Below are 143841 nucleotides of genomic sequence, written 5' to 3' on the forward strand. Positions count from 1 at the left end.
AGTTAAACACACTATCATATCATTTCGTCACTCTTGTCAATGCTGTAAACTTTCTGAAGGTCTCGGCTCTACTGAATGACATTCTCGTTATGAAAACACTGCTCTTTTATTGCATCGGATTGACCAATCCAAACATAAATCTTTGAAGCTGATATAAAAGGCCATGCTGTGTCCTGTGAATGCAAAGTCAAGTAGACAGTTACAATGACGCCATCAGATGCAGTCAAGTCGTTCCAACGCAAGCAGAAGTCGTTCCAAGCAGAAGCGAGGAAAGGGTGACGTTTAGGGTTTAACTTTAAGTCCTCTTCGAGACAGCAATCCATATTGCTTTTGTGCTGTCACCTCTGTCATTGCCATGCCAACAGCTGCCCTCCCACACCCTCAGTCTACCTTCTTGAGCTGCCATCATTGTCGTAGTCGCTCTCTCTTTCTGTACTTTTCATCACTCTCGCGGCTCCCACGTCCGTCCCATCCTCCTTGACCCTTGCCGACACCTCATCAGCGCCATGTGGAGAAACGAGTCCCAGCTTGCATTAACCCCTCACCTCCATTAACGCCACACGTGCTTCACGGCGGAGTGAAAATGGCACGACTGGGAAAACAGCTTGGAAGAGCCCTACGCAGCGATCCTGCAAAGTTGGGATTTCGCATCAGGAATGGAGCCATCTGCATAATACTTAATATGCTAAAATCCTGGGTTTCATTTCTCACTTTTTACATTGTACTTTTTTTTAAAATTTCGAAACAATGCAAACAATTTCTCGCGGCGGATTGAAAGTAAAGAATTCATTGGGACTTTCTGCCTCCCATACGGAAAGACAAAATGGCGGAATATAACTGACATTAGCTTGTGTTTTTGAATGTGGAACAAAATCCGGTCTGATAAAACAAGCAAGATGAAACCACCTGAACAAGAAACAAAGCCAGGACATACCTATAAATTCCGAATGTGTAAACAAGGGTCGTGACACAAAAACCTATTTTTTCCTCATGGAAAACCATTAAGTATTGATGTTGTTTTATGTCCACATGCATTTTATTTATTGATAATGAGCTAAATTGTATGAAAATACCATTTTGATAAGATTTGATGCAATTTCACAGAAGTAAAATATGTGAAAGGTTATTTTAATACCTTCAAAAACTGAACATTTATTAGTTATATTCAGCCCTCGATCCAGAAAAATCGACTCAAGCCTCCTGCCTTTCTGTCTACAGGTGAGCGAGGACTGGAAATATGTCGCCATGGTGATCGACCGCCTCTTCCTGTGGATCTTTGTGTTTGTGTGTGTGTTTGGCACCTTGGGTATGTTCGTGCAGCCCCTCTTTCAAAATTACACAGCCAAAACCATCCACATGCCTGGCTGACCCTCCACTAGCCGCTACCACGCTGATGGGAGACAGCGCCCCGCCGCCCCACAGGTGGGAAGGGGTCTTTTTTTCCGGATCTGTGGGACAGCAAGTAAACAGCCATTTTGGCTCCTTTCTAGAAACACTTTGTCGCAACTTGATTATTCTTTTTCTTGTATGAGGAAGGCAAATGACTCTTCCCTTTACGGGCTGACCCTCCCCGCTCGCAGTCAGTCCTCGCCACCTCACTGCGACCGCTCCATCGACTCGTAATCCCCACCCGCTCGGATAGGCTGCTGTCAGGTCACAAGTGGAAGGAAGGTTCCAAGTATATATTTCGGGGTTTTCGACATTTTTTTGATTTGTACGCCATGAAACGATACGGATGTTCTCTATCAAGAATAAACTGCTGACTGATTTAGTCAAAGTAAAGTGAAGACCAAACATCAGATCACTATAAGAGAGGAGAATGAGGAAAAAAATGTACATGAATGATAAGAGAGGAAGTCTGAGCAAGAGCTTTTATTAATATTTCATGTTCAATGTTGAGTTCCCTTCATTGTCATGATGTCAGTTCTTTCCTTGACTCTTCATTTATTCCTTTCTTTGCTGTGTTCATATCCTAGCCTTCTATTCATTTCCTCACCTTTTATAACCATAAAGCATTTCTTCTTTCCTTAACCACACCTTAGAACCCTGTTTTTATTTGGACCAGATTTTCTTCCAAGTTCTATTTTCCTTGCCCCCTTTGCCTTTAGGGATTTCCTCGCCTGGTCTTTTTCCTTGGTTGTTTGATTTACGTCAGTCGGGTTTCCCCTTTTCTACTTCCTTCTCTTGCCTCATTTTCCTTCCTATACTCTGCATTTCCTTTTCTTTCCTTCCATCCCGTTACCTCACTTGTTTCCATTCTTGTCCCTTGCTTCATTTTTCTTTCCTTACCTTTTCTTGACATATCTCTTCTCCTCACCATTTTCACCCCTTTCTTAGCCTCTTTTCCTCACCTCCCCTTCTTTTTCTTAGCACATCTGTCAAACAATACGATGCCATATTTTTTTTTTAGCCCCGATCAACATTGATATCCCATTTCTAAACCGACCCCTTTATATTCAAAGTTAATCTCGTCTGTTATCGTCGGAGACGAATGCTTCTTTCTTTCTTTTTTTTTTCCTTTCTCCGGGCACTTGCTGTAGGGAGGAAGTGCAATTGAATGAATTTTTCAAATAAACAAGGGCGAAATGACAAGAGGATCAACTCTGCGGAATGAGTCACAGCAGCTTAAAAGATTCACAAACAAGAAGCAGGAATGACACTGAATTATATACATTACATACTAGCTCCAGTATATCGCTGTGATGTAGGCCCAATGCAAGAGCACAAGCCAGCTTTTCACACGGGACTTGTCTCGCTGACGTGGAGCGAAAGGTCACTAAATCATATTATAAGCTGTGAGTTTTGACACTCTGGCCTACTTGGAAGGTTTTTGCCAGGCCATCCATGCTAGGAGGCTATGGCAAAGTCTCTTTTTGACCTGTCCACTTTCCTTCTCTTCTCACTGATGCTGCCATTATCAACCTCCTCCCCCTTTTCACCTTCCAAAATCCTGCATAGCCCCCTCCCCAACAATGGCAGTCCAATAAAGGTTGTAGGTTCAGATTATTTAAGCCTGTCTCTCTGCAGTCTGTTTCACTCATTCCAAGTGCACGTCAACACACCATTGTTGAAGAGTAGCTTTTTTTACCCATCATAGTGAGGTTTATACGGAAGGTGAAGAGCAACATCTTGCCTGACTGGGCATTTGGGATGAAATGCATAAGTAATGCCACTAGAATCTAACGTCAAGCGGAGGAGGGGGGTGTCCAGCAAATTTAGAGAGGAGGCCTCCCCCGGTTTTCCCCTGGTGGCGCAATTGCATTCATCATTCATTTGTTTTTCTATAACATTTGTCCTTATTAGGATTTCGAATGAGGCACTAGTAAACCGTTGCCATTGATAGACATCCAATCCATTTGAATTCCCTGCCAGCCCATGTCAATTCAAAAATATTATTACTGGAAATTGCACTAGAACATGATTATTCACAGCCAACTCATCCAGTTAAAATGGATTGGATGTCTATTGTTGACAATTAAAGGTTATAAATATGAGCTGTTTTTACAGGATTTGCTGCTACCCAAGCAACGGCTTTTTCAGGAAAGCCCCTGCTAATTAATGCAAGACGATGCCAATGTTGCAGGAGCCTACGTTCATGGCAAAAATAATTTTAAAAAGAAAAAATCTAACAAAATGCAAGAAACTAACCTCCACATTTGCCCAAAAAGTGACTGAGAGCCATGCAGAGTAGGTTGGTTGAACACTCTAAAGCAGGGGTGGCCAACTCCGGTCCTCGAGAGCCGCTATCCTGTGTGTTTTCCATATCTCCCTCTTCTAGCACACCTGAATCAAATGACCAACTCGTCAGCAAGCCATCCAGAAGATTGATACCGATCCTGATTATTTGATTCAGGTGTGTTGGTGGAGGGAGACATGGAAAACAGACCGGATAGCGGCTCTCGAGGACCGGAGTTGGCCACCCCTGCTCTAAAGTGTCCCTAAGTATGAGTGTGAGCGTGAATGGTTGTCCGTCTCCTCGTGCCCTGCGATTGGCTGGCCAACGATTCAGGCTGTCCCCAGCCTGGTGCCCGTAGTGAAATGGAATAGCCTCCAGCACCCCCTGCAACCTTTGTGAGGATAAATGTAGTTCAGAAAATGTAAGAATGAATGAATGAAACTCATTCTACTAAACCTTGGCTATATTCCGAAATATTATTTCATTTTTATGAAGTTATTATTGATATTTTTTGTTTGTGTCACAGCTGTAGTTGCAGTCAAAGTTTTAGAGCCATAAAATAGTTGTAGTGGGTTGGATTGATTCAGACAGAGCACTACTGAAGCCCTAGGTGGGAAATGCACGGCCTGCCACTGCATTTTTGGGGGCATGCACAACATTGCTTTCCCTTTTTTTAAAACCTCTGTCCTCATTATGATTTTTCAACATCATTTTAAAAAAAGTCTATTTTGAGAGGGGAATTTGTTCAATCACACTTGCTACTGGAGTAGATTGTACTCTTTGGGGTTTTCCAAACATTCCCCATTAATCTTCTGCCGCAGGATAGAATGAAAGAAAGAACCATTTCCTGGCTTTCTAATATTGAGGCTGCTTCTGCTTCCTTTTTCATACTTGGCCTCACACGCACGCAGTATTTTTCCACTGCCGGGATTTGGAACAATAATGGGTGTACGGCACATCCGAGGTCACTTGGTTGTTCGGGGAATTTGACGTCTTTCAAACAGATCTTGATGCACCAAAAGTGGATTCAGTATTGCAAATCAAAAGTTGCCCAATGAATGCAATGAGAGAGACAAGTGTGTCAAAACCTTTTTTGACTGTACAGTCCACAATTCTAGGCCACATACTCCCACCTAGTGGCTGTTCTAAACTAAAAGATGACAACCTGGCTACAATGGGATGAGCTAATGTCACATTTATTCTTTCCATGCCTTTAATGTGTTACAAAATAATTGAATAGAGACAAGAACCGGATATACACACATATTAGAAGAGTCATTAAAGACAAAAAAGGACAAAGGTTGCCACTCAAGACATGCAAGCATGCGTGTGTGTTGTGTGTGTTGCCTTCTTGCAGATGGAAGGCCTTCACTTGTTCTTTGACGGCTTGTCATTAAACTCCAAGAAGAAATCATTGCAGGCCACAGTGAGGGCGCCCACCAGAATGATGAATTCGGTGAAATCCACCTCGCCGTCCCCGTTGGAGTCGAGGTCGCACATGACCTTATCCACCGCCTCCTTATCTTGTGCGTTCTGCATAGAAAAGATTGATTGTTCAGTATTGATTTTGCTTTTAATTCCTATTCAAATTAGACTGGGCTTCTATTGCTGTTATTGGCAGTAAAACATGATCACTCAATTCCAGCCTTCTTAGTTGAAATTGATTTGGTGTGTTTAAGTGTCAATGCGAGTGAATCACGAGCAACAAATTATTTCAAAGGCATATGAATATCAAAGGTTCAAGTCTTGGGCCAACTCTGGCCATGGAATTTGCATGTTCTCTATTTGGATTTTTCTCTGGGTATGTACTCTAGGTTTAATGCATGGTCGGCTGATTGAACACCTGAAATCTTCCGTAGGTATGAGGGTGTGTTGAAAAGTTGTTTTTGTCATGGTGCCTTAAGATTGGATGGCAAATAATTCAGGGTGTACCCCGTCTTTTTGGGGTGTGAGAGGAAAACGGGAGTACCCAGAGAAACCCCACGCAGGCCCAGGGAGTAAATATGAACTCCACACGGTAAGGTTGGACCCCACCAGGCCTTGAACCTTCGATCTCAGAAATTTGAGGCCAATGTGCTAATAACTCTGCCACCCTATGCAACATTTCAACATATTGCTGGGTTTTGACTAATGAGATAACAGAGAGCCATTGTTTGAGCACTAGCTCCATTTAGTGTTAAAGCTGAGAAGTGCAACCAAATCTAAGATCCATTTAAGGTTCTTCTGCAGGCCAAATGCAGGCTTTTAATAGGAACGCCTGTTGGGGCGGATTGGCCCCATTGACATTGTCAGCCGCTTACCCCGAGGTAGTGTCCCAGTTCTGCGGTGAGCATTTCCTTGAGCTCAGCCTTGCTCAGCGTGTATTTATCGCCCTCGTTGCCGGAATACTTGTGGAAGGTCTGGATCATCAGCTGCATGGCGCTCTCCAGGGTTGACGTATTCTCAGTGTTGGGCCCGGACATGTTGCTGGGTCAAGAGACACACGACACGACTGTCATAGCATTGATACGGGACCAACCAATCGTAAAAGTGCACTGGTGTCAACTTTGCTCTATTTCTTTCTATAAATATATATATATATATATATATATATATATATATATATATATATATATATATATATATATATATATATATATATATATATATATATATATATATATATATATATATATATATATATATATATATATAAACACTTATATATTACCTATTTATTTATGTCTACAATTTCTTTTATCTAATCTGTATTGAAATGTTAAAAAATCTATTTGAAATCCAGGAGATTAAAAAAAAAGATTCAAAGGATTTATTTTGTTTGATTTATTTTATTTTGAAGTCGTAGCGTTTTAATTGATTGATAAATCGTAAATTGGATTTTTGTACTTAAGGTCATGATTTCTTAACCGAAAACTGATTCTGGAAAGTTTTCACTAATTTAAGAATTTTCTGCAGCAAAAAATAATTATTTTTATTTCACTGTATTTGAGAATAATACCTCGTTTTTAGAGATTCACTAGAATGATTTCAATTGGTTAGTGTAGTCTTTATACTGTAAAAATAGAAAATGAGAACTGTTAATTTATGCACGTATTATAACAAACTACATCAGTACTCATTTCTCACTCTAGTAATGATTATTAATCATCATCTGGTTGCCAATCTGCCCACTTTAGTGAACTGAAGGGGTTATATTAAAGGGAATTATTGCATGAAATGAATTGTCAATTGGAAATGATTATTCTATATTTCTCTGGTAATTTGTGATTTTTTAAAGGACAACTTTGTGCCAAATATGAGCAGATAATTTCTAATATATGCTAAGATATAAAGCCTCAAATCGGATTTTTAAATTCTTTCTGAAATATTCGGCCATTATACGACGGAAACAGAGATTTTATCCCATTTGAATAAATAATAATAAAAATAGCTTCCAGTTGACAAAGCGAACATTATCCTTACCTAAGTGGTGGACGTGCGCAGGCTCAGCTGCTCACAGATAGAGAGAGAGAGAAAGAGACAGCAGAGGGGGAAAGCAACTGATGAGCAGGTCAAGCAGGACCACATCTTAAATACAAAGCCCCCCCCCCCCCCCCCCCCCCACACACACACACTACTCATCCTTCTTTCACCTGTCCCTCCTCTCTTCTTCGTCCTCCCCCTCTGCCTCCATTGTTCAGACATCTGCTACATATATATTAAACACGTTAAGGGTTTTGTATTCAACCCTGCACCAATTTTAAGCAAGGTGTAAACAGTGCCGTAAGCTACATTTATTTGGCATCAAAACTAAATGCAGAATGGACAAATCAATTGCCCAGTGCCCAGTTTTTCAAGCGAATAGGCAAAATATCATTCAACATTAATAAATATAATACAATTTGCCCTACAATCTGTGACATTTTCTTGTATTTATTTATTCTAAGTCAGGGGAAGGAGCAAAAGCATTTTAAGTGGGAAGGCTGCTATTGCGTGATTATGCCACTGATATAGTATATATATATATATATATATATATATATATATATATATATATATATATACATACATATATATACATATATATATATATTTACATCTATATACATATATACATACACATATATATATATATATATATATATATATATATATATATTTACATATATATACATACATACATATATACATTTATATATATATATATATATATAATTTGTCCAATTTAAAATCATATAGAGAAAATAAATCCCACTTATCATGGACACTATTAGATGAGGTGACTATCACCACTGATTTATAATATTGTTTAAGATTGCAGTTTTAAACTGTTTTAATCTATTTATGCCTGTAAATGTGTGAACAGTAAAAAAGCAATCCTAAGAATTTACAACCATAACAATGCATTCTTCACCGTTCCGACCACATTGCAATAAACCGGTGCAGCGACTATTAAGTATGACTTTGATACATCTACAAACACATTATCATCGTAGATAGGGCTAATATGTCAAAATGAATGTTCCTATCTGCTTTAGCAACTTGGTTTAACACATCCAATGTTAGTGACCACTAGGCGTGCAACAACTATTTAAAGACAATAAATAACAAAAAATAAAATATTGCATTGTAATGCTCATCCCGATCAACCTTAATTAAGCGATGTGTTACTGTATGAAACATTTGAATTGTCGACACGTAAGAAATTCCACACGTCCAGACGCCATCTTTGTAACCCAATTTAGTGCTCAGACAGCAAATAAAATGGGTTGCATTTTTTAAAACATACATATTTCAATAGAACATCGAGAATTAAACAAACTTGCATGACAATTTCATGCTTGAATTCATTAGTGTAGTATCACATGTGCACATAGGCCACCAGGAGACAGTATACCCAGTTAAGAACTGGTTTCTGTAGCACGAAGACGATACCAAAACACAACAATTTCTGCAAGGTTCTGCTGGATTTGTAGTGTTTTGGTACTGGTTTTGCTGATACAGGAACCAGCCTATGCTGGTTTTGTCAGCAATGTACTACACTGTACACCAAGGGTGGGCCGGACCATTTTAGATATAATATTTAGATTTTTTTTATTTATAAATGGATTAAATTAACTGGATTAAAGGCCCTGAATATTCAGTTTTTTATAGATATAAAACAATGTTTATTTTAGCTTTTTTTAACATGTTTTTAGATTTTACAAAATGATTTTTGAACTAAAAACACAGAAAAAAATGATTAACAATGACAATTATTGATTTAAAAGGGGGAAATCAGGAAATTTAATATACATCTATACTCTTCATTTTAATTTGATCCTAAAGGAGAAGTCGGCACTGATGATTTACTTTTTCGGGCCACACAAAATGATGCGGCGGGCCAGATTTGGCCCCCGGGCCGCCACTTTGACACATGTGCTGTACACCAACACTATGAGACAATTACATTTGATCACTAACCTACTGTATACTATTAACTAACTTAAGAGACAGTGTGTATGTTTTGGATAAATGTGGAACATGTAGTTATCTCACAGTGAAGCTTAAATGGGTGTGGTTTTAAACAGCTTAAACTGGATTTTTGTGCTGCTGGTTTATATACTGCTATCGTTTATCATTTGTGGTCCTAATAACGCCTTTAGCACATAATTTAGGACAAAAAGCCAACAGAGGTTTTGTAACATGAAACACGATTGGGTCAGTAAACCGAGATAGTCTTGGAAAAATAAAGTAGTCGGTAGTCTAAAAATGTGCTCAACACTGAACGTTTTAAATGTGCAATCATTACAAGTCACGTCCTTGCAAGACAAGTTGTAAACACAACGTGTGTGTGCAGGTATAGTGTTGCAAAGCGGAGAATAAAGCAGAATGGGACGCATCTCCTGTGTGCTTATATCAAGTTGCAGTAGTCGATGCTCATCAGCAAAGGAAAAGCAGTTAATTTTAGCAGCACACCAGGTATAAAGGCATTCTGACACAAATGACACCACACAACAAAAATGCAATATCAGTATAAAGGTTTAATTGCATCCATGACATTAAGTTCTTCAACGGTATTTTTTAAGGGTGAAATGACTACAAGATGGCATGTTAGCATGTTAGGAGGATCGTTGAGATAAAAGGAAGGTGACTGTGTGGCCTTGAATATAAAGAAGGACAAAAGAAACCAACATGGCTGCCAAATTTTCTAGGTCAAAGCCTACGACGCCTCTGCATTAGATGCGGACTTGCTGTCACTGACTGCTTTGGCAATGTAGCCAATCAGAGTGAGGTATTCCTGAAAGCCGACCTTTCCGTCCCTGTCCTCGTCCAAGCCGTTTTGCATCTCCTTGATGGCTGTCGAGCTATTTGTGTTCTGCGAAAAATCATCAGAAAACAGAAAGACCGGTCAGACATTGAGATGAAATGGTGAGAAATTTTCACATAGGCCCCAGCACCCCCCGCGATCCTTGTGAGAATAAGCGGTATGGAAAATAAATGAGTGAATCCTTTACCTCCATAACACTACCGAGATGCTTCTTCACCATCTTCTGAAAGGACTTCCCATCCATGCTTTCCTTGCCTCTGCTGCTACTAATAAATGTAGTCACCAGCGTTTTAATGGCGGACTCCATGTCTACAAAAAATGGAAAGACAAATATGGTCGCATCATTTTTATTTCATAAGAACTGCTCTTGTTTTCGTGATAACTTTATGCAATTCCAAAAAAAGCACCACTTGTAATGTTCCATTACCACATTCGTAACACAATATGCTCCCATCTCTAATTACATTTACTTTAATCTGTTAACAGAAATTTCACCCCCCCCCCAGTCATGTTTGTGTTTGTTTTAATATGTGGGATTATCTGTGTGACATCAGAGGGAGCGTGGGATGTTGGAATAGGAGAGGTAAACACAATGGAGGATGTGATCTTTGACATAGGACACCTGATCCCCCAGAATGCCTACGGGACGCCTCACACTCAGATTACCTCCTACTATCCTCCTGCTACGATACGCCGAGCATAAACCTTAGTTTTTGTCTTAAGTAAGGGCTGAAAAATGGCCCTGATAAGAAGCATAGTTAAGAACCTAAAGTTCCAAAGGCCAGAAGACAGGTATCAAGTCATTATGTCATTGCAAATACAATTAATGCGTGTATTTAGCAAAGCCAAGTGTCTTTTTAAGTCTACTTTTGGTGTGTGTGTGTGTGTGTGTGTGTGGTGTTCTTTTTTAAATGTCCCTGTGTATGTAAATTGGTAGCAAGGAAGTATGCTGAAGTGGTGCATCTCAATTGTCAGCTGTGAACAAAATGTTTCTCCATATCGAATTATGGCAGCCATCCCTTACCAATTAAATGTGCTATTTCAAAACTGCACAATTTAAATCAAATTTTAGCTGGCTGCTGGAATGCCACTGCACTGCTGTAATTTATTATTTTGGCATTATGTGATATATTTTGCACTTGTTGCTCGGCAGAACATGTTTAACTCTCATCTAATCTCATTTTCTGATGTCCAGTCAGCCTACCATGCATGTTTTTGGAATGCGGGAGGAAACGAGAGTACCCGGAGGAAACCTACGCAGGCCCAGGGAAAACATGCAAATTCCACACAGATGGACATGAGCTGGATTTGAACCCAGGATGCCAGAGCTGTGAGGCCGATGCGCTAACCACTCAAAATATGACATATTCAGTGATGGCAAATAAATGTCAAGAAAATCACAACTAAGATAGCTCCATTTATCAAAGTGGATTTTTATTATATAAATGTATTTATGTAAAATGAAACACTGAAATCTATATAGTTTCCTACAGGGATTGGGGTTGTCAGGTTTTGACACTAGAACTAATAAACAGGCCCTGTTTAATGTGACTAGACACATCTAGTGGTACAGATGAGAAGTGCAAGAACAGGGAGGCCGGCTTGCCAGCTTCTTATGCAGGCTATAGTCAATGATCTTTTCACAATTTGCTGTGGGTCAATAAAACTGGGTTTGCTTGACAAAATGGGTCACTACACGCTGGGGCAAGTGGAGAATAACAGCAAAATTTGTGCACTATGTGGTGAAAGCTTTAAATCTCATTATACTTGTATAATGACAATAAAAGCATTCAATTCAATTCAAAAAATTGCGCCAATGTGATTGATTCTCCCATTGCTGACTATTCAAAGTCATCTCTTTTATGACAACAGCGGCCATGGATTCAACTCAAAGCCACCCATGTGGAGCTCATCATTACCCCAGCTGTGCGGTTGAAACCATGTTGCAAAATTTCCAGAGAAAAAAAAAAGGCTGACTAAACTGACTTGGAAACGACAATCAGAGAACTGACCAATAACAACGGCTGTTTGGATGGAACCATTTTCTTGTTGTTTCTGTTACCTAGCAACTGCCCTTACATCTTCCTTGTGACACAGATGTCAAAGCACAATGCTCAAACTGAGCGCACACACACTGGTCCACACCCAAAAAGAGGGAAGGTCAGACACAGAGAAAAACACACACACACACACACACACATTCACGCATACACATTCTCCAAGGACTAACAATTAGGACGTTGGTTGCATTAACCTAATTACTGAGTGAATGAGGCCTAACACACATCAGTATTGTGTTTCATGGAGTCCCTGCCACACACTCACACACATTTTTCCAATATACTACTGAGCATCTGTCATTAGCTTGCTGCTCATCATGACTTTTTAATTATTCAACAATGTCCTATAATCATCCCGACACCTTAGGAACAACAGCATGACAGTAGGAACACTGGTCCGTGTGTGTGCTTATGTCACGAGGTGTGTGTAAGCCATACATTAAGTCCCGGTGACAGGCCGCCACCCATTAGCAAGCACGCCATGCGTAATGAGAAAAACAAGAAGTGGCTTGTAGCAGGGCAAGAACATTACAAAATGTCTGGAAAATAAGACAAGAATACTGCACTCGCAAAGTTGAATAAGAGCACGAGGCAGGCATCTTGTGTGCGCAATCGCATGTGGTTTGCCCTCAAGCGTGACTCATCCATCGGTCTTGAGCAAGGCCCATTTTATATTGTTCTCTGAATCTCTCTGGAATTTCATGCAATCGTACACACTTGAATACTAGAAATGGAGCTAAAAGGTCAAAATAGTTTTTTATGTTTACACCACTGTTCAAAAGATGGAGTTCACATAGTATTTTACCTTTATCAGCTAAGGTTGTTTAATACAACTTCTTATTTCATGTTAAAATCTTTTTTCATGGTCGAGTTTTATTCTATTGTGTCTATTGTGCGACTATTTTTTACGCAAACTGGAAGGTTCCATTGTCACTTAAGTAGTAAATTCATCCTCACAGTTAAGTTGTTAGGATTGCTTGGTTTTGTTAGACTTTTTTCCCCCTGGTTTCCTGTCTCAGTGATTGCCCATCGTGTTCAGCTGTCGTTTCTCCGCCGCTGGTGTATCCTTCCTCCCTCGTGTGTTTCCCAGGTGTTCTTAATTGTCTCGTCAACCTATGTCAGTCAATTTAAACGCCACTGATTTTAATGTCATTCGTCGGATTGTATGCTTTTGTTTGTCCATATTTCCACGTTACCTCGATCCACGTTCCATGTGCCTCGTTCCTCACTTTCCCGGTTATTCCATTTAATTTCTAAATCTTTATTATTTTCTAAGATCCTGTCTAAGTTATTCAAGTTTTCATTTGAGCACCACTTCCCTCGTCCCCACCTGCTTCCTTGCCAAATATGTAACACAAGTGGTATACATGGAAAAACTCATTTTGCAGTTGTAAACATTCATTCCTTTTCCAAACCACTTAGCCTCACAAGGGCCACGGGGGTGCTGGAGCCTATTCCAGCCTACTATGGGTAGCAGGTGGCGGACTTCCCGAATCGGTGGCGAGAAAATAACGCTCACATTCATACATAGGTGCAATTTAAAGTGTGAAGCCAGAATACCATGCATATTTTGGGGATGCAGGAGGCAACCGGAGTAGTACCTGGGGAAAACCCATGCAAGCGTGGGGAGAACATGCAAACTCCATACTGTGTGGACCGACCTGGAATTGAACCCTTGACGCCAGAAGAGGCCGATGCGCTAAGGACTCGCTCACCGGGCAGCCCAGGTATGAGACAATTAATAAGTGTGGCAGTAACTGTAACTCAATTTGCCTTCTATTATTTCGTGCACAGGTGAAATTCATATGCCAAATCAAGGATCCAATTACTTTTGTACATGTGACCTTTAAACTTGAAATGTTGCCATTTGTTCTGTCACAGGTGGGTTTTTTTGTAATAAACCTAGTGTTTACTTTACACTGGTATGTTAAGGACATAAAAATACTACTTAAAAAATGACTACTACACAGGTAATAAAAGTTAATTTGAAGGTGTCCCTTTGGACTTTGATGAATTATTATATATATATATATATATATATATATATATATATATATATATATATATATATATATATATATATATATATATAAATGTCTTTTGGCCCCATCGCTTTGGATATATGAACCAACTTTGGTCATGTCACATTGTTTAAATATCAAGAACCCGCTTGTCTGGAAGCGTTTAAACAAATAAGTGTGTCAGCTGGGTTCTTAAGTCTGTGTTGCAAGTATAGAACGAAATCAAGTAGTAACCAGTTCAGATGGCAATGCAGGTTAGGAACACCCATAGGCATACTCGTTACCTTGTGTTACGTTGTATAGAAAAGACACATTTACAATGTACTAGAATATTTTACAAGAATTGAGTATACTCAATTCCACCGGTTTAAAATTTATATAATTTGCTCCTACACATGAACAATTCTTATGAAAGATTCATTTGAGAAGTTCAGCATTTTCTTTTCAAATTTGTTCAATATTTCATTTTTTAATTCTTTAATCTTTAATTATGTGGTTTATTTTACATACCTACAACCAAAGCTGTTATGTGTGAATTCAAATCAAATCTGAGATACAACTGGAAGGATCCAGCAATGGTAAATGGTGGAATCAGGTTGGGTGGGTACGTCGGTGTGAATAGGTAGGTAGTTGGGTCAGTAGGTCGGTGTGTAGGTGGATGGGTAGGTAGGTAGTTGGGTCAGTAGGTCGGTGTGTAGGTGGATGGGTACGTAGGTAGGTAGGTAGGTAGGTAGGTAGGGAGGGAGGTAGGGAGGTAGGGGGACAGGGGGGTAGGGAGGTAGGGAGGTAGGGAGGTAGGGAGGTAGGTAGGTAGGGAGGTAGGGAGGTAGGGAGGTAGGTTACGGAAGGTAGGTAGGTAGGTGGGAGGTTAGGTGGGTGGGTAAGTGGGTAGGTAGGTAGGTAGGTAGGTAGGTAGGTAGGTAGGTAGGTAGGTGGGTAGGTGGGAGGTTAGGTGGGTGGGTAAGTGGGTAGGTAGGTAGGTAGGTAGGTAGGTGGGTAGGGAGTGAGGTAGGTATGTTGTATGTTAGTCGCTAGGGAGGCAGGCAAATCAGTAGACAGAATTTGAGGAGAGGGCCAATACTTTTGCACAACACTGTTAAGTAATGGAGAGCACTTGATTCAATCTTCAATGTAGCTTAAAACTGGATTCTTCTTTGTGAGCTTTAAAATGATTTGACTTTTCCACTTCCTGCTACTTGTCATCATATTCACACTAAGAACATAAGAAAAGAATACAACTGATTAGGCAAAAATGCCAAATCTGACCTCGGTTACACAGGTCATATGCGCTCGAGAGGGTTTTGCATATGTTCTTGGTGGGAGGTCTTGTGTTTAGATGTAGCCCAAACTAGTGCTGACAATATACACAATGAGAAGAGGCAGGAGTGACAATCGGTTCATGAATAAGTCAATGTGACACGGTTCCAGTTTCCCTGGACGTGTAAAGGACGGGGGTTCTTTTACCACTGAGGAAAACCTGATCCGCCTAGACGTCCCAGTGAGTGCGCCAGAAAAAAAGCATTGCAACATTCACCAGATAGTGTGGAAATTTAACACAAGGTAAACAGAGAATTAAACACATCAATGTGCTGGAGAAAGTAGAAGAAAAAAGCCACACTCACCGTTGAATTGGACTTAAGAAGGGAAGAAAAGACAAGACAATAAGTGCAGGAGCTCCTTTTTCCTCTGAGCTAGATGGGGCAGCAACACATATCTTTTCCGTGATTTAACTTCTTGCTGCTGCAGCCAACTTTTTTTCACTGTGACAGGGCGTGTGCATGCGCGGGGGAGAAGGAATGTGGACAGGGGCGGCCGGCGCTTGCCTTGCTTCAACAACCCTTGACATTCTGACTCATCCTGGCCTTTGTCATCTAATTACAACACATTTTTGCTATTTGTTGTGAAACATTTGTCCGATTTTCTTCTTTTTTCTTTAATCTCCTAAAACAAATGTGTGTCTCAGTGTGTGTGTGTGTGTGTGTGTATGTATTCTCACAGATGCAACAAGCGCCACACCCTGAAACTATGCTCACTTACACCAAGAATGAAAAAATGCCTGCTTGTGGGGGAGTAACAGTTTGAACAAAAACACCAATTGGAATGCATTAATACACTGGGCATCAACTCTTCATGCATTCTTTCGCTCTTTCACACATAAGTACACAATTTTTATGCTTGGACTCTCAGTAGAAACAAACATTGGTGTTTTGCGCTGGTTTTTGGAGGAACTAAAGTGACTGGAACTGAAACTGGTTTCTCATATTGCAAGAAAAACACAAAAACATTGTCGTCAATTTTTCGCATTTGGAGGCTGCCTTATAGACAGGAGTTCTCATCTCATCTTTCTATGTTCCTCCCCAGGCCTGCGTGGGTTTCCTCCGGGTACTCCGGTTTCCTCCGACATTCCAAAAACTTGCATGTTAGGCTGATTGGACCCTCTAAATTCCCCTTAGGTATGGGTGTGAGTGTGCATGGTTGTCCTGTCTCCTTGTGCCCTGCGATTGGCTGGCCACCGATTTAGGGTGTCCCCCTGCCTCTGGTCCGGAGACAGCTGGGATTGGCTCCAGCACCCCCCCATGACCCTACAGCGGTTCAGAAAATGAGATGAGTTGTCATTCATTTATCTTCTGTACCACACATCCTTGCAAGGGTCGCAGGGGTTACTGGAGCCAATCCCAGCGGACTTGGAAAAAGTCATTTGATTAAAATAGATGGGCTAAAAAAAAAGATTCAGTTTGGCCCTATTATTAAGTTGTCAGGACACACCCCTCAGAATATTACGAGTGTCCGATGACCGAAAACAGAGGGCCTGTTGTTATGAGTCATCAGTTTAACGTTATGTGCTATTTTTTGGTCAACACGTGCAACAAGCACTTGATAGCAGCTGCTGAAACAGACCATGTGTCTTCTTTTGTAGACACTAAAGTCATTTCAGTCATTCCTCCATTTTCCCCACAAAACAACCTTTTACTATCAGATTTATGGAAAATTTCAATCAGTTGTTGTTTCTAAAATGATCTCTGAATAGGAGTGTTTAAAACCATCAGCCAAGATGGAATAGTTTTGAAATGAATCGCATGTATATGATTTTTTTTTTTAGGCCATGGGTGGTGAACAAGTTAGACAAAAAGAGCAGACATTTTAAAATGTGAGAGTCAAAAAGCCACACCTTACATCAAAAGCAAAAATAATTAACATATAATTTCTCATTTGTTTTCAATGGGCCACATGAATTTGAGTGTGTTTTAAGAGAGAATGAAAATAAGGGAAACCAGGCAAAGAGCCACCGTATATACCAAATATGATAAGAAGCAAAGAGCCGCATTCATTTTGGCCGGGAGCCGCATGCGGTTCGAGAGCCAGGTGTTCACCACCCCTGGTTTAGGCAATCAAGAGTATTTGAGAGTAAGTCATGCAATTATTCATTTGCTTGGTGTTTGTTCAATTACCTTGTTGTCAACTCATTTTTGGATTGCTTAAGAAAACCCCACAAACAAGCCATGGTCATGGGAGTTGATTGAATTATTTTATCTCCGCTGGCACACATTTTAAACTGATACGCCACCACTGTGATAGGAGTCTCAAATTAGTCCCAAAGCATGCACGGATGGATGTAAAGACCCTCGCTAGACATAAATCACTCACTAAGGGAACAGTTTAAGTGATGCCTGAAGGTGTACCATTGTGCAAATGGTTTAATGGCTTCATCAACTTTCCAAAATTATTGGAGAACTGCCTCACTTTCAAATTACTGCTTCTGGGAGTGTAAAAAAAATGTCTGAAGTGCTGCAGTGAGCTAAAAGAAAGTCATGAAACAGGTATGCAATTATGACACCGGTGTCGTCAAAACTTTTGCGAACGAGCCACTTGGGCTCAGCAGCTGACAGGCCTTATTAGTTCAGCTAAAACCCGACAGCATGTACATTGGGGAGACAGTAAGAGCGCTAACAAGCTCTGTGGTTTCATCTTCCAAAACCTACTTGGAGAGGTTTTCAGGTCCCCTGCATCCTATTCTGACTCATTTGTGAAGAACAAGAATGCAATTGAATCTCTGTGCGTATAAGACTATCAATCAACATGGCTGCTGCGTTAGCCCAAGAATTCAGAGTACTTTTGTAAGAAGCATTAGGACGGTTTAACACTACAAAATAATCTGGACATTGAAATCTGGTAGTATGACACACAACAAAAAAGGGGTTCCAAATTTTTCAGAAATTAAAAAAAACATTTAATGATGCCTTTTTCTTAGTAGTTTATATCACAATTCAATTTGTCTTTGTGCCAGATATGAAAAGAAAATACTTTAACAACTAAATTTCCAGTTTATGGTTTGGCTTTCAAGTTGGTTTACATTCAAGTCTAATATGTCTACATTTTAAGTTAAATTTGTGGTCCCCTGCTTTTTAAAAAAAACCTAATATGAATTACTTATAAACTAGCCTAGAAACACCTCAATGTGCATTGAGGAGACTAATGGCTGACCCAATTTATGCATTACAAACATTTGGAAATAGCAGTTTAAATAAACCAGCACAATATATAAAATAATGAAAATAATAATAATTTCGATTGGTGTAGGCTTTCATTAAATCACATGATAGATTGTTACTATATTGCCCAGCACTATGGCAGGGGATCAACTACATGACCCATAATGAGGCGAGATTACAGCACATTTCATTTGGCTTTTCTTACTTTTTTTCCTTCCGTTATTGTTCATTGTCAATTTCCATCAGATGAACCTCAGAACTACAATGCAGACATGATGATTGTTCAAAAAGTTGTCTGTAAACAGGAACATGAGTGTTGAGTGTCCACATTTTATTAAACTTCTGTCATGACAACATAGCAGGTGACAAGTATGCCAATTTTAAACAAAAAGCTCCTAATGCTGCCACACGTGATGCTGAAATATTTCCCGTTTGCTAAAGTAAACCAGCCGATAACGTAACAGTTTTACATTCATATGCAGTCACAAATTAAAGACCTTAGTGCACAGCATGGGTTAAGTACCATAAAAGCAAACACGCTTAGAAAATGTTCTATGCCTTAATATTTCACAAAACCTGAAAATAAGTTACTTGCAAGCATTTAAATGCAACTATGTACAAATATTCCAAAAGAGAAAACAGACTTTATAATGATTAATGAGAAAAAAAGGAGCCCAGCATTCATTTTCATATCTCCAGACATGTTGCTATGGAAATAGACAAACCCTGCCTTGTGTCAATAAGACTAAGCAGTGGAGGCGGCAGGAGGAGGGATAATTGACACAAATAATGTAACAAAGTACAACCTTTAAAAGATGTCGGCAAAAAAAGTATCAAATTGCTGTCAAACAATTACAAAAAACAGAGGTCAAGCTTTTAGAATTTTTTCATATAGGCAAAAAAAGTTGTTCCACAGAGGTGGCAAGGAAAATGATCCCATTGTTATAATTGAGAAATCGAACATTGATGATAGATAACGACAGGCTCTTCCACTGAAATGGCAGAAGGTACAAAGCATAATTTCAGCTTGACGGGTCCAAGGAATAGACAGAATCAAGATCATTAACTCTACATAGTTTACGCTTGAATGATTTTCTCAAGTGAAAGTTGTAAAAGGTTGGAAATTGGTGACCTAAAAATGCATGGTATGGCAATGTCAAGAAGAGTCTTCACCTTAAAGCAAATTATAATTAAAAAAAAGCTTTTTGAGTTTTGCTGGGGCTATGAAATGGATGCTGTGTACAGTGCCATGTAAAACAAAAGTGACATTGCCCTAACAAAGTCTTTCTCAATCCAGTGTTCCTTTTCTACTGATGTGTTTTAAACATTCCATCTTCAGCCACTGGCTCGTGCGCTCTCCTTCTTCAACTCCCCTTTTTGTCCTTTGCCGCCACTTCCTGCGGCTAAAAACTTCTGCAGCGCTTCCCTCCCGAACGCCTCCATCTCTTCCTCCAGGTCGCTGTCTTCCTCGTCCCCTTCCCCTTCCACCATGTCTTCCAAAATATCCGACAGGTCCTTGACGAACTTGCGGAAGTTGACTCGGTCGTGCATGAAGACGCCGTCCTGGAAGAACTCGGCCACTAATTTCTGGAGCTCGTCCCTCTTGGAGGAATCCACGCCGGCCTGCTCGGCCTTGGCGAGGTACTCTTGGAGGATGGACTGGAACTGGGGGAAGGAGACAGGGCGAAGCCCCTCGGCCTGGGCGCAGGCCTCCTGGGAGTGGCAGTGTTGCGGCTGCTTGGGCTTCCTGTGAAGGCGCTTCCTCTGCTGACTCCAGTAGTTGCTGGGATCTGCAGAGGACTGCTGTTGCCCACTCTTCTTCTCGGCCCACATGTTCTCCTCGTGATGGTGCTCGGACAGTTTGTGCTTAGGCAATTTTGACCGCTCCCCTTTCAGCTCTCCACTGTCCACTTTCCCCCTTGATATAGCACCACTCTTCTGCCAGTCCTTATCACTTTTCCCTTTTTGACCCCACTGTTTCCTCTCGTCGTTCTCTCCATCTTGTTTTTTGGTGTTCTCCACGTGCTTCCTCTCACCTCCTCTTCCTTTACCATCTTTGTTCTTCCAATTCTTCTCTCCAGACTCCAAAAAGTCATCTTTCCCTTTGTTCTTCTTCCACTTGTCCTTCTCCTTGTGTGTCTCGCCTTCATCTTTTCTCCACTTCATCTCCTCCTTTCTTTCCCATTGCTTTTCATGCTTTTCATGCTTGTCCTTCTTCCACTCTTTCCTCTCGGCATGCGGCTTCTTTCCATCCTGCTCTTTCCACATCTTTCCTTCGTCCCCTCGCCTCTCCTTCTTCGAGTCTTTTCCCCCCTCACGCTTTCCTTCCCCGTCCTTCACCTTGTCAGACGGCCCGTGCTCGTGTTTGTCACTTCCAGACCCCTTCCGCTCTCGCTCTATTCTACTGCCATCTTTGCTTTCCTTCTTCTCGCTTTCCTTCCATTCAGATTTGCTGTTCTCTTTCTTCTCACCCTTATTATCCTTGTCCTGCTCAAATGTGCCATGCTGTTTGCTGCCTGATGGCTGTCCACTTGGGGGCACTGCAGATAAAGAAGAATGTCAGAAAAGAATGCTTGCTATCAACTACATACAGTATTCCTGATAGCATGTGTCTTTCAACACCTGTCAACTTGGTGACCGTGGATCTCAAAGTTTTGAGTTCATCCTCAAGTGTCGGCAAAGTCTCCAGCTCCTTCATCAGCCTCTCATTCTCTTTCTGAAGGACGGGAAGAGAAGCCACCTTGGACTTCAGCCTACTATTTTCCTCAAGCCAACGCAGCCGCTCTGTTTCGCTCTGTGCTACTTGACCCTCAGCTGCTTTTAGCTCTTCTTTCTGTGCCTGGATGAGATGAAAGAAAGGATATTCTCAGTAAAATGGCAGTCAGAAATAAAAAAATGATGCGCTGTGCATGGTATGATCTGATGCTGATACTTTGTTGATATGCTTCTGTAAAAAGTATACACATTTGTTTTTTTGTTTTGTTTTTTCTTTGAAAAAAAATTGCCAGCTTTACTATGAAACCATTGCAATAACAGCTTGGTCACACACTGCTGAAAAAACATTGTGAAAAAAGACTACCTGGTATGGTTGAAAGTAAATTAATAAACTCCTCTTAAACGTGAGACATAAACTGGTTTTAAAGGCCAAAATGATAATCATTTAAGGCAGTATGGTTAATTTTTTTAAAAAAAAAACAGAAGAACTTTACAGACCCTTGGTGTGATTACCCACAAAGTGAAAACTAGTTTGTATTCCGCAACACATTAAATTGCTTAAACCACACTAGTTGTTGATCGATGCTAATCTGGACCTTGACTCCTGTCCAGGTACTCTAAAGCAAAAAGCTACACTAGATACTACACACCTCAAGTTGAGCTTGTAAAACAGAAATTTGTTGGTTTTCTTTGGCTAGCTCCGTCAGAAGGTCTAAGTTCTCAGCATCTGGATGAAGCCACTCCTAGGACAAACCAGAACACACATACTTCCAATATAAAACATGGTAAAGAGGGCATGTATACTGAATAAAAATCAAAGGAAAACAACAGATGACAGAACTAAATTAGCCCCAAACTGACCTGTTTTCCTGCTTCTTTTAAATCTCTCGGTTCCTTTGGACTGAAGTCGCTCTCTAAAAGTCATTGCACATGGTTAACAATGTGTATCTTTAATTATTCATATTAGAAGAACAACAATGAGAACACAAATTAGTGAAGCATTACTTTGGAGTTATACATGCAGTGTTTGCCCAATTCTAGCTTTTCGATGCAATAAGCATTATCTTCATGGAAGATTTTTGTCAGGCTTGTGTTAGATCTCTGCCTCTAGTGAGTGAACATAGTCAGGCAATAGTGAACAAACACAACCTACCCTCATCCAGATCCATGAGGACACCTGCAGGTGCATCACAGGTTATGTAGCAGCTCAACGCCTCCCAACAAGGGCTGAAAATCACGTGGAGGTGCATACCTGAGAAGAAGACGGTCCCAAGGCCGACCAGGAAGACAGCCCCGAGGATGCACTTGTTCAAAGAGAACATACTGTCATCCCCCTTCTGTTGGGGCAACTGGAACTCCTCTTCTTCTCCTTCCTCTTCCTCATCTACCCTCCCAATTTTCTCCAGAGAGTCCAGAAGGCGCTTCCTCTCGGACTCGCTGCCCTCGGCCTTCTCTTTACCTGATCCTGACTGCGCCGCGTAATCTGGGGGGAAGCAAAACATTGTTTACATTTCAAAGTGAGGCTGTGGCTAAAAACCACATAAACAAGAACATAGCAAAGAGGGAAAAACGACTTTGCCACAACACACAACACAATAATTCAACTTTGAAATGGTATGAAATGTGTTAATTGTTCAGGCTTTAAAGTAATAAAATATGTCTGCTCATTTGCTTCAAAGAAATCGTAGTTACCGTATTTTCACGACTATAAGGCGCACCGCATTATAAGGCGCAGCCTCAATGAATGACATTTTAATTTTTTCCCATATATAAAGCACACTGGATTATTAGGCGCACGGTCTATTTTGGAGAAAATTTAAGACTTTTAAGTGCGCCTTATAGTCGTAAAATTACGGTAAGTAAAATTTGGTAGCAGCAAAATGACTTATTTTGGTATACATTTCTTTTCCTAATGTTGGTTGTTCAGACCTGTGTGTTTAGAAAGCAGGTCTGGCTTCTCCCCTTCCTGTCCAGGGTCTTTCTCCAATAATCCCTTGCACTGTCTTTCTTGTTGCGCGAGCTCCACGCCTCCGAGAGTTTCTGTACTCATCAACGAACCTAAGGGCTCACAGCAGGGGGTCGCATGGCTCACAGAGAAGGAGTCCTGGTTGGGGCCGTCAGGTGGAGCCTCTGATTGGTTGTCGCCGGAAGGAACGGGGGCATCTGTGACAAATGAGGGTGGATGATCTGTGCTGGAGTCTCCAATGGGGTCTGTTTTTCTTTTTTCTGCTACCTGATTGAAAAAAAAATGGGGTCATTCAAATTCATGAATTTGAACTTTTACAAACACTCTTGCAAACTGGCCTCAAACTAGAAAATGTCATGTTTGTCTTCAAACTTTCTTTCCTTCTTTTCAGGTTTGTCCCCACCATGAACAAATGTTAGATGATTATATTATTGATCTAGAAGGAAACTGAGTGAGGCACTTCATTTTGCTATGGTTTTAGTATACACACGATTTCCAGCATGAGAAGAATAAGAGAATAACCGTAACATTTCAATAAGTCACTTTGCGTCGAGTTCCAATTTTTGTTCCACTGTTTCAACGATAAAATAGGTCGAGTGAGTGAGTATGTGACCTGAATGAAGTTTGCCATCAATGTGATTCATGAGTTGATTACAATGACTTCCCTTTTGGGAAATATAAGGCACACTAAAAATCCTTAATTTTTCTACAAAATATCCAAAGCGCTTGATATATGAATTGAGGTCAATGACCTCAAACCTATTTTTTAAAATTAGATCATAATATTATACTTCTCCAGAAAAGTGCTAAAATAAGTTTTAAAAGCGACACCAACAAAAAATATAACAATGATAAAAGATAAAGAACTAATGACAAATTCAACACATTGGTACACTAATGATAGAAAAACAAACTATACACTTTAATTTAACGTATTTAACAAGACAGGTTCTATAATGGAAAAACATTGATACATAGGTTAATTTGTATTGTTTGCGACCTAGTGAAAGAAAATTCTGTTTTTCCACTTTTTATTATACATAGTTAGCATAGATCAATGAACTAAACTGATTGCATGGAGTCAATGAATAACAACTTTGAATATTTCTGAGAATATTAGTTGGAGATCAGTGAAATTTTAGAAATTTAACAGAGTTTTTTTTTGTTTAATTCTCCCACTTCAGAGTTATTCAACCTTATAAGTCCCATTGATCAGTAATTGCCTGACCTGTTGGTCCTCCAGATTGGATGAAGATTCTACACCCTCTGCTGGCTGGTTGCTCGGATCACCAGTTGGCGTATCGTCATTATCTGCGATTTAAACCATTTTCAAAGTTGAGTTGCCTCATAAGGAAGTAGCAGCTTTCAAGACATCGTGTCAATACGCAAATGATGTTTAAGAAATCATGAAAAAAACCTTGTTCATGCTTTATCTCTTCCTCCAGAGGCCTAACAGTCTCAGCAACAGTCTCCTGTAAAATACACGTAACATGAAGACACAATGAAGTCAATAAACCTAATGTGACACTATGAATTTTGACTAGAACAAATGATCTGAGATAAGTCAGCACAGAGAAGGAGGCCAACATCTATGGCGTAATCAGGCGACCTAAAATACTGAGTAACTGGGTCGAGCCGTTTTGATTTATCCTTTAAAACTTTCACTTAAATTGAGGTGACAGTACCTCAGGACTGACGATGGTCCAGCTGCTGTTAGCATTGTTGCCGGCAGCCATGGCGCCACCCCCTTTGAGGCTGAGCTCGTCTCCTGCAACAAACAAGAGATAAACTATGAGCAACAGGACATTGCTAAAGGCTACAAACTCAAATATGCAGGCAGAATGGGTGTGGCTAGACTTTGTGAGCTTTGTACAGAAACACATTTTTTATGCTGTGCTGTGGAGGAAACATCCGAAAAGGAAAACAAATGACGCTATTTGGTTATCATAATATACAAGACAGACCGGGACTTAGAATTTGGAATACCATTTTAAAAAAACAACCCTCACAACGTCAACAGATAAAAGAAGTCTGAACTGTTTACACTTCAATGTCCTCCCTCTTGTCCAACATTAGCTTGACAGTGCGAAAGGATGAACACATTTACATCCTCTATTAATATACACAAGATTTGAATACTTTCCCTGAGGTATCGCCCCACACTGTCAACAATAAAGAGCTACTGTAGTGTGCTGTCACTAATTTGCATCATGTGTGTGTGTGTGTCTGTGTATGCACAGGAAGTGTGTTTCCCACGGCCATTTTCTTTTTCCATTAGTAGTTTGTGTGTTGTGGGAGTTAAGTCACCCTGGCTTTTGACGAACAGGAGGAAATGTTTGGGCCGAGGCTCGGGTAACTAAGGCCGGCCCGCGATGTGAAGACAACAGAATGGGCTGAATCGGCAGTTCAGCCCCACTAGGCTCCTCATTGATGTCACCAAAACCACATACAATGAAAAACTAGCTGTCTCATAGAAATGGCAAGCCATTAATTTGGATGTCAAAACATTCCAAAAACAATGTCCAACTTTATCGGAAACTTTTAAGTTACCTTAAAAAAAATAAAGGATCAAATTCTCGACTTGTTCTGACTAAAAGCCGTAAGAAAGGTATTACATTAAGAATAAAAAAAAAAAAGATGTGAGATTAGTTGGAACCAGGATTTTAGCGGGCAATATACTATCTTTTAAATGATTGCTGATATGTGATAATGTCATATAAAAAAGTATCATATCAATTTAACCCCTTAATATTTGTAGAGTATACTGATATACTATCAACACAAGTGCAAGAACCAGTCCAAAACCGTGAATAACACAAATCTGCAGGTGGCATTACCCTGACGATGCAGGGGTCCAACTAATAAACCATAGATCACTATTTTAACATATTACATAGATCTCTTTCTGAACATATCAGAAGGAACATTTCCCCATCTTGAACACATTTCCTTCCTGTACTCTGCAATTTAGGTCTCTCCTCCCACGAGAATCTAGCCTGAGGTCCGAAGAGCATTGCGGAGCTTATAGTGGGACAACTTGCATAGATGACTACTAAATATAGCTGCCTGGAGATTGACTGGAGACAGGAGAGCGGTAGAGCAATGCAGGAGCACAGCAGAAGACAGCTGGATTACCACAAAAATCTATCAGCTGTTGGCTTTTCGTTTCTGTGACATAGAAAGTGTTGACTTCGTGTTGGACCGTCCTTTTATAGCATATTATGGCTCCAGGAAAACTGTAGGCTGTGAGGAAGGAATAACTAATACCAAAAAAGGTCAGGGCAGAGACACAGACTGGGGCACCATTTTTTTTCTTTTAACAAATATGGTATCCTTTTATCTTTTCAAAACAAAACAATTTGATTCATAGTGAAACCATCTCAATTCAATAAATGTGTCTGTATTTTATTAATTTATTGGATCAACGTGTTACATCAAAAACTGTGCCTTATTGTTTTGCTATAGAGAGGAAACATGACAGAGACCCCTTGAGCCACAATTTTTTAAATTTGGGTTCTATATGGTCATTTATCATATTTACCTCTTGTAAAATCGCACGAGCTGTCCCCAAGTCTCGCGAGATGACGTTTTGTAGAAATTTAGTGTATAGTAGGAGATGCGCATCCGCACAAACCAGAAGTAATTATTGAAGGTCATAAAGTCGACGAAAAGACGAACAAAATAAACATAAAAAGGCAAAATTACGTTTGATTAATTAACTGAAAGTACATACATATGAGTAAATGTTTTAAACAAGAAAAGTGCAACCGTATGTCAGGGAAAGTTCTAGCAAACAAGACGGCAAACGAACAACGCAATTGAATTTATAATATCATGAACCACCACGAGTTACCTTATTTGAACTCACTTTATCCACGCGTGGGATCTTTATGCACCGTTGTAGTTCCGAAGGAAGTCGTCAGTCTTCCTTTCCATCCAACTTGGGGACTGTTAGATCAGAACGTGTTTAGAGAACTCCCGGGAGCCACACTTTCCTCGCCCAATCACAGGAGAGATATAGTCATGTCCCGCCTTTCCGCCGCCAGCTCAACCAATCGCGGCGCATTCACACACCTACTTTGTTATGAGGAAGTTTCCAGTTTGATTGACGTCTGGCAGGTGACATTAAGCACAACGTCGTGTTTAAAACGGAAATGTCAATATATTGATGTTGTATTACTTTACAAACTGAGAAATCAACTCCTTAATAAGACTTCATAGTATTTTACTTGACAACTCAGGGAGACTGTCTAACCGTTGAAAAAAAATCATGAAAAAATAAATGTCTTCTGCTTTCTTGAGTCGTTTATTATAACACCACAAATTGTGGCCCTACATGAAAGGTCAAAATCATGGGCTCCACGTTGGTAAGGAAAAAGCAAAAACAGCACCCTGTGGGGAAACATAAATAGTTTGAATTAATTTGTTTATAAAAATAAATAAATGATACGCTATATAATCCTAGACTGCATAGATAAAATATCCCACATCATTTAAACTGGTAGCGATGGCTGTGAAATACATATTTCAATTGAGGCCAATGAGTTATTATTAAATTAATTCATTTCAGAACCGCTTATCCTCACAAGCGTCGCGGGGGTGCTGGAGCCTATCCCAGCTAACTACGGGCACCAGGCAGGCGACACCTTAAATCGGTGCCCAGCAAATTGCAGTAGTATTATTAAATTATGAAAACTATTGGTGAAATTATTATAACCAAAGTAATTATCAACATTTCAAGTTACAAATATTTTTGTAACAATGTAGGGGGTTATCATTATCAGAAAAAATAATACATTTTTAAACATCTTATTTCCTTTATTATGATAATGTTATTCCCCAACAATCAGAAGATAAAATTTAAGCTTTATTTTGATTATTACTATTGATGTCCCGATCCGGTTTCAGTATCGGCGTCCAATTCGACTACTTTTGGAGTATCAGATTTCCTCGCAAGATCGTCTAAAATCGTAAACACAGCATTTCTTTACTTTAATACAAAACAGTGTTTTGCTATTCACTGGTTACATTTTATTTTGCATTATTTTTACTGGTCTAAAAATATGGGAATCGTCTCAGAAAAACCTTACTTCAGAAACATCGGATTGGTCAAAATTCAAAAAGTCGGAATTGGGACATTCCTAATTATTAGGGGCTCATCATTACAATTATTCTGTCATTTTACCGCTTATCCTCACAGTTATTGTAAAATATATTTGCTCCATTTTTTTCACGAAATGGAAGAATAACAAAATATAATTGCTTACAGGCACTGTGATTAATTCATTCAAATGTTTCACATGCCACAGTAATTAAACTTTGTCATACCTGCCTTTGTTATGCCAGCATCCCTTTGTCAAACACACTGTGATTAAAAAGAAAAACTGCAAAAGCACTTCATAAGCATCGTGTCCACCCGCAGCATGATTCTAGTCCAATATCTCCTTAATACACCAGCAACAGAGCAAAAAGTAAAGGCATTCCTTCAGAGACTGGACGAAGCCATAGGCCACATTCCCACCAAGGAAATTTTTGCCGCTTCCCAGACCCATTGCCATGTTTCTCAGCTGCTGACCCATTCTCGAGGAGGCGGATGAAGAAGCCGGCATGGCCTGAGGAAGAGGACGCTGAGGGTGCATTGCTTCAGAGAGGAGAGGGGACAATGCCCGAATAAAACAGGAGCCAAGCTCTGATAGGTGTGGCAGGATTGGACTCATGCAAGTGACCTTCTTCCTCTGTCGTCGTACAGCTTCTCGACTCTTCTGCTTGTTTATCGTACTGTACGTCCTTCTACACTGTATCCTGTTGTCCACTGATAGCCCCCCCTGAATTTGGACCCTTCTGTTAAAAGCTGTCCACAAAGAGGAGAGTTCTACTCCAACACAATCAAATACGGTGCTTTGTGGAGGACAGTGTGATTGTCTATTGATGCTACATTCTGGCAGTTTAGCATTTGTCTCTTCATGCATACTACAGTTACACCCGAACATCCAACAGCGTAAAGGGGGGTTGGGGTCTCCCACAGAGTGCCAGTCAGGAAAGACCACCACTGTGCTATACTGTATATGGGTATGTGTATTTAGTATACACTTTGCTGTCACAGTTTTAATAAATTCATTGTGGGGAATGTTAGAAATTTATGGAATTTCAATAATTATAGAACAAACCACTTGTCTGTTGGATTTAGATGGTGAACAGTAACTTTTAATTTCCATTTTGAAAATTATTCACCATGATTTTGCCCTAAGAAAACAATCACAGATGTCATGTCACACTGTTTTTTTTCCTTCTTTAAAAAAATCCGACATGGGGTCAAAAGAAAACCCCAAACAACTCATTGAAATACTTTCACTTTGACACGTTTTGCCATTTTACCTGTCGAAAATACACAACAATGACAAAAGCATGTTTTAAATCTGGCTTTAGTTAAAAAGAAAAAAACAAGAACCATTGATGTGGATTCAAAGCTACACCAAAATGAATGAATGATAAATGCATTTATATATATATATCTATATATCTATATCTATATATATACATATATAAATATATACATATATATATATATATACATATATACATGTGTATATATATATATGTGTATATATACATATATATATATATATTTATACATATATATATATATACATATATAAACATATATATATACAGATACATATATATATATATATGCAATCTAGACTTTGAATTACATGTGTAAACACATTTCCCCTAAAAACCAGTATTAAAAGAGAAACACAAAACGTAATCACCTGTGCAGATTTTCTATTTTTAAATTGCAACATTCACTTTTTCCAAGACACAAGAACATCAAGTCACAACGTCACCAACATCGACACACAAAAATACCTTTTAAATGCGTCAATTTCTTTTTTAATCATGCAACAAACAAACAAAAACAGTTGTGACGACCACTTGACGAATGGCGCTTTTCTACTATGGCGGTCTAGGCCTAAAGCAGTGTGTGTATCTATGTACAGGAAGGTACATCTTAAGCTACCATGCGACCAGAAGCTCCTTCTCAAATGTCAACAAGTTCATCCCCTCCATCTTAAACGCAAAGCTCTTTGCAAACTCCTCCTCAAGTTCGCACTATAGTCAATATTTACAGATAGTGAAGAAATACCCCCAACCTCCCATAACAACAGGTGACATCAAGAATCTGTGAATAGCTCAACATGTGCATCAGAAGCGATTGCCGTCACGAGATCAGCTTGTTTACTGATGTGTCTTTTTTGTGTGTGCAGCTTTAATAACTGAGTGCGTTCATGAACATAAGGTGACTACACTCAAGTGACTGCATTGAAGAAACAAGGCACAAATAGATTCCAAAACAGGTAGAACATTAACAGTTGACGGTAACAGCACATTGAGGAGTGACTTTTGGCTTTCTGCTTTGTTCCATTTGAAAGAAACACAAGTATAGACGCCCAGTCCGTACGACAGGTGTAGCGAGATTCCTTTCTTAATGCTTTTTCCCAGGTAGATTCACATGAGGGTCTGTCGATTGTCAATGCAGACATAATGGCACCTCCAATGTTCCAAATAAAGCCTTAAAAAAGTATGCCTTTCTTATTCCCACCTACTGCACTAGAGATCATTAGAGCAGAGCTAAAATTCGACAATTCCCCTTAATGTGGAAAATTTCAACATATAATGTCACTTTGCTCACCAATCAATATATGCCAGCCACAGCTTGAAGCCAACACAGGCAAAATAGAATGCCCCAAGGTGGCAGTATTTCCCATTTTCTTTTCTATTACAGGTCATAGTAGTGTACTTGGGTAGTTAACTTTTTCTTACATTAATTTTACATTCATCCTTTAATGCATTTACAATTGTGACAATATGAATCTGGACCACATGATTTCCATGATCTACTTGTTTTTGTTTATATTGTATGTCATGTATGCTGTTGGAGATTCCGCTCTATATACATAATCATTGAAAAGTATCTCCACTCATAATTGTGAGGCCGGGTGACATTATTGCACAATTATCTACCGGTGATGCATTCAGGAATGAATATATATGTGTATGTGTGTATGTGTGTGTGTGTATGTGTGTGTGTGTATATGTGTGTGTGTGTATGTGTGTGTGTGTGTATGTGTGTGTGTACATGTGTATATGTGTGTATATATATACACACACAAATATATAAAACAGGTGTTTTTGTTGTCCTTCTATGCATTGAATTGGTGCTAATTAAACTCCCAGTGAACATCCTGGTGTTCCTTGGCGTGGTGGGTGGGTTTTCTCCTATGAAATCCAGTATCTCATGAGATTATATATATATAAAACCAACAAATGATAATTGGAAAAGCAGCCCCAGTTTTGCATACATGCTTTTTCCTGCAAGTTCGAGTCCTTAAATGGGGGAAGACTGCTCTTGAAGGTGAGTTTATATTTAAAAAAAAAAAAAGAAGTGGAGGGCGGGTGGTGTGGTCAGCTATGTCTGCCCCCCAGCAATAGGTCCAAGTAGTGAAATCACAATGAAAGCATGCAAGGTCAAGTTCTATTCATGCTGCTATTTTCTCTCTCTCTTTTTTGAAGTTATTACAAATTAAGACATTTCTTTTTATAATGGTTTTAAGAAATTGCATTTAGTTTCCTTGACTTTGCGCCCTTCTTCACAGTAGGCCGTGGAGCAGTGCTTGAGGGCCGCTTGTCTGAGAGTAGGGGACTGCAGTTCACAGTTTGGTTTACAACAGCAGCATGTCAGAGGCTTTGCACACATTTTTTCCTCCTTTTCTTTTGGTTTTGTTGTGTGTATTCCTGCGTGTTTTTTTGGATGGAGCCATGTCCATATTTTTGTATTTGACTTTTTTTTTTCTTTTAGGCTCTACGTTCCACTGGCTGTTGCAGACACACTTCACTTCCCGCTGACACGATGGGGAGTCTGTTGCCCATGTGGTAGCTGATCAGATGACTCACGCTCTCGAACCGATGGTCTTTTGTACGAACCTGTAAGCACACAACATACAGTACGTTTAAAAGCATTCAATTCAATTCAATTCAATTCATTAAATGTCTTTGCAATTGCATCACACTGTCTGACAAGAAACCAAATCTGTTGGGTTGCGAAAATGCAACCTTTACATTCCACTATGGAAACGACTCCAAACCAGTCTATAATTCCTATAAATTTTCTTAGATTGCAACTGCTATAAAAGTTTTGTATCATTTTAAGTTTCAAAGTGCCATGTAAAATACGTGAAAATGCATGCATGAATTTTTTTTGAAACACTTCTTACTACACAAAGGAGGAATAAATCTATTGCTTGATAGGACTTAATATAGACGGAGTACATGGCTTTCTTTTCTTGTTGGTTTCTTCAGGCAGCATTTGAAAGTTTGGGATTTTTATTTTTAGGTATATCCTTCCTTGCCAATAGACATTGCGGGCATGCCTGGTAAGAAACTTGCAAGAAGATTTTTTTTATAACCTCCTGTAATGTCAATTGGCCAGTGATGGGGAAGGAAATACAAAAGGCCTGTCTGAATAATATCTAAAACCAAGTAATATAAAAAAAAACATTTATGGCCTCTATGGTTACATCCCACCTAGTCCCCTTTCGTATGAATGTATAAATGAAATGTGCAAAACTGAATGAAACTTTAAGCAAAATCACCACATCTCCCAATCTTATTCCAACAGGACTCACCACTCCCTCTGGGTCGACCAGGAGCAGGTGTTTGGCCTGACCACCCTGTTGTCCCGTGAGAACATACTGTCCTGGCGTTGTTCCCGACTCTCGCACCAGAAAATCTCCGTCACGGGTCAGCAGCCTCTCTGCCTCCCTGCGACTTAAGCTGCCATGGAACCAGGTCTCGCACTGTAGCTGCTCCACCAGAGGCGGCGCTGCTGTCATGGAGCCCCCAAGGGCATCATCAAAAGGCTCTTTACAAAATTTTACAAGAAGAACATGTATTAACACAATTTAGAATATTTAATCGATATTCTGGCCCTATTCAAAACAACCTATTTGAGAAGAGTGCCAAACACCAACATTTAATGGTGCCTTTAATGTAAAAAGCGTAGTGCAGGGAGCCAGCTACAGTGCATAAAATGCATCGTAATGGACAAAGACCCTGTAAAAACACACTTTTGAAAAAGAAGAAAAAAAAACCATCTAAAATCTAAACTAAGGTGCAATTTCTGAATGCATTAAAGAGGGAGCAGCATCCTAAAAGGAATTGGATTTGAATGTTGAGGTTCAACTGTATTGTCATGAGATAAGGCATTATTTATTCCTTGCCAGAGCAATTTCCCATTAACCTTTGACCATCATTCATCCACATTATGCTTTAGCCAAACCCATAATAACTCACTCATGTCAAACGCGTCTCTGTGAGCATTTCCATTGGCGGGAACCGGTGGGCGGGGCTTATCCACATTGACATAAGAGGGGTCATCAAACGACTCCCGCCCTCCTTCCTTGGCACCCACTAAAAGCAAGCACAAGATATGCAGTATGTCAGGCTATGCACATGTAATCTTTCAATCGACATTCTGCGCCCAGATAATGATTTCGGAACGTCGCATCTGTTGCCTCGAGTGCAAATAGAGCTCACCTGGCAGAGGCGGCAAGGGCTGCTTATGAATGTCGTTCTGGCCCGGCTGTCCATAAGGCTGAATAAACACACGTGCACATCACACACAAAAACATATCAGAAATGATTCATACACGAGGAAAATGTACTGTACACACAGCACGTTTGCCTTTGGCCAGTGACAAGGGTTCAACAATCAATCGTTATGTGCTGATATTATAAATGCGGAAGCATGACGATCTGTGTTTCATAGCCTACAGAAGCAACGTGTTAGATTAGATTTGAACTTTATTTCATCCCGTATTCGGGAAATTTCTTGGTTGCAGTAGCAAGACAGACACAAGACACACAAGACATTGTAGACCTAGGTAAAAAAAAAACTGTTGTATGTCTCACCAGTGTTGCTCCCGGACGTGGTCTCATGTCAACCAGACCACCGGGGGGAGGCTGTTTTCCCGGGAAGTTGTTATAATAAGGGACATCGGGCAGGAGAGCCGCCTCGTCGTCCTCTTCCTCCCATGCAGATCCGTCAAATGGAGCCATTCTGATATAAGAAGTGTCGAAAATTTACCCAAGACAACGTGGTCAGTTCAGTACTTTAAAAGCAATGGATTCATGTGTGTTGGGTACCTGTCATGAGGCGTGACGAGTTTGGGTGGGTTCTTTAAATACTGTTTGAAGCGCAGTTCAAAGGCCTGGCCGATAGTGCTGATGACTTCCTGGGCTAAACCCTCAGAGCATTCGAGAATATGACATGCTATAAGAGAGGCATAAGTAACGAAAGGTTTGCGTGAACTTAAAGAGGCACAAAAGTCATTTTCTAATATTATGGCATTAGGTAGGTCAACATGTGAGTGGCGTGTTATCGTTTTGTTTTTGTGGTCCAAATCTGTCTGCCATTGACAGCGATAGTTCCATTTGAAAACGAAACAAAGTAGTGTACAATAAAGCTGAGAAAAGACAGACAGAATGATAAATGTTTCTGCTTTTGCTCACCTCTCTGGTTGACTGGGTCTTTGGCCACATACGCTACGTACTCAGCTGTGTCCTGAGGGAGAAAGGGTGAGACGATTAGGGGAAGGCGAGGGGGAGAAAAAAATCAATACAGGAAGAGGAAGAAGTAGAGTGTAGATTTGTGACAGAAAAGCTGACAAGAAGAAAGACCAAGCTGTAGCTTTTTCTAGTCGTAACAAGACTCAGGAAAACATAACACAGAGCTGAAAGACAGATAAGGAGGAGTAATAATAAGATCACGCTTGGAAGACTAGGAGACCAAGGGGGTGGATTGAGTGGTAATCATTGGAATAGAATTTGACAGAACGAAGCAGGAAGGACGGCGAGGCAGGCTGGTGAGAGGACAATAGGAAAAAAAAAAAAGGCCAGAGAGATATGTGAGCTCAAAAAGGGCTCGGGTGACTCACTGGGTCTCCTCCAGATGCAAAGGAGATGGACTGCATGTGATGATTGGCGATTATCTGTAGAGGGGGGAAAAAGGGAAGAGGAGATGAAAACATGAATGACAAGAGAGAGGGGGGATGAGGAGACAATTGTGGAGTCGTTACTAGTCAAGTGCTTTGTTTTTCCATCCCGTGAGTGCCATGAACTGACGCAAAGATATTAGAGGCGAAGGGCAACGCGTGGGACATCTTTTCAACAGTTTGCAGTAAAAGTAGAGGATGGATCAATAACAGTATTAACACTTGACAATAATCTGCTCTCAGTGTTTGGCCATAGGCTATTTTTATGAAAGGCTGCCTGCTTGTGTTAAAAAGTACATGCTGCACTACTCTGTACTGTATGGGGAATACAGGAATTTATAGTAAGGATTGCAAAAATAGTAAGACACTGTTCATGGGAAATCATGAATGTGGAAATGGGGATGTACACAACGAAAGTGAAGGATAGTCTAATTGGGAAAAAGCATCTGACGGAATAATTGTGCTTATGCATGTAAGCATTGATAATTTAAAACAGACTTAAATGATTTATTATTCTTGTACCGTACTATTGATAGAAATGAACTCATTTTGGCCTGGGAAGAGAAAAAGTGGAGACTGGAGATTGATTTTTTTTGTACACACTACATTAAAAAGATTAAATAAATTACTTCTTTGTACAGATTTTTTTTCCGAATTATACGTTTACTTTCCTTCAAAATTCATGTCGATGGCATCTCTACAAGGGTCTCACTTCATTCATTTTAGTAATTTTAGTTCTTATTGCATATTATGGCAACCAAAAAGTAAAAAAAGTTACCTAAAACAACGCAGGTCAGGTTTGAAACAAATTCAGTTTTACACACAGAGTCTTAGAGCGGGCAAGTTCGCCAGCGTATCATCCCTTACATCATCATTCTCCCCCCTGCAATTTTGATGTTAAACGTTGCCATTGAGCTATAATTTACATTCTATTTCTCAAGTTACGCAAACCCTGATCATTATTTGCACTTGCAACACCCACTGAAATTGGAGGCTGGAGTGAAAGGCTCTGCATGTCAACTCTTGTATGATTTTTAGAACAATAGCCAAATGCCTTTTCCTGTTTTGAGTATGGCTGGTTAAATATTGGTTTACAGCCTTGTGTGAAAGTGTGGCCATTGCCAAAAACAGACTCTTTCCCACCTGCTTGCAGTCAGATGCCAGCAGGTTGAGGCTGCTGGTAGAGATGGTAAGGCTGATTGTCATGCCAGCAAACTGCAGGTTGCTCTTGCCCAGAATAGACGTGAGGCAGCGTGAGGGAGGCTGCAAAGGAGAGGAAACAGAATAAAAACAAATTTGGTTCAGCATAGGGGGAGAGGACTGTTATTAAACAGCTTCTTGTTTTGTAGTTTAGTGTGAAGTGCTACCAGTTTGATACAAATAAAAAAATGCTTAAACGAGATATAATGTAATTATTAACAATGAACTTCGGGATTTCTCACAAGGATGATAAATCATTGACCAAGGTAGAAAATAGCAATTTACATTCACACATTCCACTTCAAAAAAAAATGCTATCACAATGTGCAATATCTTAGAATGTGCAATATTTTAGAATATAATATTTAAATTACTTATCCATGTTTTATTGAAACACGCACTTTGTGGAGTAGCACCACTAATTTCGTTATACGCAGCTGTTGTATAATGACAATAAAGGCTTTTGACTTGACTTTGACAAAATTGCTAAACTATATTTTCAACATGGACATGGGCAACTCGTATGATCCCTTACGGGTATACTGGTGCCCACCGACACCATGTTGGCGATCTCTGGTTTCGATCTATGAATAAAATGACTTTATATAAGGGTTCCAGCATGTATATATGTGTGCTAGGAACGTGCGGGTGCATGAGTGGAAGTGCTTGTGGCTGGGGTAGGGCATGTGGGAGAACAGCTGCAATTGTGAAAGCGATCCTGCCTGCTCTGCAAAGCCAACTGTGGCCCAAAAGGAGCAGACAGGACAATCCACAAAGGCCGGGCCAACAACATCCGACAAGAACATACACGCACATACGGTACGCATGGAGAACAGAAGATCTATTGTACCACGTTGCTGAAATGAATTTTGGGATACGACTCACCTGCCTTGCTAGAATAACCAGAGATAACAGTAATTGGAAAAGATTGGGAAAGATCGTTTACTTGGTGTATGTTATGCTTCACTACAGGCATGGCATTCTTTGGTGAAACAGTGCCATGGCAAGGGGCCAGCGAACATAGCCACCTGTCTTTTTATTCATTTTACAAGAAGACAGAGCTACAGATTGGCTGTTGGCAGTGAGCTCGAGTCCTTCCGACAATGGCTCCATAAAATGGTATACCTCCGGAGAGGGATAGCTCATCATCTTTTAAATTATACTTCATTAAGAGAAAGTATTTTACAAATTTTGCATGTAACTGTTGCTAAAAACTGAAAATAGAAGTGCTACTCCAGTAGCAACTCTCCCGTCAACTCTTCTGTCCACGTATTATAATAATAGTACAGCACAGCTATAATTTTCTTCTTCCTCGGCAATTGCGCCATGTTATTTGCGGTTCAAAAAAAATAAAATCAATACTAATAATGATGTTCAGTAAATCGTGCATCCGAACATAGCGGAAATAAGACGTTGAGACCCACGGTTCTCCTATCGTAGCGCACTGGTAGATGTGTGGTGAGCAGTCGCTTGGGATTGTTTAGTCGTTTCACAAAAAATGTGTGCAAAGACACTGAAATATTACTCAAAAACATTGCACATAATCACAGTTTCATGATGGTGATAAAGGCCTCAAGAGGATGGGTGTGTTTTGGGTATTAATTTGTGCTTAACTAGCGTAACATTAATAAATGTTTTGCGATGTGTCAGAAAAAAAAAACACGGTAAATTTAATCAGTAAGTCTAACCAGGAAGTCACATTGTGATAAACTCCTTCGCGGAAAGGGAGCATAACTGATAATTGTCTGCGAGTATACACAACTATCCACAGGAGTGTACAATCAACCTAAATCCAGAGCCAAGTGTGGAGCACAAGAGTCTGCAAGTAAATATTCAAATGACCACAGAGTGGACAATCAAACTAAATCTAGCTCCTACCCAGAAAATCCCGTAACCACTGCTGTCCACTTAAGCCATATAAATAAATAATGCGCTGAAAGGGAGTGTTCACAAAGACAATGTGCACGTTGTATACCTTTCTTCTTCGCTGGGCTCCTTTGGCTCCAGGCACTGCCTCACACACCACTGAGATGGCCTCCCTGAAAGATTTAAAACATGCATCATGGTATGGCATAACATTATAGCGCTGACACCTTCCTGGCCTCGTTAGTTGGGTATCAAAGGATTGAACGGATTGCGCTGGCAGGGTGTTCTGACTCCGTGACACAGACACAAACATTGCAAAGGAAACCAGAAGGAAACCACTGGAATGCCACAACATTCAAATTTAAGGGCAGTCAAGAAATAGGCAGACATGCAAACACACACCATGTAAATAGAGAAGTCAGAGTCTAAAGCAGAAAAAAAGGCAGACAAACAAGCAAAGACAGATATACTGTACTGTCTAGTGACATTTTAAGCATATAACTAGACAGGGGGGGAATGGAACACATAATAAAAAAGGCAAACAGTGTAAGCACTCACCTGGTGACCTGAGTTCTGGTGTTAAAGTCCAGCGCTCGCATGGATTGCAGCACCTCCACACAACCCATATACTGCACAGGAAATAGGAAGTAAATGACAAGATGAGTAACGGAAGAAGGAAACAATGTTTTCCTGTTGTCTTAACCATTGAGCGGGAAAGTAAATAAATATAGAAACAAAGATGTTTTGTTAGTTACACCCACAATACTCTTCTGATGTCACTTCTAAAGTGATAAACAAACACGGTAAAAATAATTTGTTAAATGACAGTTAACAGTTTGGTCACTGTATTGTTCAATGATGTACTTAAGCAGTTTCCAACCGGTTGGCTGACTTAAGAGAAAGTATGACATCTGTAGGAAGTTAAAAAACTTAAACGCAAAACTCTGCCATAGTATGGCACAACCCCTACAGGATTGAAAAATTATTTTACTGAGAAAAAACAAGATCATAGCCTTCTGCTGTTAAAACACTATTAGATGACTTACAATGATTTTGTATTATTGCCATATCAAATGATGCAGCCAAATAAATCTAAATCTGAAAATTTGTATTCAGAAGAAATAACGGGATCTTTAATCACCTATAACAGCAATATATAATATAATGGAAGGAAAATGTAATATGTATTCTTTCACTAGAGCAGGGACGGCTCTACTCAACTGCAGGTGAACTTGACCGGTATATAGTTAAACGGCTGCTAATGCCTTCAATAAGAATGTGTCCAATCTATTGGCTGCTATGTATCAACACATGAAAAACAAAAAAGGTGTTCACTGTCTATTGGTGACAATGACATTTACATACCCGTACAGAATAGGATACACCGGTGGTGCTGACCACGTTGTCGGAGTGCAGCCATCCACGGGTGGGCTTGTTGACAAAGGAGCCATGCCGCGTCCACTCATCCCCACCGAGTTGGGCACCTTCTACTCGTGCCCTCCTGGACGCCCCACCCAGCCGGTTCATGTCCTGTAGGGGTGGTCGAGGAGGGGGAGAAGGAGCGGTTAAAGGGGGGAGCGGATGATGCAGCGGAGGGGAGGAGCTCGAGCTGCTCCCGTCGTCCATGGGGGACTCGGCAGGAGTACGAGTCTGTGGCGGCCTGCTGGAGGCTTTTAGTCCTGGAAGTAGAGTGGCAGAGACGCCTAGGCGCAAAGATCCCATCCTTGGGAAGAAGGAGCAGAGGGTCGTGGGGCTGTTCTCGGGGGCTCGGGGAGAAGAAGGGGGCAATATGGGGGTGAGAGAAGAGGAGGACAGGGAGGAAGGTAAGCCAGGAGAAGGAGTAAGAGGGGTGGCAGGACTGGAAGGGGGGAAAGAGGATGGATTGGAGTTGGTCTCGTCAGTCGAGCTGAGCGATTCACTTCGAAAGTGTGTGTACTTTGCTTTAGGGACCAGCTCCATAGTGGTTATGCTGTATCAGTTTTTATGTCCACACAAGTCCACACAGGCTGTAGTGATTTGTATCAAGGTCTCTTTGTTTCTGCATTCAGAGTTTGTCTTTTAAGGACATGCAGCCAATCTCTCTCAGAGTAAGAGTGGCATCCACCTGTCCGGTTTTCAGTTCTCCAGTCTTTAGCGGGCAGCCCAAGGTGGACCGCTTTAAAAATGGCTTCATTCACGATGCAATGAGAGTTAAAAACGTCTTTTACGCAAACAGGGGCATTCCAGATAACGGCGGTGTACAGATGTAGACGGTTTCTTTGGAGTGTCTCAACTTGCGTCATGTTGACGTCAGTTGTCGTCTCAAATCAGAGTTCATTGTGTAATCAGCATATGAGGGGGAAAATACATCTTGACTTAATACAATACATGTGAAGATTTTGGCCAAGCAAAAGGCCTCTCAGTCCAGCTGTCAGCAGCACTGAATCAACAACACAAGTGATTGTTTTTCAACAACCCTTGCATACGTCTGCTCCGAGGAAGGAGTTTACTGGTGGACGAGATGGAGTGAGAGCAAGAGACAACTCCCTGGGCAGCTCTGTCCGGCAAGACACAGGCCCATAAAAACCCTATTAGCAAGCCAGCAATGGAATCACAAGGGTGCCGTGCGCTCTAACAAGGCAACGATACATACACTGCTTCACTTGGTCAATATAACACACAGGGGCGACCTTTATCGACTAAGGGAGAGAAATCAAGCTCACAAATATATGGCTAGTGTCCAGTTCCACGTAAAAGCACACTCGTTATTAAAGCCGGGTAAAATCTCTTAGTCCCTCTCCCTCTTCCTCCAAACGATATGGTGTCCACCCTCACTGGCCCTAGCTGACTCGCTCCCCGTGTTGTCTTCCTCCCTCTTCTTCCAGATCACTTCTGGCATTGGCCCCTTCCCTTTCTCGGCACTACTATCTCTCTTTTCCCTCTCTCCCCTCTTCTCCTGGAAGTCCTCTCTCTTCCTCCACACAATGTACTCTGCCAGCCTCTGCCTTTCCAGCGCCTCCGCCCTCTCTCGCGCCACCACTTCCTCTCTCCTCTTCCAGATGATCTCCCCCTCACCCCCTCCCGCGGCTGCTTGCCCGTTCTCCAGTCTGTCCCGTTTAACAGTGCCTCTTGTCTGGAAAGTGTTAACCCCGAGCTCACTTGCCTCCCTCGCCTAGAAAGAAGGGATGACTAGAGTCTAGACATCTTCACCTACTTAGACACCAGAAGAAGAAATAAGAACATATAAAGTGTTAAGACAGGGCTAGTATAGGTAGGCCCTAAGTTCCTGAATATGGCTAAAATAAGTGAGGCCGTCGTGGTTTGAAATTGGTCACCTCAAAAGCACCATTAGAAATGTGAAAAGTTACTCCTGACATACACACTGCAGTAGCACAGTGGTAATGTAACAATAGAAGATGTGAGTCATTGCCTAATGAAGGCCAGCGGCTTTGTTGATATAGTAATGAGACCTGACTTGAAATACACAATTAAACTGTCACTCTGCTGACCCCTTCTATGCATAACTGCCCTGAACTTTGTACATCGAGCAAGATGCCCCTACAGTAGTCAGTTACCTGAGAAAAGACCAGTGATGTTTTTATTTATTTGTATATAAAGCTTTTCAAGCTATAGACTACTGTGCAGATGTAGCGTATCACCTCATATTCTGCATAGTCCTACCTTAAAAGGTAAACAACAGTCTGGTAACATTAACAGTTTCCAACAAGCCAAAGTTCCACAAAGAAAAACAGTCGAAGTCTCCACCTCAGCGTGGGTCAGGAACTAGTCATAGTCACGAGATCTTAACCTTTACTCCCTCCAGGGAGATAAGCACACATCTTATTTAGGTAACACCTGAAACTGCAAACTATTGGTGAACATTCCACGCAACAGCTTGCAGTAGGTGTGAAGCCTAACAGTTACCCACAATCAGTCTAGCACCACAGAGATGTTGTCTAACCAAGACCGCTAGACATCTACACGGCAATAGATTAGAAGCACCAACGCTCACACTTGAGCAGTGTGAGACAGTAATTCTAAAAGAAGTGTTGATGGAAAGACTGCTTAGCTTTAGGATCATCAAGGGCAAATCTGTCAGCCGATTATGATGAGCCACAAATACAAATGCTCTTTAAAAGAGAAGAAATGATTCAATCTGTAGCTAGTCCCAATTCATAGTTAATCCTTATGTTGAAAAAAAAGATGCTCGAGCAGGGAAGGCCTGGTCATTACTTCAGGGGTGATGACTCGGTATACATGATCCGTAATCCTGAGTCATTTGCATTTGGGTAATAGAAGAAAATTTCCATTATCAACTCTTTTAATCAATACAATGTTTCCTTATATAGTGCTAAAGTGCTGAAAAAGTTGATCATTACACTGGAAATGTTCAATAAATGCATGGGGGCAGGTGAGATGAGGTGAGGTGACTTCAGAGGAGGTAACTAACTCACTCTCCACAAAGGGAAATCCTGAGTCATCTGCACGACAGTAGGAGAAACTGCTGCATACATTACAATCATTGATAATTACCCTTGACAAGGCCAGGCAATCATGCCCAGCCAAATGTTCGAGTGGAACAACTTTGCTAATTTATTTCATCCCACTGCTTCCCCAAATAGAATATCAGATTGGCTGATGGCGATTTGCGTTCGCTGCAGTTGATTAAGGTGAGATCAGGACACAGAAAGCGATGGAGCCTCGCCATAGGGTGAACACACAGAATGGGGAGGGTTAGACAGGTGACCTGAAACAACCCTGATTCTCTCAGACTGGTAGCTCAGTATAAAAAAGCACCGCTTAGAGCGTGGAAACAAAAGGCAGTGACATTTTCTAAAAAGTGTACATGACCAAAAATTTAAATATACGGCATTATCTTAACTGTTAGAATAGAAAGACAGAATAAAGAAGCACCAATTTAAAACAAGTACTAATACAAACCAAAACTTTACATTTTGTTCCGTTTGCAGCTGCAGCCTATTGCCATGGCAACAGACGATTAAAAGAGATGCCTGTTGAGGAGGCTTGACGATTAAGTCTTGACAACGGTGAAAAAGTGTTGGCAGACAAACAGCTCAGCCGCATCACATGACGGCAGCTAATAGTACAGTTGAAAACTCCACATTGTGACTTCTTTATCTCACTGACAAGGACGACTAAACTCCCCTGAAAGATCAATAGCTTTCAGGAAATGATCATAGTTAGAGCGTCGTCGCGCCAGACAAAACAGCCAATCAATGTTGACATGCCATGATGGCGGCATGCGACTAGCTCCAACTAGGGCAAGTCTGGCATGTACGAGTAAAACAATTCAAGGGCAAGCACAGAGAACAAGTCTGCTATTTAGAAAACTTTCATAAAAACAACCTGAATATTCAAAGAGAAAGATTGCAATCAACAAGACACTCATAGACTAGAACAATAAAAAGTCAATATGAAAAAGTAGTACTTGTGAGTGGAATGACTTCTTTTCTGTACAGTTATTTGGTTTAGAAAGCGAAATGACTATATTCACATGAAGTCAATGTGAGCCATCCTGTCCTTCTGCTCTCCTCCCGTCCACTCCCTCAAAAAAGGTCTTCGGCGAACTCCTCTTTTGCGGGATTAATTCACAAAGTCACTGTTGGCTGCGCATCTCCATCTTTCCTTCCGCACTCCTCTGTGTAAGACTATCCTCTCCTCATCTGCGCTCTTCTCTCGCCTCCTCTCCCTCATTCACTCACTCACTTTGGGCAGATGGCGGAATGGCAGAGCTGCCAGGGCGGACAATGGCACTACTTCATTGTGCTCCCCTTCTCCCCCTCCAATTCCACTCCGTCTGTGCAACCCCTCCCCTCCGTCTGTGCGGGTGACGCTGCTTCCTATTCTCGCGCTCACATCTCTTAGCATCACTCCCTCTCTCTTTTCTCCTTCTATAACACAAACATACAGAACCCCTCCTCTCCTCTCATCCTGTTTCCTCCCACCACCACCCTGTTCTGCAACCTCAGTGTGCCTGTGTACATGTATATGCACAGCAGGACCCTCGCGCTGAACATGAGCTCTCCGTGGGGAGATGGAGATGTGGAATAAGTGAGGAAACAAGGGCTGGGGGATGACTTCCAAAGCTCCTCCTTCATTCAGGTTTAGTAATGCGAGAAGCTGAGGGTGAAAGAAAAAACTGAGACAGGACGGCAACTGTTCACCCTCCGCAATGTATAAGGTAGCGACCCAGTGGGTTAGCACTTTTTCTTCAGGAGCGCAGCAGCAGATCTGGCCATTCAGGCGTGAGAAGGCAGTGTTGTGAAAAGCAGAGGAAGTCACCCGGAGAGATTCGGAGGAGTCCTCATATGACACTAGGGGCATTGCAGTACCACTACTCCACCGATGTGGTGTCTAGCTACTGGATATACTATACGAGGTGTGTCAGAAAAGTTCCAGAACTGCGGTCACAAAATTGACATTTCAATCCAAATTACCACCTTTGAGTCGTACTTAAGCTTTAAATTGAGCCAGATGATAACATTGCACATCTCTAAAGAAATCCTGCCGCATTTACGTTAAGTACTGATCTTGGTCAGAAATTATTCTTTAATAGTTGACAAATTGCCCATTTTTTTGCAATCAGATTTAGTTGTCCACTCTCAAAGTTGCCTGGGAGGGGCCCTGTCACCTCTAAGGCCCATTTGAGGATAAGCAGATCAGAAAATGAATGAATGAATGAATAAACTTCATACTTTTCACCTTTCCAAGAAATTTCTATACAGGATGCATTCTGAAAAGTTTGATATTGAATCCTATGTTAGTATACGGAACATATGAGTAGCAGTTTGGATTTTAACAATATATTTATTTCCAATAGTTCTGGAAATTTCAGAATACGCCCCATAGTATATTAAGTCTCCAAATGATCACAGAGTGGTATGATTGATGGTGTGTACACTGATTGAGGAAGGAAGACCCCGGTCCAAGTGCAACCACTCCCCACCAGATCTGTTATCTATTAAACACATGACACACAGTGGCAAGGGTTGACAAAAGTCAACACTGTGATATATCATACATACATGTGGAGTAGGAGGACAGTGTTTAATGAATGTAAATGTGTGATATTCACCTGCTAGGAAAGTCATTTCATTTCTATTAGAAATGTCAGTATTAAAAGGTTAGATATGGATAGCGTTTTTGATTTCAGACTAATAAATTAGATTTCGCCACAATAAGATAATAAAATGAATTATAACTACTTATAAATTATCATATTCTTATTTTAATTGTGGTTGGACTGGTGAGATCTACAAGGGTAATCAGTTTCTTTCGCCTCCATCAAGAAGTTCATCTATTAGATTTATTTCTCATCTTAGAATTGATTAATGACAAGAAGGATGAGGTAAAATGCTCACTCATTTAAAAGATTACCACTCAGTGGCGCTGTGATTGTGTGAGAATGGCACATCTGTGACCCTGACAAGGACAAGTGGAATTGAAAATGAATTAATATTATCAAAAGGGGTTAACACGTTATTCCTCAGAATATTCCAAATTGGTGTGATTCTAATTTATCAATCAGTATTTTACACTGTGACACCCAATAGTATACATATAAAGTTGATGTTTTTTGTTGAATTTTCAAATGACAACCATTTATGCCACTGCATGTCTTTGTGCTTATGATTGAGTCGGTCTTACCACATATTCCATTGGCTCCCTGTGTGTCTGTCACCCTAAAAACACCAAAGGTCACATAAGCAGAAGACAGAAACAGACAACTTGCCGAGCCGTTCAAAGCGCGTGCGCCGATACGGCCGTTACTGCCCCACGTGCGGCTTCTCCACTCCCAGCATGCATTGCTCGCCGGAGGAACAGCAGAGAGGGCTGCGATGGAAAGCAGATCGTGCACAGTGGCGCGATGTTAAGTGGCAAAGTGCAACACACAGTGGGAGAGAATAACATAGTGAGAAGAAGCCAAAGAAAGAGGCAGAGGCAATAACCCAGTGAGCGTGTCGGGACAGGAGCTTTGGAATGACGGAAATCAACAGAAATGAGTGCATGTGTAGGATGTTTGGGTTTCAGCATGCCCGACGACACTGTATCTGAGCGCGCAGGGGATGGCCAGCTGCAGAAAGTCAGCATGAGGTCAAACACCTGGACGGAGCATCAACTTTCATGTGTATACAGCTGCTATACAGTCGTATGTGCAAAGATCTGAGTGAAACGTAAACTTAATCAGAAAGACTGATAGTTGTTAGAATGTTGTGTTTTTGTTATTAAAAAGAGGGTAAATAACGGTCTGAAATGAAGCTTTTTTTGAGTGAGTCAAGTTGGGGTGGACACATCCATATGTCTTCACAACTTGGCACTGAACGTCTCCAACGTCTTTTTTTAACCCTACATGTTAGTCTTTAAAGAGTCATTTTACTTGGAACACTTTTGATTTGATTTTAGTAAAATTGTAGTCAGTAAAGATTAGATTAGGCCAGCTTCAGCAAGAGTCTGTCTCAGCACACACTGCAAACATGTGAGCTGGCTATTTTGGGTTTGCCCCCCCACCACACCCCTACTTCTCTATCTCTTTCCATCATTCCCTTCCTGCCTCACTCCTCTTACACCGTCTCCTTTATTGCAACCACTTTATGCTTCCCTAAAAAGCGGAAGTCCCAGACCAATATAAAGTCACATTATTGATTAGAAATGAGATGGTATCTGATTGACTCCATTTAAAAATCGGCAACTTCCTCTAATAGAAGGAGAAGTGGTAAAAAAAAACAAATAAAAAAAACACCAAAACTGCCCTAAAGCTATTCTAAGCGTATAATAAACACTGCTTAAACAGCGTGCAATCACAAAATGGGCAGTTTTTTCTTGCATTGTAAACCCATTGCTGTAAAAATAATGCTGCTTTGAATTGATAACACTGACTTGCTTAAAAATGCTACAGCATAATAGTTTCATGATTGCAACAGATAATATATATATATATATATATATATACACATACATATATACATACACACACACACACACATATATATACACACACACATATACATATATATATACACATATACACACACACACATATATATATATATATATATATATATATATATATATATATATATATATATATATATATATATATATATATATATATATATATATATAACTTCCTATTGGCTGTGTTGAACTTCAGATGCTCCAATGTCCATCCAATTAAAAAAAAAACTACAAAATTGACAGCCAGTTGACGACTGAGCGACACTGGGGGAAATGCAGCTGTGGCCCAATTGTGTTGAGGTAAGAGAAGGACAACCGTCAGCGCCGACCTTGAAAACTTACTTGCATTCTGTCACTACAACACACCCACGCTGACAAACAAATACACACATGCACAAAAACGCACACAGATATCAAATTGTATTATATCCTGCTGATGTGTTCTCAGGTTTATGGCAAATAAGTAAGTCGCCGCTATGTTTGACTGATAGCATCAGGCTCACACTCGCAACTTGCACACACCTGCCAAAAAAAAGAGCAGAAACTATCTCAAATGTCACACTATCCCATCAGTCTGGACCAAAACCTTCACAGTTTGATTGATGCCAAATTGGACAGATCCAATTTTAATCAAGTGGATTTTTGGATTGAGCCTGTTTCTGTGTTAGAGTGCCCTGAGATTGCTGTCTGTCTATTGCTTTGGCCCAATAAATCTTGTTTGTCAAAAATCATGACATGTCTGAGTTTCCCATTTTTTGGATCAGTCGTCATACATTACATTTCATCAGTGTCGATAGCTTGACCAAATATAATATCACGTCAGCCAGGACTGTGGCTGTCAGTGTGACCCTGATAAGAGCCCCCGCCCGGCCTGCTGCCTTCAGTGGTCTCAATCATTCCATCCTTCAGTCTTTTTCAATTATAATCTGTCATTCCCATATTTGTAGTAAATTTAGCTGGGGATACACACAATGAAAACAATGAACCATAACAAGTTGACGGTTTAATTGTGTACGAATTTGGATTGACTTGCAGTGAGTGAGTCTACACTGTAAAAGCACGCAAAGAACATACAAAATTCTTAGGAGAGCCTGAACCAAGATTTAAACCTAGGACTTCTCAACTGTGAGGCCGAAGTACTAAATACTAAAACACTGGGCTGCCAATTCTTCATTCCCATTTGAAAAAGGGGAAAAAAACAACAACAAAAACATTCTCATTCTTTAGTGATGCCTTTAACAACACTGCAAACTACACTGGACAAGTACTAACCTAATAGTGTCAATCAAACCGAAACAAAGTATGATTCTAAATCGCAGTTTGGATTTAGACATGCAATGCAACTACTAAATTCCTATTTTTAGAGGTGCATTATTAACTCAAACCAGGATATGCCATTTCATTTCAATTATAAATAGTATTTCTGTAAATTTAATAAGATTAAAATTCTTTAACCTCCTAATGGTAAAAATAATGTTATCTTTTTCCAAATTGGATTTCCTACTAAGGATAATCTTGTGCTAAAAAGACTATAAACAAGCACAATCAATTTACCATTTGCTTAAGAGTTGGAGTTTCATATTTATTTATGGGCGAAGAAGGAATAACTTTAAATACATTTGAATGTAATCTCCTAACGTCAGAATTAAAGGAAATTATGATTTTGGCTGTGAGTCCGAGGCCTACTAATTACATTACAACCTTTTGACCAGGAGCATTTTCACTGTTTCATGTCTAAGTTACATCTAAATGTGCATGTGACCTTTATTGACTTTTGCCATAAAAGATCCTTTAACTTTAACAATCAGTTCTGCAAACAGATTTGAAATTGGTGGATGCGTGACGCAACACTATTATGAAAGTACTAACTGCCCACTTTGTGATTCTTACATAGCATCTCCTCAATGGCTATGTGAGGTCTTCATATTAAAACTTACCCACCAACTCACTCACGGCCAAGTGGAGCAAGGAGTTTAAATAAAATATAAATCAGATTCTATCCAGTCATCCACATTTTAAGGGGAAGCTTGGTGTTTGCAGAGGAAAGCAAAAAGTAAAATAGGTTGAAAAATGACATTCCTGGCATTTGCAGTACAAATTGTCTTGCAAACCATATTGAATGACATCAATGGTTATAAAAGTTTTAATTATGCAAGTTGATATTAAAGGCCGAGTTGTAATGTGTATGTTTTATTGAAACTGCAATGCACACGACAGAAATGACCTGAATCCATGAGAATATTCAATCAATACCATTATTGAAAAAGTATACCATTACAGTATGTTAGGTCTTCACAAAAGATCCCTTTTCCATATGATCTGTCAGATTTTCCCCATATTAAAAAAAAAGATTTTATAAATGAATAATAGTCATCTGATTCACATCATATAGATAGTCTGGAAAGTTTCTCCAACTCCATTACGTTTTATTTTAATGTAATAGAGGGAAAACAGGCCACTCAGTTGCATGTCATTGTCTTCTAGTTAAACCTGAGTGGCCCATAGTAACTGACAGAATTTTTGTGCTTGCAAAGTGAGACTTCAACCCCAAGTGGAAACTATGTTGACAGCCCATAAGTGAAACATTTCGCTCGTCCGAGTCACTTTGACGACACAACACACGGAGCGACACTAAGTCGCGCGTGCGGACATGTAACAACGATCGCGGTGCATTGCGAGTCCAGAAAGAACGTAAAAAAATGGTTAACTTTTGGACTCACCAGCTTTCTTCCTCCCTTTGCCTCGTCCTGCTTTTGGGAACCTCCGCACACTCAATTCCGATTTCATGAAACGGGACAAGGAGGTGAAAGGTCGTGACGGACAACTTTGCATGAAGTTTATAAGACTTTTTTTTTTTGGCTTGTACGAGTTCTTCTTTCCTCTCCCTTTCCTGCCCCCGCCCCTCCCCCTTTGCCCCCGCCCCCCTCCTCGGTCACGACTTCCGCGAACAAGAGGATGACGTCATCGCGCGACAGGACGACGTGTCCGCGTGCGTAACGCGCACCTGGCCGAGAAGCGCACAAGTTGCGTAAAAGCAGAAATCCCATTGCGCAAAAATTCTACGAAGATTACACGAAAATGCAAACAGAGTTGAACAACGCGGGTATAAAAAAACATCAAACGGAAAGTTCCATTTCCTTGAGGCCGATGGTGCATCACCACATCTGCTTATCACGATTCACCATCTTGATTCTCCAAGTTGACATTTTTATCACTTTCAATACCCTGACCATTAACCACATTCAACTTTTCAACCCGAATCACAGCCCGTAAAGGCGATTACTTCAAAATATAAATTTGTGTAATTTATCTTTTAGATCTTCAATTAATTTTATAGGCCGAGGGACTGTTTTTGATCATTAAAAACAAAAAGCCCTGTTATTGGCTAGCCACCGATTCAGGTTGTCCCCCGAAGTTAGCTGGGATCACCTCGAGCACCCCCCGCGACCCATGTGAGGATAAGTGGTTCAGAAAATGAATGGATGGATGGAAAAAATACAAACAGGTTTAAAAAAAATGACCCCATAGTCTACATACGCGGACATTACATTTTGGGTCATGTATGGTCACAAATGTCCACTAAATGTTTATACTATACTAGTGTGTTTTGTGTCCAAAATGTGATAGACCGTTGCCTCTGAGCAGTATACCTCGATTTTAGACTTACAAAATTGCGCCATCCACAGGCGAGGCAAATAACTCCAGACATGAAAACTCATAAAACAGTTTGGCACGTGCAGTAGCGCCCTTGACCAATAGAGGCGCTCGAGTTTACTCTTAGGGTATAATATGACCGTTTCCTTGGAAGTCACGGCATGTTTGTCCTCTCCGGTGAAATCAGTCCACAATAAAACCTGGGGAAAAATGCGATTATGTCGTGACTTATTTTTGAAAGTACTTTCACATTTACCACATTTACATTATAACAGATGACGGGACACTCGTTCTGTTTACTTCCGTATCTTAACGCAAAGGCCCGCCTTCAGAAATCGGATTGGCTACTCTTCCCTGAGAAAAGGACCATTTCCGTGTTGCTGATTGGACGCGGGTTGTTACGTAATTTGACTGGCAAAGACCGCAGCTGTCTTGAGGAGGAACACATTTTGGCAACTGTAAGTTTTCTTCGCTTTAGCTAGTGTACTTGACAAATACTTAATCGACGCTATAGGTAATTATATTTTTCGCGAAGGAATAGAGCAAAGTGCGCTTCAAACAAAATATATTGGCATTTTGAAGGCTAATGCTAACATTGATATCTTTGGGCTGCGTAACCCGGAGAAGGGGACGGATTTCATCTAGGTCGTACTTAAGACCACGTTCACCTTTCACGTGTTAGATATAACTTGTCTTTCATATACGGAATATGAAACACAAACGCCTTCCACTATCACACTGCGCTTATTTATAAAGCGTGAAGCATGTATTACCAGTGTACTTTTTTATTATGTTGTAATTCGGAATTTTCTTTAAATATCTCGAAATGCAGAAACATAAGGAAAAGACGCCATTGTTGAGCGGCCGTCTATTAACGAGAGTTAATAATTTATTTTAATAAACCCCTTCATGTTTCTCTTCCTAGGCTCTTCTTGGTATGATCTGTCAAGAAACAAGGAAAGCTGAGTTGGGTATGAAATGAAGATGATCTGGATAGATTCTTCATGTTGATGTAAGATTCAAATTCCATGCAGTACATACACTCACTGCATCATGTGCTCCATTACAAATCAAAGGAGATGCTGCATATAAACTTTGTATTGATTCTAACTGCAGTGCATCCTAAGGATAGTTTCCAAAATGTTTTTTTTTGTGTGCCACACATGAAAGTTCACGCAATTAGATGGCTATCAATGGCCTTCAATTGAGATTTACTAGATTTGTTGATGTTTCAATGATGGAAACATCAATATACTGTACAGGGTGGCCATCAATTCAGGGTGTCCCCCGCCTCTCGTCCGAAGTCAGCTGGGGATATGCTCCAGCACCCCCTGCGACCCAAGTGAGGATGAAGCGGTTCAGAAAATGAATGAATTAATGAATCTTGTGCAAAAACCCTTTGCATTGGCATGGATGCTGTGCTGCATATGTCGACTGGACCAGTTCATACTCAATATTTATGCCACAAAATCACAACAACTTCAGAAAAGTTAGACACTCAATATGTCAATATTGACTTCCAGACATTATCTCTCTGCTGCAAAATAAAATTTCAATCAGTTAAAGAAAAAGTCCCATTGATAATATGGTATGAGGTATTTTGCAGAACTATTGAATCTGAAGTTGGCGCTAAAATTTGATTGGCCATAATGAGGGAATATGCACATGTTCTGTACTCAAAACAATGACAACTGTATAAACCTTACTATGAAAGTATGGTATTATACTGCAATAAATGAATGTGATTTTTCTGGAACAAAAACTAGAATTCCATTTTTAAATCAGTTAAGTGTTTCTAATAACATTAAGGCTATAAGAGAAAGCCATGGTAAGCCACCACAGACAAATCAGCTTTTATTGCTGATTTTTTTGTTTTGTTTTTAATTTATAAATAATGGTTACATGCTCTATTTTACTGACATATTGATCTATCGTGTAGCCCGCATTTTTTCAAACTGCATCGAGGGGAGGTGTGCTTAAGGAGATTAGCATCGCAGCTGACCAAAGCAGCGATGTCAACCACCGTGGCCAACGGTGAGGCTCCTACTGCGGCCATTCTTATTATTGGGGATGAGATACTTAAGGTGAGGTCCAATTAATTATCTTTAAGACCTAGTGATGATATATTTTAGAATTGCCATTTCTCATGTGTCTCCTAGGGTCATACGGTGGACACAAACAGCGCCTTCCTAACACGAGCATTACGGAAACTAGGCGTGTCCGTGCAGCGTATAACAGTAATTCCAGACGTCCAGGAGGTCATCGCCAAAGAAGTGGCTCTCCTTTCTTCTCAGCACACCCACCTCATCACCTCGGGCGGAATCGGGCCCACTCACGACGACGTCACGTTCGAGAGCGTCGCCATGGCCTTCCAGGAGGAGGTTTATTCCCACCCCGAGCTCTCGCGGTTGGTGGAGGAATTCTTCGGCGTGGTGGACAAAAACAGCCCAGCCATGAAGTTGGCCATGGTGCCCCGATCAGCCAAACTCAACTTTGGAACAGACTCTCAGACGGGAAAGCCCCTCCGCTATCCACTGGTGGGTTGAGCGCTCAAGGTGTCTTTTTGCAAACTCAAGGTGTCTTTTTGCAAACTCTACTTAGTTTCTGTTGGGTGTTATTTAAACTGAAGTGTGAGAAACTCTTTGTTTCTGCTGACAAGTTAACTTTGGATGATCCCAATAGATTGTTTTTAGCGCGAGCTAAACACATTCAAGCCAATTGCCAACAGCTAAAACATAAAACATTTGTTTTTGAGAAAGACAATCATTGAAAAATACTTACTCGTGAAACGTGTCCCACCACATGCATGCAGGCCTTTTCTATCATTAGTAATACTAATTTCTATAAAATAGTTTGCTTTGATTGGATGTTCCAAACTACCTCATCCAACTTTATTAATCCATTGTTAATTTAGTTTTTTTTTTAACTTTTGGTGAGTAATAACAGTTAGCTAAACAACTACAACCTACTCTTGACCAAAATGCCAATTTTCGTATGAAAACACCAAATTAATCAAAAAGAACTTGGACCTTTGGAGTGTGAGATGAGTTAATTGGACCATTGTTACCTCAAATTAATGAATATGTAGAACGAGATCAGAAACAAGAAGGCTTATTTTTTTTAAAGAATTTTAAAGCCTAAATCTTCCCCCATTTTGTAATGGCCTATAGAATACAGCTAGTTGTTGACATAATTTTTGTCACCTTAAATATTGTTTGCAGTCCCACTGACATTCTTTTATTCAAATCTTTTCTTAGGAATGGGCCGTCTTCTCTCATGTCAAAGTGTCACTGTGCCATATTTTCTTAAATTGACAAGGGCTGTCTTCACTGTTCCATTATATTGGAAATTGTTTTGTATCCCTGGATTGACATTTACACGTATTCCCCCGACATCCACGTTACCCAATTGAGTCATAATGGTCTGATGCATTTGCCCTGCTATGTCAAGATTAGAATTCAAAGTGGTTTGTAGTTTCATTTTTCCCTTTGAGTGGATATCAGGGCTTCGTGACCTGGAGAGCGATAACTCCGCAAATTACTGTCGGCGACATTAATCTTTGCAAAGTCATAAGTCCTGGGTATTGCCCTTTTAAAAAGGCTGGAAAAAGAGGTTAAAAGGGTGGATTTGGTGACATTTGTAAGGCCGTGTTACATGACAGAAGTCCACGTCATATTCCACTGTAATAAAAATGATCATTTAGCCAATGCTTTTTGATAGCATTTCACGTAAATGCCCTTGCATGTATGGTCGCATTTATTTTAAGGGAATTTTATCCTTCAACACATTCTGCAAACATTATTTATTTTATTTTTTCAACTGTGAGCTGATATAAATCTACTGTCCTCTTATTTAGCTCATGATTTTTCATTTTTTTTAATATCAGCAAATGATTTTATGCTTTTCTATCATTTACAGGTGAGTGTGCATAATGTGTATATTTTCCCGGGTATACCATCTCTCATGGAGAGAGCATTTAATGGACTGGAACACCTCTTTGCTAGTTCAGGAACAACGTTTCACACACGTGAGGTAAGAATTCTGATCATATCTGTCACTTCATTTCTAAATAATAACCAGAATTTCATTGTTTTAGGTGTTTGTAGCTGCGGATGAAGCGGAAATTGCCCCTGTGCTTGCGAAACTGCAGGCCTCCTGGGGCCACAAGGTTGCTTTGGGCTCCTACCCTGACTGGCTTAGCAACTACCATCGAGTCAGGCTGGTCTTGGACTCCAACAGCCAGGAGGAGGTGGACAAAGCCCGGGCACATCTTATTGATGATCTGCCCGAGGGAAGCGTGGTGCCTTTGGTGAAGGACCCTGTATCCATTGCCACCGCTGAGGTGTACATGCTAGCCAACAGCGGTAAGAAAAACTTCAACCGGTGTTACAAATGGGTTTTTTTTGCACCACCAAAAAGATTCCTTAAATTCAGTATTTGAAGGGCCAGCCTAGAAACAAAAAGTTAATAAGCCAATAAGTCGATTCCTTTTTCCCTTTCTATACATGACTGCTTTGTATTTTGTTTCTAAATTTTTTAGTTTTGATTAACATTGCCTTAATTTATAAATATATTTACAATGATACAAAATAAAAATAAAAATGAAATGCATTAACTAATAAATGGATAGTATAATATGAATTGCTTTTTTTTTAAATGACCAAAAATAATCACTTACCTTACAAAGAGTTAACAGTGCCAACTTTTGAATAGCTGTCCACTGTAGTACACATTATATTATAATGGCATTTTAAAGCTTGAACTAAACTGTGATTATTATAATTGTTTTCAATTGGTATTTTAAAATTTGATTTGTGTGACATGCAATGTTATGAATTAATTTCAGTGGCAAAACAGTACTATTAGATTTCTTTTGCAAGCATTATGGAAATGACTATTGTTTGGAGCCACCTCCGAGACTTCTAAAAAAGGATTTAAACTGTAAAAGGCGACGAAAACCATTAAGATAGAATAGCGGGAATATCGGTAGTACAAATTGCTTCGGCATTCTTGAACATCCTAATCCTTTCCCACAGGCACACCTCTAGGCGAGAAAGTTGCGTCCGCGTTGAAAACGGTCGAGGCGGCGCTGGATCAGTATTCCACAGAGGAAGTCTGCGTCGGCTTTAACGGCGGCAAGGACTGCACGGCGCTGCTGCATCTCTACTACGCGGTGATGAGGAGGTAAAAACGAGGGATGAACACCGAGCGCTAGACAAGATAAATGATCCAAGACATGAGATGAAACGAGGATCCTATCGAGAAAACATGACACGGGGCACATTTAAGAAGATAGCGGCTAGGAATATGTGTGTTTTATTGCTCTTATTTATTTGTTTTTTTATGTCCTGTTCTTGCTCTCAGGCGCTACCCGGACAGTAAAGACAAGGTGAAAGCTCTTTACATTCGCATTGTCTCGCCATTCTCGGAAATGGAGCGGTTCCTTCAGGATACTATAAAAAGGTGAAGTCATCAATCCACCCTAAAGTGCTTACATATGCTGCCTTCAAACTGAATACAGTGCTGAGGTTGAACACAATCCTTTATGTGATGCTGCTTTACTCAACACTTTTCCTTTTGATCTCAATTATGTTTGGCCAAATTTGTTCCAGGGTATTTTTGCTCTCTTTACAAAAATGCAGAAATGCCATGTTCGTAGTTTACAAGTTGCAGACAGTGGCATTAGGGCTACAAGGAGTACATCATCAGGGTTCTGGATCTCAATTACTGTCAAACTGGCTGGCTGGCATTGCAGCCATCATTTTTGAGTGAAACCCACAGCACGGTTGCTAAGTAGCGCCTTCTGTTCCATCTGTCAGATACGACTTGGATCTGTTCGCCGTCGAGGGCAGTATTCGGCAGGCTTTGATTGAGGTTCAGGAGCGGAGGCCCGAACTGAAAGCCGTCCTGATGGGAACCAGAAGGAGTGACCCTTACTCTCACACTCTCACCCCCATGTGTCCCACCGACTCCGACTGGCCACCCTACATGAGAGTCAACCCATTACTGGTCAGTAATACACCCAAAAAGAATGCAAATTAATAGCATTGCAGTGTCAGATGTATATACAAAAGAAAGTAAATAAAATTTAGATCTTTATTTATTTTTTCCTTAATGTTTTGTAGGGATTTTTAAAATCGCCATCAAAAGGGTCACATTGGATTCTATTGCGATCTAAATCTTTGGGAAACTGGTCAAATATATTGAAAAGTTTGTCATATAGGATTTTACTAGCATATTTAAAAATATAAATGTCGGTGCTTTATTTTAACCATTCAATACATTTCAAATAAATTTGTCTTTTTTATTTTTACTAAGGACTGGACTTATCACGACATTTGGTCCTTTTTGAGGATGTTATATGTGCCCTACTGCATTCTTTATGATAAAGGGTAAGACTGCACTCACTCAATCATGTTTCATTCTGTCCATTTTTTTCCCCTACATTTTTAACGGTATGATCTTTTCTCATGCTGGCAAAGATACACGTCCCTGGGAAGCATGGACAACACGTGTCGAAACGACGCGCTGCAGGTGGTCGATAGCAGAGGGGTGAAGCGCTACCAGCCAGCTTACCTGCTTGAAAATGAGGAAGAGGAACGGAACTCTCGTGTATAATGATGTCTCACCTGTGCCCATGGAAGTTAGTGTTTTTTTGTGTGTGTGTTAATTTAGTAGCAAAAAGCGCTGTAAAGAAGAGGCTTGTTTACATAAGTGTATGTTACTGATCCAGTAGCTGCTGCTGAATAATAATATATTCATTCATTCATTCTCTTTCCGAACCATTTATCCTCACAAGGGTATTAGCTAGGGTACACCTTGAGACGTTGGCTCATTGAAAAGTAAATCTTGGAGCAAAAATGTATGAGCGCCCCCGCTCTACAGAGTAAGGACCCAGTTGGGATTACGCCCTCGCCCTAATAACTTTGAGGCCGACGTGCAAACCACTTGCCCACAGGGTCAATATATAATATAAACATAAAAACACATTGTAAACAAAAACTAAATCAACTTAATATCAATACAAACAAAAACACAGGTTATGGCCCCAAGTAGTAATACTACTCTAAAGCAGATTGCCCCCTACCTCCACATATAAAATATTTAACTCATTGCTTGCCATTGATGGCAGTAAACGTCCAATCCATTTTGACGGTGTGCTCAATCACCTCCTCCCAGTCTAAATAGATTGGACGTCTAGCTCCGTCAATGGCAACAAAGATTTAAAGGAGTGCCTTGTAAAGGTACAAAACACATTTTATGCATGAAAATCTGTGTGAAAAGAAACAAGGGCTAGGGACAGTTCAATCTGTATGACAAGTAGTGTGTTAATTTCACTTTATGAAATAGAACAGTAGAAAAGTAGTGGATACTCATTTCCAGTTGACGCATGGAATCCATCACGATCCCACGCGCGCACGCTGTCCACACAGCCAACTGATTTCCCATTTAATACTTGTAATTCACTTGGCGGCCCTCACGGGCGCGATGTCCTCACGTTTTCTCATTTAGCACCGCTGATGACAGTAAAGAAGCTCACCCCTGTCCAGACATGATTAAATCCAGGTGCATTGATCGTTTCGCTGTCGCGTGGCATGGTGGGATCGATTGACCCTAGCCAGGGGAAGAAAAGATCGGGGGGGCTCTGCATGTCTTCACACATGGTTGGTGCTTCGTTGAAAACTCAAAATATGTTGGACCAAATCGTTCAATCACGTTTGCAAGTGTATTATAGTCTTTTTCAAATGTAAACTATTTGGAATTAGTGGAAATGACCCCCATCCTCTTTATAAAAATCAAATGGTTCATATAATATGGCAATGGATTTAAAAAAAATGCTTTGGGGTGAAAATCACCAATTTCATGACGATGCAATAACATAACAAATATCATAACCAAAATTAAAAATTACATTTCATCTAAATCAATGACAATTACTTAGCATTTTTTTCTGTTTTAATCATTAATTGCTGTAAACTTTAGGGGATTGTGAATGAAAAGCATTCGTTTTAACAAAACGCCACACCCAAAAGATGACAATATTGATCAACATTTTGTGTTTTGATCAATTCCGATCCGACTCTTTTATACTTAACCAATGTATAAATCATTCTTCAACACCTCATTGTCACACCACTCCTCATTATCACCCTCTTGCGTCCCCCTTTCCCCTGTTTCATTTATTTTATTTCATTCATAAGATCACCCAAGAAAACTCCCGTTGTTGTATTTGGTCATTTAATGGCTTATATTGTAATAAGAAGTCACTGCTTCCACATTGCCGAGCAAATCAAGAGCATGTTTGTCCTGTCGTCTCGCCTCCTGGGCTGCTTTTCCTCATTATTCCCAATATGTTGCAGGCCCATCAGCCCCATGCTTGGCTTCCCTTAACTCAGCGTACTTTTCTTATCACTAGTGCTTCTTCTTCACAATTCACTTTAATTTAGCCTGTGGATCTCAAAATTGTAGTCATTAATGGGCTTGTAAGAATCTCACACCTACGTATGTTTTGGTGCGTGCCACTGGTCCCAACACACAGATAAGGGAATGATATTTCAAATCGATGTACACTGCAAGACTCCTGATTCCCAAGTGACCTTATTAGGAACAGCTTTCTCAACCGATCAATATACTAGTTATCTTTTCAAATCCTGTTCTCTAACAACTGATAACTACTGGTAACTAATGACTGATAATGATGATTTCAGTTCACTGAGGACCTGAAGTGGGTTTAGGGCAGGGGTCTCGAACTCAATTTACCTGGGGGCCGCTAGAGGCCGAGTCTGGGTGAGACTGGGCCGCATCAGGATTTCCACAAGAAAAGCACTGATAAAACTTTCCAACGTTATCAAATATCTTTATTTTTTAACAAAAAATAATGAATTAACTTAAAGATGACATAAAGATGAATAAAAAATAAATCAATCAGTAATATAAAACCAAATAATACTAATGAGCATACAGTAGATATACACTGGCTGGATAAGTAGAGAAAATGAATTATTTTTATTCCGTTTCAAATGTCTGTATTAACAGCTCTTTAACCTTTAACTTTCTGAACTTGAATGGAACATTGAACATGAAATATTCTGAACATGGCTTCTTTTGCCTACTCCTTGCTGCTAGAGACCTGGCAGCGCTTTTTCACACATAGTCACATTTGGCTTGAGGGAGGAAGCAGTGGAGACCCTCAGTAGAGCTTGAAGATGCTCATCAGTAAGTCTGGACCTGTACTTGGACTTATTGAAGTTCAAGGTGGAGAAGAGCTTCTCACACAAGTATGTGCTCCCAAAAAGGCACATGGTCCGCTTGAACCTTCGGGAAAGTTCAGGGAAGCTGGGGGTCAACTCTCTCAAAAATTGCCCAAGCTTGTCTGCTTCTCCACTCACCTCCCTGAACTTGGCTTTGCGTGCAGAGTTGCACTGCAGGTCAATGAGCTCCATTTGAAGCTCAGGAGGGGCATCTTGCACATCAAAGGAGAAGGGGTCCGCAAAAATTTGAAATGTGGCTTTGTGTGTCTTGAAGTCTGCAAATCTGTGATCAAATTCCTCCTGTAGCTTCAAAATGGCCTCAACATACTTCTCACCACTGAATGGTGTGCCTGCATCCACGAGAGCCTTGCATGCTGGGAAATGGCAAAGGTTTGTCTGAGAGAGCTGGGCTTTCCATAACACAAGTTTAGTGCAGAATGCTCTCACGTTGTCATAGGCAGCACTGACAAGTTGCCCCTGGCCTTGTAGCTTCTTGTTCAGTACATTAAGCTCATGTGTGATATCAACAAGAAAAGCCAAGTCCATGAGCCATTTGGGATCACTTAGCACAGGATCAATCAACTCACAAACGGCGTAGCTAGCTTTGACTGCTGCATTACTGTCTTTGGTAGCCTTCTTGAAGAGATCCTGTTGCCTCAGAAGACGTGTTTTAAGACTGGCAACCTGGTTGGCTCTCTCATCTCCCTGGTATTTTTCGTACTCCTCAGCATGTCTCATAGTACAATTACGTTTCAAATTGTATTCCTTGTGCACCGCAACTTTTTCAGTGTAAATGAGACACGTCGGGGTGCCCCTGTGTTCAACAAAGAAATATTGCACTCCCCACTTTTCTTGAAACTGTCTGTGCTCATCACCGACCTTTCTCTTCACGGCAGGCTTTGAAAGCGACATCTCTGGGGCTCCGTAATATGTTTTTCCACTTGGAATGAGTCTCGGGTTGATCTTTCACATTCAGTCGCGCGGGTTTGTGGCGCATGTGCACTTTCGCTCTCCGTTTCAATCGCGGAGATGGCTACAGACACTGACACAGGCTGGATCACGGATCACGGATCATAGCACCTCATTCAGTTCTATGCTGAGAGCAGCGGAGGAGTGTGCGCGCCGAGCGGAGTGATCGGCCTCACGGCTTCTCCTCCGCCCAGCTGATTGGAGGAATGAATGAGTGAGTGAGCGAGGCACTGGACAGCCCGGCCGATGTCCCGCCCTCCAGAGCCGTATACCTCACCGTGATTGGTTCATTCAGCTCCGAACCAAAGTTCCCTCTAATTTTTTGTTGGTCTGAGCAGAAAGACAACCTCCCTGAGCGCACTGAGTACCAGTGTGAGCGACATCATCGGTACTCGGATGATTCGCCTAAAGACGTTTCGCCGACGGACGTTTGACAGACGGGCAGGTCGCCGAATGGACGTTCCACCAAACGTTCATTCGGCCGAACGGAGGTTTCACCGAAACGGGATTCGAACGCTCGCCCCGCCGGATCGTGTGTGTACAAGTTTTTCAACCTCGGCCCGCGGGCCATATACGGCCCGTTAGGATTTTTAATCCGGCCCGCCGCCGGTGTTGTCCAAATTATAGTAAAAATCAATGTTCGTCTACCATCAATGGCAGTCCGGGAATAAGCACTCTTGGGCAGGCAGATGTAGCAGAACCGAGCCGTAAAATGACAGCAATCGGGTCAAATCCATCCTAAAACAGCATTTAATGATTAAATACAAATACTGGATGATATCGCGATGGAGGCAAAAAAACGTCTATAGACGTCCATTCGCCAAACGGCTCAAAATGCTCTCAAATTTGGTCAAATCCAGCTGAAAACAGCGTTTAATGATTAAATACAAATACTAGTATTTGTATTTAATCATTAAACTAACAAATACTAGTACGACCTGTCCGTCTGTCAAACGTCCGTCGGCGAAACGTCTTTAGGCGAATCATCCGGTCACGACATCATCATTGCTCGCTATCGGCACACCAGTATCACACCTGCCACAAGCAGGTGCATGTCAATGTTCCCTCTAATTTTTCATGTAAAACATGCTGTAAAACAAGAAAAACATGAGTGGACAGAGCTACTACCACTGGCTGCCACTTAAACGGCGCCATCATGGGGAAAGGGGTAAAAAAAAAAATAAAATAAAAAAAAAAAATTAAAAAAAAAAAATCGATCTTTCATATTAAGACGGGGGCCGCAAATTATCGTCCCGCGGGCCGCAGTTGGCCCGCGGGCCGCAAGTTTGAGACCCCTGGTTTAGGGCAAGGATTTCCATCAGGGAGGAAATTTGTGACTATACCCCAAAAATGCAGAGATCCAGCTTAACGTTTATTATTTTTACTTTTGTATTATATACACACACTATTTTCTTCCTTATGTCCCCGCAAGATTATACGCCACACTGCACTTAATAATTACAGATAAATAAGCAATTTTGCAAACATTTTAAGGCATCATCTGTCGGGCTTACAAAGGGTGTACATTTACTTTCTTTTAATAGGCTGTATTTTATGGTAGTTTTCTGTCATTTAAAACATTGTCAGTGCAGTTAATATAATACTATAGGTTTTATGATGGTGCCAGGCTCAAGCCTGGGACAAAGACTGCATTATTTCCCATGGGATAGATAGTTTTAAATCGATTGTGTACTTCTGGGCTAATCTTGCTAAGAAAGGGCAATCAAAAAATATTGCTCCTCGTCATGGTTAGCAGAGACAATAACTGAATGTCATTGAAATATTACTTGAACAATGTGTGTATTATTGTCATGGAAAACTCCGCTGCATCATATGAAGAGTCGTGTCCGTCCATCCGATGATAATTTCACTGTCCACACGGTTTCATTGTTTTAGGGTGTCTCTCGCCTTGTGACCATTGTTGTCTGGCATAGGCTCCAGCACCCTCTGTGACCCTTGTTAAGATAAGCTGTTCAGAAAATGAATGAATAATAGTAACTCTATTGCCATATGAATAAATGCAATTTAAACTGGGCAACTCTTTAAATCCAGCTTTGTTGATCCACCACTCTGGCACTGAATGTTTCGGTACATGAAGAGATACGATCTCTGTGCACAACCCATAAATTCTTGTTGCTCTCTTCCCCCATATCACTATTGCCTTCAAATCTGATAATAACACAATGTGAAAAACTGCGTGTTGGAGACTTGGGCATGACTCAGCAAGTCCTTGGATCGTCATGAAGGTGTGTGTGTGTACGTGCACGTGTGTGAGAAATGGTCTGGAAATATGTGACGGGGTCTGATAATGGAGCCAAATTAGCATATCAGACGCTCAAATGTGCTTTTCTCTATAAAGGATACACATCCCTGATCCAATAGCTCAGCAGCTCACGCGGTGAAAAACGACACTTGAAGATGCATGACACAGCGATATGGGCGACGGGTCCTTGACGAGGGGGACGAGGATCCTTTGAGATGATGCAAATTGCTAGCCTGGCTACATGGAGAACCAACAGACCAGAACACAGACACAATGGGATGCTTGCTATCAAAGTGGCACTTGCTGAAAATGGAGGAAAGAAAAGGTAAGTAGGAGGAGAATGCAGGAATCAGGGGATGTGTGACTGGTGCAGCTCAAGGCAAAGCATGTTGGTCACACTCTCTCACAAATGTCCTTCTGATCACTTCCATAACCTACAAATGTATAGATTTTTAACATCTTATCACACCCCAGACATCATATGGAAAAGGGCCTCCTACACAATATTCAAACTGCCTGAAAAAACAAAGAAGCTCTAGAAGGAAATGGGCTAACAATGAATTTAATTTACAACAATGCTTTTACTAACTCTTCTTGACTTATTTTTCAGGTAAATGACTTAAATACTACATTATCCGAACACGACATAGGTTTCTCCTTGATTTGTGTATGGCAATATTAATGCGCCACCACCTAAAGCAGCTCCTCTCATTCCCTTGAAACAATGCACTTGATGGGTCATCGACAAAACGAAAGGACAAACACACTTTGGGGTGGGGAAGTTGATGCGCAGGAATTTAAATTTGGCAAAGCAACAATGTTCATTACCACAGGCATATTCCTTTGGGGTTTGTTCTAATGGCTTTTCCTTTTCCTAGTATTGCAGAATGTAAATTGTGCTTAAGCCCACACCACCAACCAACAGGGATAAAAAAATTAGCCCTCTTTGGTGGAGGTAATAAATGCCAGTTTACTACTGGGTCATCATCTACTGACTGTTGCCATGGTAACTGATCCACTGACAAGCTCACAAAGTGTTGTTTCCTGCTTTTTCTCAATGCTCCAAATTCCCCAGTGTGAAAGTGGGAGGTGCACCACTGGTGAGTGAAAACAGGAAGGAATTGGATACCTTCTTGGCCATCTGACATTTTGCATGCCCACTCCGTATGGAATACAAACTGTAGTTAATTGGGGAACTTCTTGGTCCCTGCCTCTTGATTGAGTTGAATAACAAGTACTTTATATTCATTCATTCATTTTCTGAACTGGTTATCCTCACAAGGATTCGATCCAAAGGTCGGACCTCACTGTGTGAAGTTTCCATGTTCTCCCCGGGCTTGCGTGGGTTTTCTCCGGGTACTCTGGTTTCCTCCCACATCCCCAAAACATGAATGTAGGCTGGCTAGTTGAACACGCTAAATTGCCCTTAGGTATGAGTGTGAGCGTGAATAATTGTCTCTCTCCTCATGCCCTCTGATTGGCTGGCCTTCAATTCAGGGTGTCTGAAGTCAGCTGGGATAGGCTCCAGCACCCCCCTCGGGAAGATAAGCAGTACAGTGAATGAATGAATGAACTGCATTTTCATAATATACTATAATCATTGTGCATCATGAAAAAAATGCACTCATTTATCATAGCAATTCTATTCCAAAAGTGCAACTGAAATATTTTCAAGCCAAAGTGCTACTACTACTGTCGAGAAGTTAGTCTTTTAGAATTCAAGTGCAGTGAAACAGCTCTGAGTCCGGAGTTAATCCCTAATTCTGAACAATCCACAAGCATGTGGATGGTTTCTGTATTGTGTTAAAACACTCACACAGATTTTGTCTTTTACTCTTGACTGCCCAAAGGATCACATATCCAGCCTGCATTTCTGAGTGATACAAACATGCAATATCTGCAAGAAATGTCAAGCGAAGGAAAAGTTAGGCCTCGTACTATGAATCACCATAGCTTTTATTAAAAAAATAGCACTTAAAAAATAAGAAAAAAGTCGCTTACATTTGCAATTTTGATGGAAAACAAATTCAAAGTCAATGCTGAAAACTCAAAGATTAAATAAGCAGAATTTATGTTAACTAAACTGAATTTAAAATGTAAGTACTCCTGGGCATAATTCAAGTTTGACACGGTATGACTGACCAAACTGTTTTGCTAATGCACTTTTTTCAGGGCATCATGAGTGAGGCCATAGGGCTGACTTTACACAACTTAAAACTTCATGAGCACACAACTTAAGATTTCAGGTAAAAACACAACTTAGAATTTTAAGTTAATACAACCTCACATTTCAAGTTCTGCTTACTCAGAAATGGAAAATTTGCTCCAAAACTTAATAATTCAGTTAGTTAAGATGATACATGTTATCAGGGGAACAGAGTTAACTGAATTCCATAAAAGCAACCAGTAAAAGTGGACTTCTGCTTTCTTTAAATGTTAAATTAGTACAATCTTTTGGAAGTTTTACTTTTAACGGTGCGGTGTATGTAATGGAACTTTGACTACACAATTTCCCATGAATAGTAATTGGCACTTTGCATTCTGGTAAGAATGAGGCACTAAAACCCATAATATTTTGTGAAAGTAATCAAAGTATTAGCTTGTAAATAAACCAGTGGTGGACCATTATGGCCTGCAAGGCCTAAAAAATATCTGAATCACAGACTGATGTTAATTATATTTTGTCCATGAATACTTATTAAATACTCATATTAAATTGTCTGTCAGCTTCCTCTCATTGCCTTTCCCCTTGTTGCACAGCTTCCAGGTGTGTGTTTTCATATTTAAGCATTTAACTAATCACATTTCAGCCATTATTTGTTGCCAGGGTCAGAAATCTACTTCGAGTCCATCACAAACAGTTCTGCAGACCGTGCAGTATAAAATAAGCGTGGATAATACAAATTGCATTAACCAATCAGATTTCGATTTGGCGACCCTGAGACCTTCTCATAGGTGTAGGGATATGCATGACCGAGGTCAGAGTTCAAAAGACCGACGTCATTCTTCAAAATGGCGGATGAGCCAGGAGTCACTTCAGTAGTGGACTGCAGAGCAGCTCAGAAGTGACGATTTACCGAAGAAAGACATGATAAAGCTCTCACAAGACAATGCAGCGTGTTCGGTACGTTGTCATTTGGGTATTTTGAAGCACCATGTCTCATTTTAAGAATGCTATTTGACGGGAGCATGCTACGATCGCGTGCTGTAGCCCTACGTGGAGGGAGACATCAAAATGTTTGCTAACAAATTGGCTACATTGTGTTACCTCTAGCTCTTTATGTTTAATAAGATATCATTCCATGTGTGTTTCAGTTCCTCAACGAGCACAGATTGCTGGGAAACATCGAGAATGTGGCCTAAACGACCTAAAAGAAGCAGCTTGTCGACGCCATAACAAGCTGTTTGTCAGCAAAGTGAGTTGTTTTGAGTTGAATATTTATTCATCTTATTAGACGTGCTTCATAACTGAGCAAAGAATACCTCGAGATTTGGTACAAACGTAAAGCTGGCATGCAAAATGACTTGAATGGCTGGACATCGTAAGGCTTTTTCTTTAAAAAAAAGTGGTCTATGTCAAGTAAAGCTTTTATTTGTTTAAAAAATAAATACTATGTATATATAGTCAGACTTTTTTCTTTAAAAATGACCATGTATATTAAGGGTTTTTATTAAAAAATGACCATGTATAGTAAGGCTTTTTTATTAGCTTTATTTCATGAAAACATTGAAATTATTCACATTTGAGACGATACGTCAAATACAAATTACACTCGCAGCAATTAGTCAAATAAAACATAAATAAAATAAATAAAATAAATAAAATAAATAAAATAAGTAAAATAAATAAAATAAGTAAAATAAATAAAATAAATAAAATAAATAAAATAAATAAAATAAATAAAATAAATAAAATAAATAAAATAAATAAAATAAATAAAATAAATAAAATAAATAAATAAAATAAATAAAATAAATAAAATAAATAAAATAAATAAAATAAATAAAATAAATAAAATAAATAAAATAAATAAAATAAATAAAATAAATAAAATAAATAAAATAAATAAAATAAAAATTTAAGTGAAACATGACACATGTTTTTTATTTTTTTTATTTAAAAAAAAAAAACGACCATGTACAGTAAAGCGTTTTTCTTAAAAGACGACATAGTATAGTAAGGCTTTTTTTCTTAAAAAATGACATAGTATTGTAAGGCTTTTTTCTTAAAAAAAACAACAGTCTTGTAAGGCTTTTTTTTCGTAAAAAACGACATAGTATAGTAAGGCTTTTTTCTTAAAAAACAACATAGTATAGGCTTTTTTCTTTAAAGACGACATAGTATAGTAAGGCTTTTTTCCTTTAAAAAACGACATAGTATAGTAAGGCTTTTTTTTCCTTTAAAAAAAATGACATAGCAAGTAAGGCTAAGAGAGTCGGAGAATAAATCTGACTTCTGATTCTTCACCTTCTAGTTGTTGCTGTGGTCCACTGGCAAAATTATTGGGTCAGAACATGAGGCGGGAATCAGGAGTGAGTTCAATTCTACTCGTTGCAATTCTCAAATTGATTATTGAGGTAATGAAAAGGATAAATACAACTTCCAACTTTACTGTGGTGCAGTGGCAAAGACAATGGGTCAGAACTTCAGGTGGACTCAAGTTCAAATCAGAAGTCAGTTTGATTCCACTCTTTGCAATTCTCAAATTGTTTATTGAGGTAATGAAAAGGATAAATATAACTTCCAATCACATCATTTCAGAAGTCACTGTGGTCCAGTGGCAAAGACAATGGGTCAGAACTTCAGGTGGACACAAGTTCAAATCTGGAATGAGTTCAAGTCCACTCTTTGCAAATCTCAAATTGTTTATTGAAGTGATGAAAATGATAAATATAACTTCCAATCATCTCATTACAGAAGTCACTGTGGTCCAGTGGCAAAGACAATGGGTCAGACAGACCTCAAGTTAGTGGATTTGACTGCCATGTGGGATATGGGGTTCGAATCCCGCTCTCGTTTGACTAATCACTACACTAGTAGTTCAGTAAATGGGTAATCCTTTTTTCATTCAAATAAAGACTTAGTCATTTTTTTCAGCAAAACAATATTTCCGGTCAGCCTTCGGCTGACCGGAAGACAGTTGGGAGGGGGGATCCCTGGTGGTGTTCGACAGTCGGCCTGCGGCCGACTGCCGACACCATACAGTCGTTGACTGGCGACACCGGGACGTGAACCCTCGACACCCACGTCGCAGGCAGGTGACTTACCCACTACACCACGAGGCGGCCCGCCTATATGTGATTGGAAGTTATATTTATCCTTTTCATTACCTAAACAAACAATTTGAGAATTGCAAAGAGTGGAATTGAACTCATTCCTGATTTGAACTAGAGCCCACCTGAAGTTCTGACCCATTGTCTTTGCCACTGGACCACAGTGACTTCTGAAATGATGTGATTGGAAGTTATATCTATCCTTTTCATTACCTCAATAAACAACTTGAGAATTGCAAAGAGTGGAATTGAACTCACTCCTGATTTGAACTTGAGCCCATCTGAAGTTCTGACCCATTGTCTTTGCCACTGGACCACAGTGACTTCTGAAACAATGTGATTGGAAGTTATATCTATCCTTTTCATTACCTCAATAAACAATTTGAGAATTGCAAAGAGTGGAATTGAACTCACTCCTGATTTGAACTTGAGTCCACCAGAAGTTCTGACCGTTTGTCTTTGCAACTGGACCACAGTGACTTCTGAAATGAAGTGATTGTAAGTTATATTTATCCTTTTCATTACCTCAAACAATTTGTGAATTGCAAAGAGTGGAATTGAACTCACTCCTGATTCCCACCTCAAGTTCTGAATCAATATTTTTGCCACTGGACCACAGCAATAACTAGAAGAATCAGAAGTCAGATTTATTCTTAGCCTTACTATACTATGTCGATTTTTTGTTGCAGGTTATTAATTTTATTTTCATGTCGTGTGCTAAACCTACTCATTTTGTATCTTGCTTCTCTTCAGGGTCCACCCAAGTTTACCAAATCAACGCTAAAGTAAGGGTGACACGGTGAACAGCAAGCAGTCTTTGACACCAACATCCCCTCAGGTACTTGTTGTTATAGAGCAGGTCTCTCCAACTCTGGTCCTTGAGGGTCCCTGTCCAGTGTGTTTTCCATATCTTCCACATCTGAATCAAATGATCAACTCATCAGCAGGCTGTCCAGTAGCTTGATCTTGATCATTTGATTGGTGTGTTGGAAGACATGGGAAATAGACTGGATAGGAGCCCTCGAGCACTGCAGTTGGAAATCCGTTATTTTTGAGTCACTGCCTCTGCAGCGGACACAAAGCAAACCAAGACACGGAGTGGTTTGTCAGATATTTCCTTTTTTTGCCCTCCTGTGGGTTTAATGTTTCTTTCTTTTGCAGTGGGATGAAGGCCTGCTGACTACGAGAAAAGGAGAAATGGTACTTGTGTTATGGGAAGGACCTTCCTGGTAAGTATCCATTTGATGTTGATAGAAAATGCCTAACTTGGCATTTTTTTGGTCACATTTTGACTTCTCTAGTCCCCAGTCTGTTTTTTTATGTTGGTCTGTGTGCCCTGACTTTTTTCTTCCAGAATTCCACCCAAGGGGAAGAGGATTTCTTGTCCATTTACCGATGGACGATTGCACCGTTCCATGGCCTACACGAACTCATCTCAAAAGCTACTTTTTGTGGAAAATAAATGTTTTTGAAATGTACCTATGACTTCTTCATTTACCTAGCAAAAATTACAAACAAAAAATATTAACAGGAAAACTTTAACTTTTGCACACTTAAAATCACATTGAAGTGCTGCTAGGCCAGTCTGTTCTCCACCTGTGGACAAGTTAAAAAAACACACTTGTAAGCGATAAAACACTTAGAATAATAACGCTAAAATATTTAACTGTTTTTTTGCTTACAAGTGTGGTTTTAGATTAAATGTTAACATTAAATTTCAAATCTTTAAATATAAGATCCTTCTGTCCTCTCACTTTGCCAACATGGGCTTTACCTATATAAGAGGGAAAAAGTAAATTGCAACTTATGTTCAGTGATACCTCAATTGCTATATAATTCATAAAATAGATCAGCTCTCACATTGAATTACACAAGATTGTTTTAAATTTTTATTTGGATGAATACTTGAATATTCTCCATTAACCTGCCAGCGGAGTTCAGAGGGACAACCTGCGAGGAAAATCACCTGGACCTGATGCCTGCAAAAATAAATAAAGGCAAAGTTATCATATGTAGAGAATTGAGATTCAATAGGCGAAAGTGTTTTTTTTTTTTTTAAATGTTTTACCTTGATTTGGCCCAGTCTGTCTCCTGTTACCTCAAGGGTGTGAGTGTGTTCTGGTCATGCAGGAAGAGCTGAACGGGGAAAACTTGATTTAACCAAGCTATTTGGGAGTTGCCAAACAATTATTACAGGAAAGCGAAATCTTACAAGACATTTAATAAAAGATCAAGAATGAAAATAAGTTAGTGAGTGCTCCGTGCTATTTTCCCTTTTCCAGACAAGGTGATTAAATACAGACTGACGTTAACTAGGAGAAAGTTGGCTTAACAACTTTTGTATAAATGATTTTTGGTGAAAACAGAATTACAAATTGGAAACGTGTGCTTAGCACTCGCAGTGAAAACTATCATTACCACACACCTAAGTCGTGCCTCTCGATGTCATTTTGGAGTGAGCCTTTACCCAGCAAACTGTTCACTGATGTCTTCGTTTGATTAAATTAAAAGTCTTTCTAAACGACTCAATAACGGAGAGAAAACGGACAACATACATTTCAAGTCAAATGGGAAGCATCGACCAGACGCTAATGCTAGTTAGCTAGTCACATACGGCACGCAGTTGGTGAGGAAAAGGAGCCCAAACTTAAATGATCGCCGGTGGGTTCAACCAGGCATTAAACTAACACATTTGTAGGCGTTTTTGGCTCGATTGATTCCTAAAAAATCTACCGGTAGCGTGATAAAAACGCACTTAGGCCAGTAAATTGCTCAACGACTTACCTCGTTGGCATGCTCGTCGTCTGTCAGCCTCGAATGGCTGTTCATAGGGGCGAGACACTGCGCATGTGCGTAATTTACGCAGCTACGTCACCAATAGGCATAACCACGCCCATATTCTTGCTTACCGCGCTCCACGAGAGGGTTTGTCCTCCCAACTCAATGTTTTGAAGATGACATAGAATAGTCGTGATGTTTGTGGTTTGATGCTATTAAACAATGTTAGTACAGTGTACTAAGTACACTAATATACCAAATATTAGGCAACATTTTTATTTAGTATTTTACATCAACTCATCTTTATTCCAGGCATTGGACTCCATTAAAAGTTAACATTTTAAACGCAAAGAATGCTTCATTGTCTCATCTCATTTTCTGAACCACTTTATCCTCATTAGGGTCACAGGGGGTGCTGGTGCATATCCCAGCTGACTCCAGGCCAGAGGCAGGGGACACCCTGTATTGGTGGCCAGCCAATCGCAGGACATAAGGAGACAAACAACCAGTAATGCTCACACCCATGCGTAGGGGCAATTTTTTAGTGTCCAATCAGCTTACCATGCATGTTTTTGGAATGTGAGAGGAAACCAAAGCACCCAGAAGAAACCCACGCAGGCCTCTGGAGAACATCCAAAGTCCACACAATTGGACTAAGCTGGATTTGAACCCAAATCCCCCACTGTGAGGCCGACGCGCTAACCACTCATCTGCCGGGCCGCCCAGGTTATTATTGATGTTGAAGGTCTAGGTGTGAAATGCATGACCTGCAACTGAAATAAACTCATAAAGAAAGTGGCTAATGTTATGGAAAAGAGCAAAGTTGAGGAACAATACAACTAGATATGTTCCACCTCGGTTGTAGTACTAATCACATGAAAGCTTCTGCTGTGTAGAGGAGATACAATAGTGCAGGCGGCTGGGATAAACGTTGAACAAAAGAGTAGAAATCCTGTTATAAGATTTTCTAAAGGAGTGTGTAATCCTTTTATTCACCGAAGGTCACTTCCTATGGCACCTCACTTGTGTTCACCTTCCTTTTAACCATGTCAAGTACCCACTGCATGTGCTCATGACATGCGGAACTTCTCCTGCCTGTGGCATACCCAAAGTGTTGCTTTTCCAATTAAATAAACTTTACAATTACAACAGTTCAAACTAATGGAAGGAATTGTCTCGATGGCAATGATATTGCGAGTAAAATGTTTTTCTTCCCTCTTAATAGTCTCTAGTTGTGATTAACAGCAGCAATGCAAGCTGGAATATTCAACGGAGGCCCAATTAAAAGAGACGCGAGAGCACCCGCTGTGCGGAAATTTAATGGGCTATAATTAGCGAGAAGTCTGAAAAAGACTAGCTACAATCAAATGTTCAACTTTCTTACAAACTTTTAAACTACTTTGCATTGTTTCTTCATGTCAAGAAATTGGCTTTGGTAATGCGTGTATCATGTATTTGAAAATTAACCCTTTCAGGTACAGTGCTGAAGTGGAGTACCCGGAGGAAACCCACACAGAGAACATGCAAACTCCACAATGGTGGACCCATCTGGATTTGAACCCAGGAACCCAGAGCTGTGAGGCCGATGCGCGAACCACTCAAGTGTCCAACAATTTGTTTACATTTTATTTTTGAGGTTTTAATGATAGAATTTAGATTTTTTTTTTTAAATATTTGTATTACTCATGGCTCTTTTAGAATAGCAGTCATAAAATACATGACATAAGTTTCAAAATAAAGGATTTCAATGTCGTGACACATCGGTTGCCATTGACGGCCATAGACGTCCAATCCAGTTTGAATGGCAAGGCTGCAAGTGATCATTATAGCAGTCCAAAGAGTAGAGATGTCCATCATTAATGGACTAAAAGATGACGATTAACCATCTAGTGGTGGGAAAAAGATATGTTAGAAACAAATAAATGTGAAACTTTCGACACAAACACATTTGAGACTGTTCAATTCCAACAGTGGAACATTGAATGCAGCATCATCAGTTTGGGCTTTGGCTACCGTCATGTCCATCACTTTTAAAGGGCACTTAAAATATTGATGAAGCGACACACTTACCTTCTGTTTTCAGCACAATAAGTCCATTACTAATGCCAAGTCAAATAGAAACATGTGCTTTGGACATCAAGGTCAGGAATCTGAAGCGGCTGACGGCGCGGCATTGACAAACTTGTCATCACAAGCCATCATCAAGCATGAAATAGCAGCATTAGCCCCGTTAGCCTGGAAATTGCTTCTCTGCCTCTTTTTTTTTGCAAGGAGCGGGTACATTACAGGTCATATAAATGGAAATGCATTTACGGCTTATTTGAAGGCTCACTTTTATATTTACAACACAACACGGGCAGAGTGGAGTCCCCCCGATAAATACAGTAACTTGTTTATTGGCAATAAAGCCAGAGGGTCCATTAATAAAGGGAGTCTATTGGCTAGCCGTGGCTTATCAGGCTGAGGCCGGCGCGTGGATAAAAGACCCTCGGCTCAATACCTTAGCAGCTTACTTGCATTACAAGTGCCTTTTACACTGCAAGGTCACCTCGGGGCCTCAATTCTCATTCGAGGCGCTTGTGTGTCCTACTTTCAAGTTATATGTCGGAGATTGAATTCAGCACACATTAATGAGGGCGACATTTCATAAGTTTATTTAGTCGCCAGGTTTGAATGAAAAAAAAAAGTACAAAAATAGGCTCAGATTGCAGATTTCTCTTCACAGAAGAAGCTACATTCTTCACTAAAATGTGAACGCTGAGGGGTTCATTAAACACATGGACACACACACACAAACACAAACAAAAACACAACTAGGATTTACACGATGATGACATTCTATATAAACAAAAAATTGAAAAAAAGCTAGAAGTTACATTGATGATGACGTGCTATAGTGTTTTGAAAACAAAAAAAACAGACAAAAATTGTACAAGCGCCAACAATGAAGTTTCCTCAAAATGATTTCAAGCCAAAGGCAACCAAAAATTCCAAATATTAAAACAAACAAACAAACACGGTTTAATTTGGAGAATTGCATGCAGAACCCGTTTTTTCCAAACAATGGCACTTTGAGTGACAAAACAATACCAAAAAAAAAGTCAGTTCTTAATTGAAACCTTTTTTCCCATTTAAAATGATCAACCAATTCAAATAAACAACAAATTTGGCTCGCAGAAAAACATTGTGGCACGGCCCAGAAAGCCAAAAAGGAAAAAAATAGTTATTTACATTACAAAACAATAATTGTGCATAAGAAATTCAATTAACAAAACAAGAAAGCTCTCACTAAAACAACAAAACAGACGTATTTTGGCAAGGTTAATTAACCATGTCAGTGAAAAGGATTGTTTTTAAAGAAACAGTCAAGGATGAAAAAGGAGATTGTGTGCTTATCATTTGCAGTGTTGTGCGTCAGTGGAGCGAGTCGGGCCCCGTGTGGTATTTACCCACAATTCCCTCTGGCGGGCGTTTGTCCTGTGATCCAAAGAGAGAAAGCGCAGCAGGACGCCTGATCAAACGCGACTGAGCGGTTTGAGGTCTACCTTTTATCATCATTGTTAAACATCTCCAGAATAATTGGCCATGTGGCTAGCCCAGTCCAATTCCAGTACAACCAGTTGGATCCCAGTAGATGGCGCAGCAACCTTGCCTCATTATGCCCATGGATTTATTGATCAAATGTATTAAGTCAGATAAACAAATGGAAAAGACATACGTGGCGCTTGCTCAAACTCGGTAAAACTGTAAAAATGGCTAACACGGGACTATGTGGGGATTTTTCATGGATTGCAAACTCTGACCAAAATACTCAATTTTTATCCCGGGCAAAAATTTTGGGGAAAAAAAACGATCTTTAGCTTTAGGTCTGACAGTTGTTTTTAACGGAATTTTTGTTTTGTTTCACTGAATTTCAAAACTTCTCATTTTTGTCTTTATCATAGCAGTATGTTTCTCAACACCTAACATAAATAAATTATTGTTAGAACAAGCCGTACACTTTGCAAAACAAACAAAAACAAAAAATATTTCATGATTGCACTTATGCCTGCTTCTTTCTTATTTTATTCTGTCAATACAGTATTTTTGTATATTATTATATTAAAAAAAAGATCAGTGCTTATTCTGCACCCAAAAAATTGGTTCAAAACAGCTGTCAGACCTAAAAAAAAAAAGTTTCCCACTAATATTAGTATAATACTTCTCTGACAATGTCAAACAAATCTGAACCTCAATCTTTATGAATCAAAATGATCCAATTAGGTGCTTCGAACATATTTTTGTCCAATATAAATCTATGCCAATGAGAGGAGAGACAGGTTGCACTAATAGAAACCATCCCATATCATATAATTACTCCCAAAAATGATGTATTTTTTATTCATCTATTTAAGCCAGTGACATTTATTGTCCTGGCAGTGTACAGTGGACGTCGTAAAACGAACTGATCCAATTTGACTGAATTATCTTTTGCCAATGGCACGTTAAGACAGAAAGTGAAACAGAAATGATCTAATTTCACTTTGTATTGTCAGACGAGTCATTAATGACTGCAAATCTACTACTACAACATATCAATCAGCTCTTTATCACATTCCATTCACCAGGGCAGAAAATTATATCGGAATAACCATTTTTTTTTTTTTTTTTTTTACCTCAATTTATTTCTCTGACAACGTCATTCCGTGAAAGGGCAGACCAATTAAAAGGGAAGTAACCAGTATATCCACTTTTTAAGATAATTTATCCTAGAGTGCTCTGTCTTTAACTCTTTGACTGCTATTTTTCTTTTCCTAACGCCCACAAAACATACTTTAAAAATATACAATACATATTCCTATGCTTGGGGTAAATGAGTTGATGATAGAAACAGATTGGGGCTGGCAAGTCCCTGAGTATGTGTGTGTGTGTGTGTGAGAGTGTGTGTGTGTGTGGTGCACCTGGTTACTTGTGTGCGCACAATGACAGACACGCTCTTCTTGCACGGATGGCGAGGGGTCACAGAATGTGCCCGAGTGTCACAATCTCCCTGGCAACAGGTGCCAGTAGGTCAGGTGGTCAGCAGGAGGGCCAGGAGGATGAGGAGGGCGAAGAGGAGAGGAAGCGAAGGCGTCCTCGACGGGGGAGCTCGACTCAGAGAGGAGGTCGCTGAGGGGACGCACACAAAAAAATAGCAGCTCAGGGGAAGAGTGTGAATTTGGTCATACACATTTGTTGGACTTGAGAGAATTTGAAATGTTTGGGAGGCAAAATGCAAGGCAAGCGGGGTTACAAAAACTAATTAATTTGAGAATATATGATGTTTTAAGAAGAAAAAGCAGTGGGAAAATTATGAAAAAGATGAACCTTAAAGGAAAAAACTTGTCATATTAGGAGTATTAAGAAAACACTAAAAAGAAAAATATAATTCGCCATTTATAAAGCTAAACATGATTAAAAATGTTTTATGGTTACAAGAATACACTTGGTTAAGTTATTTAAATATTTGAGTGTGTGCGTGTGTGTAAGTGAAAAGGTTGAGAAAAATTTGAAGGTTAGTGGAGTTTGTTTTTTTATTCCACTCAAAATTATTTTTTTTGAATTATGACTATTCTTTTGTAGTTACAATTTTGTTCTCATATACAAGTGCATACTTTATATATTGCAAATTTTGTATCCAAAAGGATATTGTCACATTGCATTTGATTTTTTAGCCTCATAAATGCACGTTTCATCCTGAATTAAATGTTTGAAATTTTATTCAATCCATTGCATTAAAGATTAATATTGAAATCATATGGCTTTCTTCCTATTATAAATGTACAGTATTTGTTCTTTTGAACTAAGCCAACTCTCTTTAAAATATGAATATTTAAAAAAAATACTTTTTGTAAAGTAAATGTGTGTTTTTCCATTTAATGCTGATCTGGAATTTTAGTAAGCACATGAACTTCATGAAGTTTCAATTAACCCTTTCAGGGACAGTGCTGATTACAGTGGACAACCATTCAGAAATTGTCCAAATCAAAGCTTTAACCCTTTATATAGATACTAAAAAAATGTTAAATAGTACATTTTAAAAATGAAATGCAAACTGGTCGTAGCACAAAGTAACACTGTAATTGTATTTTGTGTTTCATAACATTTCATTCATTGCATGCTATTGACCGCAATAGACGTTGAATTCATTTTGACTGCACCAACGTTCGTTGAGTACCCTGTAAGGGTTAAAAAAAAATCCCTGCGTAAGGCGTTATTAGTCGAGATGACGACGTTTCCAAAATTTGTTTTGTTATATCCAAGTATAAGGAGTATTTTAAATATGTATACTTTTTTTTTTTACATTTCTGTGCTAGTTTTTCCACTTTGCTCTTGTGCAAAAACACAATAAAGTGGAATTCCACTTCATTGTCTGAAAGTTTTATGCAGTATAATCTGACTACTCGGATGTGCTTTTTGTAATATTTTCATTCATTTATTTATTAGTAATTTTGAAATATGTTATCCCCTACAAATGAGTAATAATGAGTTTGAGATTTTTCCTTCTAATACAACAAACTGTAAACGAATGGCCACACATGAATTAAATAATCATATTAGTATATGATTATTTTAAAAAAAATGTATGGATGAGGTTATGACCATTTTATTTCCTCAAAAGTTGTTTTTCTTGTTATATGATTTTCATGTGGCAAAAAGGAAACACTACTCATCAAATTGGACATGAAATGAAATTGGCAATTCAACTTTTTGGTGCCATTGAGTACTGAAAAGTGGTAAAGAAACTCACCTTGAGTTTGTTTGGAGCCCTTGGATGCTGTGAGAGTGGAAATGGAAAGATAACGAGAAAAACTTTAGAAAGATGCTGCTGATTCATCACATTTCCATCCTTAACTCTCCTAGCAAAAAGAAGTGTAGTTAGTAAAAGTAAAACAGCAAGCGGTAGACAAATGAGCAAGAGGACAAATTTATCTTTTGTTTAAACCTTAAGCCATTCTCAGCAAATTCTCTTAAAGGTCAGGAAGAAAGGGGTGATAAACAAGAGAGAAAAGAGAAGTGTTATGGAAATTAGGGAGCGTTACAGTGATGAGGATTATAAGCGGCCAGGGAGGATACAGGAAATGAACGGGGTGCCGAAAAAGAAAACTAGGAGAAAATTCGTAATGACAGAGCGAGACCAAGAAGAGGACAGAGCTTGAAAGCGCCCGCGAGAGCGGAAGAAAAGAAGTTCGGGAAGGTCAGACGGAGAGAAAGGGTCATGCAAACCGGCAAGGAGAGCGGCATTAGGAACGGCAAGAGTCTGGCCGCCACTTTGTCAGCGGGGGAGTGTTGGAGGGGTGCTAAAAGGAAATAATGGAAGGATGCTGCAGGAACGGAAATGGCGAAAACATTTGGATGTGGGCATGAGAAGACACATGGATGCAGGATAGTAAACATACATTTGTACATGAAACATTAGCACCTCCAAAAAAATTGGACACTATAAATTAGGATAGGACGGACGGGTGTGTAACATGTAAACAAAAAACTTTGTGTGAACTAGGCGACAACTCTAAATACAAATATGATAGTACTAAAATAAACATTTAAAGATAGAATGTCAAGGGCAATACAAGGTCAAGAATAGATAGGTATATATGCACTTGCCAAAGGTTGATATGTCAAGAGCAGTTCCATACTGTACTAAACACTATATAGACAAGAATACATCCAAAAATCTGCTTGAGTGGACTTGTTATACTTGAACTAAAGAAAGTAAGGTACTTTTTTTTTGGGGTGAATGCATCGCTTATAAGAATTGCTTGAATTAAAAAAAAATACAGAGAAATGTATTGCTCAGTTAATGAGACTGATGCCAAGTATAGATGACCTTTGGGAGAAGGGATTTAAATACCATATAAAAATGGCAAAATACTGTGATAATGGAGAAAATAAAACATTGGCATAGTACTAATTAAAACCGTGATCCTAAGGAACCTTGTACTGTAATATAATATAAATTAACATTGGATAACAATGGATTGATTCAATTCATTGAATGTGGGCCATCCCAATTTAAATGGATTTCATATCAATTTCTGTCAATGTTATTGAATGGGTTAATGCCGTGAGAATTGACAGGAAATTTGGAATAGTCACATTTAATTGGATGAAATCTGCCTGGATTAGAATATTTTTTTAAGTTTTCTCTGCTATTACACAGAAGAAGAAAATATCCAATTCATGAAACAATATTCTTTCCACTGGGACGCATGAGCTAAAGGTTTTGTGTCTCTTTTTAAGGGTGGGGCCCCAAAAATTCATAAAGATAAGGACACACACCCCCCCGTAGTGATGCCAAAGATACTGAAAAACAAGAACATGCACAGCTGTGCTGCACAAAGACAAGAATGCATACATCCACATTTAGTGAAGGTTAGTATTATGCAAAGGCAAACACACACACAACACAATAGTGTTGTCAAGGGTGGTGACGCACAATGAAAGCAAGCCAAGAACACACCCGAGAAGTGTGGAGAGTACTGAGCACTCCCCCTTCCATAAAAAAATGCGCCACCTTGCCTCGCCACCCCCGTCCTCCGGAAAGCTAGCATCAGCCTAGTCACGTGTTTTCCTCCTTTATTAAAATGTACAACATCTGTATAATAGATGTGTGGGACACCTGCGAGTTTGTCGCTCAAAATTACCTCGTGATTGTCTACAACTAACGGCCATCTTGGGGGTAACGAGGCTTTAAATAGCATGCTGGGACTTGGCCTGCTGCGCAGTGTGTGCGTGTGTGTGTGTGTGTGTCAGATGAAATAGATTTGAAAAAAAAAAAGAATAGTATTTTCTATAGACCATTTTTCTTGCACTTATTGAAATATTTTTAAACATTTTATTCCTTCATTATGTTGAGTTGGAAAATAAAATTCGAAAACGTTGAAAAAAGCTGCAACTTTACATGATTAAATTTATTAAAACAGCCATGTAAATTTTGAAACAAAGTAGCATATCACTTAAACTTTATTTAAAAAGGCCAATCAGTGGAAAAAAGGGAATGATAGTAACATGGAAAAAAAATAGTAAATATGAGCAAAATAAAAACATTGTAATTATACATTATAATTTATCTATAATTCCATTTTTTTGCATATTTTACACAGTACCACATTATAAGCAGTACAACCATGTGATTACTTCTGTCCAATTATAGCCAGAAAAAGTAATAATAAATCAAGTCTGTCCACAAAAGAATTGAACATTTTTGTCTGGAAAAGCAAAACAAGAACAAAAAAACTAATATTGTATTTACAGATAATGTAATAATTTAAAAAAAGCAATTCACAAATTACATATTTTCAACCACAAATATTTAAAGTCATTCATAGATTCTTAAGCCTCGAAAAAAAATCATTGTTTTTACAAGTGTCCCCCCACACGGCGTGCTTTTTGCAAACGACTGCGTACAATGCCTCGCGTTTATTCGGGTGTGCGACATGTGTGTTGTGACCACACTTTAGTTGTGCAAAAAAATAAAAGCGCTCACTCACAATAGTTTTGGCGGCCAGCCTCGCCACAAAATGGCGACGGCGGTGTCTACTTCTTTTTCCGCACTGCAGTCTGGAATGTGCAGCAGCACCGTAGCTAAATGCGCACACGCATGTGTGTGTGTGTGTGTGTGTGTGTATAAAAGACCTCCGCCTCACTTTTCCGCCGTTCCATCTCTGCGCACGCCGCCATTTTTAAAACGAGAGCAGCTAATGCTAACTGACGACGCTCAGCGTACCGTAAAAAACACCAAAAAGCGTCCCCAAAGAAAATGACAATTTAAGAAAAGTGCCTAAAGTTTGGTAGCGGTTCAGAAATTTGGCAAAGCTGGGCTAATGTGTGGATAAGTTTACAGTTCAGAGCGTCCAAAAGGTATTTGCGCATGGTTGGAGGGGGGAGGATTTATTTTGGGAGGGAGGTTGTAAGGCGGCGATGTAAGACACCCTCCACCCCCTGAAAAAGCTGTGCAAAGTGAAAAAGACAGGGCTCACAGCGGGAGAATGACAGGAAAAGAAGGGAGGAAAGAAAAAAGGAATCAATTAGAGTGAAATGGAAGTTGTTCCTTAATGGCTGCTCACAGTAGGATGGCGACTAAACAAAACAGGAAGAGTATTGAAGGGGAAAAGTTGATGCTGTAAAAGATGAGGAGTGAAGAGGACACAGTGTGTGTCAATTGGCAGGATTGTCTGATGCAACCCTGGCTCAAGTTTGGCTTCATTCGTGCCAGAGATGATTGGGAGAAGGAAAAAAAAACTCACTAGAAACTTTACCAAAAGGCTGGCTTATTACCACAAGTGGCACAATTCTGTGAAATAATGGCAAAAGATGCAGACAAGTACTCCTTAGATCTCAGTAAGTCCTGTCACTGTGAGTCGGATCCATCAAAATATGCAAATGCGTAAAATCCTCTTGAAAAACACACTTGGTGGTAAGTCAGAGCTGCAGTCACAGGTTGTAGCATCAAAGGCCATTGTATTATTGGGAATTTTTATTTGTATGTACATATACAAAGAAGTGTGAAATTAAACGTAAAAAGTGTCTTATTATTTGTTTATGGTTGAGTTACGTGAGAGTAGTGGGGGTATCCCGGTCATCATAGGTTATTGCATCAATAGTCAGAGTCAAAAACCAATTTTTTTGACAGAGAATTATAAAAAAATTGCAGCAATACCAGTGTATCAGTAAGAACTACTTACGGGAAAACTGACTGTCATTCCGATTTTGGCGTTTTATGTGGCTATGAACTGGATGTCTACTTGCGTGTTGTGTTCATACTCCTCTGGCAAATACTAAACTGTTTTTGTGACTAAAACCCAACTATTAAACTAATTAACCCAACTAAGGCTACATTCACACTGAGGTCAATTCCGATATCCTTGCCCATACGCGACACCAATTTTATTTTTGTGCTGGACTATGAAAATTCGTTCAGATTTTGGCGTAAATCGTTTTTATGTGGCTATGAACTGGATGTCTACTTGCGTGTTAAGTTCATACTACTTTGGCAAATACGAAACTGCTTTTGTGACTAAAACCCTGCTTAAGCTTTGAGTACGATAAATATGATCCTTGCTGAAATGTCTGGTCGATCCCATCGTATGTAGAAAAACAAAGAAACTCTCTAAATTAAATTTTTCCATTATATAGATTCAATCTGATTCGCTAATTAATACAACTACTGTTTCTATTTTCTGTCATTTTTTTAGTTTTTGTTCATAGAGCAGCAAACTAAAACACATGCCATTGAATGAAAAGTTGCTTTCAAATCTTCTACTGCAAATGTAACATTACAATTATTTTCACTCCTGGTCTAGATACATTTAATTAAACATCACTTGTTGAATGTAGACAATTAGCCTCACAGACCCACAAATTTATGTACCATTATGAGCCTCCTGTCTCACTACTGTCCACTGTGTTGTGTGTTTTGCTGTTAGATTAAGTCTGCAAACACAGACATGTCCACCAGAGAGAAGCAAGAGGGCTTGCTATGTGACCTTGAAAGAATGTCACTACAGCCGCCCTTCAAACCAGCGTGTGTGTATGTGTGCGAGAGAGATGATTGCCCACAACAGAGCATCCCTGCATGGAATTGTCTGTTAATCATGGGAAAAATGCATTTCAGGGGCGATAGAGGACAAGTGCTTCTATTACTGTGGGACACACATACCTGCACACACTAAAAAGGAAGAAGCCAGGAGGGAAAAGTTTGAGCAGGGAACATCACCGCAGCACCTAATGAACATCTAGAGACCTTCCAATCTCCTTCCCACTATCGCTCATTCATCTTTTTTTGCCTTGCCATCTTTCTCATCCCGTCTCCAGTACACGGCTCATTCTCGCCATTGCCACACAGCACGACACAGACCAAGCATAGCAGCCCAGGGATGAGGGAAGTGGCTCAGGAGGCGCCACGGAAGAGATCCCGAGAGGACGGACGGACGGGGCGAGATTAGTTGTGCTTGGATAGTGAAAGATCATAAAAAGAGGCATGAGGGAGGAGAAAGGGGAAAAGTGCGTAAGAGACAGGAAGAAGGAGAGGATTAGTGACACTTGAGGAATGACAGACGAGCATTGGAGGAAGAACGAAGATGAGATGGGGAAGCGACAAATTTAGTCAGGATTAGTTTTGGTTAAGGGACAGGATGAGAGCGAAATGGAAGAATAGAGAGAAAAAAAAGCGGGAGAATCAATTCAAGCTTGTGCAACGGAATGCACACTCAATGGACATTTCATTAGGTACTCTTGCAGAATCTAATCCAGTTCCAGGATCACAACACTATTACACTTCACAAGGCGAAACAAATAAAGAGGTGAGATAAATGGATATTCAAAATAAATTAAAATCACTAAAATAAAAGAACAGAAGTACAGAAAACAACTAGATAAAAAGAACTCTTTGAATGAGTAAATAAAAACAACAACAATGTAACCCATTTTAATTACAGGTTACATTCCAATCATGAAACCTTTGTCAGTGCAGCATTTTCTGGTACACCTGGGTTCAAATCTAGGTTCGGACCTTTCTGTGTGGAGTTTGCATGTTCACCCCCCGGGCCTGTGTGGGTTTTCTCCGGGTACTCCGGTTTCCTCCCACATTCCAAAGACATGCATGGTAGGCTGATTGGACACTCGAAATTGCCCCTAGGTACGAGTATGCGCGTGAATGGCTATTTGTCTCCTTGTGCCCTGCGATTGGCTGGCCACCAATTCAGGGTGTCCCCCGCCTCTGGCCCAAAGTCAGATGGGATAGGCTCCAGCACCCCCCGCGACCCTAGTGAGGATAAAGCGGTTCAGAAAATGAGATGAGATTAATCAGACATACATTGGTTCACCTATTGGCTACCAAAGTTCATCATGTAATTCATTCAAGAACAGTTATGTGCTATGGTTGGCGATTAATAAAGTAAACCACCACAAAAGATATATAGATCGAGATAAAGGCAACCTGAGATTTTCAGAATAAAATTTGATATTTGCTTTGTCTTGTGATCAAAAACTGCCTGCAGTTTGGGTGATAGATAGTTAATGAATTTTAAAAAGAGGGTTGAAGTTGTTTATTCACATTTCTATTTGAGGTTTATACTCTAAATAGAGAAATAAAACGCCAAATAATTCCATGGTGTGTATTTAAAACAAATTTATGTATCCAAAGAAGTCTTTTAAATGTAGTCGTTATAGTTTGTAGTGAAAGGTCAATGATATATTCAAAATAGACTGAGCTCTCAATATAAATGACAACCACAGAAAAAAGCTGAATATTTACACTATTTTATTGGATCATACTCACTGCAGGTCTATCTAATAAGCTGAGGAATAAATGTATTTGAATAAGTCGAGGATTAAGTGTATTTGCAGTGAAAGGTCAATGATGAGTAAATATCAGGCTCACTGATGAGCCAAAAACATTCATAATTCCACCAACACCCAGATCACTAAGATCAGGTACCAATTCTACGACTCATTTTTCACTCAACTTCCATTTTCCAAATTAATAACGATTAAGTGAACTTTGACCCTGGTGTCCCCAGTCCATCCCGGGAATGGGAGCCCCTGCTGATATCACTGGGATGGGAACTGGGACAGACGTTTCGGACACACACTCACACATTCAAATTAGATCAGCAAACGGCACGCAAAGAGGTCCGTGTAGGAATCCCACACACGTACAAGTGGCACAGGGATTCCCACAGTGAGACCCGGGCAACATTCCCAACCCGAAAGGGCAACTCAGTGGACTGGAAGACTAACATTACTCCAGGCGGGCTCTGGATTAGATCAAGTCTGTGAATTTCACACTGGGAGATGGAAAGCATGGTAACAGTCAATGGAGCAGGGGACGATTAAAAGGAAAACCCCCTAAAAACAATCCAATTTCTCACTCTGTCGGTATCATTCATGCCTCAATTTTATTTTAACCGTCATGTGTGAGTTTAAATAGTTAAAAAGGGAACATTACAATTTTGACATGCACGCATTTAAGTGACATGCTGCGTAAATATAATATATCACATAATGCTGGGCTGCACTGATGTCGACTGGCAGGGATGCAGAATAATTTGGAACCAAAAAAGAGGCAGAGGAAGTCCACAACTACAGCAAGTTTAAGTTATACTTATTGTTACCACAGAGCAGACACAATACACGGCATGCTGTGAGTATTTTGTGTTGTGTAAAACAATGTTTGTGCATCTTATTTTAAGTCCCAGTTGAAAGTGACAAATAGCTTCAAGCCAGTTTATTTTTGAAAAGAAGTCACTATCTCCTGTGGTTAACATTTTTTTGCTCGCAATTCAATACATTTAGCAAGCAACTTTGATCTCTAAATCAGGTCACTTATGAGTCAAGGTACCCCTGTATTTCATTGATAAAATAGGGCATGGGACATGAAACAGTATGACTGTTGATGGGGAAATGAGGGCAACAGTGACATGAAAAAGAACCCTGATAGTAGAAATATGAAAGGAAGAGGTGGTAAAAGACTGGAGCTTGAAGGGAGGGGGGAGTCAGTTGGAGTGAAAGCACGATGAAAGGCAGTAGCTGATGAAAAGAGACGCGCACTCACCGGTCTCGCAGCACACGGTCACGCGTAGCGTCATACACGGCAGTGGTGGGCCCTCATCTGCAGGCAGAGCTGAGCCACAACAAGATGGAAGAAAAGGACGTCAGTGCAAGGCGCTATTGAAAATACCACCCTCCCTCCCGAAATTTAAACGCAACACACAAGAGAGTGGGACAGTCCGTGTTTTTGGATCCAGCCCAGTATTCACATCGTTATAATCATTTAGGAAGCAATTATGTTTTTACAGCCAAATACAAACAGGAATGGTTTTCCCAAGAGTTTGTGGTTATCTCCACAAGTGAGGTATAAAACTAGAACAAGTCTCGGCATCCTTCGTACAACCCAAAGATGCATGCAAACTGAATTATTCAGAAAGCAATAGGGAGCGAAGTAGTCTGTGTCTATTTTTATAGTGCTAATACATTAAATAACAGGTTATATATGGCACATAATTCTTTACTTACTTGATATCAAGGAGTTTCCTTACTTATTGCAAATGTTATGAAAACTTTGCAAAAATCAAAGACTTGTTAACTTGGTTTAAAATGGGTTAGGTTTTTATTTAAAAAAATAAATAAATTCCCAGGTGAGGTAAATTTACATTTTTTCATTTTGTGAGGCTGAAAGTAGTCTGCTTGCCGATGGTTATTTTGTCTTCCATTGATTATTTTATATATATTATATTGCACAGCAACTTTTGGTTTGAAGGCAAATTTATTAAAAATTAAGATGCCTGTCAACGTTTTATTATTCATTACTTTTCATAGTGTAAGAAGAGCGTTATCTTCTCTTTACTGCACAACAGAAAAACAAAAATATTTTTCAAAAAAAATATTTTATATTTTCTTTTCTTATAAAGTAAGGTATCGGTGTTACTCTAATAATTGAATAACGAGGAAAGTAATTTATTTATAGGGCGGCCCGTTGGCTGAGTGGTTAGCGTGTTGGCGTCACAGTGGGGGACCTGTGTTCAAATCCAGATCGGTCCACCTGTGTGGAGTTTGCATGTTCTCCCCAGGCCTACGTGGGTTTTCTCAGGGTACTCCGGTTTCCTCCCACATTCCAAAGACATGCATGATAGGCTGATTGGACGTTGTTTGTCTCCTTGTGCCCTGCGATTGGCTGGCCACCAATTCAGGGTGTCCCCTGCCTCTGGCCCAAAGTCAGCTGGGATAGGCTCTGGAGTGTTCAATCAGCTTCTCATCCATGTTTTTGAGATGTGGGAGGAATTGAGAGTACCCAGAGAAAACCCACACAGGCAGGGGGAGAACATGCAACCTCCCTAATAAAAACTATCACCAGCATACCTACATAAACAATGCAATTGAATGGAAGCTATGTTTCAATTACACTGTAGCCACTGGGTACGTAGAAAATTATGGGATCATTCGATTTGCATAACATACAGACATTCCGACTTCCCTCAGGCAACTTTGGTCAGGCAAATTGGCCCTGGCCAACGTGGGAAATATTCACACAGGCCACATTTCATTTCAAATCACTATTATGTGGCGAATATGAGCGTGTGTTCGGGGGGGTCATAGTTCATTCCCATCGGATTTGATTGTATTGTCAGGAAATAAAATACAGACAAAGATTATATATTAATTTAAGACAACTTACGACCTAATTTACACAGATATTATGTCAGTACATTTTAAGAACTCTTAGGAATCCATTAACAAAATACTGAGATATCATGGCTGGCCCACCAATATTAACCGAGCACACCATGGTCATGACAGGGAATCATTTGGCAACATTCCAGTATAGCTAGCATTGCTATATAATATTTTAAAAGCTTTCGCCTTTTTTCTGTCTTCATACAGTAGTATCTGGATTTTAAAATGCCCCAGTTAGGAAAAAAAAAGAAATTGATCCATTGTTTTCCTTGAATTGTGTTGTGAAGCATAGGGCAATTTGTGTGTGAAAGGCTTACTACACAGCAAGACGTATATATTATAAAAGGTAAGACAATCTGTGGCCACAATGGAAACATTTTAAATAATCCACATGCAATACACTTTCCAACACACACCCTTCCACTCGGTTTGATTTCCTTCTTTCCCTAATCATAATCATTTAATTTCGGCTTTCTAGGAAGAAAAATGTATTAGAAAAGTGAAATCGTTGAAAAGATAAGGTATAAAAGATGCCATCTTACATATAATAACTTATTGTTGCTGTGATGATACTGGAAGCGAAAGACACATTGAGTTAAGGCGGAGCCTAAAGTTGGCAGGCATGCAAGTGCAACAGTGTGTGAGAGCAGACAAATTGAGCCGGGCTCAGACTGAAGCAACTAATGGAATTAGTATATGCGGCACTATTGTTGTTTAATGCCCTTATAGTCTGCCCAGTGGCACATACTAAACACAAGAGATGCATATTTGGATCAACTTTATCGCTCATGTTGACCAAACACAAATACTCAGAGCCCAAAGTGGTCCGAGCGAGTTGAAGGGGTGCTGGGTTTAGGGAGGGCAACTTTCTATTGTTGCTTTTCTCTGAAGTAGCAGCAGGCACAATAGCATACAGATTGTCTGTGTGTACATAATATACATGGATGCGGATCCGCGCTTTCACACAACAACAAAGCTCCATTGTCCGGATTTTATACAAGTAATTTATGTAAAGATGCTTTCCCTTTCTTCTTGCACCCTTTGCACTCGTTTCATTGTACAATGTGTTTGTACTTTTACTATTGCAGAAGAAATTCACTCATTCATTCATTTTCTAAACTGTTTATCCTCACAAGAGTGGCAGGGGGGGTGCTGGAGCCTATCCCAGCTAATTCTGGGTACCAGGCGGGGGACACCCTGACGAACTGGGCATCCAAATTAACAGTAGATTTGGTGTAAAACACTCAATATCTGGCTTCAGCGTTGATTGGTATAAATCCAAAATTGAATGGTACCAAGGGAAAGTAGAAACAGTAACAGTACTTTGATACTGTTTAAGAAAAGGTCTCCTGCGGTGTCAACATCACATCAAAATGTTGGCCCAACCTTCGACATTGGGGCATTTGAACTTGGCAGTACCCACCACAACCCCCATGGCTTCTTAGCAGTCTGCCCGTATTGATCACCAGTTTGTACCTCTGCCTGTCTGCATCGTCACTGTTGAATACCATTTATTCACTTCACTCCTTTTATTCCTTGCCATGTTTCATGTCCACCCTCTTCACTTGCTCTGACATAAGTTGTCTTAAAAAGAAAAAGGGGGTGGACTTGAAGGCACCAAGATGTCCTCTATCTGGAATTATTTACTGTTAAAGAATGGTGGCATACAAGTAAATGATACACAGTAGAGGCTGAATTTTTTTCAGGACTCCCCTGGGATAGGATTAAATTTCCCAATTGATCACGGTATTGGGTCGGAGCCAAAAGAAAATGCACATGGAAAACCATCACAACAAAGTCATTTTAAGTATAAGTTGACAGCAGATAAAACCATGAGGTTTCTACTACCATCCTTATAGTGAGGGGAACATTAAAAATAGGCAAATGTATTATGTGATCATGTAAGGTGATGGGCGACATTAATTTGAAAAATGTGAGTTCGCTCGTTAATACTGCAAAATGTTGAATATTTATTTAACAAAACCCTAGCTCATAATAATAAAGTTAAAGAAGCAAATTGTATTATTATTATTGGTTGTCAAATGTAAAATGAATCACTTTGAATTAAGTTCTTTTTAAACTTCCTAACAATTGAGAAACTTAACAATAGGTTGTTAAAAGAATAAGAGGTCATTCAAGCATGGCATATTTTCTTGAATAGATCGGCAAGACTCAAACAGGCTCGAAACAATGGCCAGCCTTCATGTGTCTTGGATCAGCGCCCACACACAGTGGCACACATGCATCATACTCACAGCTATAATAGTAGTGGCGCCCTGGCAGGAACTCAAATCCCAACGAGAAGGGGGTGAATCTTTGGATCTTCTCTGAGAAGCGCACCGAGCCAAACTGAGCAAAGGGGGTGTTGCATTCCCACCGCTTGATGGCCGCTGGTGTCTCCACGCAGCCCTGAAAGGCGGCCTCCTCTGTCAGGTAGAGGGCCAACGTCTCTGGCTGCTTGGGCCCCAGAACTTGCTTGCTGGGGTAGTAAGGGCAATAAAAGTCCAGGTAGTCATTGAGATTTACTTGGATAGACAGTTCACCTGCTGTTAACCTAGAAGAAAGAATAACAAAAACAAGATTTTTAATAATACTGATTTGAACATTTTTTACTGTTTAAAGTAGAACAGATTAAATTATACAAGATGTGCTGTTAAATGAACCGTTCACTCCGCGGCAAATAATGCAGGCTTATTTTGCCAACATTTTAGAAAACTAAATACTTTAGAGTTAAAAATGTGTTTTTTTTCTCATGTGGCTCTCACTCCCCTTCTGGAGCCTGGAATCTGCTCATTGTGTAAAGAAAAATGTAGTGAGTGTAATGGTATGTTGTTTTATTAATATCAGTATTGCTTTGACAAGCAAAATAATAATTTACTTTTCAAGATTAAGTTGACATCTGCCGAGTGCACACCCTTCTGAATGTTGATTCCAAATCCTAAATATTTAGAGCAATTCAATTCAGCAAACTTCTTTTGGAAATTATTCGTAAAAGTCCAAAGGGAAAAGAGTTCGATATTGTGAGCGGTTGAGTGCGCTGGAAGAAACATCCAGTAATTTGAATCACAGCCAAGGCCCTTCCTTGTTCTTGTGTCACATATTGCTTAAAATCAATAGGGGTTATGGCTTTGACACGGAGGGATGATCCCTAAAGTCTGCAAAGGTCGGTTAAGAACTGGCACAATGGATTGAGCTTTGCTGAGATACTTACTGTAATATGAGACCGAATGAAAAGAGAAAGCAATTAAGCAGATAAAGGGTAGTCTGAGATTCCTAAATGCCTCATGGAATGTTGCTACCTCAGGGATGGATTTTCTTCCCAACACATGTCAGAAGGCAGTATTTTAGAATTACCAGACTGTCTCGGAAGTGATCCTGAAACATACATCAGTGCTAATTAAGACCAATGAGAGGACTTCAAATACAATAAACCTGTCTGTACTCCTTTCTTCATCCGCTCAGTGAAGATATGCCCAGACAGAAATGGAAACGCAGACATGATTGGCATGCACGAGCACACCTTCCGTTGAGGTCGAGTGGCTTTTGGCACAATAACAACCAGTGGACAAGACGGGATCATTATTATAGTTGAGATGCATAATGTACAACTCGGAACCGGTCTCCTGTCAGCTACTGTATATTAAAGACATTCCTGTGTACAATCTAACATGCTCCGAGGCAGATGCAAAGTGAAGAATGCAAAGGCAAGTCAGCGGGGAATAATCAGACAGACCACTGAAACAACAAAAATGGAGAGAGTTAGTGTGAAAATCAATGTGAGAGGTGAGGCTATCTGTGTAGATCATGGAAAGCAATTACCGTAAATGCTGGAGCTCTAAAAATAGACGATACACATACAGTATGCACCTGTCTGTACATACAAAAACTATCATCCAAGGCTTCGCCTATGCAAAGATGGACAATGTTATACAAGATATTTCACACCTAATATTTATAGTTTAAGCAGCAGGTATGACCCCCACTGTGGTAATCTACGACTATGTTTGAACATATAATCTCTGTCTTGAAATAGATGAGTATCAGTATTAAAAACAATAAAACAATCAAGAAACTACATTGCCATTTTACATGGATATAGACAGTGGAAGTGAGCCCGCATCCTTCTGTTCTTGCAGTCACTCACCTCAAAGACATAACAGAATAAAATTGTAAATACAGTTTTCAACAAAAAGGATCGTAGTCACAAATCGGTGTAGAGTTCAAGAACTCTAACTCATCAACATTTTTCTTGGATATTTGAAGTTAAAGCTTGTAAATCCTTCATCATGGCAAGCAGGCAATTGCATGTTTAATTTCATCTCAGATTGAGCACTGATGAAGCCTGTCGGAGGCAAACGTTTCTAGGACAACCACAACAGTCCAATTGTGATCAGTTCATTCAATGCCCGGTCCAGCAAGCACAGACTTTCATGAACTATCGTGAATGAACTGTGTCCTTCAGATGCTAAGTGTTGACTGTAAATCAATTCATTTGCATGGGGTTACCACCATTGCTAAGGGTAAACAACACCCATCAATCTATTCTCTGTGGTGTTTGTGGATCACAGGAAAACTGAATTGACCCTGTCTCATTCACATGTCAATCAAAGCGCATTTAGAGACAAACAACCATTCACAACCCCAACGCAATTTAGAGTGTGGACTTCACAGTTTTTTTGCAAACATCTAAATAAATGGGACTACTACTCCTTATTAGGAAGGTAAAATACAAACGGGCATCAACCAACAAGCTAAGAAATCAAAAGAAAGTTTTGATTAGTGACCCAGAAAGTCGAACAGTGCAGACAGAAGGTAGAACAGCCAAGTGGAAGTCTTTAATTAGTCTTCTCTTCGCAGAGGGTACATAAGGGTGAAAAAAAATGAAATAAAAACAGGAGGGTCCGGATGCAGCACAGGAAGGGTCAGGTCTATCAGTGGGAGTCTTTATAGAGGGGTGACAGAGTGGCATAGAGAGAGAAAGGGGTGAAGCAAGTCAGCGAGGGGGAACGAAAATGAGGAATGGAAGGCAGATGGAAAGGACAGCAAAACAGAACTTCACTGCTTTGCATAACACATGCTCATTTCTCATGCATTGCATCGAAAGAGAGGCTCAAACATTTGACCTCAAGCGCCACAATAAAATACAGAAGAGTTCAAAGAAAGGAGTTGAGTTTTGATTCCAAACAGGATATTTAATATTTTTTGAGCATGAAGTCTATACTATTTATTCAGTATTGAACATTAATTCAAATGTGCACCTAAATCAGGGGTGGCCAAGTCCGGTCCTTGAGAGCTCTCCGGTCGGTTTTCTCCCTCCACCAACCCACCTGAATCAAATAATCTGGATCGATATCAAGCTTCTGGAAAGCTTGTTGATGAGTTCATCATTTGATTCAGGTGTGGTAGAGGAGGGAGATATGGAAAATAGACTGGATAGGGGCTCTCGGGGACCGGACTTGCCCACCCCTGACCTAAATAATGTTTTAAAACAATTGGTCAAAATTTTTCCCATTGTAATATACTAAAAAGTTAGCACTAGTTCATTGACGTACCACTGTAGGGGATTGTAAACTCTTCTTCTGTGGCCTGCACAATATGTATGCAAAAAAAACCAACAACAACAATGTGCTCTACTGGTGTCTTGCTTGTATAAATGTATTCTGACAAACAGTTAAGCTTTAATGCACTTTGTTTTTCTAGAAAGAAGTTGAAGCATCATATAGAGGTTGCCGTCTGAACATGTGCCAATCTTACTACTATGCTTAAACAAAGTGGCAGTCAGGGCAGAGCATGCATGCCCCATTCTAATGATGTGCAGAGATTTCCACCACGCCAGAGACCTTTGATCCTTTACTAATATGAGAGAATAATTAAAGGAGCAACAATCCCACAACATGGTGTCAGGAATACAGAGCAGAAAGCATCACATATGCTGAACACCAGTGGACTGCCATAAACACAGGCAAAAACATTCCACAGTGAAAAATTGTGAATCCTCAGGCAAGGACTGCTTTTCGTGCGTATGTGCTAAAGTTAAAGCTTGTCTGGGGAGGCGCAGACGACTCGATGGCGCCGACAGTTGCATCGTGGTCAAACACGCTAGGAGAGGGGAGGGTGGGGTCTTGAGTGACTTACTCTAGCTTTATGTGGCCAGACTGGCCTCACAATAATGATTATGCCTTTCTGAGGTCACGCTAAACTTTCATTATTATGGTAAAAAAGATTTCCTGTATTATATTGGAAAATAGCTGCATAACACTAGGACTAGTCAATTGTTATGCTGGCACAACAGTAGGTGTGGGAGATACCATTGAAAAAGTGCCTCACTGCAAGTGACGTGAAGTACAGGATACACAAATATTGATGTTTAATTAAGAACAGGATGCCTCTTTTTTTTTCTTTACATCAATTTTAAGCACCAATTAATCTGTTTTCACCTGGTTAATTAATTATTCCCCCAATTGTTCCTTATTTGTATTTGAGTAATGAAGAGAAATATAATGCCTCTAATTTGATTGCATTGTATTCCTTCATCAGTTAGGGCAATTATAGATTGACATTTTTTAAATAAAATTTCTTACCCCTTTTGCCCCTTCTAAACCAAGTGTGAAAAAAGATTTGAGGGTTTACAAGCTGTGGTATGAAGGGAGAAAACATCCAATTTGTCCGATACCACTGTCTGGAGTATGTTAGGTGTGACAATATTGAAAAGCGTTCAATATTAACAATCAACAAGTGTCCAAATCAGGCTAGTTTGGAGAAGTATAAAAATTAAACTAGATTAGTAAATTAAGTTTGAACAGCATACAAATTGAACTCAGACCTAGATTAAAACATGAGCAAAATTAGCATTGTTTCGACAATCAAATTACAAGGACAATTACATTAGAAATTTCTACCTGGATGTTAAGGAACATGTCAATGTCCAGCTCTTTTTCAAGTCAATCAAGGCTGAGCACATTATTTCAGAAACTGTAACCTTGAACCTGAAGAGAGTTGCTCCTATTCATTTGCAGTAGGCTCACAATAAATAAAGTGAAGGGATTAAGCAGGTGGCGTGCCTAAAACCAAGCTATTTTCCTGCACAACTGGGACTTAACAGGGTTAGTAGACTATGCTTGCTTTCCAGCATACTGCCATCGTAACAGAAAGCAAAAACAATGACACACTTCCCCCAAACAAGGCGGAAAAACGTTAGCCACAAAAAATGTTTTATTGCCATAATGTCAAAGCGATTTAGGTTGGGTTTTTCAAGCAACCCCAAAAATGCTAGTTTTATACTAATTTGAGGACCTCACTTGGTCATCTCTGGTCTTTAGGCTGTTGGAAAATAAGTGAAGATGCCTAGAAAATAGCCAAGCAAAAATAGTGACTCTTGCAGCATAACATTTTTGCTTGCAAACTCAATGACCCTATATTTTGTTCAACAGGATTTCCTTCATGGAACAACAACCGTTGCAGAATCTGAGAAGCATCCCGCTCAATTTCCTTTTTTGTGTTTCTGTGCAAACAACACGGAGTAAAATCAGGTCAACCCCACGGCACCCCCCACCCATCTTATCAGCTGCGGACCCCTAGACTGAGCCCTTGCCGAACCCAAACATCAGTGTTGTGTCTAACCTGGTGCTTATGGCCCTCATTGCGCAAAAACAAGGAACTTGCCCCCCGTCTCGGACCATCTGTGGACCCCCCGTCGTCCAACCGCCTGCAAAGCTGGATGAAAAATCTCTTGGTAAACCCCCAACCCACAGACTGCACCATACAATTCTTAGATTTACCCGCTGAGGCAAAGATATGATCAGGAGGTGCAGGAAAGAACAAGCAGATTCCTGTTTTTTTCCATTTAAATTCCTCCACTACTCTGTGATCATTTTCACAGAGATTAGCAGGAAGTAAATTTATGCCAAATTCCTGGAAACCAGAAAGTCGGAAATACCAATCATCTGACTGAAAAAGTGAAACAAGAGAAGTTGAAGTTGAATGTCAATATTTAAAATGAAGGAAAACAAATGCCATGCAACACTTATTACAACCCCAACTAAAGCAGTATTCAGGCCTTTCACAAAGGCTACCATGCAAGTTTTAATATGTGGGAAGAAGCCGCATTACCGAACATTACGGAGAAAATCTAATCAGAACTGTGAGTCAAATGTGGAAGAGAGTTGATAAAAAAGGGATAATTTGGCAATCCTGGCCATGCTTTTGTAAAGTTGTTTATAGAAGCAGTGCACATGAGAACTATGGAACTACTAATAATTACTTTAAACTATGAAGCCAGTAATAATCATCCTTATGTTTAAATTTGAAAGTGATGCATTCAATTTACCGGTCCAACTTAATTGTGATAGTGTCAATATCATGTCAAACAGTGTGAGAAGATCTTGTGATTATGGACCTGCGGCCCAAAATATCCACTGAATCATCTAGTGTCTTTGGAGTGCAGGTATATTGCTGTTGATGCACAATACCTATTTCAAGCCCGAAATATCTTATTTTCTGCTTGTTGTCTATTCTGTGTGACTCAGCTGCACATCAAAACTGAGGAAAATGTCTTATTCCGGCTCACCAATATTATCAAAACCAGCCCATCAGTAGCATTTTGATACGGCTACAGGTGTCCACAAACCAAAAGAACCACACTTTAGTATTTTGTGTGCGTTTATAGGGTATAGACTAATTTCCATTTTGCAGGGTCTGTTTTTACCTACAGAAGATTTTAGCCATGCCATGATGTAAATGGGCTCGTGACAAGGATGTCAGTCTTAAAATTGATTCGATTTTCACAGTTTGACCATAACATTGTGAGATGAGCTGCCTGCATGACCGTCGCCGGCAATAAATGCTGCTTTATTTCACATAAATACAACGGACAAACAAACAACGTTACAGATAAAGAACAAAATAGAGGCAATGTTGTGAGACAAGTTAGTCTGGAGTGCAGGTGATTAATGAGGAAAGGGCTGCTGTTACCAGGACTAACAAGCAACCCAGAGTTGGCATCGAGGCCAAAATTAATCCTTGAACAAGCAGCTCCAGCATGAATGTTTTCTTCCCCACCTCACTACTTAGCGCCAAAGACCCTTAAACTCAAAGTAATAAGTACAGACGCCGTCGCCAAAAACATTTCGTGCACACACATGCTATCCGAGGCAGACAAGTCCCGACAAAATGAACTGAGAGTAAACACAGGCCTGTCAGAACCAATGTAATACACACCGTTAAAGGAAAAGTGAAGGTTCAGTATAAATGACCTTCATGTGAAATGTGGTACCACAACAAATCTAAATATGCATAACACATTGCTAAGAACTATTATAACAGAGATAATTTTTAAACAAAAAAATGTCATTGCCTGTGAGCACAGCCGTTAATTGACAGAAAACAGTCATACCACGTTAAAACTAACTACAATGTGCAATTTAACTATTCAGAGTGTTGTTGATTGTGACCTGAGTAATGGTGCACAAACGGAGTGCACGAATTGGCTGCAACAGCAAACCACAATAATAGTTATGTTAGCTAAAGAACTACAACTAGGTACATAAGGTTTCTTTGTCTATAAGAGCCCTGAAATTTATTGTCAACTAGTTCAGGATGTATCCCGCCTCATGCCCATAGTCAGCTAGAATAAGATAAATCACCCCTGCAACTCTTGAGGGTAAGCAGTGTAAAGCAGTACAGTTAATGAATGAATGAATAAAAAATATCACATTTTTCACAAACAAGTGTAAAACAGTATCCTCACAGCTGAGTGATGTCTGTTGTCTTTCAACAGACACAATTGTTCTCAATACAAGGATATGTCTAATTCAAAGACAGCAAAAGGACGATCTATCGGACTCGTATTTGAGAATTCCCTTATATAGATCACATGTTATAACAAACACCCTTTAATATTCTGGTCCAATGTTTGTGGCTTTTATATGCAAGACTTTAAGGTCACTGTAGGCCAAACATATAAACCTGTGTAACAGATGCAAAATAATGAAACACAGGGAAATCAATATAGAACACTGTAAGTGTGACTTAATCCTCACAGTGCAGGAAGAGTAGTGAGCAATATGCAATATGCTGAAACATGTTTTCACGCAACATGGGTTCAAATTCCAAGAATTCCAAGCAGTCTGGCAAAAAGCAGGGTAGTTCTCTATTTGAGCAACACATCAATCTTTGAAAGAAAAAGGTGTCATCGTCATGTTCAGACCGTGATTCAATACAATTTTTGTGATAAAATTAGAGCCTCGTTGGGAATCAATAACGCATGATAAAAGAAAAACTGTTGTTTTATCTGAGTATAGCTATTTCAATTCATTGGATAGGCTGCACCCAGCCCAGACATGTCATAGAAATGTGCTTCAATAAGAACAACCACTGAATTATTCAGAGGCAAGCAGAATATTGAGGGACCGATGGGCACATACTGTAAACCAATCAAACAAAACTTGGACACTTTAAAGTTGCTCATACTTGTGGTACAGTAACTTTGGCATGAAATTATTGAAATGTATCATGTAATATTTCGAACGCTACATTACTAGTTACTGTCATTTGAGAGTAGGTGAATTGGTGATCATGATACATTCTTTCTGTATCTGTATTCATTTTATTTGATGGAATTCTCAAGTATGACAATAGTGCTTTACGTTATTGCAAGTGAAATGGTCAGATTTTCAAGGCAAGGCAACTTAAACATAAAGCAGTGACATGTCAACTTGGTCAAAAATAAAGATTCAAGTGGGCACGAGGTGACCGCAACATCCAAATGAATTTCAATGGTTTTAATAAAGCCAAAATGTGTATTTTACTTTGAAACTGTGCTACTTTTTAAACTCACTACCCAGTTCCCTCAACCTTCACTTTCAGCAATGTTCCGTCACCTTCTCGTTTCCATTCACTGCCTCTTCCACTTTACTAGCAAACCCCGCTACCCCCTCCGTCTCTGTTCCGTGTTTATCTAAGCACTTTCACGGTCACTGCTTTGGAATCCCAAGAGCCTAAACTGGCCCTCTGCCCTCTATTCCCTTCATGGCAGCCGTTGCACGCTTCTTTCTACGTCTCCATCTTTCTCCGTCATAACTCTTCCATAGAGGACCATGCATTCCGGGTGCGGAAGGTCGCCTGGATTGTCTCCTCGAGGCACTTGGCTTTGTCCTGTTCTAGTCACGCACAGCTACCCACCGCGTCCTCACTACTCTCCAAAAGCCACCTAAAGTTGTTTTAATTCATGCAGTAGCAAAGTTTGCTTTAACTATTTGATGTGATTTAAAAGCAAATTTTTCTAAAGACTAAACTTGCATCAGCTGTTTAATGGTACATACTTCTTAAAACATATTTATATTTTGATCATTTATAAATATTCATCTATTTTGTTAAATGTTAAGCTTTTATTTCTTTAAATATTATTGGAAATCATTTTAATTATTGGTATTTTGGATATAATACTGTTGAGTCACCATAATAAAATATTGACTCTATTTTACTTTACTTTATTTTTTGACTTCTTATGATTACCGTGACCTTAATTTGACGATTTGCTGGGAGAAATCACATGACTTCATGACTCAAGTCAAAGTACATGATAGTTAATTCCCTTCGACAAGGGAATAGACTTTTTTTAACATTAAATGCTGGCGGATTTGCTAAAAAGTTAGAAATTGGAAAATTGGAAAAAACTGGAAGAAACTTTTATTGGGACTTAATGTATATGAAAACGTAACATATGTTTCAGAATCTCACCAAAATATCTTTGACAATAAATAAACATGCATACAACGTGCCCTATATGAGCATGCTCTTTTGCTTTAATCAAAGTGATATGGTTGATAGATTGATTGGATTAAATTATGCCTTTTTAAAGTATATGTTTTATTACAAAAAAAAAATGCATTTCTCTCCAAGCTGGTCTTCCATCTCTGTATCAAAATACATTAAACTCATAGTACCCTCAGTAAATTTCACCTCGATGGACAATCAATACAACTGATAACAGCATTTTATGGATGATCAGCAAATTAATAAAAACCCCAATTTTGGTCTAGAAAAGGATAAATAGGGGCATAAAAGCTCTAAAAATGTAGCTGAAACTTGGTCTCAGTTGTTCAACATTAAGACCCGTCATCAGATGTGAGTCTTGAGGGGGGCGTGTATAAAATGCTTTGGGAGCAAGGGGCATAGTAATGAACTCTGCATGAAAACTGATGCAGTGTCTAAAAGCTATTCAGTGGTTTTCAGTCTAAAGAAAATGCCATTATTCCTAATATTGTGTTTCCCGGACTTGCCAAAACGAACCAAAAAATATGTTTTATCTTTGTGTGAAAATTCTCTTGCGCGTAGCAGCAATTTAGAAAATGTTTTAAAGATGAACACATCATCTTACATACTTCTATATTAAAGTATAATTAGATATTTTCCAAACGGTTGTTCTTTTATTCGATATACTACAAGGTGGCCAATATAGATTGATAGATTGACATTGCTAGCTCACATGTATAATAAGTGTGGGGTATTGAAGTAATGTTATTTATTTGGCGTATGTTAGGTTAAAGGGAAATGCTTTTTAGGGGGGGGGTAGTCATGCCCCCCTATGGCCAACCCATGGGGACGGGTCTGTCAACATTAGATTTCCTGAACAGTGGGACTATTAAAAAAGGCAATCCAGGATAACCATGGCAACAGCAGACCTAACAGTTTTCCATACAACAGCAGATTTCATTCAATCTCATGACAAGCTTGTATAGCTGCAAAAATCATCATTATTTCAAGTCAACTTGTTACATTTTTCCACTAACATGTCATTCTCTGCCCCTGAGCAGCCACGAAAGGCCAATGAGCTTCCAGAACACTGATGAAGGCTCAAAACAGAACAGGGCAAAGGAGGGGGTCTGGGGTGGGGGTGTTGGAGCATGGAGGAAGGAAGCAGCGAGGGTCAAGGGGAGATGTGCAGACACCCGCCTCACGTAGTGCTGGAGGAGGATTATGTGATTAATTTGGGATTAAAAATGACTGACTGGCTGCTTCTTTAAGTAATGAACCATGATGACCCAAAATTACAAGATTAACACACAGAAAGCTCAGACGTGTGTCTTTGTGTTTTAGCCATTGGAAATCCACTTAGAAAGTTGCAATAAATAAATATAAGATGAATCAATAAAATTGCACAGAATTGGGTAATGAAACACTTTTTCAAAGACAGACAATGTAACAGTGCATTCTGAATTCACTCAAACTATATGCTTTTCTGCTTTTGGAAGTGTGCAGCATACAAGAAGTCCATTTACAGTTGAATAGAGGAGCAATGAGATTCATGAGTTTCCTTGCTACAGAGTTGGGACAAGGCTATTTCTATTTTGAAAATACCACCAACTACTCCCATTGTTATCAGTGCTGTCAATTACGAGCACCGGAGTTCGATTATAAACCTACCTAGTTAAATGACCATTTTGATTGAATAAGTAAAATAAAGAAAGCCATAAACGAACACAAATCCAAAAATTATGTACACACAGACTTTGGAAACTATTGGAAAATTTGTTTAATTATGTCTGCCTTGTTTTTGGAGTAACAGTGCATGGTGGTGCTTCATTACGAGTGGAAATAAACTTTCAACCAATCGAGTACAAAAAAAAAATAATGAGTGAAAATACCCCACCATTTGAGATACAGTACTTATGTGACAATCTCATGTAATTGACCACAAAGCCTTCACATGGCATTTACGTAAGTGGCTGCTATGAACGGCGCTAGACATCCAATCCAGTTTGATTGAGCGAGATGGCAGGGAACGATGGCTCGCAGTGCGTTAAATACTATGCAAAATTAAATAGATGAATAAAAATGCACTTTGGAGAGTCATTGGTGGGCCTAAATGCAGCATGGCACTGTATTGCATGCATGTTTCAAAAGTTACACAAATGTAGTTGTGAAAGGAATATATATATATATAAAAATATATCTTTTAATTCAATAATTATTAAGAAGTAAAGTTTGACTATCGTTTTTTTTAAATATATACTGGAATTGTAATGACCAAAATTGGTTACTAGAAAGTATGATATGTGGATTGACTAATCATAGTTTTAAAGTATGCAGTCAACATAAGATGACAGATGTATTTCTTTTATTTATCTTAATATTGTTTCAGCCATGTCAGATTGAAAAATATACAGCCCTAAACTGCTAATTCGTGCAATAGTTAATTTTAAACAATTTGTTACTGCAAACCCCAAGAGTGTTTTGTTTTATTCGTACCAGAATGGAGAAGTTGGAAAGAGATTACTAGAAATTGCAGAGAATACTGGATTTTTTTTAACCGCAACACAGCTCTTACTCAAATACATCCAGCTACATATAGTACTACCAAGAATACTAAGGGAGAAGGATAAGGAGGAGGTAAGGGTAAGTTTAGAGACAAAGCTGTTTGATCCCATGTAGCTGCATGCTCTACTAAATTCTCTTGATACTCTCTTGGAAAAACGTTGCTATACAAAAGCTAATGTCACATACACCCTGACCACCCTTCATTTGTGTGCGCCGGCAAGACAAAAGGTACCATTGGCTATGTGCATCTCATTGGCACACCTTTGGAGTAGAAGTGTCTGTGTATGTTGTAGGAGTGGGGTGGGGTCAAGGGGCTCTCCCCTGCTGCTGACAGTGATAATAATGGCGGCTGACATCCTTTCTTGCCTCTCCCCCACCACCACACCTCACCCCCGTGTCCCCCCAGGGGCCCTTTCGAGCAGTTTGGGGACATGAAATCTGTTGACTCTTTCCCTACCGTCCTCTCCTTAACGCAATGGTCATCCCTCGCCGCCGCTCGGATGTTTTTACTTGCTCGCTGAGCCACCAAGTGTGAGTACTCACTTGTACATGCGCAAGTGAACCCAGTGTGTGTTCTCGTGCGTACATACCTAAGTGTAGAATAGAACATCACTGCTCCAACTAGATAAACAAGAATTGTTTCCTCCTGGTAAGATCACAACTCCAATTTGTATTAGAATCTACTGATCAAGTCGTCATCTGAAAATAATGACAGCAGTACTTATTTTACAACATGCTATTTTAAAGGTAATCTTTAAGTAATAAGTTTGCTATGTTGTGAGCATGCATACATTTCTTGTAGATGGTAGAACAACACAGATTTTGAAATTCATGAGATATTTGTATATGATACGATAATAATAGTGGTAGTTCCCCTTTCCCTAAATTTGCCTTATACTAATCCAGACATTAAATTCAATACATGAAGATCAAATATGTCCATCAATCATAAGTAAGGATTATTTTCTTTCTAAAAAGCTTCTACGTTTGTATTGGATATCATTAGAAACTGCTTGTGTGAAAATTATGAAACGGAACAAAAATCCATTGACAAAATGTTATGTTAAATCATAAAGAGAATATAAGTCATAACCTGAAAATGGAACATACATTTACAAATAGAAAATATACGGCATTTTATGTCCAAGATTTTGCCTCCCTATGGCACAATAGTACAACTGATAGTATAATGTGATGGTAATGACTGAAAAGCATCACAGAAATCTACAAAATGTACAGTATACAATTTAACACAATTTTTGGAATTCCACTTTACACAGACATGATGGAAAACAAGTCTCAGTATGTCTCAATCCTCCTGGTTCCTGGTGCACTTTTGTGCCTGTGCTCGGTCGATACTAATTTAATTTCTGTCTCGGAAACTCCCAGGTCGCCCCTCGACAGACCTCTTAGCCTGACCAATGAGGCGCGAGCGTGACTGAATGATTATTATTAGATTTTTTTTTTTTAAACGCATAAATATAATCAAACAAACATTAGTAAACATGCAGTGGTGCCACACAACGAAGAGCAGTGTTGCATCCAAGCTACACTTGATTGGGTTTACATATTCTCGTGCCAAATCCTAATTGAGCTCGTGTTTGTCGGAAAGCAATACACTGCCAGTGCGACACATTTAACAATGGTGGCTCATTGTGAGTTCAACGAATGAATGTTCACACACGGACCTTCATCACAACGTCCTCCAACACCTACTCCATTGCACATAAACAGCTTCGCGGCCATTTTGTGCCAATGACTTAGACGGCATCTTTGTGTTTCTGTGTGTTCCTCTATTCTTTTTTTTTCCTTCTACATAGTTTCTCCATACTTAAGAATGTGCTTATATTTACTGAAAACAAACAATTTCCATTCACCCACTACAGACATGCAGGTACACAGAAATGACAGGTATATAAGTACTGGACTATGAATTGATACGAATTATAAAACAATATCCGTTATACATTACCACGGACATTAAGAATCAATCCATTACTATGTAAATGTTACTGTTTCCCTTTCCATAGCAATATCATATTCTGTATGCTATTTTGGCTATCACGACTTTTCATAAGATAATTGTATCTCAGTTCGGCATGTCATTTTTTTTCAATCTTTAAACAGCAAGCTAGAAGATATTGGTTGGAGCCCAGAGTGCATTCCATTTTGATTCAATTATTTGAAGACTTTTTAAAATCCCTTACACTTTTTTTAATCTAGGTTTTGCTGTTGGTAGTGTTTCACTTGCTTGATTTCTATGTTTACACTGTTGGTTCAGTCACTGGCATGCAATAATTTTGCTTAGTATCAAGTCTAAAGAAATTTTCCGACATTTTGAAATATTTTGTGTATCAGGTCGAAATGGGGGCGTGCCCTGGTTAAAGGGAATTATCAGTAGCTTATAGTATTTTTATTGAATTGCAACGGAGTTTGCATGTTTAATCGTAAATTCTGTAAAGAGTAGTTTTTAAAATTTGTGACATCACACTGTACCTTATTATGCAAGAACCTAACCTCCCAATTTAGTGGGCATGCCAAGGAGGGAGTCAAGCTTGTCAAGATTTCCTGGTTTAAATGAAACCGGATAGAGGATGCATTAAAAAATGCAGTTTTTAAAAGTGATCATGTGCATTTGCTGTGGTTTTATACAATACTTTTGTCGCACCAGCAGTCCTTGTCTTTTTTTTCCTCTGCAACCTTCACTCTCACACGCTGTTCAACACTTTCTTTTCTCGGCATGCATGGCAAAAGTCAGCCTCCTCAACTGGTCCTGGATTTACTACTTTTTCACCCTAATCTCCTGTGTGTCGCCTTTGGACACCTGCATAATGACAATGACCTCCAGCAATTTATTTTTATTTTTATTTGAAAATGTTGAATATCTAAGCATTTGGTCTTCATTTTCAATGTGAAAAGCTGGTAAAATGGAAACCAAATTTATATTACAAAAAATGTATAAAGAAATAATAAAATTTTAATTCCTTAGTCATACCTTAACGAACTATAACGAGACAATGACCTACTTTGGCAAAAGGTATGATATTGCTTCAGCTACAGATTTGTTCTTTTCTCCACCCGCTTTTGTGGTACAGTTTTTCAATACCTCAGGTGGAATGAATCGTTGCGCAATGCAATGACTCAGGCTGATGCTTGAATTGTGTTTTATTTCACATTCTGACAGCATTAGTTGGCTTTTCAATTGCATAACATAATTTGGAGGGGGCGGCCCGGTGAAGCGAGTGGTTAGCACATTGGCCTCAGAGCTCTGGGGTCCTGTGTTCAAATCCAGGTCACGACCCACCTGTGTGGAGTTGTATGTTTTTTCCGGGCCTGCGTGGGTTTCCTCCGGGTACTCCGGTTTCCTCCCACATTCCAAAAACATACTAAATTTCTTGGTGAAAGTAAGCCATAAAATGGCAAACAAACAATATTTTTCTCCACTACTTCAAAGCTGTAATCACATACACATCTATAGTCCATTGGGTTGCATCCAGAGATGGCCGCTATTTGCAGAATAAGACAATGCAACACAAGTGCTGCAATCACATCTCATCTTTGTTTTCCCCAAAGCAAGCTTACTGCAGTGTACCGGCCCGGATAACACAATGAGTGGAGCAGCCACAAATACACAAAGCACATTTACCGAAGACAGATAAGTCACACCAGTGCACTGGATGAAACTCATCTCGTGGACGCAGCTCAGCAGCGAGACAATAGGGCTTGGATGCACAGTAGTGAAACTCACAACTTGATGAGGTTAGATGACATGTAAGCCAAGAGAGAGAGAGAGAAACCAAGTGTGCGTGTGTGTGTATTTGTACGAAAGGAGTCTGTGAGGAGGACAGGGAGTAAAGTGGTAATTACCTCACTGTAGGTATCTTGATTATAGTTCATCCAGGTTCTCTGTGTTAATAATTTGCCAGGGGAATACAGAGATTTGCACACACAGTCACAGAGCTGTGATGCAATAGTAGAAAAAGCCTCATTTACATGCACACCCACGTTTGGAGGAGGAGCAAGCAGGCAGACCCTTGGGAAAAGGGAAATATACAGTGGATGGGAAGTCATTTTAAGGCTACATATTCCTGTTCAAATGTCAGGTTTTGTGATCTTCAAACAATGAGACCAATAAACATGATAATGATCAATATTTCAAAATAATATAGTCTATATCTGTAGAAAATAAGATAAAATTGGTTTCAACACGGGGGAAATTTGAGAATTAAACAGGAGGCTGGGGGAAAAAAAGTTGTTACCAAAAGAACAGCATCCAAAGAGTAGTAAACTATGGTGGTATTTTTTCTTCCCTCTATGAAGACAGGGTTAAGGTATTTAAACCATTATTAATAGTGTGAGCATAAGCCTTTGTGCTAGGAAGCAAAAAAAAAAAAAAAAATTCATTTTTCTCAGCGTTACTGTTGCCCCATAAAGTATTGGCAGATCGTTGTGCTAACTCCATTTAAAATGAGTTTTAATGCGATTGGTTATTTCTGAAAACACAAAACATAGTAATAGGAGGCTGGGCACAGTTTTATTTATTTTTTAAACAATTTTTGTACACTTTTTTTAATTCTACTAAACTACACATATTTACTGAATATTAAAAGATGATATAAATTAATTGGTCCATTGAAATGATACCAAATGCAAGATTTGGTGGGGGGGAAAAATATATCTTTAACAATAACAATCCTCCTTTTAAATTAGGATCACCCTATACGTCAACAAATTTAGTAAGGTGTTAAAAGTTGGGCTACAATGAATCATCCTGATAGATCTTTGTAATAATTTGTCCCCTCTTGCAGTTTGGTAAGAGCACCAAAATGCCAAGAAGCGTCGCACACTGAAATCAATTCAAACACTTTAGTTTGAATCGCTAAATCCCTGAATAGGATAAAATACTATTAATCACTTTGCAGGTGTAACTGATGTATTTAAATCTATATGAAGAAAATGTCAACCATCTCCTCTGATAATAGCTGGCAGAAGCACAGCCCATGTTTGCGCCTGCGTGGAGGAATCAGATGTGATTTAGATTAGTATTTAATGCGGCACACTCACACAGGAAGTGAAATGATGCATGCATTTACACATTAAATTAGACAGTGAAAGGCTAATGAGGTGTGCTTTCAATAAAGAAACAGGAACAGCCTCCGTTACTATGCGGCGGATAGGCCCAAAGTTTGTTGTTAAGAGAGGAGACAAGGGAGGGGAAAATGAGGCTGTGCAGGATCCTTCAGAAGAGATGATAAAACACTTTTGTCTCCAATTAAGAAGCTGCTGATCCAAAGCTAAGGCCAGGACAGGAGGGGATTTGAAGACAAGTAGCAGTTCAGACGACACGAGGGTTAGTCAGGAGGACACAAATTTGTTCATTACCTTGTTTGAACCAACAAATGCTGTGGAGCGCTTCAATAACACAATGCTTATAATTTTATATTAACATTTAACTGCTCCAGGAAGTCCGAAAATAATCTCTCTTCTAATAAAGGAACAATCAGCGTGAGGGGAAAAGGCAGCTATAAAATCGACAACGCTCGTAAACCTCGTTCATTAAACCGTAAAAAAGAAAGAGGCTGACGGTGAGTCTCGGTCTTTCTGAGCTCCAATTTTTCAATCAGGAGGGGGGCTGGAAGCTGCATCACTTTAGCGTCTCCGCATGGCTGCCCGTGCTTCATTAAAACCATAAATCCAGACAGTGACGGAGAGGTGACGGCCAAAGTCTTCCATCACGTGTTTAAAGAGACTGCAGTGGCTCTTGAGCTGCAATATTGCGTTCTAAAGCTTCTTTTTTTAATTGTTGCTTCAAGACAGAGGTATTACACTTCACAGAATGCATAGACTGCACTAAAATGCTCTCACTGGTGAAATAATTACTTTTCATGAACTCCTTCTACTTTGCAACTTTAAACTTTAAATAATTTGTTTATTAATAAAGCAGGACTATATCAACAAACAAGGGCTATTCTAATTATAAGCATGATATTGCCCTAGCTGACTCCAATGACTAATTTAGGTACTTAAAAAAAGTCACAAGTATGGCACCATATCGCAATTATAAAAATAATTTATCAATTATTTTTCAACAAATGCTGTGGATCTTTTCAATAACACAATGGTTATAATTTTATATTAACATTTAACTGCTCCAGGAAGTACTAAACAATACTTTGTTTATTGATATAGATAATCTATAATCCTTATAAAGTGTGATTTATGGGTGTGAGTGTGTGTGTGTGTGTGTATGTTAAGATTATTTCGCTATGTTTGTGCAAACCGTGCAATGTAGAGAGTTAAAAAAAATTTATGGTTGCCAGAAACAGCTGTCGGGTCTTAATAGACGAGTGATTGAATTTCTTCACCTTCTCCAAGTGTGTAAACTCAATCTTTTATTTGTTAAACAACCATTTTTCAAGAGAACATTTTTTAATAGCGCATCAATTATATTTTGGTTCTAAACAAGCAGGGGAAACTCCCCTGCTTGTTATGAATAAATGCAATTAATAAATAAGAGATAGTTGAAGAAACAAAATGAATAAAATAAGAACATTACGGTTATGGCCCTCAATGATACTGAAAAGTTGATCATTTGTTTTTAAATTCCATTTCATTTAACACTATGCCTGCCATTGACAATTCATTTAAACCAGGAGGACTGGCTGTCAATGCTCATGCTTCAATGCAACTGATGGAAAAACCATTTTGAGTGGGAGGGTTGACAGCAATTATTTGCTGCTAGTTTCTCCAAGTCAAAATGGATTAGCACCATTACTGGCAGCCAATGAATTAAATGGCGTGCCTTATAGAGGAAAAAAAATAATATATTGATGATGGGTATGAAAATAGGAAACGATATTTGGTTGTTAAAAATTATGTGGAAACTGTTAAAACGATTGCTGATTAAATGAAACCAACTGACTTTTTATCCATTTTCAACTAGCAATGCACTACAAATCAGTGATTTAGTACCAGACAGTGTTTTTTAACTACATATCTTTAATGACCTGATATTGAAACAGTAATATGAAACACATTTTAAATAATAAATGAATGAATGCATTTTTCATTTTCATCTAAAAGACTGCTTGTGACTACTACCGGTACATGAACCATAAAATGTTCCAATAAGGTTAGGCTAGATAATTAGCTTTCCTTTAAATGAGAGCTGTGCAAGAATACAAAACGAAAAATGTTACCCGAATACCTTGTTGGCAAAAATGTCCCTCAATTCCCAGAGTGCCTTGCCTGAACATGCCTTCTGACCTCTGATAGATAATTCCTCAAATAAGGGAAAAAATTAAGTTGCTTCAAACTGTTGGTTAAAATAACTGTAAATCTCACACGAAAAATAAAGATGGTTTACACAACTACACTTGCGATATAAATCCTTCCTCTGCTCTGCAAAAATATAACACTCAGCAGTAGTTTATTCATCATTTCATTTTGTTACAAAAATCTTTAAATAAAAAATGTAAATCTCCTTACTTTAAAATACAACAATATTGTTTGACGTAGATGCATTAAAAATTGCGGCTGGAGGGTCAAGTTATGTCGAACCTTACTGAGAGGTGTTGCTTGTTGCAAATTAATTCATCACAACAAAAATGCCTCTCGCCATAGTGTACTTTAACTACTGAATTACTGATTTTTTGCTAATCAAATATACCCTGTAGAGAAAATGATCGGCTCCAGTGGGTTTGGTTAGTGACCTAATGTCCCCGCTGTGGTTCCCTGAACCTGCTGATGAGAACCCGGACTCCTCCTCAGGGGGCCTCAGAACAACTGGCTCTTGGCTGGCAGTTTATTGAAAATAGGAAATGGGAAAATGATTGAAGCTCAACTAATCACAGCTCATACATCCATCAGTGGCCAGGAGGGAGCTGTGAAGGATGAAAATAGGCGTATAGATGGTGGGTGAAGAGGGTTGAGGGGGGTGTAAATAGGACAGTAATGAAGAGTGAAGAGAGGAAGACGAGAAGGATGGGGAACCCTGCTTTTAACTCTGGGAGCAAAGGAGAGAGCAGCACGATTGGGAATGTGCAACAAGCACGACGGGGGTTGTTGGCCTTATGCATGATGGCGATGATGGCACCATGTTTGTGCGGGCTTTGCTTGCCAAAAAACTGTGGCCATTCATGTCAGAATCACAGGGGTACAGAGAGGTCCTTAAGCCTCACAATGCCAAAGCTCGACTAATTACACTAAACTCAACTGCAATGACAGTAAACAATTCGAACACCCTGAAGGTTGTGGACTTTCAACCAAAACATCATGTGAGGATTCAACACAGTGCACCGCTTTCTTTTCTTCTTTGGCTGGGTTGAGAGAGTGTGGATTTTAAATGCCATGACAGAATGGTACCAGTGATAACCGTAGAACCAGAAAAACAACTTTTGACAAATGTGTATATCCTGTGTTTTTGTGATGGTATAAAAAGGAAGACAATATATTTCACAAACATTGTCCACTTTAACTTTTGCCTCACTGTTGGTTGGTTGAAAGATTTCTGATATGTAAAAGTTAAACTTCAAGTGGTATAATGTGAGATCTGGCTTCACCTGAGCTAACATATTCAAAATTGATTCATAATCATGACAAATGGGAATTTGCAAACACATATCTATGACTAACCCTAAAAAAAGGTTCAGCTAGCCAAGTAGGCTTTACCTGACTTTTTTTTGTCTTTCCAGTAAAAAAATTAAAAACAACACAAAGTGATATTTAAAAGTTTCTCTACATTGACTAAGGCTAATGAAGCTGGGACTTACATGACTGAAAACTGTTATAATTGTACTTTGCAAAATGTATGTGCATTAAATAATTAGATTTTTCTTTGATAATAGACTATTCCTCTTTATTTCTGGTCTTAGCTCAAAAATAATCAGAAAAAAAACAGTTTCCACAGCACATTGTGAACCCTGCAAACATGAAAGACCAGATTTGCATTCACTTGCACATGCACACAGATAAACAAACCTCAATTATGTTTGTGAGAATCAGACAAAAGGCACATAATTCTGTAAAAATCCATTATTGCAGCCATTGTAAAAAAAAAAAAAGCTAGTAGAACACAGGTGGGTCAGAAGTGTCCTGATTTCTTTTTTTCTGACTCATTTCACAATTATTAAGTTGTTGAGCAACATTGGAAGTTCGATCTAGCGAAAAAGTCAGATATTTGCACCAAAAAAGGCAAAATCGCCAGCGTTTTTCTCTTAAATAGGGCTTTATTTACCTGGTGTTAGTGGAGTTCCAGTAAACTGCATGCCGTTTGCTCACCACCGCTGAGATGATGTTTAAAAGTAAAAAAGTGCTTTTCCAAGCAGGAAAGGGGGCTAGCATCCAAATAAGGGAGCCCATCACGCACTGAGTGTAAATAAAACTAAACAATGATCACTAAACAGGACAGAAGACTTAACTTGAAAAGCTAGTTGTGCGTCATTCTACGCCAGGTGACTGAAGGGAGTCACTAAATGCTAGGAAATTATGCTCCTTCGAAGTGAGGACTTTTTGCTAATTTATCAAAAATCTTCATTTTTTGGCCAATTTGATTTCCTATAGTGGTAAAAAAATAAAAATAAAATAAAAGGTCAGGAATGTTGATATGGGATAGAAGGAGCTTTGGCTCAAGAGTGGTCGCAGGGGCGAGGAGAGGGTGGAGCCGTCAAGGTTGGGTGGGCGGGGCTGAACAAACTTTTGGCCAATCAGGAGTCAAAGGTGTGGTCAGTTCTGAGCGCCCATAACTAGTGACGTGCGCCGACTGGTGTTGACGTTTGTTGACAGCACAATGTTGATGCCGCTCCCCTTTTCTACCTGTAAAAATAATAAATAAAGGTTGCTTCAAATGTACAAATTCATTTCATAAGATTTGCAATCATGTAGCTTATGTTATGCTTTCATTTGATTGAAAGTAATACAATTACAAATACAAAGTAACTTTATATAACAAGTTTAACAATGTTTTTTTCCATTCATTTTCTGAACCGCTTTATCCCCACTAGGGTCGCAGAGGGTGCTGGAGACTATTCCAGCCGAAGGCGGACAACCATTCACACTCACACTCATACCTAGGGGCAATTTGGAGTGTCCAATCAGCCTACCATGGGTGTTTTTGGAATGTGGGAGGAAACCCACGCAGGCCCGGGAGAACATGCAAACTCCACACAGGTAGACGGACCTGGATTTGAACCCAGGACAGCCGAGCTGTGAGGCCGATGCGCTAACCACTCATCCGCCAGGCCGTTATAATGTTTTTTCCATTCATAAATTAATGCCTTTACAAAAAATGTTCAGATGAAAATTAATTGGCTATTTCATTCATTCATTTTCTGAACCACTTATCTTCACAAGGGTCTCGGGGGGTGCTAGAGCCTATCCCAGCAACTACAGGCACCAGGCAGAAGAACATTTTCAATCATCAGAGTTAGTATATAACTTTAAGTAAAAAATGTTCAATTAAATTTCGACATTACTAAAAGGCCACTAAATCTGTTGGTGACAAAAACCTATTCACTCACCTGACTTTGGTGCAGGCAGCGTGGAATCCATTCCCACTCGGTGGTGGTGTGATTATGATTACGATTATGGTTTTGAAAATGAATAAAGAATGAGCAAGCAAAACAAATAGACATTTCTTCAAAATTTAAGATGAGTTTTTATGGTCTGGTTGTCTTCTCGATCTTTGTTTCTCAATTCTCAAAGGTCTTGGTCTCATCTTGGTCACAATGATTTCTGGTCTCCCAAAAAAATGTATGTATTGTGTTCTTGAACGCAATACTACCCACGAAAAAAAAGGTACATGAGGGAGGACAGAAGAGAAAAGGGTATGGGAGGGTTAGTGGGAAACTCACTATGATAAACCACCCGTAAGAATTGATAAGTTGACATTGTATTATCCGTTGTGTCATTTTTAGGTCTGGCACAGGCAACAAGTCCGAAAGTGTCTAAGGGAATTAAGTAGTGAGTACAAACTTGCGCTATATATATGGATGTTATGCTTACTGTGTAAGAAAATGCTGTCACTGGACACGTGCAAGGAAAGCTAAACTGATGCGTTCAGCCTAAACTAGCTGAAGTGGCAACAGTATGACGAGATGCCATGTGCCCACTGAGGCATCCTGACCAAACCCCACGAGTAGAGCAGTGAGACTTTATGCACCATTAGCGCAGCCAATTTAACATGTATAAATTGTGTTGAGACCTAATGAAATACATTTATAGGACAGAATCATGCTTGAAAGTGAGTGGATGTACTACAATTGAAACAAATGTATGAATATAATCAACTTCAGATGATGGACTGGGACATAAATAATGTAAATTTGGTAAACTTGCAATGCAATGTGAAGAGAACGGTAGTAGTATTACTAGTGTACGACGTATCTTTTGACTGATGAACCATCTCCCCAAAATTGTATTTATTTGTTTTTTAAGTGGCGGCCCGGCAGCTTCAGTGATTTGAAAATTCTTCTTTAGTAATTCATTTTATGATGACTCGATCAGTATCATTAATGATAAGGTACCGGAAAGTATCGGATCAATACCAAAATGTGGCAGTTTTTCAGAAGACTAATGTCCTTTACATTTCCTTCTTTGTTTTACCTACATATTTACAGGCAGCACCTGGTTTGTTGTGTTATTGGCTTAGTTAGTCATTGAAGCAAAACACTTCCCTTTTAAAAGAACACCTGCTCTATAACTCAGAAGCAGGAGACCTTGTGCCCATGGGCATTTTACAGCCCACAAGAGTAATTTCTTAGTCCTCTATATGTAATTCGAAAATCAAATAAAATCTCAGAGGAACAGCTGTAAGAAACCCCATAAACATGCTTATATGGCTCTCTGAGGATTGTATAACATACGAGGTGACCAGTGATTGGAAAATGTCTCCCCACACTTGTATACTCTCCAACTAAATACACCTAGATTAGTATATGACCCTTTTAGCTACCGACTGCACAAGCTGGTCAAACACAATTGAGCCAGACCAATCCTTTTTTGTCCGTTATCTGCATCACCCTCATTTGTTGTGTGTGTATGTATATGTGAGATAGGTATTAATTCCTTGCTTGTCATGCACCCCATGGGAGCATGTCGGGACAGTAATCACTGCACCTCCGTTTGTGAAAGCCACCGGTGGTCCTCTCTAATTATTGGATTCTCCCACTGTGTGTGTGCCTTTTACAGCAGCACTATCCCTCATCCAAGTTACATTGGTCGCATTTTATTAGCAGCTCCCTCCTCCTCCTCCTGTTGCTTTATCGTGTGTGTCCGTGTTTGTGTATGTGGACTCATTAGCTCACTTCCTGGACATCATTAATTTCCCATGATGCTTCTCTGGTCCGCTGTGGCTAATTTGTCCCCACTGGTGAGCACGTGCTCCCTCAGCAAACATGGAGAACACCGTAGTGGAGGAAAAGGCTCCTCCAGGGGTATTTCTCCACTGTGACTGATCTGTCGGACCACATTGCTGCGACGCATTTTGGGGGGATGCCAAGCGTTAGTATTTGCAGTACTGCATTACATTACTTTTAATTGCACTTGTTCACACAGGTTAATGCTGGTCTGCCCATTCTTCAAGATAATTATCTATGGAAAAAAATATTAAATATTAATATCCTTGGTGCAAAGGCCTGGTTTATGTTCTTTTTGATGCCCTGACTAATTTGGCACTGTGCTCATTTAAATAGGCAGGAATAGTTAAAAGTGTTCGGAAAATTAAAAAGCTTCCCTCCAACCATTTTTAATTCGTTTCCTACTGACTTTAGGCTATTGATGTTGTACACCTTGAACTGGTAAATTGAAGCGGGGCATAGCTGAATTCAACTGAAGTGGATCATTGTGAGATTACAGTTGCCAAATTATCATTGGAGTACACTAAGGAACATTTACTGGTACTCTGCAGTGAAAAAAACCCAACCCTATGTTGGAGTTTGTAATGTCACCAAGAAAATAGAGTGGTCCAGTATATTATTTCATCCAAAAAATCGTAATAATTAATTGCTCATTTGCTGACTGCACTTTGGGCAATAAAGGCTGCACTTTACGTTCTTAGCAGCAGTAAATTATAAATATAATGTAGTAGTTATATTATAAATGACTTTGAAATAAATTAATCTACTTGAAGATGTATCATCTAGTTTTCAAACACTTTTCCCAAATATTATAACTTCTTCATATTACTGGTGTTTAAAATTACAGTGAAAAAACCTTAAGCCAAGGCTACTTAATATTTATTCTCTATGTAATTTCAGTGATAGTAAACTAGGCATGGGCTCCATGCTACACAATCCATTCCAGGATGTGGAATGAACAACAAAAGGATACTAATCTTTGAATGTGTGAACTCATGGGAATAATAAACAAAACAGCCATAATGTTTAATCATTGGGAATTTACATATTGCAAATTTGAGGTATTTGCCATTTCTTACATATCTGTTTAGCCAGTTCTTGAGAAATGTTGAATATACATTGCAATATTTAAAATGAAAAATAAATATGTTTAAATGTTGTAGAAGTGATTTTATGTATGTCATGTGAATGTTTATTCAAGTGTTCAGTTGTGTTTTTTATTTTTTTATTCTTCTTCTGCTCAATTTGATTTTCCTATTCTGGAATACCGAAACCACTTCCAAAAGATGTGGGTTTTTTGTCATCCTTTAATCCTGTCCATCCATCATCCATCCTGATTTTGGCTTACATCGATCTTCTGAATGGTCAAATATGTTTTCCATCATTTACTGGCGATGAATCATTGAGCATGCACGTTCTGTCTGACTGACTCATTAGGAAGGAAACTTTTATGATTGATTTTTTTTCTTTCTAACTGCTGCTGGTGCCCTGAGTTTTCACTGTTGTGTTATATGTTCAGGGTGTCCTCTGTGGCTTTCTGACATTTCGGCTCTGTGGCGTGCATTTTTACGACACAGCAGGTTGGGATTCTTAACTAAAAGACTACATAATTTATTATGTTAGACAGTAACAGTAGGAGTCTTGTTGAGTTATGTGATCCAAATTGCTGGAAGTAGACAGCGTACACATTTTCTTGATGGCATTTTGAGATTTTGATGTTTAGTTTAAAAAAAAAAGACCATTCTTATTTTAATACAGTATCATAGATTGAAGTTTAATAAACATGAAAAAAAATTCTCTTGAGGAAAAGCAACCCTATAAGCACGATACTAACACCATCACAACGTACCATCTAGAACAGGGGTGTCAAACTCGGGTTGGTTCGCGAGCCGCATTAACGTAAACTCCATTTCACGTGGGCCGGACCATTTTAGATCTAATATTTAGATTTTTTTTAAAAATTGGATTAAAAGAACTGGATCAAAAGCCCTAAATAGTCAGTTTTTATAGATCTAAAGCAATGTTTATTTGAGCTTTTGTTTCTTTTAATCATGTTTTTCATTTCAAATGGAAACAAAATATATTTTTTAATTTTGTTGAATATTAAAATGGAAAACGAAAAATATCTATATTTATTTTTAGATCTTACAAAATGCGCTTTGAACTAAAACACAAAAGAAATAAAATTGGATAGAAAATATTGCAATGATTGATTTAAAAAAAGGGAAAATCAGGAAATGTAATGTAAATCTATAACCATTTGAATTTGATCCTAAAACAGAAAGTTGGCACTCATGATTTACTTTCCCGGGCCACACAAGATGATGCGGCGTGCCAGATTTGGCCCCCGGGCCGCCACTTTGACACCTGTGATCTAGAATAATTGTTGAAAAGCTTAAGCGAGGTTTGAATAAACCATAAAAGAATCTCCAATTGAAAAATATGCTGTGATCCATTTTACATCCACTGTATCATATGAAAGATTATGGTTTAATTGATCCATGCATTATTATATGAAAGTAATCTCGTTAAAAAAATATAGTAGACATGTACAGTATAGTTCATTTTCATTCACTTATCTTCCATACCGCCCATCCTCGAAAGGGGTGCGGGGGGTTGCCGGAGCCTAACCCAGCTGTCTTCGGGTGAAAGGCAGACTACACCCCAGACTGGTTGCCAATCAGTCGTAAGGCACAAGTACAGTATAGCATTTTGTTATTTATCCAAGAAAGCCAGTGGATTTGAATAACTATGCCAAAACGTCTCACATTAAAGCCCCATTTTTGCCAAAAAGGATTTTCAATTGATTACATTCAAACCGTTCAGTATGATATTTCTGTTACTGTGGTGCTGGCCCGATTTTCTTCAGTGCTAACATTTGATTGCTCCACTGGCATCTTCCAAGTTGATTACTCAGGTTTGTGATCCATGTGTGGATTGTTTTAGACTCCCTGCCCTCTTCTTGCACTCTGCGGCATGTTCACATGATGAAGTAAACCCTTTTCTTGTTATATTTCTTCCATCTTGATGACACCTCGTCCCTGGATTCCTTCTAAACCATATGTGTCAAAGTGGCAGCCCGGGGGCCAAATCTGGCCCGCCGCATCATTATGTGTGGCCCGGTTAAGTAAATCATGAGTGCCGACTTTCTGTTTTAGGATCAAATTAAAATGAAGAGTGTAGATGTATATTACATTACCTGTTTTCCCCCTTTTAAATCAATAATTGTAATTTTTTAATCAATTTTTTTCTGTTTTTAGTTCAAAAATCATTTTGTAAAATCTATAAAAAAACCTGAATATTCAGGGCTTTTAATCCAGTTCTTTTAATCCATTTATATATTAAAAAAGTCTAAATATTATATCTAAAATGGTCCGGCCCACGTGAAATCAAGTTGACGTTAAAGCGGCCCGCGAACCAACCCGAGTCTGACACCCTTGCTCTAAACCATTGCTCTTGTATAGCTGTATCAGTTGATTCTTCATGCTCCTATTTCCACCTACACTACCTGCTGACACCAGTTTAAATACATGGGGCACAAATCAACAAATCATGTGATATTTGGCCTCTTTCTTCCGTGATAGGCCATATCCATGCATGTTTTGCATTACACAGTCACTCTTCCGAGTCTTTTAGCTCCCTTCTTACTTTTCTTTTCGTCCTACCAAATTTCTTTTGATACAGTACTCCTTTATTTGGTGTCATGTGTGGATCATTTGTTTGACTTCTTTTTTTTTGCCACTCACCCCTGTCGATCTCATTCTCCCTCTTGCCCGTAATTACACCTCTAGACTCAAGCACCGGTGGTAAATGCTTCTCTATTTTTTTTCTCTCCATCACTCTCCCTCAATTTCAATCGTTCCCCTTCTTCCTCACAGGGTAAATTACATCTAGGTTGCCATGGCGATGTGTTTATTCAATGCTCGTTTTCTTGCACTTTCTTATCCTCCCTCTATGGAACCCCCCCGCTTGCTATTTCTTGTTGTATATTTTGCCTCCTCCTTATTTTTGTATTTATGCCATCCATCACAACTTTTCTTTTAATCTATTTAAAAGCCAGACAAGTGAGCTTGTCAATACGCTGCCCTTTTGTTGAGACGTGCTACATGTAAGTGGATCAAGCAAATCAGGCGTCTTATCGATAGCCTGTGCTCTCCATTACAATTGACTGCATAAGTAGCCCCAGCTGAATTCGAGGGAGCAATGCTATCCTGATGAGAGCGTCTTTTTTTCATTTATTTATTTATTTTTTATTCTCCAATGCTGATTAGTGGCCACTGTGGTTTTTATTCTTCTTCTTTGATTACCCAACAGGAAAAACATGGAAAAACATTTGGGCAAATAGTTGTAATACTTCATTAATTCATTTTTTTTCTGTACACTGAGACAAACAAACATTCACATTCATACCTAGGGACAATTACTATTATTTAAAAAGGAAAATAAAACCCTGCATTACTAAAAGATAAAAAAGAAAAAAGCAAGAACCCCTACGATCATGGTGGGTTGCGCTACTCTTGGCTAAAACAAGGTGATCTATTTACTGCCATTAAAGTCACTCCTGTCATTTCCTTTAAACATGGGTCTTTCACTTATTGGATGGAGAGCTCTTCACCTGAACATCGACCGGACCATTGTCACTGCACTTAGCCATTGAAGCAACAAACAACACAAGTGGGCAACCTCATTAAATGAGCACTTCATAAGTGCAGATGACCTAGTACACGTGTCAAAGTGGCGGCCCGGGGGCCAAATTTGGCCCACTGCATCATTTTGTGTGGCCCGGGAAAGTAAATCATCAGTGCCGACTTTCTGTTTTAGGATCAAATTAAAATGAAGAGTATAGATGTATATTAAATTTCCTGATATTCCCCCTTTTCAATCAATAATTGTAATTTTTTAATAAAACAAAATTCTGTGGTTTTAGTTCAAAGATTATTTTGTAAAATCTCAAAATATATAAAAAAGCTAAAATAAACATTGTTTTAGATCTATAAAAACTGAATATTCAAGGCTTTTAATCCAGTTCTTTTAATCCATTTGTAAAAAAAATAATCTAAATATTATATCTAAAATAGTCCGGCCCACGTGAAATCAAGTTGACGTTAAAGCGGCCCGCGAACCAACCCGAGTCTGACACCCTTGACCTAGTAAGTATGAACCTGGCCATCATGTACACTATCTATCTCCACACCGTAGTTAAGTCCCTGCCATTGGAATGATTTAAAAACTGTAATGATGATGGTAATAGAACTACTTAATACTTAAAATAATGAGACCTTTGAGTTCCATTATTCTGCCAAATTTTCACAATTAATGAGTTGTTCCAATGTGGACACGAAGGACATTATATACTCTAGTGCCCTGATAACTATGATTTAATGGATAGCAACTTTTAATTGGTGTACACAAAACAAATTTCAGTCAGTCAAAAGTGTGACCTTTGATATATTATTCAGCTTTATTTATTTCCCACTGGCAATCAAATTACACCCACTTTTGCCCTGTAGGTATATGTATGTAGTTGAAAAAAAATTGGTGCTCTTGCTTGTGTTTCTTGTTGCAAAATATGAAGAGGTTGTGGTAAATAGAGATCAAACCACAACCTTTAATGACTCAACACTGGCAGCATTCCATGGCCAGTGCCTCATTCATCTATAAGTGTCCATCTGGGACAGAGATGAGGACAACAGGGAGGGGAGAGGATAAATTGTTGAGGTGTTCAGGGTGGGGTGTTTAGAATGACTTTGCACAGCGAGGACGGAGAAGGGGAAACAAAGCACACCGAGAACACAGAGGATTCCAGACAAGATGCTGCTCATGAATGGAGGGAGGTGAAGGATACACAGTGACCCCACGAGACATTTACAAATATTCTATGTGAGAGCTGCGGGTAAGGTTACACACAGGTTGTTTTAAACAGCTAAATGTGACCTGTCTTGGGTGCCTTTAGTCAACTGGGATAATCTCCGCTATCTTTACAAGGTTTCCCGGTACAAATGATGAATGAAGGAATGAATTAATGCATTTTTTTTAAAACTACCCCAGTTACTGTCTGAAATCTAACTTGTAAATGTTCAATTACATTTAAAAAATGTGTTGCTTTCTACCAATAATCCAACTGTATGAATTCACTTTACAGACATTTTTTTGCTTGGTTAAGTGGTCAAAGACAACAACAAACAGATTCTGAAAACTAATTAGCCCCCTTTTTTTACTGGGCAGCAATAATATCAACTCCCACATGTTGATGGTTGTGTGATTTGAATTATTAATTACAAGTTATGTTCTCATGGCTGGAGGAGGATGTGGACTTCCAGACTGTTATCTGACTGCTTTGCTTTCCCCTCATCAGGGGCCGGGCTGAACGTGATATCTTCTAATGATTGCCCTCGCCGTCTTTCAGTAAATGAGCGAAAGTGATCCGGCTCTCTAATGACCAGCGTGAATAATTGCCGTCTAAATAAAGGCTTTGTTTGGTGTTTAAAAAAAGTCTCCTGCTGTTTCCCTCGCTATCTTTGCTCTGGCCCTCTTCTATTTTACACACTGGGTTCACTTTGTTGCTTTCACACAATTTTTTTGCCTTATTATCATACGGAGACCATCTCATATCCTCTCTGAACCTTATATAAAACAAATGTAGATTTAGATTTTCAACATTCATTCATTTTCTATATTTAAAAGTGGCTTGAACTGCATTACCTTGTTCAAAAAGCACAGCAGGAAGTGGTGGAGTTTTCATTACCGTATTTCATCAGATTTTACCCAATCCAAGCTTTGTATTTAATTGAGAGTAAAAATACTTGCAGGTAAAGCCAGGTGTGTTGAAGTCTGTCAATTTGTCAAGATAAAAGGAAAACCTTTAGTTTGGCATGATGCTTAAAATTTATTTAGATTTTCCATGGCCTAAATCTGAAGGTGGCAAACTTTTCAGCCCCCTGAATACATTATGTAATGTCAGTTGACAATTATGGTGATTGAAAGTTATCTGAAAAAGAGACATTTTAAAACAGTGCTACTTCTTGAATTCAATGCTTTTATTGTCATTATACAAGTATAATGAGATTAATGCGAACGGCTACGAACTTGATAATATTAACAATGAAATTAAAACCCACACCACAGAACCGCATAGGTGTCTTTTAAGTACAGCCACTTACTTACCCACCAGGCCATTGGGTGCAACCCGCTCAAAGTATTATATTCATTGATTCATTAATTTTCCATCCCGCTTATCGTCATACGCAGGGTTGGTGGAGCTTATTGCAGCAAACTTTGGTCATTTTGGGTGGCGACTACCCTGAATTGGGTTTCCAGCCAATCGCAGTCAATGTGTAATACTAGTTAGAAAAGCCAAAAGACTGGCATTAAAATCATCTTTTTGTGTGAGGATCTTTTTTAAAAAATCTTCTAATGAAGTAATGTTTTTTTTCTACACTAAGGATGCAAGACATTCAGTTTTACAAAATTTTGTTGAGAAATTATTATCCATTGTCATCGTCAGTCGGTCAGAAGCAGCTGGCTTTTATTTATGTATTTATTTTTAAATTCCTGTCATTGTTTACATCCATTACTTCTGTTGGATGGATACATGGATTTTTCCTCACCACAGATCAGAGTGGAACTCAAAGTGACATCCATTTGGGCTCCAACATTTAGCGGATGAAAGAGCTCCACAATTTCAGGGAGATAAAACAAAGCCACAACAGAGAAATATATTGTCAATTTTATCCATTCATTCATTTTTACTAATCTCCTTATTCCTTCCAGAACATTTCCTTTTCTGCACTTCAGTTCTTAAAATTCCAAAAAAGTAATTAATCTTTATATATATATATATATATATATATATATATATATATATATATATATATATATATATATATATATATATATATACATATATATTTATATTTATATATAATATGGCAGGGCTCTATGTGTAGTATTTCTTATTACTGTGCCAGATACCACCTGAAAAATGTAACAGAATACATTAATGATCCGTCTGTGTCACGTGACCACAGATAAGAGAATTATTTCTCTTGTGTCGTTTCCTTATTCTTTGAACACCTCCATTAAACTGGTGGCTTCTTTGGAATAAGTGTTCATTCTTTCGTTCATTTATCTTCCATACCACACATCCTCGAAAGGGTTGCTGGAGTCTAAGCCATCTGACTTTCGGCGAAAAGCAGCCTACACCCGAGACTGGTCGCCAGTTAGCCGTAGGGCACACAGAGAGACAAACGACCTTCCGCACTCACAATCATACCGCCACCAGCGGGAATCGTACTCGCGCCTGCCCGCAGCAAAGTCACCTCTACACCAATAAGTATTATCCGGAAAAAAAAGAAAATACTGAAAAACATTTAAAACTTTATCCTTTCAGAGTGTATACAGTACATTAGCGCTAAAGAATGACTGACAGGATTTTCCTGTTTGCTGATAATTTGTATTTATAATTTGCATTCCTCCCGAGGCATATAAATGTCATTGGATTTTTTTATGCATAGCCTGTTCCACCAGTAGAGATGTAACGAAAACTTGACTTGGCCTTTATCATTAGCTCACACAATACATAGTCGAGCGCAGTTGGGAATCTCAGGAAGAGATGATGGAAGCAGGCTGACCTCCAACCAGGCGGCAAATGAGTGTTGCTGGCGTTGATGCTGCAAGACAAACATTCTGTTGCAAAACCGTTGTTGGTTCTCCTGATTTAATCGCTTAAACTAAACCAGAAACACCCACAGTTGACAAATAATGAGTCAGTTGATAAGACAATAACTGCACAGTGTGCGGGTCAATACAAAGGCAAAGATTTTTCTGCTAACAAGAACTGCAAACAAATGCACACTGACTATGATGCATGATAATACAATTTAACATTTTAGACAGTTTTTGTAGTGGTCTCTTCAATGCCGAAACATTTAGTACCATTCATTTTACGTACAGCATATCCTCACAAGGGTTGCGGGGAGTGCTGGAGCCTATCTCAGCCATTTACAGGCTCAGAACTGCGGGGCCGATGCGCTAACCACTTGGTCACTGAGCCACATTTAGTACAAAATGTATGATATTTTATCATGTGACTCTTTTTGACAGTGTAATATGAGATATGATAGATTAAGCTGATGTGTAAAGAAAGAGAAGTACATACACTGAAATGTAAGTTGAAATTGAGTTTCCCAGTTATGAAAAATAATTAAAGCCATTTTATATAGAATGTTTGGTGAAAGGTTTATTTAAACCTCCTTGTATTTAAAACATGGTGTCATATGCCTTGCATATTTCGTAAATTGTACTTTTCACATAAAGTTGTATGCTTCAGATCCTTTGACGGCAGTACACTTCAGTACACATTGCTTAATTGCAAAAAGACTCCTCTGCAACTATATGAATCATTTTATTTCACATAATTGCTTTATGTTTCCGTAAGTGCACCTCCCCACAAACATCAGTCATAAATTTACGCAGCAAACAAAGCAAGAAAATCTGAATTTTGGATGGAAATTCAAACATTACACCAAGCTGGATGAATGCCATAACCACTTCGATTTAAGTAAAACTCAAATCTTTCTCTATCACCTGTTTCTTTGCTTGATTAACTTCTGTAGGTGACAACCAAAGCAAAGAAAGACCTGTCAGCCCAATGAATGAATTGAGCATGAATTTTTGTGTGACAAAACGAGAGACCATAGTTCAAGTTACCGAGCAATGTCATCCATCCTTCTTTTGTTTTCTTAGTTCTGGCATGATTCCATATACAGTACACCATGTTAAAAAATTGGTTGACCTTTGATATAAAAGTCTGAGGCCTAAAGCTGGATGAAAATACAAGTACTTTTTTATTTTATGTTACTTCCCTGCTCAAATACATTCCAACCCAAGATTCTGGTAAAACTGTGGACATACCCTACCGCTTGGTTACAATCTACAAAACAGGTCCTCAATTAACCCCAAATAGATATTCTTTTTGCTGCAGCTTTGTCTGAAGACCACATATTTTCAATTCATGCAAACATTTTGTTGTTGCTAGAAGCCCTGATGTAGCAAACTTGTCCATTTTTCTCCATTCAAAGGAATCATTGATTTTGCCTCTGACGAAAATGAAAAATAACACAGCCTCCTCTGGTTGAGGCAGCTCCACAATCTTTTTACAACTTCATTGAATATGAATGAGGCCACTTCAAAAATGAATGACTTTTGGGCTTTCTGTACAGGCTGTCTGTCTATTGCTTGCATGAAGTCCAGATCTACACATCCTGAGCATTCCAGAACTCTAGTAAAGTAAAATATTTTTTTCGACTCCAAAGGGCATGTGCCCACATTAGGTGCCACCAATAACTGCTTCCCACCTGCACTGTACAAAATAAAGTGCAGCCTTCTCTCATACCAGAACCCGAATAGCATGTGGATGGGGCTATTGAGTCATTAAGACTCAAAAACTGAAAACGAAACCACTACCACTTTATCCAAAATCTCACCCAAATTCAGTTGAGTCCTTCCTTGACCTATTCACCACACTACACCTATGTGGAAATAACCGTTTTTCTTCTTCCAGTTTTTCCTTTGGTCCAATAGCTTCTGCCTACCCTCTTTCCTGCAAATTCATTGGTTGCTCTCAATGACAGGTGGGACCTCCCCGAACATTGGTCCATAATCTTACATTTATGAATCAGCGTTATTCATATCCTACATGAAAGTACTTCACACGGTCAACCCCCCAAACGGATGACACCCAGATATTAGATATTCCGCTGCTAATTGCGTCACGTTCTACATTTCTGGTGGATTAGTCAAGCCTGAGTGACTTGCACGTGTTGTGTGTCTGTATTCTGATGGCTCAGTGGAACAGGGAACCTGGCCCTCAATTATTCATCTTGTGTGCTGCTCAATCAGATAGTTAGGAATTCATCTCAAGATCCATTCTCTCAGCAGCAGGGATTACAGGACGATGGGATACAACACAGTGACTCTGCTGTATATTAGGATGCGGCCCTCATGGCCGCATGTTAATTTATAAGGATCAAGAGACCTCGGTGTGGTGCTCTCGCCCTTGTGTCCACTGTTACAAAAGATGGGAGGGGCAGGACTTCTATGACAGATTTATGCTGTAGTATTTCTTAGAAACCGAGGCTACAGACTGCTGCACTTCATCAACACTTTTCACTTGTCTTTTGAAGCACACAAGAACGAATCATTAAAGAAATAGTTCGAGTAATATTTGCCTCCTTGCCAACAGTTGTATGAAATTGAACCCAGAGGAAAATATGGTAAACATCAGTTAAAATACCTTTCAGACAGGAGAGAATCCGCCTGCCGGCGCCTCTGTCAGGTCTTAGTAGTTTGGTTTTGTTCCTGGCCATTGGTTATTTTCCGTGTTTCATTTCCTTGTCATCTCTTTGTGATTGTCTATTAGTTTACCTCGTTGTGAGCATGTTCCTTGTGTGTCTGCCAATCACTCTTCTTCAGCCTCCTGTGTCTTTCCTGGGTGTTTCTCGTAGTCTTGTCGCATTCTACGTATGTACAGAAAGCAGCCCCCTGCCTGTTATCTGTCTTTTCCAAGTCTTTTGCTCTGCACCCCCTGACAGCCCACGTCCTCTGCTCTCCACGCCTGACCCTGAGAACTCGGTGGACTTGCCTCCCTGCTCATTGAATGGAATGACCAAACCTGTGGCGTCTTCCTTGCTCGCGGGATTTGAATAATTACATTTAGATGTTGTGTGGCTAGTAGATGCTGCAATTTAAGATGACTTGCAGACAAAGCGCAAGCACGGAAAGCATGCTGGGATAGGGTTATGTGCAAAGGTTAGTGGCCATGTATACTCCAAATAATCCGACAATGGCTAAGAAGAGAGATGCATTTCGGGAACGGATTTGATGCATCCTTTGAATTTTAATGAATTTAAACAGCCCTTGACCCAGTGGTTTTCGAATGAAGGATTCACAGGCTGAGACAGTAGCATGCTCTGGAATGGAGAACATGGGGTTGCATGAGTGGGCATGGCGCGGGCATCTTGCACATGTGTTAAGACACTGTCATTGTAGAAAGGAATAGTCAGGTTTTAGAGAAACTGTGACTTCTTCACTTGTACAAAATATGACCAAAGTAAACATAAATGTAACTTGTTTGATTAAGATTGTGGCAGCCTAGAAGACATTCATTCAGTTTCTCTTACATCCTCTTGTAAAGATTTGTTCTCAATCTGGCAAAGCCAAGAACTAACTGAGCTTTTTGACTAAATTGGGCTCTGGCTCAGAGGTTCCACTGTATTTATTGTTTATCGAGTGACTAGCTTCTTTGCAACCGCCTCAGTAATTGGTAGCAATATGTTTTCATCAAAGCAGTCCGTTACGGGTGTAGTTTATATTATTCACACTTATCTGCTTTTTGCTGCTGGTTTTATAAATAATGCATTCTCGTAATTATTATACTGTTCATTGTTATACCAAACTGTATAGACCATTTCCTCTTTGCAATGAGTGTTTTATACTAAAAACAACTTTAGTTGTCATTTTACCAAAAATCCAATAAAGGTGAAAACAAAAACATTGCCACAATCATAAACAGTACTTTTTCATTCAGCCCTTGTTAATTGAGGTAAGGATCGCCTTCAGCAATATTATTCTTTTTATGTAAAAGTATCTTATTAATTCTCCATCGTGCTAAATCTTTATATGTAGCATATAATTTCCCTGCTATTGGGTCCCCCTCTGTACAGTTTGAAACTTTACCTTGCTAACTTCAGAAAACAATGGAAGCCCCAGGAAAATGACCCACTCACCATACACATGTTGTATATTAGAAAATTGCAGCTGGCTCACGTTTAATACACATCAGCATGGTGAATTTATCATTAGTAGATTGAACCAATTCTTTTTCCTGTGTAACAGAACATTTTACCCTTCATTATTACATTTAATGCAGGGTAAAAGAGGTCTAAAAAGCTGCAGTAAATCTACCTAGTTGACAGGGTGGAGCACAGATGAGAAATCCATTACATTTTGGTGCTGATTCATTTAACAGTATAAATAGTCAAAAAAAAAGTAATTTCATGACTTTGGGGTTGGCAGAAGTACTGCATGGAGTCTGCACAATGTCCTTCTAAAAGTAATGAAATCTAGCCGTAAATAATTTAGTTTATTTTTAAAATGCATTTTCTGTCTGTAAGCCAATAACCTGTTTGCTATCAACCTATTACTTTCCTCCTGGGGTCACTTGTCATTTCACTGCTACATAATGAAACGTCCGTTCCTGCATTGGGATCTGCTGTCGGAGAGTGTACTGTATTTTTTTCATATTTTTTTCTATTTGTACCTGTTTAATTTTAAGAAAGAAATCTTTCATTTGATGATTTTGTGATTTAATTGTTTCTTTAATTATTCTTGTTCTTTGTACTTGTAATCACATGCATTTTTGGATAGTCAGCAAAACAATCAATATGTCAATATTTATGATTTTTGTGACATTTTTACCTGAAATTTCATCTGATCTGAACTTATCCCATGTAAGTTTGAGGACTGGAAAATACTGCCATAGCTCATCAAATTCTGAAGATCTAACTTTAAAAAATGATCATTTAAATCATTTTAAAAGGTATATTGAGAAAAGAGGGTGCCATGTGCATTGTAGAGGTTAATTGAGGTGACTTTTGTGTCTTAGGAAATAGTTATGTCTAGCATGGCAAACACTTGGCTTCATCCCTATGTAAGCCTAATTATGTTGTATTTCTTGCATCTGCGTACAGTACATGTAGAGGAAATTGATTGAGACAACAACAGTGTGTGGCTGATATGCTCGCTGGCGAGAGCAGTGAAGGGGAGACAAGAGAAACAATAAAGACAAGACCTACGCTGTATGTATTGTATTGAATGTAGGAGAAGAGGGATTGACTGGTTTAGTGAGACAATAAAAAAGTGCTGACATGGAACAAATTGTGTTTGTGTGTGAGTGTCTAGTATTTGTCAGCGTGTCAGAAATTGAAATGAATGATTGCGCAACAACAAGTTGGTGAAGAAGATTGGGAATCAAATTGTAGGTGCCTGCTTTGATTCCCAATGCGTAATGGCACATCTGTAGTTAACAGCTTTGTGGATCAATTAAGGCAAGGGAGGGCAGTGTGGAATGACAAGAGGCAGCAGGAAGACCCCTACGGGGTAAACTGGGCAACGAGAGAAAAAGAAGAAGGATGGCGAATGGCAATGATGGATGTGCTGCTCTCATTTTGTGCCCTAACGAAGCCTCTAATTAGTGTTTGTGTAATTCTGCACTGTCTCCTCTGCCTGCTCATCTTAATTAACGACATTCATCTTCGCCTCCCTCCATTCATCTTTCTCTGCCTGCCTTCCTTCCGAAAATAAAACCGTACAAAGCCCACCTGGACTAGACCTGCTTTTACTTACTCTCTCTTTCTCCTCCCTTTATCCACCTTTTCCCTTCAGTTCTTGTGCTCTAACTGTAAGCGTTCTTAGGTCACTTCACCTTGAGAAATAGCCCCTCTGTCTTTTGTTTTGTGTGTGCGTACGTGTAGCCGACTGTGTAAGTGTTATTTTGCCAGCAGCCCACCCGTGTAAGTCTCCAGAGTGGTGTATTGTGACAGCCAATTTAGTCATCCTCATCATTAATTTCAGCAGAAGGCTCGAGAATGAGCAGCAATGCAAGGCCGTACCTGTTAAGTATTCAAGTCAACACGCCCCCCAACCCCACCTCCTCCCGAGCAGAGGTGTTGCTAAAAGAAATTGAGGACGACACGAGACGAACTAAACAAGGAAACAAGGGAAAACCAGAGACGTGAAGAACTTCCCCTGGTTGTTTTGCTGTCTCCGTGATATGACAGCTATTGTGGCTTGGGGAACACGTCCTATGGTTTTAGGAGGGCACCGACGGGTGGGGGCCGTCGCTCGGCATGTAGAATTATTCGGGGTTCATAAATTGAGGTCGTGCAATGAGGTCTTGGACAAAGATTCACAAAAAGATGGCAATTCAGCTTCCACCATAGGATTGCGTGCATTTTTCATATCGGCTTTCTTTTTCATGGTCACCGATGAGAATCCTTAGAATGAAAGGAAGACTCCACTAAACTGCAACCAATGGCAATGAAGCCCAGGAAATATATCGACGACCATTCACACTCACATTCAAACGGTTGAGTGGGAAATGAACCTATACTACACACATAAAAATCAGATGATTATACACTTACAGCTTTAATTGACTCTAAGTTTTGCCTTTATTCTTGCCAAGTAAGTAATATACGGTACGTGCACCTCAACTTACGGGTGTTTTTATGATGAGAGCATCGTCACAGGAAATAATGGGTCTCATTATGCAAGCCAATCTTCTCAATGCGAATTCCAGAAAAGTCTTTCTCTCACTTGGCATGTCTGAGTGCCTCGGCATCCTGCCAGGTGGCATGCAAACTGTCTGTTTCAACGGTTTGACTCCCCAAGTGTCTCGGTGTCCCGCTAGGTGGCATATGAAAATCTTGCATCAACAGAATCCCCCATCTGCCTACCTGCCGCTGAGCCTTGATAGATAAAATTTTGCATTTAGAAAAAATTGTGCTTTCAAGTGAACATTACCTTTAATTTTGTTCATGTGATGCTATTGTTTCCTTTAATGTATGTTTGGCTGCCCGTTATATCCATTCATGATACGAGCACATTGACATAACAAGTTTGGTCATGGAACAGATTGTTTTCGTAGCACGAGAGGCCATTGTATATGTAAAAACAAGCACAATATTATGACATTGTGCCATATCGCAGTAATATTAAATTATGTTAAAGCAACAGGGGTCTTCTTGAAATATGTCAAGAAAAACTAAACTTTTTCCTCTTGAGGTTAAGAACATTAAAGTTGAAAGAAATTTGAATTGTGGTTCTCTACAATTTTGTATGGCCTGTGCGTGTTCTCTCTTCAGGTGGCTGATTTATTTTTTCCATCTTTTCCCGCATTTCAAAAAATGTGTATATGAGGTTCAATGAAAAAAACATAAATGTAAATATCAATGGCTCTTTCTCAATATTTAACTTGAAAGTAAATAGTACTGGCAAGCGCTATGGAAAGTGAATAAACAGACAAATGATGGGAGTGTGCAGCCCAGTAATTTATATGTAATTGCAATTTGCCATTTTTAATTGTACTTGGTTTGGATGAGTGGTGGGACTAACTTAGATCAACAAAACAAACACTTCAGTCAGTGTGGTGTATCACCTGTGTAACCTATGTTCAAGATTCAAATCCCAGAAATACAATTGCCTTACAGGATTAAAAACCATCAGCACTTCAGTTTATAAGTGGCTCTCATGATTATGATCCGAACATTAAATGAAATATTTAAAGTGAGCTGAAGTAAATACAGTTTATTTTTTTTTTTCTGAACATGCTTCATCAGTCTGTGATGCTTCTCCATCCTTATAGCAGTCAGTCTGTGCACCATAGTATACATTTGCGCACATAAATATATCATAAATATTCCATGCACATGAGTACCCATTACCCATTCGATCGTCTTGTTGAAAATAACATTTGAGCTTTCCAAACTCAGTGCAAGAAGAAATATATTCTGTGTGTGGTTTACATATTTGTGCATGCAGTTTGTGCTTTTAGCTGCTGAGTGAGGCATAAATGGTTTGTCATCCTCCATTGCTCTCATCTTGCGAGGTCCCTAAGAGCACCCACACACCAGTAATGCCCCATCACTACCCAGAAGGCATTTCAGTCCTTACGCAGCCTTTTCATGGCTGTCAGCACAGAACCACGCTGCCATCTTATATTCTATATTAATTGCATTTAAATGTACTAATCCCTTCGATTTATGTTAGAGTGCAAATGGCATTCAAATGGAGATGGGAAAATTGGGCCATTCAATGGAAATGTATCCAATAATAACAACTATCTCCCTGTCCAATTGTGATGTCATCCGCATGTTGCCACATGGAGCGTTCTTGAATGTGTGGAGGTTGTCTTTGCTTTAGACTCCTGGAATATGTGCTGTAACCTTTAACAACAAAAGAAAATATGTTAATTTGACCTTAGGCTTGAACTGCAAGTTCAAGATCTTCTCACACTTCCAATTTAGCTGCCCACTGGGTTCAGGATCACGTGTTGATGAGATGTGGACGTCACACAGATACCATGCAGATACGCCGTTGGAACTTCTGTCTGTTTTTATGTGTTTGCATTTGTGTCACAACCAGCCTCAGTCATTGTACTCTTTTTGTGCCTTTCAGATTCATGTTCTACAATCTCTGGAACCAAAAGAACAGCTTTATAAGAATGATTAGCAATCACTTCAAACATTTCCCTTTTTATTAGGGCAGAAAATTGCTTTGTAGTGTTGAAAATAATATCAACATTGCGTTAATGATGTGCAATGAGTTTACTGCATTGACGGACAAAAAATTAATGCTGTTGTACATCTGTTATTTGCTTTGTTTTATGCCTATGGGTTTGATTGCCAATAATTTTTTATTTGTCCTTTCAGCAGGTTTATTGTAGTACTTAAAAGATAAGTACTTTCAGCGTTTTTATTTTTCTACATTCATTCATTCATACATTCATTTTCGTAACCACTTAGCCTCACAGGGGACATGGGGGGATTGGAGGTCTATAGGTCTTGGGGACAAGGAGACTGACAACCAATCATGCTCACACTCATACCTAAGGGCAATTTAGCAGGCAGGTGGCTCACATCTTTGGACCCCATGGTTGTTCGGTTCCCTCGATCTTGCATATTTAACATTGGTTCTACTGCTAATTTCATTATTTTTGGAATCCACACACTGAACCCTTTTGTTCACTAGTTTCTTTGGAGGAATCAAGAATAGGAAAAGGAGCACACCAACTGAGACTGCACCTTGTATTGTGTTGTCTTGAACTAAATTCATTAAAAATAAATTCAATGTGAAGGTTTCTATTCCTATTACTTGTTGGGAGAACATTTGTGTCCGGGACCAACTGAGAATTTGATCAGCTACTGCTTATTTCGGCCGGGAAACACAAATTTAGGCTCAAACGCAGGGTCAGTTTTTGCCATGGGCAATGTGGTTGACAGCCTTGGGCGCAATATATTTGGTATGGTAACAATAGTTCCGAATCTGTGTAAATTTTTCAAATCTGCCTTCATCAATATTCTGTTCAGAAAGATCAACTATATGCAAATAACAGACCTTAAACTGTTAGGTCGGTCATGTTTTGGAACTGCTACATGTATTCAAAATACTTATTTTCCTTTTCAACTATACCTACCTTCCCTTCAGTTCTCTGCATAAAAAACACGAATATTTTGGTGTCCCTTTTACACGGAGAACCTAAAATTGAAGACCTCCATGTAAAAATTTACATATCAGGAACTGGTGTTTTGTTTAAACATAAATGCACTAAAAGACTTTACAGTTTGGTCTTTAAACATGTTTTTAGTCTATTCTGTTATAATTCCATGCTTTTGGAACAAATAGTAAAAATGAAGATGCCGGCCGGAATTATGTTTTTTTTCCTGAAGCAATCAGTCAATTGTTTTTTTTCCATGTCAAAATGATTATAATGAAGTATTAAAATGTTTAAACAATGATTACATTTTGTGGTTTGTAACAAATTGTTTTTCAAATTTAGTGTCCTGATTTAGATGGGGCTGATTTAAACGTTTCCAGTGCAAAGCACTTTCATCCAAACATCAACTTTTAAAAAGATGCAGAAAATATAGATATTGTATAACATATTAAAACGCTCTTTCAATCTATTTTTATTATTTTTATGGATGTCCCGTGTTCAGGCGGCCCGGTGGGGCGAGTGGTTAGCGCGTCGGCCTCACAGCTCTGGGGTCCTGGGTTCAAATCCAGGTCATGTCCATCTGTGTTGAGTCTGCATGTTCTCCCCGGGCCTATGTGGGTTTCTCCGGTTTCCTCCCACATTCCAAACACATGCATGGTAGGCTGATTGGAAACTCTAAATTGCCACTAGTGTGAGTGTGCATGGTTGTCCTTTGTCTCCTTGTGTCCTGCAATTGGCTGGCCACCAATTCAGGGTGTCCCGTTCCTCTGGCCTGGAGACAGCTGGGATTGGCTCCAGCACCCCCCGTGACCCTAATGAGGATAAAGCGGTTCAGAAAATGAGATGAGAGACCCATGTTCATCCCTCAAATGCCTTCTCCTTTATTGACAATCTGTCAAGATTGAACATGGGATTGATGAATCTACCGTATGAACAAAACTGCACAGTCAGTGAATGCAGCAGGTTCTTATTACCTGAGAGAGCAATAGTTTTCTTTCTCTCCTGCCCACATCTCGTGTATGCGTCATTCAGATATTTCTCTCAATGCCCTTGTTAAAGAGATTTCTTCTCAGGCCGATCTGGATATGAACATCCCCTGCAGGGCTGCAAAAGAAGGAAATGATTAAAGAAATAATGTAGAGAGCCGTATAACATCACCTTTAACATCACCCATTTTTTAAAATCTTATACCAATGTCCACTGAGCATTTGGGGGTTAAAGGCTTTATATTAAGAGCGATTCCTTAGAGGGGTCTTAAAGATAAAATGGGAAACTCAGCACATCAACTCTTGAAGGAGAAGTGCTCCTCCATGTGCTTGGTGCACCAGCTTCTGATGTGTAACTTAAATAAATAAAATCATTTCTCCTTGGCAATTTTCGTCAAACCTGCCAAATGCTACCTAAATATTTGAGATGGAAGAAGGGCAGATCAGTGAGACGGGTGATCAAAGGAAGTGCATGAGTGAGGGTGCACGCACGTATGTGTGTGTGTGTGTGTGTGTGTGTGTGTGTGTGTGTGTGTGTGTGTGTGTGTGTGTGTGTGTGTGTGTCAATGTTGGTGCGTGTTGGGATTGTGTAAGTAGTGATGAAACTGCAGTGTTATATTTTCAACACCCTCGAATTCTCCTCCGTCTTCTATGCACATGGAAGTCATCTTAATATCTTTGACTGTGTGTGTGCTATTGCGGGGGTGTACGCATGTGTGTGTGTGTGTGAGTGTGCAGGGTAACCCAGGAAACAATTAAAACAGTCCGTTTTCCCTTAAATAATGCATAACAAAGAATTTCAAGTAAGTTAATATAGGAATTGTTTTTAATATCGCAATACAGATACATTTGTATTCACAGATACAAAAACATGGTATGTACTCTTCCACATATCATTTCCCTTATTTGAATTTTTTTTCTAATTATATTTTTGTAGATTCTTGTATTTTTTGTCATTGTCATTCACTATTTGCTATTATTTCCTATTTCAATTAATTTTTTTTACTGTCATTTTTTGTATTGTCATTATTTGTACCCTGCACCTTAGAGTCAGGTATGCCTTAAAGTCCACCAATTGTTGTCATTTACCTTTGCACTTCCTTTGAGGCTGCTTTTGTTTCAATTTATTGAGCAAAAATTTGCATTCTGATTGTGATTCTCAGTTTCATCGAGTTATATTTCAATGTTTAAATATTCATTATTGGGATAAGAAGGAGGATTCCAAGAGAGTTATTTACACTGGTGTTTTCAGACAGGGCACAGCTGTGTCGGGGAGAAAACGTTTGATAAATTGGCAGAATGGTGGAGGATTCCAGCATAGGGTTTGCCCTTGAAGATACAGCAGATCAACCATGTGTTCACAGAAAATCTGGATACGACATCAGGAAGCACATCTAATTTGGCCGTGGAGGTTGCCTAACAAAATTTAACAACACAATTTAACAAACAGTTTTTAAACAATTATATTAGTCTCCTTCCTCCCCTTCGTTGTTTGTGGCCATGCCAGCCAAGCACAGTAATGATGTTGTGGTCATGCGCTGATTAATCCATACTTTTCTGTGGAGATTTCTACATGCAAGAATTGAATACACTGCAATTAAAGGGAATGAGAGGCATATATTTGATTGGCCACAAATGGAATGAGGTACTCACAGTTAGGCCTGTGTTAAATTCTCATTTTCAAATACAGCTACCTGTTGGTGATTGAACCGGTCTAAAGTGCCTTTATATGCACTTGACTATAGCCCTTTGTGTATTCATTTCAGGAACATTTCTCAATGTCTACCCCTCTGTATTTACATAAAATGGATCGGTCCACCTGCTCTCGCCTGCAGAGCGTTAACATTTCACAGTCAAGTGGAGGCAGAGACAGCGGGATGCCTCAAAAAATAAAAAAGCTCAGAAATAGTAGCAGGGTCGACAGTATGTCACCCAGTTCTTTTGTAAGCATGATACATTTTTTACTGGTTCATCTGATGGGGAGACCTGCAACATTAGCATATTTTTTTCCTACATTTGTATATACTCGAAGATCCCTTTTCTTTACATTATAGCTTCATTTGTTTTTTTCTTTAAGACAACTGGAATAATGTAATTTAAATGACTAATGTATGAAAGTGTTTCGCAAGCTGTTCTACTAATTCTAAAGTAAAAAATAGACGTTTCAAAATGGTATGTCAAGAGAAATAGCAGTTGCTCTCTGCCAGGAGGCTGTGACTGTAAATGCTGAAGTAATGGATTATAATGAAAAAAGGACATGAAAAAAAAAACTGAAATCAAAGCATATTGTCTCTATTTTTCATATTTAGAACCGAAAGGCAATCATTTCATATCGGTTGTATGTATTTAGTGTTGCACTTTTCACAAATACACTACGTGCATCGTAAAAATAAATCTCATTCAAATGCATATTTTATAAACAACACTTTTCCTGATATGGCCAATTAATGGAATGGAATTTCCCCATGCATCGTTGGACTAATAAAGGCTTATTGTACTGTTGTATTGATATTTGAATCTAGTCAATATGAGTCAAATGTTGCTGTCTTTCCGTTATTGACAGCAAAAAGGTAGAAAAGAACATAGGATCTCAACCTGTAAATAACAAGGGAAATCAGTGTTTTTCTGGGGCGACTTTGTCCCATCAGGCACTGGATATTTTGAATCTGTGAACATGACAATGAAAGCACTATGTTACTAAAGTGTCTTGGAGCTAAATGGGATTCTGGTATCTAGTTGTTTGGTCTCAACTGCATGCTGAATCAACAAGATTAAATCCCCAAAATATCTGTCTCGTAGATGTGTATGTGACTGTGCGTTTGTGTGTCCATCCATCCAACCAACCACCAGCTCCTATTCTTCCCTCTTCCTGTCTTCTCTCTCATTTTCTCTAACAATTGTGCACAATTGTATTTGTCTTGATCAGACGGTCCATTTTCTCCCAGCTTTTTTTCTCGGGTTTGGTCCTTTTTCTTCAATATTTCATGCTGTTGAGAGCAAATCTATTCTGAGCACTCTCTCTTTCTCTTAGTACCCCTCATCTTTGCCAACTTAAAAAAAAGCTGTTGCCACACATCACTCAAGCTGTCCTTTCACTCCTGTATATCTCATTGCACTCTTAATGGTGTGTGCCCCATCTAACTTTTTTTCAACCACTCCCCCCCCAACGTACGAATCCATCACCTCCAGTCGCCCCCTAGCCTCCTGTTGGCTGGGCTCGCGTGACTGTTCAAAAGTATCAGCTCCTCCTCCTTTCTCTCCCTCTTGGATTCGTCTCCAACCAAAACAGAGAAAGCCCTGTTCTCTTTTTTTTGCACCTCCCTACACAAGTCGCTGTCCTGCACTGGTCTATCTCTTTTTTCCTCCTCCTCTTGGCTCTCAGCCCACACCGGTGTTGTTTTAGGCATAGCAGTGGAAGGTAAACAGAGAGATTGAAAATTCATGTCAGTCAGTCGGGTGAGAGAGAGGGGCCGTGATGGAGGGAGAGTAGCAGAGGTGGCGAGAGGTGAGGAGGAGGGGGGACTGAGTATGTCAGTACAATTTACTAACACAACAGTGAACAGCGAGGCGGGCAGAGACACAGAGCGAGAGGAGGGAGGCGAGCGAAGAAAGACTCCCAAGTTCACGCATGCCATCTTACAGTTTTGCCTACATTCACACACAGGCCTCCTACGGCGACTTCATATGTGTATTGTTTATTTCCCCAGGCCTTCTGGAGGATATGAACTCTGCAAACGGGTGACAAAGCGGCGATTAGATTTCGAGGTTGCAAAGAAGGAGCAGTTGACAGATGTGCAGTTTGGCCGACGATGGGGTGAAAATGTCATAAGAGCCTCCGTGTCACGGCGTGTGCACTCAGCACCAGCTCATTTCTCATAATAAGCCCAACGCTAAAGTAATCCAATAGCACTGCAGCCCGACTCCAAGCCAGCCGATTAGAATTGACAGGGGCGTTTTGAAACAAGCACGTTTAAACAAAACCAAATGGAAAAGCAAGAAGTGTTTTGCTTTGCAAGGAAGGAAAAATGGCACCCCTTGCACCTGATTTACAATCTCTGTCAAAATGTAACCAAGCAGAATATTTACAAGGCAAACCGGAGGAGGCTCCCCACAGTCGATCAACCGTGCTATCCTGGTGAAGTACATTTTTTTTCCTTGTGCTTTTTTTTTGGGTGGGGGGCACTGTCACACATTTTTAGTTTAAGCGTTTTATTTGCACACCTTTTTCCCAAGTGGAGTTTACTTAACAGTGACATGCAGTATTCCTGTGCAGAATGGTTCTTCCTCAGGAAGGAACCTTTTTTTCCAGGTCTTATTTAAGATTGTGCAGTTTGTTCAACTATCGTATTTAAAAGATCCCAAACAGTCCGTGCTTAGGTTGGCAAGAATTTGTTCTCTTATTTAAATTAATCTGGGCAACCCCCCAAAATTCAATTTCATTATGATTCAGAGGGCTACCATTATTGATTTAATTGCATTAAGCACAGAATTGAGCTCAGGATACATAAATCTGCACAGAATGCAGTTCAGGTCAGTGCAGCCAACATAATCACACATCTGTTATTGAGAAAATGTGTAACAACTTAAACAGCTTGCAAAAACAGGAAAACAAAATCCCCATATTTATTTTTACCTGAGAAATCTCTCTCTAAAGTAGACATGTATTTTCAGTGCTATGGCTTGGACAAGTTTGTTGACGCAGCAACCATAACATTTCATTATTGTGCTTTCAACAGTGTCACCCACCAGACCCTGTTAAAATGCGATTAAAATCGGAATACTACTTCTTTTACCTTCTTTTGTCGCACTGTTTAAGCTTGGTAAGAGCCAAGAACATCCTCGTGGCTCAAAGATAAGTGATTTCCGATTGCTTTGGACAAGGAAAAACCAATGCTAAGCGGCCTTAAAATAATAAATGTCCGCTTGGGCTAGTGAATGAATAATTCTATACATTTCAAGCTGGTGGCACAAATCGTGGTAATAAAAAAATAAAATAAAAAAGATTAAGAGCTGTAGATAAATCGACACACGTGGAAGAATTATTATTTTATGCTGAAAAAAAACCCTCTTCTCCCATGTCCTGCAGGGGACTGCTTTTCCTACCAGTTTAAATGGGCGTAACCCCTTGGCCTTTTAAAAAAAAAAATCACAATTTTCTTTATGTTAGGCTAGGGGCTATAGAATTCCACAGATAATCCAAGTTAATCCCACAACTCTGCCACTACCATCACATGGTGATGAAATATTTAAACCTTTTGGTGGTTTGTCGATCATGCTCCATGTAGACATGCAATAATGGCATGAGCGGATGAGAGGAGCCCCCATTAAAAAAAGGAGTGTGGAAGTGGAGGGAGGTAGGACAGGCAGACCACCAGAGACAAAGCTGGCAGAGGCAAAAGAGCAGAGCTAGTAGGAATGACAGCGTGAAGAAAGTTTGCATTGTAGACAGTGGGATTCCCCCATGGCGTTTCATTCTTTCTTCTTTTGTTCCTTTCTTTTCCTTCCAATAAATCATTGTCTTTTCTTTATCCCAGCAGGCGACACAAAAACCCAACTTTTATTTTTGCCCACTCCTGCCTCTATCCACATCTGACCTCTCCCTCTCATAGACATCCGCTGTGCACGAAGGGAGGGGAGGCTAATTACTGAAGCTTTTACCAGGTCTCGGTAGGCAAGATAGAGTGCATTAATGTCTAACTAGGGGATATACAGGCGGGGTGACAAAGTGAAGACAGTAATGAATGAGCAGAGAATTGACAGTGGAGGGCAGCGGAGGTCAGGCAGTGGAAGTGATTTGAATCATGCCGTCGTCTTCGCTGTCACGACACCCGAGCACCTGTGGGAGACACGACGGACAGGAACGGTAAGTGAAGGAATCGCTCGGGTTGGTTCATTCTAACCTTGTGGGGCAGCCATTTAGACACATGGTATATATCATTTTGGAAACCCATTTGGTGAAGCTTCCATCTAGCCCCTCAGCGACCTACAAGGATAGAGAGGGTCTAGATAGAGGCGGAGTTTAGAGAACACAAAAGTGAGTTTGTAAACAATGATGAGCCTTGAAGAGATTAGCCTAGATAACGGGTTCACAAGCCTTTTACACCAAGTACCGCCTCTGGAATACTTGGCTCCAGCAAGAGGCACCGTAATGTGCAACATCAAAGTGCAGTAAAGAAATTAGCCTGGGGTTCTATTTCTAAAAAGTACTATTATTGTTATTTTTAGCCATTGCAACGTATGCAGTTTAAGCCCACATATTACAGTGATTCAAATTGTTTAACATAAATATATGATATTGTGACAGCATGGTGTTGGAGGGGTTAGCACGTCTGCCTCGCAGTTCGGAGATCGAGGGTTAAATCCCGGTGGGTTCCAACCTTCCGCTGTGGCGTTTGAATGTTCTCCCCAGGCCTGGGAGGGTTTCTACGGGTAATTCGTTTTCCTCCTACATCCGAAAAAACATGAATGGTAGGCTGGTTAAACTCTACATTGAGTGTTGATGGTTGTTCATCTCACTGTGCCCTGCGATTGGCTGACTATCCATTCAGGGTGTACCCCACATACTTTTTGTTTTTGCCGGGGAGAAAAGCGGCTTGGAAAATAAATGAAAATTGCATTGTTGTCGAAAGGGAACTTTTTAGAGGCCAAAAACCAACAAAACTTTATATGATAAACAAAATACTTTTGGCAAAATACAATACAAGGCAAGGGAAAGTACTGTTTCAGTGAGTGTAAGGTGATATGCTGAAAGTTGCTGTGGCAACGTCAAACTGTCACACAAATGGTTTAAACGGTAAGTCAATCTTTTGCCTTGAGAATTACACTACCTGAATGGTTCAATATGTATGTCAGTCATTTCCCCAGGATGTAGCTTCAGAAAACACAACATTTTGCAAATGGTTCCAAGAACATAAGAAAGGTGGTGTGCCTATTTGAAATCCTTGAGGTTTTGGGAACATACTTAGTTGGACATAGTGACTTTAGATGATTAAAAACAAAATAAAAAAATACATGAGTTAAAATCATAGAATGTGGGCTTTAATACACTAGGGTAAACAGCAAATCATGCCTTGAGACTAGTTGATAATACAAAACTATTTTATCAAAACCTAGCAATATTTTGCGAGAAAAAAAGGAGACCCTGAGCCTTTTGTTGATATGATTGTTTTACCAACTTTCATAAAGTTTCTTGTCAACGCGAGTAACTTCATTCATTTTCTGTAAAGCTTATCCTCACAAGGGTCATGGGAGTGCTAGATCCTATCCCAGCTAAATACGGGCACCAGGCAGGGGACACCGTGAGTTTGTGGACAGCGAATTGCAGGGCACAAGAAGATGGACAACCATTCACGCTGGCATTCATATCTGTTTCAATTTTTTTTTAACATTCAGACCTCATTGATTCTCATGTCCATTCTCCTGTTATATTATCACACTCCACAGTTCGTTCTTCATTATCCTCAACTAGCATTCATAACTGGTTGGTTCCTGAATTATATAGAGCATATCCATCCACCCACCAGTATCTCCAGCTGCTTCAATATGCTGCTTATCTCTTTTAACTCAAGCACCAGAGAGAGAGAGCACACAACTTTGATTGACCTCCCACCAGTAACTTTCCGTAGAATGGATTTTTCAGAATGACTCCACCCTTCACACACACACATTGTATTTGAGTTTTTATTGTTCTTATGCTCTTTTAAATTTATTGCATTTTCAACACTGTGACTAAGGATTTGTTTAGACCTAAGGACAGACAGGGCTTGATGGGACAATCCGACACAGGTCGGTGACACAAGGGGTGGGCAACAACAGGGGAAATCAATGGGTATTCACATGGACAAGTTAAGCAAAGGGAAAAGAATAGGGGGGGGAAAACTAACAATGTTGTTGGTCTTTATTTTTTTATGTACAGCAATGTTTCTGCAAACATTGCGTAAAGTAGTGTATAAATGTAACTGAGATTAATAATCACTATAGCAACTGTATGATTCTCTTCAGTTGTTTGAAAATTCCTCCACAACACTACAGGTAGTTCTTTTAACCAGTCTATAAATACAATTGGGTCGAATATACTGTTATATCCTCTTTTATAGTGTTTTATACAATGAAGTGATGCTTCATTAAAACCCAAATGTGTTTTATGTCTGTCTAGAACAGGAGTGAGCAAACCAGTCCTCCGGGGCCACTGTGGGTGCAGGTTTTTGTTGCAACCAATCCAGCAAAGGCACTTTGACCAATGAGAATTCTGCAGAAAACAAGAAGCACCTGACTGCAATCCACTGATTGCACTAGCAGGACACTAGATTGGTGAAAAGGTGGCCTCTTTATGGGTTGGAAGAGTTTGCCCACCACTGGTCTAGCACATAAGGGTGATATTTTCATTCGTTTCAATGTTAAAATTCATAGGATAGATTAGTGCTTCGTCACACATTGATTTAAACTCGTAAATCAAGGTACCACTGCATTATTAAAACGTCCACATTCGCAGGCTGTGTTTCCGCTTCATCTAAGCATGTGCGCATGCTTGTGAATGCCCGAGTGTGCAGAGTAGTAGGGGGCGTGTCCATACCGGGGGAAAAAATGGTCTCCAGATGTGTCCTCTGGCTGCAGTCAAACGCATCTGGCAGATGATGGGTGGAGTGGCTGACATGAACTTGGAAGTGGCAGCCAGGCGATTCCCGATGTGCTTGCGCCACCACGTTGGAGGACTGCGCCTGTGACGTTTGCCTTGGTGGGCGGGGCCGAAGAAGCGGGCGACCGCTGGCTGCCGAAAAGGAAAGAGACGCGCGGAGGAGAGGAGCTGGAGGCAGGCGTGCTCATTGGAAGGGGCGATGCTTATCGGATCGAGGCTACGATCAATAGTTATGCTGCTTTTTATTAATGGGAGGAAAACAGCATCACGTTAAAAAAAAACAAAAAACTTGATTGACGTGGACTTTTTTTTAAAACAAAAATATATATAATTTTAAAAACAGTGCCTGTAGTCCGCATGAACTCTTTTGCCTTGTTTACTGGAGCGCTCCACGCCCGGAGGAAGAGCGACTTCCCCAATTGAGCGTCCCCGGCCACCTGCGCTCCTCTGGCGGACACAGCAGCAGCAGCAGCAGCTCCCGGTGAGCGAGTGAAAAAAGCTTTTAAAATTCAACATTTCTACTACGGTGGAGGAGAGCTTTATGAATTGGTGCGTCACAATTGACTTTTAGTTCTTTTTTTACGAGACTTTTAAACGAAGCGCAGAGTCATTTGGCAGCCAATGAATGCATTGTTTTGCACTCTTGTCTAACAGGCGTTAGCTGGGATGTTTGAGTCGCAATCTTTGGTGGGCTGAAAGCATCTGAAGGAAGAAAGTGAGAGAGACTGCAAAAAAACACTGAGGAGAGGGTGGAACCGAGAGCATGGCTCTGGTACCGCTGTCTCTTTGGGTGCTAACGACTCTCACCTGGGCCAGCCCGCTCCAGGGGTCCATCAGCAGGCATTCCATTTATTGGAACAGCTCCAACATACAGTAAGATCGTTTGCCTTCTATGGTTTGCGCGCGTGCGTGCATGCGTGTGTGTGTAGGGAAGGCAGGGTTATTTATTGTCATCCTTTTTAGAAAGGAGAAATGTGCATTTTTTTGCCCTGCTCTTTCTTTATTGTATCCCGTGGGATACTTTGGATTCATAGTTATTCATCCACTGCATCTGCTGCAGATATTCTGTGTGCGTGTATGTATATGCATTCCAGCTTGATTTAGAACACAGTCCATGCAATATACAGAGGGACATTTATGGTTTAAAAAAGTTGAAATCAAAAAGGTTCAACTGGTGCCACAATAAAACCTTTAACAATCGTAGAGGAATGTTAATTTTGGCATAAACTGTCCTGAGTGTAAAAAAATAAAGTTATAAAGACTAAACCTTTTTTGAAATCTGATAGTTTTTAAACTATTTTGGTGTAAAAAAAAAGTTAAAGGATTTTTTTTTAAACATCACATTTATTATGAGCTGACAGTAAGATTAATAAGATCTGTTAATGAAAAGAAGAAGAAGAATCTCTCCACTGCATATGAGGTGTATTTTTTATTTTTATTTTTACATGACTTCGCTATGACCCGTTACTTTGCCACACCAGTAAACTACATTACTCATTTTGGAGCGTTACCCCAACACTAAATGTTTATGGTCTGCTCTTTGGTTTAACGTGAGGTCATAGTGGTGTGCCCGCGATGAGTGTGCATGCAAGGGCACCAATGA

At 39.5% G+C, this 143841-nt stretch overlaps 9 protein-coding genes and 2 long non-coding RNA genes across 33 annotated transcripts in view; 3 read left to right on the top strand and 8 right to left on the bottom strand.

Annotated features, from left to right (window-relative positions):
- chrnb2 (cholinergic receptor, nicotinic, beta 2) overlaps positions 1-3006 on the top strand; it is a 22077-nt gene extending 19071 nt beyond the window's left edge. Inside the window, exon 6 of the mRNA XM_077597610.1 lies at positions 1219-3006. Coding sequence (XP_077453736.1) covers positions 1219-1368 — 150 coding nt within the window. The 3' untranslated portion in view covers positions 1369-3006. The remainder of the gene's footprint in view (positions 1-1218) is intronic.
- Positions 3007-4893: 1887 nt separating this feature from the next.
- Positions 4894-7210, bottom strand: s100t (S100 calcium binding protein T). Its single transcript, XM_077597612.1, has 3 exons — positions 7139-7210; positions 5977-6142; positions 4894-5209 (listed from the first exon to the last, which is right to left on the bottom strand). Exons 2-3 carry the CDS (start codon positions 6136-6138, stop codon positions 5045-5047), a joined length of 327 nt encoding a protein of 108 aa, XP_077453738.1. The 5' UTR covers positions 6139-6142; positions 7139-7210; the 3' UTR covers positions 4894-5044.
- A 2448-nt stretch (positions 7211-9658) lies between these two features.
- Positions 9659-15838, bottom strand: LOC144072537 (protein S100-A10). Its single transcript, XM_077597614.1, has 3 exons — positions 15669-15838; positions 10153-10274; positions 9659-10013 (listed from the first exon to the last, which is right to left on the bottom strand). Exons 2-3 carry the CDS (start codon positions 10270-10272, stop codon positions 9858-9860), a joined length of 276 nt encoding a protein of 91 aa, XP_077453740.1. The 5' UTR covers positions 10273-10274; positions 15669-15838; the 3' UTR covers positions 9659-9857.
- Positions 15839-18846: 3008 nt separating this feature from the next.
- On the bottom strand, positions 18847-27608 carry pbxip1b (pre-B-cell leukemia homeobox interacting protein 1b). 6 transcript variants are annotated; one of them, XM_077599080.1, is made up of 12 exons: positions 27296-27608; positions 27086-27165; positions 24903-24985; positions 24635-24689; positions 24446-24528; positions 23181-23484; positions 22504-22734; positions 22405-22428; positions 22113-22165; positions 21902-21994; positions 21159-21375; positions 18847-21076 (listed from the first exon to the last, which is right to left on the bottom strand). In XM_077599080.1, exons 3-12 carry the CDS (start codon positions 24951-24953, stop codon positions 19872-19874), a joined length of 2316 nt encoding a protein of 771 aa, XP_077455206.1. In that variant the 5' UTR covers positions 24954-24985; positions 27086-27165; positions 27296-27608; the 3' UTR covers positions 18847-19871. The 6 variants fall into 6 exon arrangements, with proteins under 6 accessions (XP_077455206.1, XP_077455202.1, XP_077455207.1 ...); XM_077599076.1 differs by having other exon boundaries at positions 27071-27165; XM_077599081.1 differs by having other exon boundaries at positions 27292-27608.
- Positions 27609-28354: 746 nt separating this feature from the next.
- Positions 28355-29835, bottom strand: lenep (lens epithelial protein). The gene has a single exon (XM_077598115.1). It carries the CDS (start codon positions 29205-29207, stop codon positions 28647-28649), a length of 561 nt encoding a protein of 186 aa, XP_077454241.1. The 5' UTR covers positions 29208-29835; the 3' UTR covers positions 28355-28646.
- A 151-nt stretch (positions 29836-29986) lies between these two features.
- Positions 29987-50161, bottom strand: shc1 (SHC (Src homology 2 domain containing) transforming protein 1). 3 transcript variants are annotated; one of them, XM_077598113.1, is made up of 14 exons: positions 50012-50141; positions 45984-46018; positions 39702-39866; positions 38895-38965; positions 38446-38509; positions 36414-36533; positions 35214-35267; positions 34789-34840; positions 34423-34549; positions 34189-34336; positions 33814-33871; positions 33571-33687; positions 32904-33139; positions 29987-32202 (listed from the first exon to the last, which is right to left on the bottom strand). In XM_077598113.1, the coding sequence occupies exons 2-14, from the start codon at positions 45993-45995 to the stop codon at positions 32074-32076; spliced, it is 1353 nt and encodes a 450-aa protein (XP_077454239.1). In that variant the 5' UTR covers positions 45996-46018; positions 50012-50141; the 3' UTR covers positions 29987-32073. The 3 variants fall into 3 exon arrangements, with proteins under 3 accessions (XP_077454239.1, XP_077454240.1, XP_077454238.1); XM_077598114.1 differs by lacking the exon at positions 45984-46018 and having other exon boundaries at positions 50012-50161; XM_077598112.1 differs by lacking the exons at positions 45984-46018; positions 50012-50141 and having other exon boundaries at positions 39702-44840.
- A 1097-nt stretch (positions 50162-51258) lies between these two features.
- Positions 51259-70180, top strand: flad1 (flavin adenine dinucleotide synthetase 1). Of its 14 annotated transcripts, XR_013300006.1 has the most exons (19): positions 51259-51403; positions 51871-51957; positions 52885-53029; positions 53105-53482; positions 54864-54977; positions 55042-55309; positions 55982-56129; positions 56310-56408; positions 56765-56954; positions 57264-57337; positions 57428-57588; positions 63525-63753; positions 64307-64383; positions 64504-65674; positions 66384-66552; positions 66744-66844; positions 69456-69540; positions 69864-69931; positions 70057-70180. XR_013300006.1 is itself a non-coding variant. In XM_077598614.1 (11 exons), exons 2-11 carry the CDS (start codon positions 51950-51952, stop codon positions 57561-57563), a joined length of 1560 nt encoding a protein of 519 aa, XP_077454740.1. In that variant the 5' UTR covers positions 51259-51403; positions 51871-51949; the 3' UTR covers positions 57564-57714. The 14 variants fall into 14 exon arrangements, 1 of the variants encoding a protein (XP_077454740.1); XR_013300003.1 differs by having other exon boundaries at positions 63525-64528; positions 65601-65674; XR_013300004.1 differs by having other exon boundaries at positions 63525-64383.
- Positions 70181-70578: 398 nt separating this feature from the next.
- On the bottom strand, positions 70579-71543 carry LOC144073078 (uncharacterized). The gene is made up of 3 exons (XR_013300014.1): positions 71487-71543; positions 70771-70838; positions 70579-70681 (listed from the first exon to the last, which is right to left on the bottom strand). It is a non-coding gene; the product is annotated as an uncharacterized LOC144073078 (long non-coding RNA).
- Positions 71544-75412: 3869 nt separating this feature from the next.
- On the bottom strand, positions 75413-111630 carry efna4 (ephrin A4). 2 transcript variants are annotated; one of them, XM_077599201.1, is made up of 5 exons: positions 111226-111630; positions 89930-90228; positions 86056-86124; positions 78250-78276; positions 75413-76628 (listed from the first exon to the last, which is right to left on the bottom strand). In XM_077599201.1, the coding sequence occupies exons 1-5, from the start codon at positions 111348-111350 to the stop codon at positions 76531-76533; spliced, it is 618 nt and encodes a 205-aa protein (XP_077455327.1). In that variant the 5' UTR covers positions 111351-111630; the 3' UTR covers positions 75413-76530. The 2 variants fall into 2 exon arrangements, with proteins under 2 accessions (XP_077455327.1, XP_077455328.1); XM_077599202.1 differs by lacking the exon at positions 75413-76628 and having other exon boundaries at positions 78250-78358.
- Positions 111631-138746: 27116 nt separating this feature from the next.
- On the bottom strand, positions 138747-142328 carry LOC144073579 (uncharacterized). The gene is made up of 2 exons (XR_013300107.1): positions 142176-142328; positions 138747-139439 (listed from the first exon to the last, which is right to left on the bottom strand). It is a non-coding gene; the product is annotated as an uncharacterized LOC144073579 (long non-coding RNA).
- efna3b (ephrin-A3b) overlaps positions 141925-143841 on the top strand; it is a 56861-nt gene continuing 54944 nt past the window's right edge. The window contains exons 1-2 of one of the 2 annotated variants that reach the window (XM_077599542.1): positions 141925-142719; positions 142893-143111. In XM_077599542.1, coding sequence (XP_077455668.1) covers positions 143002-143111 — 110 coding nt within the window. In that variant the 5' untranslated portion in view covers positions 141925-142719; positions 142893-143001. Of the gene's footprint in view, positions 142788-142892; positions 143112-143841 lie in introns of both variants that reach the window. The other variant, XM_077599541.1, reaches the window with a different exon arrangement.

This window comes from Stigmatopora argus, chromosome 4 (assembly GCF_051989625.1).
Source record: "Stigmatopora argus isolate UIUO_Sarg chromosome 4, RoL_Sarg_1.0, whole genome shotgun sequence".
NCBI classification, from domain to species: Eukaryota; Metazoa; Chordata; class Actinopteri; order Syngnathiformes; family Syngnathidae; genus Stigmatopora; species Stigmatopora argus.

What these genes read in the sequence shown, in the direction of transcription:
- shc1 (XM_077598112.1), bottom strand. Translation starts at nt 40,295, where the DNA reads ATGGAGCTGGTCCCTAAAGCAAAGTACACACACTTTCGAAGTGAATCG. An exon ending in CTCGTCACGCCTCATGACAG is followed by an intron (nt 34,337 to 34,422) that starts GTACCCAACACA and finishes TTCTTATATCAG; the next exon opens with AATGGCTCCATTTGACGGAT. An exon ending in GCCCTTGCCGCCTCTGCCAG is followed by an intron (nt 33,688 to 33,813) that starts GTGAGCTCTATT and finishes GCTTGCTTTTAG; the next exon opens with TGGGTGCCAAGGAAGGAGGG.
- LOC144072537 (XM_077597614.1), bottom strand. Translation starts at nt 10,272, where the DNA reads ATGGAGTCCGCCATTAAAACGCTGGTGACTACATTTATTAGTAGCAGC. An exon ending in ATCTCGGTAGTGTTATGGAG is followed by an intron (nt 10,014 to 10,152) that starts GTAAAGGATTCA and finishes GATTTTTCGCAG; the next exon opens with AACACAAATAGCTCGACAGC.
- flad1 (XM_077598614.1), top strand. An exon ending in TTGGGGATGAGATACTTAAG is followed by an intron (nt 53,030 to 53,104) that starts GTGAGGTCCAAT and finishes TGTGTCTCCTAG; the next exon opens with GGTCATACGGTGGACACAAA. An exon ending in CTTCAGGATACTATAAAAAG is followed by an intron (nt 56,409 to 56,764) that starts GTGAAGTCATCA and finishes TCCATCTGTCAG; the next exon opens with ATACGACTTGGATCTGTTCG.
- s100t (XM_077597612.1), bottom strand. Translation starts at nt 6,138, where the DNA reads ATGTCCGGGCCCAACACTGAGAATACGTCAACCCTGGAGAGCGCCATG. An exon ending in AACTGGGACACTACCTCGGG is followed by an intron (nt 5,210 to 5,976) that starts GTAAGCGGCTGA and finishes TTTTCTATGCAG; the next exon opens with AACGCACAAGATAAGGAGGC.
- pbxip1b (XM_077599080.1), bottom strand. Translation starts at nt 24,953, where the DNA reads ATGGCTGCCGGCAACAATGCTAACAGCAGCTGGACCATCGTCAGTCCT. An exon ending in TGGGACCGTCTTCTTCTCAG is followed by an intron (nt 22,429 to 22,503) that starts GTATGCACCTCC and finishes ATGCACCTGCAG; the next exon opens with GTGTCCTCATGGATCTGGAT. An exon ending in CACGGTCACCAAGTTGACAG is followed by an intron (nt 21,077 to 21,158) that starts GTGTTGAAAGAC and finishes CTTTATCTGCAG; the next exon opens with TGCCCCCAAGTGGACAGCCA.
- lenep (XM_077598115.1), bottom strand. Translation starts at nt 29,207, where the DNA reads ATGTTCGGGTGTAACTGTAGTATGCATGAAGAGACAAATGCTAAACTG.
- efna4 (XM_077599201.1), bottom strand. Translation starts at nt 111,350, where the DNA reads ATGGGCTCCCTTATTTGGATGCTAGCCCCCTTTCCTGCTTGGAAAAGC. An exon ending in TGGAACTCCACTAACACCAG is followed by an intron (nt 90,229 to 111,225) that starts GTAAATAAAGCC and finishes TCTTTCTTCTAG; the next exon opens with GTTAACAGCAGGTGAACTGT. An exon ending in GACCGTGTGCTGCGAGACCG is followed by an intron (nt 78,277 to 86,055) that starts GTGAGTGCGCGT and finishes CCACTCTCACAG; the next exon opens with CATCCAAGGGCTCCAAACAA.